Source organism: Syzygium oleosum, unplaced genomic scaffold (assembly GCF_021117445.2).
Source record: "Syzygium oleosum isolate NSW1041296 unplaced genomic scaffold, Sole_v2.1 Sole_v2.05, whole genome shotgun sequence".
NCBI classification, from domain to species: domain Eukaryota; kingdom Viridiplantae; phylum Streptophyta; class Magnoliopsida; order Myrtales; family Myrtaceae; genus Syzygium; species Syzygium oleosum.
This window is the reverse complement of record NW_026607489.1, coordinates 619,641-754,435: the sequence shown is the minus strand read 5'-3', so window position 1 is coordinate 754,435 and position 134,795 is coordinate 619,641. Positions and strand designations below refer to the sequence as shown.

General features: G+C 41.8%; 3 protein-coding genes and 1 pseudogene across 3 annotated transcripts in view; 2 read left to right on the top strand and 2 right to left on the bottom strand.

The window, feature by feature from the left end:
* Nucleotides 1-35,978: 35,978 nt before the first annotated feature.
* Nucleotides 35,979-73,257, bottom strand: LOC130134683 (oligopeptide transporter 1-like; annotated as a pseudogene).
* Nucleotides 73,258-90,263: 17,006 nt separating this feature from the next.
* On the top strand, nt 90,264-119,286 carry LOC130138153 (COP9 signalosome complex subunit 4-like). The gene is made up of 8 exons (XM_056311306.1): nt 90,264-90,593; nt 90,712-90,863; nt 91,189-91,292; nt 91,445-91,505; nt 92,826-92,918; nt 93,017-93,117; nt 93,455-93,460; nt 118,914-119,286. The coding sequence occupies exons 1-8, from the start codon at nt 90,464-90,466 to the stop codon at nt 119,284-119,286; spliced, it is 1,020 nt and encodes a 339-aa protein (XP_056167281.1). The 5' UTR covers nt 90,264-90,463.
* Nucleotides 119,287-126,533: 7,247 nt separating this feature from the next.
* Nucleotides 126,534-132,989, top strand: LOC115664802 (COP9 signalosome complex subunit 4). The gene is made up of 14 exons (XM_056311312.1): nt 126,534-126,794; nt 126,920-127,071; nt 127,475-127,578; nt 127,731-127,791; nt 129,103-129,195; nt 129,280-129,380; nt 130,985-131,093; nt 131,174-131,218; nt 131,342-131,410; nt 131,494-131,585; nt 131,681-131,723; nt 132,254-132,313; nt 132,419-132,478; nt 132,720-132,989. Exons 1-14 carry the CDS (start codon nt 126,665-126,667, stop codon nt 132,792-132,794), a joined length of 1,194 nt encoding a protein of 397 aa, XP_056167287.1. The 5' UTR covers nt 126,534-126,664; the 3' UTR covers nt 132,795-132,989.
* A 1,134-nt stretch (nt 132,990-134,123) lies between these two features.
* LOC115664803 (uncharacterized membrane protein At1g75140) overlaps nt 134,124-134,795 on the bottom strand; it is a 2,591-nt gene continuing 1,919 nt past the window's right edge. Inside the window, exon 1 of the mRNA XM_030586690.2 lies at nt 134,124-134,795. This exon is cut by the window's right edge and continues 1,919 nt beyond it. Within this exon, the coding sequence (XP_030442550.1) occupies nt 134,488-134,795 (308 nt within the window). The 3' untranslated portion in view covers nt 134,124-134,487.

The window sequence follows — 134,795 nt, the reverse complement described above, 5'->3', positions numbered from 1 at the left end:
GAGATATTTAAATTTTTTCAAGATATGATCGATTAGGAAAATTTCCTAATCCGCAACCGCACACGTGGAAATAAATCTATCTATCAGGCTTTAGATAGAGTTATTTCCATATCGGGTATTTCGAATTTTAGGATCGATCTGTCAGGCTTCAGATCGAAACTTAATTCGAAAGATTTAGCGGTTATATTTTTTTACTTGATTTTAATTTCGAATTTCGATAAAAAAAATACCAAAAAGATTATTCTAGAATAGGTTAATTTCTTTAGTTTAAAATTGCATGTTTAGATAATTGGCATTTTTAATTCCGAATTTCATTAAAGAAAAAAACAAAAGATAATATGCCCGTCATTAGAAATAGGTCACGTTGTCGCGTGACATATAGTTTGCATGTTAGGTTGCATTAATCGCATGTCAATTTTTTACACGTCATTACATATAGGTTAGCTTTCATTTAAATAAGTAAAAAAATCAAAAAAAGAAAATTTCTGCACCTTTGAACTCTAAGTCAGGATTTATCAAAATTGTCAAATTGAGTATTTTTTTTGAAACTGGTACCGAAAGGGCGTTAAGGAATTTAGCGTAACCAAGTCCCCGAATCTATAATTTCTGGTTCGCAGAAATAAAATAGTACTCCCGCTATTTTATTTAGGTTTCTAATCAACCTACCATAAATGATTAGTGGCGACTCCCGTTGAAAATATTTGCATGCTCACAATTGGATCTAAGTTGCGATTTGGTAGAGTTTGGGAGAACTCGAGCTAGGTTAGTTAATTTAATTGATCTAGTAATCCATTAGCCTAAGAACGGAAAACCCGATTGATTTTTTTTAGGTCGCGACAGCTTGGCGACTCCGCTAGGGAAATTAACTTGAATTTTTTTAAAAAAAAATTTTAAGGAGGACTTAGGCCAAAAAAATTTTTATGGAAAAATCACTCGATTTGACAAAATTTGATTGAATTCTCATTCTTAGGTGTTAAATGGTTTTGCAGGATGGGAGTTATAAGGGGAGTAGTGATTGGCTAACCCATTGTTTTGCAGGTTTGGTGGAATTGTGATTTAATTTTTGCACTATTGAAGCGTTGTTTGCTTATAATTGTCGTGCATGATTTACAGTATTTGCACTACACCACACACAACCTGTGACCGGACCTGGGTCACACCCATAGTTTTAAGATGGTATTTAAATGGTTCTTTAACCTTAGCGGTAAGACTTCGCTAAAGGTTATCCCATTTGGATCCCGAAAATTTTTCAAAAAATGGCTCAAGGGTCGCCCTCATGCATGTGAGGCTACAATGCATGGAGGTTAACCTTGTCGACCGAACCGAGTCGAAGTGATTGGACCCGACTAGTCATGACTATTGTATGCGAGGCTGCGACTAGTCATGATGATTGTGCGCGAGGCTGCGACATGTCGTTCCGTTCATCATTTCATTTTGCCAAAGCCTTCAGGATAGATTGATTAAGGTTTAAACTCACGATCCATGTGCATGTCTCTGTGATTGACATTTTCTCCCCAAAGACGGTAATTTCTCGAGCTTTATCTTTGATTTTCTTCATCTTATTTTGAGTCGGTCCATGATTTAGGTTGAATCATTTGGCACGTGATCTATATAAGAATGGGTCGCCTTGATATCCATTTCGTGCCTACTCCAAAGCTAGAGCTCAAGAAGTTATGGAGCCAGTTGAAGCCAGATGGTCAGCAGTACGTTCTCAAGCGCATTGGATTCATGCTGCCGATCCTAGACATAGACGTCCAGAGCGGAATCATGCAGGCACTCGCTCATTTTTGGTGCCCCGAGACAACCACATTTGTGTTGGGAGGTAAGTTTGAGCTCACACCGACTCTGGAAGAATACAGTTTTGCCATTGGGAAATCGATTGAGTTGGATATAGTCGAACCACCCATTAAGGTAGATCCTGTGGTAGAGCTTGCTGAATTTTTGAATTTGACCAAAAAGGAAATTGAAAAAGTGTTAAAGGGTAATTGTCAAGCATGCCCATTATCTTTTCTTATTGAATGTTTCGAAAATAACTCCGTCCTCATGAGATCTAAAATTTTTATCTTAGTTTTTTTTGGACTCATCATTTTTCAATTCCGTCAAAATGCTATTGATCCTGTCATGGCTTGGACGGCAAAACTAATATGTGGTGGAGTTAGTTTTATAAACACAATTCTGGCAGAGACTTTCATATCTCTGACACAATTCAAGAAAGGAAAAGATAGAACTTTTCAAGCCCCGATTGAGCTTTTACAAATCTGGTTTTTCTCACACCTTTCTCAATTTGGGGAAAATATGACCGTATTTGAAATGAACATGACTGATAACCCTATTTTAAGGTTCAAACAAATACAAGATCAAACTAAGAGCTTGCACTATACATAATGGGTCCATCTGTTCAAGGATCCAAGCTCTAAGATTTTCCTTTGGCAAGCTGTGTGGTTTCGGGAGGTTGAGGCTCGATTATACCATGGCGATCAGAAGCCCGTACCTTTGATGGGCATTTATGGGGCAACCTGCTATCAGCCCCTTCAAGTTACACGTCAATTCCGAGTTCTGCAGGATGTCCCACCTCCACTCAGGCCCAATGAATTTCAAGTCCAGTTCGAGAAGGACGAGTCCTACAGAGTCGAGCTTAGGCGTCATTCTAAGGCTTGGCAGAATTATTCCACTCAGAAGCTGATTTGGCCCGCGGATGAGCCCACCGGAAGGATGAAGAGTTACTTTGCCACGGCCCGGTATATTCAGCATCATACCATCCCGGCTGAGATACTCCCGAAGATCCCGGTCGTGACAGTACGGAATACTCTTCAGACCCAAATCAAAATCAGCGAAGAAAAGGCGATGAAGGCCCAGGATAAGGCAGATGCTCTGGCTGAAGAGAATGCACGATTACGGCGTGCCTTGAAGGCCCATTCGTCTATAGATCAAGTAGCCTCTAAAAAGAGGAAGATTATCTGATTTCTAGTTTGGTTTAGAGAGTTTTCCTTTCTTTTTAGGATGGAATGTTAGCTTACATTTGCACTCCATGCTATTGATGTTTTTTGGTAATAAATGTTGCTGAACGATTTTTATAAGAATTCTTTTGAGACATTTTCCATTTTGAGCAATTCAATGAAAAATGTTGAGCTATAATTTGTAAATTTTGGAATCAGTCCAGGTTTTTATTGAATAAAGCAATTTGGAATTTCGAGATTTACTGGACGAATCGGTCGTTCGAAAGAAATTTCATCTTGAGGGTCTAGAGGATGTCATGGACCGACTCGTTATTCTTACTTGTCGTATTTATTCCACCGTTGCTTTTTGCAGGTAATTTGCCATGGATCCCCCTCATCCTCATAATACTCGATCGGTGACCAAAAGAAGGATGGCCAATCAAGCCGAAATTGCAGCCATGATTGACGAAATGCTGAAAGAACACATGAATACAATCAATGAGCAGATCATAGCTGCCATGTCCAAAATGATGAGTGATCTCATGGCCAAGCAGCAGCAGATCAATGTTGCCTCCCAATCGGAGATTCCACCTCCAACCCGTCAAGGCTTCCGCCTTGACAAATCTCCTGCAGTAAATACTAATCCAACCTTTCAACTGGATGATGCCATTTTGACTGACACTAATGCATCCCCGGCGGCCCCTGTTCTTCATTCACCCCCCAATGATGAGAATGCCAAGTTGTTGGCCAAGCTCGACCAGAGGTTACGTGAAGTGGAGGGAACTCAAAGTGTTCCGCCTGTTGATTTGTCCATTTTTACCCGGGTCCAAGTGCCCGATAAATTCAAGATGCCAGCCTTTGAAAAGTACGACGGCACCTCGAACCCAATTCAGCACATCGATATGTACCAGGGGCTCATGAATAGATATGTGTCTAACGGACCCCTAATGATCCAAACCTTCCAAGCAAGCTTGAAGGATGCTGCAATGAGGTGGTATACCAACCACCAGATCAACCGGAAAGACTCGTGGGAAGAGGTGGCAAACCTTTTCGTCAAGCACTTCAAGTTCAATCTCGACGTCACTATTACAAGGGAAGACCTGGAGAGAGCTGAGCAGAAAAAGGGCGAGACTCTGAAGGAGTATGCCATTCGTTGGAGGAACATGGCAGGGCAGATCATGCCTGAACCCTCAGAACGTGAATTAATGAAGTTGTTCGTGTCCACTCTACCGCAGCCGGTTCGTTCACGAATGTTAGTAACGGCCGCCTAATCTTTTGGCCAGCTAATAGCCATGGGTGAGGAGATTGAGACCGGACTCAAGAAAGGATGGTACAGTGAGTCAGGTTCATTAAGCAAGAGATTTACTAGTAAGAAGGACAAAGAGCATGTCCCCGAAGTCAACATGACCTATGTGCAGAAGACGCCAGTTCAGGCCCTGAAGCTACAATTTAGCACCCAACAGATGACCTCTTATGGACGGCAAGGCCAGCAAGACCCACGCCAACAGCGCAAATCCTGCCAGTTTACTCCACTTCCCGGGACATTATCTCAGGTACTGGCGGTGCTAAGGAAGAAGAACTTGCTGAATTCAGAGCCACAAAGATCTAACGCTGCCGGCTATGCAAAGTATGATCCGTCAAAGAAATGCGATTACCATAGAGGTGAGGTTAGGCAATCGACAGATGATTTCCAAGTGCTCAAACATCGAGTGCAAGATCTACTCGAGACTGGAGCGTTTGCACTACAGCCAGCCGGTAAGCCCAATGTGCAGAACAATCCACTCCCTGATCATTCGAGTAGTACAAATGTTGTCCTTGGCCCGAGAGTCAAGCAGGTTCGAGGCTTCAGGGTCCCTCTCGAAGATATGTTCGATGCTTTAGTCCGAGCTGGTTATGTTTCGACCGGTGAGGTGGTGTCACTCGGTGACATAAGAAAGAAAGTGGATGAGTTGGTGAGAGAGGGGATGATTGGGACAGCAAATGAATTCGGGGTAGTGGCCGCTATATCTCAAGTCATCATTGACTGGAATGAAGAACTCGCAATGATGACCGATGAACAAGTTAAGTTGGATCCTGACATGCCCCCTCTCGAGGATGCCTCTGACGATGACCTCGGGATCATTATACCTGATGCTTCGGAAGTATTGGTCCTGGCATCACCTCAGCCCTACGCTTATGAAAGTAACAAGATGGTTCCATGGTCATACGATGTTGATCTGATAACAAGGTCAGGGCGAACTTATGCCGATAATCAACCGGCCAAGCCAGTGGCTGAGAAAGAAGCGAAGGAATTCCTAGCCGTGATTAAGGCTAGTGAATATAACGTGGTTGATCAGCTGAGGAAGTTACCTGCACAAGTCTCGTTGTTGGAACTTCTCCAAACATCAGATAAGCATCGGAGTGCTCTAATGAAAGTGTTGAGTGAGATTGATATGCCCGAGACTATTGAAGAAGATAAGCTAGAAGGGTTTGTCGGGACGATCCTCCTCAAAGATCAAGTAGCATTTTCTGATGAGGAAATCCCAGTTGAAGGACGTGGTCATAAAAAGGCGCTTCACATATCGGTGAAGTACAAGGAGACTCACATGGCTAGGGTGCTTGTTGATAACGGGTCGGCTCTGAATTTATGCCCGTTGGCTACTTTGAAAAGGCTGGGCATTCCTCCATCTACCATGCAAGCAGCCAAGACTTCTGTTCGAGCCTTTGATGAAGTAAAGAAGGATGTCATAGGCCAGATTAACTTAAAGCTGCTGATCGGACCTTCAGTGTTTGATATTCTTTTTCAAGTGCTGGATATCCCCTCTGCTTTCAATTTCTTGCTGGGACGGCCATGGATTCACAATGCAGGCGCGGTACCCTCCAGTTTGCATCAGAAGATGAAGTTTGTGGCTGAAGCAAAGTTGGTTACAATTTATGGAGAGGAAGATCACCGAATCTTCAATGCAACATCGATCCCATACATAGAACCCGATCATGTTGAGGAAGATAGCTATCATTCATTTGAGATAGTTCAAGTTGTTCAAGCTTCCTCTGATATGCCGTTGCCCGTTCCTGAAGTTTCTAAAGCAGCTCTCATGGTGGCTAAGGTCATGGTCGGTAATGGTTTTAAGCCAGGTCAGGGTCTTGGGAAGGAAGGCCAAGGCATTCATGCCCCGATCGAGACAAATGGACAATCCCATAAAGCTGGTTTGGGATATCATGGGCAGGGAAGCCGCGAACAAAGCAACGATTCTTGCAGAAGCCGAACAGGAGCAGGTCAAAAGTCCCTTACCACCTTCCATCAATGACACCTTTCACTCGGCTGGAGTTGTGGGAGGATATGAACATTTAAATCTGAGCCTGACTGAGGATGATCTTGGGCTTATCTTTCCTGAGTCGCCATAAGCCCTAACTGACTCACCTAAGAAGCACGGCAAAGCGATTCTGGTCAGTTTGTCTGACAATTCTGACGATGACCAGCCACCCTGTATTTTCAAGAAGCCGGAGTCGAGGGTGTCGGACTTTGATGATGGTATACCTTATCTCACCGGTTGGTTTGCTGAGACCTCCATTTGTGCAATCACTGAAGGACCACTTGAAGGGATGGGCGCTAGCCCTCAAGAGTAATCATTTCTAGTTTTCGTATCTCCCCTGCGTGGGAATCTTTATTGCTTTTTTCGATTGTCATTCCTATTCATGTTGCACTTAGGTTTTTCAATCCAATAAGATGTAATTCATTGGTTCAATATCAATAAAATTACAGCGTTTTTTAGCATTTTGAATCTTGTTGAAGTGTCCCAAACCAACCCGATGACGATAACCAACGATTGAAAAATTTGTCATCTATGGTAAGAACTGAGGGTTGGGCTTCTCAAGAATTCTCGTTTCGAGGTCTTCGAAAGCAAAATGAATTTTAAAAAAAAAGCAAAGAACAATTTTCAAAATTGCATGTAGTTAAGCCCCGTCTTGTCTTTTTTATCCCTTTCTTTCATGTTTCAGGACTAATCTCGAGGCATGCGAAGGGACGAGAATCGTGGACCCTCATATATGTGATTGGCATGAGAGATTACCTTTTGCACTTATGGAATATCGGACTTCTATCCGGACATCTACAGGGGCAACTCCATATTCTCTTGTGTACAGTATGGAAGCAGTTCTACCTGTTGAGGTTGAAATTCCTTCGTTGCGTATTCTTTCACAGGTACAATTGTCAGAAGCAGATTGGATCCAGCAGAGATTGGACCAGTTGAACATGATTGATGAGATACGGCTTAGAGCTCTATGTCATGGCCAGTGCTACCAACAACGAGTTGCTAAATCTTTCAACAAGAAAGTCAAGCCTCAACATTTTCAGGTAGGCGACCTTGTCCTGCGGAAATTATTACCGATAGTTCCTCTTGCAGAAGGAAAATTCTCCCCAAATTATGGCGGCTCGTACATTGTGAAGAAAGTTATTCCAGGAAGTGCTTTGATTTTGGCCGAGATGGATGGTCGTGTTTTTTCCAGTCCAGTTAATTCCGATTCTGTGAAGAAGTATTACACTTGATTTGTACTCATTCTGACTTTATTTCTATCAAGTATCAAGTTGAATTTCATGAATCAATTTATGTTATCAAGTTTTGTTTGAGGAAGGCTTTTGATTTGGCAATCTGTTTCTGTCCTAATGAAGCGATCATATTGCATGAGAGACTTCAAGATGACGAAAGGCAAGACATTTCCATACATGTTCTGAATAATAATCCCTAGTGCGAGTTGAGTGAAAATTCCGTGCTGATAAGGTAAAGGATTATCTCACGAAAAGTATGACGACCAAAATGATGAGAGGCATTCATTTCCTCTATCTAAACACTACAGGTTATCATTTGCTTAACCCCTTTGAACGAAGTTTCATTTCTTACCTCTATCAGGAACAACCCCATACTAGGGCAATTTCTTAGAAAGTTCAAAATGGTTAGAATTTTCTTACTTTCACTTGCATCAATCTTCAAGTATATTTATTGCATGCAAGTTCTGTGTTAGCTCGAGTGCCTTAGATATGACGAAGAGCATTTCTTTCTATATCCCTACACATTATACCCTTTGCATACCCAATTTGAGCGGTGAATTCATTTCAACTCGATTGGTGATCATCCTTGTGATAAACAAATGAAATCATCTCAAAGCAAGTTCAAGGCAAATGGGAGCTCGAAAGAAAATTCGTCAGAAAGGACGCAAAAGGACTCCATTAAATCGAAGTTCTCTCTCTCGGAAAAATCTCTCGAAAAAAAAAAAAAGAGAGAGAAAAAGGAGAGAAAGAAAAGCTTCAGCAAGAACTGAGTCGACATACAAGATCAGTCTTCAAGGAAAAGACCGTTTGAAGGTTCATTTAGGGAGCAATTGCTAGAGATAGATCAATGGTACCAGTAGCATAATTGGATGATCACCAATCTCCATGTTCATAATACTCCCCTTTGATGAAATAAACCATTCATTTCAAGCCTACCCGAATCTACGTTACAACCCTTACCGAAGTCTCTTCAGAATAGGGCACTTGAGTTAACGTAGAGTTTCAAATGCTTATAAATGTTGCTCGAAGAAGTGCGAGCAAGATTTTTCTATCTCATTTTTACAGCATTCCTGACTTGTAAACCCGGAGCAGCTAGTGATATCAATTCTTTCAATAGCCTCGACTCAAGGAGTCTCTTTTGCTAAGCCATTGACCAAACCCACGTTTCAGTCCTTATAAAGACCTTTCAGATTGGCTAAGTTATACTGATTTTGAGAGTATCCAAACCCTTGTCAAGCACGACGAAGAGAGTTTGAGTGATTCTTATACCCGCATCAAAGGTCGGGTCAAAAGCCTTTCATTGAGAGTAAGTGGAAAGTCCTTTTTGATTAAAGATCTCTCATTTAATGTGATCAAATTGTCGAAAGGACGAAATGGATGTTCTTATTAATAAACTCCCCAGTGAAGCTTAGTAATGCTAATGTAATCAAATTGTCAAAAGGACGAGATGGTTGTTCTTATTGATAAATCCCCCGGTGAAGCTTGGTAATGCAAGCAGATTCATGAATTATGTTTTCTCTGCCCCTGCGCATGTGTTGTTTTAGCCTTTTCTCAGGTAAAAACAGGTGTAATGCAATTGGCTTTGCCATTTTTATAACACAAGAAGAAATCAGGTACGTCTGCTAATTATTCTTCATTGTTTCTCTCTCCGGAATAGGATAAATTATCTCTCTCATATGTTTACCAAGTAGAACATGTGACATATCTCTTGGTGTTGCTAAGTGGAGTACGAAGCACACCCCACCTCATGGTGTTGCTAAGTGGAGTATGAAGCATACCCCATCTCTTGGTGTTGCCAAGTGGAGTACGCGGCACACCCCATTTCATGTTCGCCAAGTGGAGTACGCGGCAGCATAATTTTCTCATTTTATGTTGCCAAGTGGAGTACGCGGCACACCCTATTTCATGTTTGCCAAGTGGAGTACGCGGTAGCATAATTTCTCATTTGATGTTGCCAAGTGGAGTACGCGGCAGCATAATTTTTCATTTGGTGTTGCCAAGTGGAGTACGCGGCACACCCCATTTCATGTTCACCAAGTGGAGTACGCGGCGGCATAATTTCTCATTTGATGTTGCCAAGTGGAGTACGAGGCGGCACGGTTTCTCATTTGGTGTTGCTAAGCGGAGTACAAAGCACACCCCATTTCATGACCCTTTTCGTGATTACCCAGTGGTATGGGTAACACATCCCATTCTTTCTTCATATCATGCGTTATTTCGCATCTGTAGGAAACTACAGGTAATAGATAGGCAATCAAGTACCTTGAAAACCTTACTTCCAGTTGACTAGAAGTTTGGAGATCAAGGGAATTGAAAGCATTATAAAGCATTCCGTCACTCGGACGCTTTTTGTGCGATCCGTATGTAAAGCTCTCTCACCGCTCCGCATGAAGTGAGAAGCCTTAGCATACGTTCCTTATTATTTGCATATCATGCATCATTACATTTAAAAAAAAAATCATTCATCATTTTGCATAGTTTAAATTTAGGTCTCAGTCTTTGAGCGAAACCTCTGCGAGCTTCCACTCAAAGAGGGGCAGCTGTTGACACCTAAATTTCGACGTATCATTTAGTGGTTAATTGCATAGAAAATTAGGGATTAAATTTTAACCCCTGAACAAAAATATTATAAATCGCATAGCATAAAGTTTAGGTTCATATAGATTAACTGCATTTCGCATCGGATCGGCGGTGGTAAGCAAGCTTAAAATTCATCACGTAAATCGAGCTCGGGCACCGAACGAGACTCGGCTCACTCGGAAAGCATGGGTCGAAAATCACACGCAAAAGGGCTTGGTTGTCTTAATTTGAGCTTAAATTAGCCCATTATGCTTAATTAAAGAAAAGCCCAAATTAATTCAGCCCACTTAGAATTAAATTAAAGCCTAAACCTAAGCCCATTAGGACTAGAAAGCCCGGCTAATTGACCTAGGTTTACATTATAAATATATGTTTATGTCTCATAATCAAGGGGGGAGGTCTCAGAATTTTCGGAGAACACACGAGAGAAAAACACTTGAGAAAGAGAACTAAAGGCGAAGGAAGCGGCTGAGATTTCCATTGCGGTCGCTGCTCCTTGCGTCGGTCGCTGCTCCATACTATCGGTCAACGTGGGGACATGTATTTGGAATGACGTTCTGGTGTCATGGGTACAGAACACTGAGAAAAAAGAAGTCAAGATCACTGCAGCCGTGACTTGTTCTGCAGCCGTGACAATTCTTCTTCTTGTTCTGCAACGTGGGGACACACAACATTGAATACACAGCCATCAAGCTCCACGATGGCCACCGTGCCTGTGTTGCTGTTACTGCTTCCCACGTGGTGAAGAGCAGCACGTCCAGTTGGAGCCCCTTCGACGAAGTTCAATTTGATTCAAGCCTCAACAACGAGGCATTCCATTCTTGGAGACGAGCCAATTCCATTGACGCCAACGATTTTCCTCTGACGCGCTTGCTGTTTCCCGACGATCGGCATTGCTCGCTGAAGTCCAACCCAACTCAAAGTCATTCAGTGGTCAAAGAGATAGGCATCCAACCGAGAGAGGTGCAAGTGAAAATCGTGACCCACCGTAAGCTCAACGCCAAGTCTGGTCACCGCCGGAAAGCCGCCCGTCCCCGCCTGTTGGTCGCTGCCCGGAGATGTTCGCCGCGCCGCTGTTCCCGTCGTGTCACCGTCGCTAGCCGCCACTGTTCCCGACGTCGCGCCGCCGCTCCCGACGCACCGCCGATCCGCAATCCCGATCCGCTGCAGATTCAAATTAGGAAAGAAATCTGCAAATCAGGTAATTATCATATCCCGATTTGATTCGAATATTTGGTTGCCTAATTTGTGCTTATTGATATCTAATTTTGCATATTTGGATAATAAGCATTATTTCAATTAGGATTTTATTTCCTTTTTTGAAATCTTGAATATCTATTACTTTTCAAATTTGGATAGAATTTAGAATTTTCAAAATCCTTTGAATATATCCAAGATATTTGAGATATTTAAATTTTTTCAAGATGTGATCGATTAGGAAAATTTCCGAACACGTGGAAATAAATCTATCTATCAGGCTTTAGATAGAGTTATTTCCATAGCGGGTATTTCGAATTTTAGGATCGATCTGTCAGGCTTCAGATCGAAACTTAATTCGAAAGATTTAGCGGTTATATTTTTTTACTTGATTTTAATTTCGAATTTCGATAAAAAAAATACCAAAAAGATTACTCTAGAATAGGTTAATTTCTTTAGTTTAAAATTGCATGTTTAGATAATTGGCATTTTTAATTCCGAATTTCATTAAAGAAAAAAACAAAAGATAATATGCCCGTCATTAGAAATAGGTCACGTCGTCGCGTGACATATAGTTTGCATGTTAGGTTGCATTAATCGCATGTCAATTTTTTGCACGTCATTACATATAGGTTAGCTTTCATTTAAATAAGTAAAAAAATCAAAAAAAGAAAATTTCTGCACCTTTGAACTCTAAGTCAGGATTTATCAAAATTGTCAAATTGAGTATTTTTCTTGAAACTGGTACCGAAAGGGCGTTAAGGAATTTAGCGTAACCAAGTCCCCGAATCTATAATTTCTGGTTCGCAGAAATAAAATAGTACTCCCGCTATTTTATTTAGGTTTCTAATCAACCTACCATAAATAATTAGTGGCGACTCCCGTTGAAAATATTTGCATGCTCACAATTGGATCTAAGTTGCGATTTGGTAGAGTTTGGGAGAACTCGAGCTAGGTTAGTTAATTTAATTGATCTAGTAATCCATTAGCCTAAGAACGGAAAACCCGATTGATTTTTTTTAGGTCGCGACAGGCCTCAAAGGACTCAAAATTGCCATATAAATCAAATGATCATCAATATCAAACTCGATCTCACTTTGCTGGAGTTCTGGAAAACCGTGGTGAGGACTAGATTTTACTTGCTTCAAAAACGGATCGGATGAAGTTTTCGAAGCAGATGGCGATCGTGAAGCTCTTCCTAGGTACTTGGACTTCAATCTGGTGGCTTCGGCTTTGTCGGAGAACGTTTGGACACGCCGGCTGAGCTTCACTTTCAGGCGACGACTATCAACTTCGTCACAACTTCTCAGGTGAGGAGGTTCATCGTTTAGGCCGATTCGCCCGATCACTCGGTCTTAGGAGCCTCGACTCACTCTTTCTCTAGAAATCTCTCTTTCTCTCTCTGATTCTCTCTCCCTTTCTCTCTGGAATTTTGTCGAATAGTTCTCCTCCTTGGATAATGATTTTTTCCTCTCTTTTGTAGCTCGGTTTTCCACCCAAAATTGGTTATCACTGACTCCAAATTAGTTAAATCGAATCTCCGAAGCCAGTTGGAGATTCTCCGGCTGGAATTTGAGATCAACATGTGCTTATTTGGCTGGATTAAGTCGATCAAGAGGCGGGCACAGAATATTTTTCTGGGTTTAGAACGTTCTGGGCGAGTCGGGTGAGGAAGAAGGCCGACCCAGCAGACCTGGGTTGGTCTAAATTCGCAAATTCGACCCAATTTTGACCATATTTTTCAATTTTAACCCCAAAATTGGATTACTCATCACATTTTACACCCAAATATGAGATTTGCCCTAATTTTTGTCATGATTAAACCCAAAATTCTCAAATTGTAAATTCGGATCATTAGGTTTTTTGTTCAATTTAACATCTAGATGACCTGATTGGGAAAAATTGATGCCAAAATTGGATTACCCATGACTGATTAACCCTAGAAATAATGGTCTCATGCTTCGAAAATTTCAAATTGATAATGATCCCCAATTTGGGCTAAAAATCCATAATTTTCAATCGGATTTTGGGGCTTTTCCATTTCTTTGGTAAATTGTGCAGTTGGACTGACCATTATTGAATTCAAAGTTCCATAATCATTTGTTGTGAAGACACTACAACTGAAAAAATGATTAGAAATGAATTAATTGAATTTTTATTCAATTTGGGCTTGTTTTTACCCAATTTTGGAAAAAAACACATTCGCAATTGAAATTTTATAAAATTGACACTATATTAATGAAATTGGATTCAAAAGAAGACTAATGAATATTTTTATGGAATTTTTTGATTCCATTTGCTATTTTTCTTGATTTTCGCCCTTATTTTGACCAAAAGAAATTAAAGAAAAATTCAGGAAAATTTTAAAAATTTTATTTTTGGTTTAGAAATAGGTTCCTAAGCTTGGCCAAGGTTCCTAATTCTAATTTTATGATTTTTGGAAAATCTGAAAAAATGAGCTAAAAATCAAATATCAACAGCAATATGTCAAAATTTCATCTTAGCCTTTAAGAAGAAAGTATTTTCTTGGGAACCATTATCCAATTAGTCATAAAACCTATTGTACAAAAGCCGATTCAGTCATAAAATTTTCAATTTTACTAATTTAATTTTAAACCTTTGTGCATAATTCCATTGTGTTGACACCTGATTTTTAGCCTATTTTTCAAGTTTTTTCCAAAAATCACAAAAATATGATTAGGAACCTTCTCCAAGCTTAGGAACATATTCCTAAACCAAAAATAAATTTTTCTGAATTTTTCTGAATTTTTCCTTAATTTATTTTGACCAAAATAAGAGAGAAAATCAAGAAAAATAGAAAATTGAGTCAAAAAATTCCATAAAAATAGTCGTTAGTCTTATTTTAAATCTAATTTCATTAATACAGCATCAATTTTAGAAAATTTCAATTGAGAATGTGTTTTTCCCAAAATTGGTTAAAAACAAGCCCAAATTGAATAAAAAATTCAATTGAGTCATTTCTAGTCATTTCTAGGCTATAGTTTCTTCACAAAAAATGATCCTGGAACCTTGAATTACATAATTATCTGTCCAATTTCATAATTTACCAGATAAATCAAAAATCCCAAAATTCAATTAAAAATTAGGGATTTTTAGCCCAAATTGGGGATTATGATCAATTTGAAATTGTCGAATTATAAGACCATCACTTCTAGGGTTTATCATTCATGGGTAATCCAATTTTGGTATCAATTTTTCCCAATCAGGTCATCCAGATATCAAATTGAATGAAAACCCTAATGATCTTGTTCAATGGAAGGTCTCTATAGCAGGTAGGGGCTTTGAAGGGAAGTTGTTTGTGAAGCACGATAAAAGCCATGTCTTGTTCGTTGGGACCAAGATACTGCAACATACTCTAGATAAGACTTTTCCTCTGAGAACTCCTGATGGTAGTCGCCTGGCATTGTTTTGAGGACAAGCTTTGAAACAAGTCAAGGAAAGCTGATGCCAATTTTTCCACAGAGAGGGGAAGGTTGATACATGCAGTTTCGAGAAGACCCGAACACTTACATCGGATGGCATGCAGTTTTGTGGACTGATGATTTGTATGGACGAATAGATTTGGGCAGTACAATGATTTGCTTACAGATATGCCTGTAACAAATGTTAAGCGTGATACAAATGAGGACCCACCTGGTACACAAGTTCAAGCGTTTGTCTATGTGTTAGTTAATAAGAATATCATGAGCTTCCTTTCATCTCAACCCTCAATTGACGAGAAAACAAGAAACTCTTCACCATTTCTGATGTTAACCACAGTTATGCTTGATAGCGTCAAAGATACTGCTAAGAAAGATCAGGCTTCTCCAGAATTAAAATCGTTTGAGAATGTGCAGTTAGACCATGAGCAGGAAAGCATACATCAGCTTGTTGGTGGTTACATTCATCTTCATCCGATTGTGGCTGTATGGTTGAGTACACACGAAAAGGAGATATTTAATATATTCTCTCTGGCCTTGAAGAGAATAAATGAAAACCTTGTCTCTTTACAAGGCACCCACAGAACATGCAGGGGCGGGATGCACTTCATTTCTTGATCATGCACCAGTTACCTTCCCGATCTCACAAAAGATATATGGTGGTCAGATTACACCGGAAAGAGCGTGCTCACAATTCACACCGCATGGAAAAGGCCTCGTCTTTCTTGGCCATATCGTAGCACCATGCTGCAAAAATAGAAGAATTTCATGGTCATGCTCAACATGTATATTGGTATCATTTGATGAGAATGCCAATAGGATGGCTCAAGCAAACATGGATTTTGTAACTCTTGTGGCAGATTTGAAAGCTATTGATAAAGTACACTCAAATTGGTCCGTGAACTTAATTATCCGGTTGCTATTGGAGAAAGTGGAAGACTACATTCAACACGGATACAGGGTTGTACGCACGATGGCGCTATTTGGACTTTCAACTATTGGAGCAAGGCTCTCCTGGATTTTTGTTGCTCCTCAATCGCTTGCGTCGTCACCAGCAAGGAGGAGGTGTATCACTCCAGTAGAACAGAAACGACAGACAATCGTCCAACCATAAAAGGGTGTATCTCGTTCCTCGTTTTAATTCATGTCATGATTTGTACCTCATTTTAATTCGAGTCATGATAGCTGTACTACTCTCCTTTCTATATGCAGGAATGATGAAAAATGAGCGGAGTTCCGCAAGCAGACATGATAAGTCATTGCAATGCCAATTTACCTCCACAAATAAGAGAGAGAGAGAGAGAGAGAGAGAGAGAGAGAGAGAGAGAGAGCATTTAATTGGGAGATAATTTGGCCAAAACAGAGATGAGATTGGAGGGGCACAATATTTCAAGAAATTTCCAAACAAAGCACGATGGAACATAATCATTCGGTTTATCATAAAAAGGAAGTATTCGTTCCTAATATTGGCCCAATTCTTGACAAATGAATGACATGTCTTTTTCGCCCATGTATAAGGACAACGGAGATGGATTAAGGACCACATGCCAAACTTAATGGAGTTGAATATGGCGAAGTCATCTAACTCAATGTGAAGCATTTGACTAAAGGGCAAAATTTTTCCTTCCCCCCACCAAGCAAGCATGATGGGCAACATATGTAGAACAACGCCTCTTGCCAACAAATCATGACAAGACATCCAATTTAGCGTGAAAGGATGTATTGTTCCTACATTGAGTCCAATTTAGTGTGGAGATAATGCGTCCCATTTCCTTTTCTTGCAAGTGATGATTGGAGCAAATTACTCAAGGGGCAACAACGACCATTCATGAAGTATGACGAAATGGAATAAAAAATGCATTCGATCATGGTGACGGCATTTCCAACTAAAAGGCATGATGAGACAGAACCATCCATTTCGGTGCAAAGTATGTACATCGTTCCTAAATAATTTTCAATCAAGTGTGGAAATAATATGTCGAATCTTTTTCTATGCAGGTGATAAATGGAGCAAAACATCCAAGGGACAATGCCCTCAAATAGCGAAACAATGCCGAAAAGTCAAGGCGAAAGAAAGCGGATGAAGGGAAATGTTAATACCCAAAGGACAAAAGCAAAAATGGGAGTTGTCAAACATCCAAGAAGGCGAATTCAAATGAGGGTAAATTGTATAATTTCCAATTGTTCATTTTGATTCCATTTTTGACATGATTCTCTTTTCCTTTGATAGGAAACATCAAAGACCCAAAGGACAAATGCAAATGAAGGGTAATGATGTATCGTTTTCAATTTTTCAATCTATAAAGATTCATGCACTAACACATTCTTTCTTATTCTTTACAGGGTTACCAAGTTGCCGTGCTACAGGTAAGTATCCTTTTTCCAAGATTCAAATGCAAATCAAATGGAGAATTTTCATTAAAAAAAAAGAAAAGAAAAAAGAGTTTTTGATGTTTTTGTAAAAACAAGCACAAAAGTGAAAATTGAAAAAAAAAAAAAGAGCACAAAAGTAGGAATTGAAATAATTAGCCAATGGACTTTCGAGATAAGTTGAATTTCAAAAGTCTAGTGCCTTCGAAAAGATTGGATGATACGGTAATGATGCCATGATAATCACTAACTCTTAAATCCCATTTGAGAATTTCTGAGCCTTTTGAGACTTTCACCGAACCAACATTACAACCTTTTCCTGAAGTCTCTTCTGATTGGGATGATTTAAGTGAAAATAAGGACTTTACAAAGAAGCTGTCGCTTGAAGAAGTAGAGGCAAGGTTGTCTTATCTCATCTTAAGGTTTCTTGACTTGTAAACTTGGCAAAAATGATGATCAATGATTATTTCATTTTTTAGCCGTTGATGCTTATCCGTTGTTGAAACCATGACCAAGCCCACATTATAGTCCTTACAAAAGACCTCATGGATTGGTCAATGTGTACTTACTACGAATGATTTTCGAAGCCTTCGACATTGGTAATGCAAGGTACATTAGAGATCAAACTATTTCCCACATCAATGGATGGGATCAAACAACCTTCTTGAGAGTTGTGAGAAACCCTTTTCGACTATGGAGCTCTTGTTTGGCATGTTTAACAAGCTCTTTTCATGAGTTAAGATCATTTTGATAAAAGACTTTCTCCTAAGGGAATTTGATGATTAATGAGACTTCTCAAGCCTGATGGCAATCTTGTGATATTGAATGATGTTGAAAGGTTTCCAAACAATTGAACTTAGTTTCATTTGCTCATGCAATCAACACTTTCTCAGTGAAGATATTCTTTTTGTCACGCCCCGAACCCTACGGCACGCAACGTCCCTTCTTCAGTCGTATCGAACGCGACGTCCCAGGACTCGTCGCCGACCCAAAACCCCGAATCAGAGAATATCCACACGCGGAAACGATCACACACCCATACGCAAATAAACATGACCAAGATAGCAACAAAAGACATACATGGCAAACACAGAAACATACCTCATAAACACATACTTATATTAATCAAAAGAAGATTTACAACATCCACTTGTAACTTAAGTATACATAGGCCAAAAATGGGTCAGCAAGCCACTGTCATCAAAAAGGGATTCGTGGCTCGGGGCGGTTAGGTACTATATCCAAAAAGGGCTCCCTTCTAAAAGTGTCGACCCTAAACGCTAACTATGCTCTAAGTTAATCCCTAGGTGGTATCCAATCCGAGTCGGATCCAGAAGACTCGGATGAATCGTCGGACGACTCGAATTCGGAATCCATAGACTTGGGCTCGGACTCGACCTCCAACGGCTCCTCCTCGGGATCATCCTCGGGCTCCGGCACCTCTTTAGGGTCCTCCTCATGCTCTGACTCCAACTCCATCAGCTCCAGATCAGGATCGGACTCCCACTCCATCGGCTCCTCCCCCTCCTCCTCATGCTCGGAATCCATGTCGGACTCTATGATGACGGGCCGGGGGTCAGAATCCGCCTCGGACACAGAATCGGGGCTCACTACCTCCCCATCAGCTGCATGCGGGTCCCATCGACCTAACCCGTCAATCGAAAGGTCAAAAGTCCTAAGGGGTCCATAATAGCCGGACTGGTCTCGAAAGCACCAACTAAGGTAAGGATGGGCCTTGAGCTGTGGCCCGCCCTCGTCGACCCATACGATGGTGTAAGATCTAACATAAGCCTCCCCGTTCCAACCAGGGTACTCGATCACCGAACGCTCTATATGGTCCTGGATCCCAAAACGTAACAGTATGCTGGCCATCCTCAAGATCGGGGGTCTGAAATGTTGGGGATTACAACAGTGAGAACGAATCTCAGTAAGTAGGCCCCCTAAACCTAACCTAGGCTAGCATGCACCTCCAGACAAGTAACTATCCAATCATACAGTCGAGTAATCAAACGACCTAGGCCCTCGGGCCCAAATCAAGCACATAATCAACCCTGCAGGTTAGGCACATCGTAATAATACAAAAACCAATCATGGCACATACACATTATTACTTGGCCACGAACACTTGCCATTCACATGATTGCATCCATTAATGCACAATTCGCACACGTGCCAATTTCCCATTAATTTCCGACCCGTGTTAAATGCATCAGGTCCATCACTGCTCGAGACTCGCGTAACACGCCTCAAGTCCATGACACAACCCGCGTGAACGACGCCTCAGGTTGGCCATCATCCGGTAAACCGGGCATCGTCCCGCGTTAAACGTCTCAGGACGGGTTCAATACCCCGTGTTAAACGCATCAGGGCTTATATGACCACACGTACACACTTCACCAATTATTATCTGAACCCCGAGTAAACAACGCCTCATGGCATTTTAGGTGATCACATGCTCAATGACACTCATACACTCACATGATCCACATTCCATGTCATTACTCAATCTGCATAAAATTCATGGCCACATAATTAAACAATCAAGGCACTAACTATGTCTGCATTATCCATTCAAATTAATCATATCAACATGATGATTTGACCATTCAAGAGTACTCCGCCATGGCCCACGCATAATGCACACATATCCATTGAAATTAAGCACGGAATCAAGCATGTTAATGGTCCACGATGAACCTCATGTCACGGCCACACCAAGCAATCATCATAACATCACAACGTCACACAATTATTCAAGACATGCATGAACCCGCCACTTCATGGTCTAACTATAGCACACATAACATTCCGCATTTAAACCATAAACTAACAATACGTAGTCCATTCAAGCCGACACCTCTCAGCCACCAAACAGATCGTTGTACACCTCTAATTCACCCTTAAATTAGCACCTTAGCCAATCAAGAACACCTCTTCATCAGTCCTAACCATCAGCCACTAAATAACCCCTAAATCTCCCAAAATAACCCCTAAACTTGCTTAAAATGTAAAATGCACAAATGCCTAGATAGGGTTTAGGGTTTCCACTTACCCAAGTCCTAGGCTTGAAATGGTGGCTGGACAAGAGGGAATGAAGGTTGGACGGCAGCTGGCTCACGCCGGACCAGCAAGGGCTCCGGTGGCTCACGTACGGCGGTGACGGGTGCACTCGGTTAGCAACTCACGGCTGGGTAGGCGGCTAGATGGTGGGAACGAAATGAACTAGAGAGAGAGAGAGAGAGAGAGAGAGAGAGAGAGAGAGCGGTGAGGGCGGCGGCAAGGCAAGGCAGCAATGGTGGTGGCATGGATCCGACGGGGGCGGCACCACCGCGGCTGGGGGGCTGCTCCGGTTGCTGGCTTGTCCTCGTGAGGAAGAATAAGAGAAAGTGGAGAGTGTGTGGAGGAGGAGTGTCTCGGCCAGACCAGGGAGAATGAAGAGAGAGGGACCAAAAAGGAAGTTTATCACAATTATTGAGTGGGATTAGGTAGCCTACCTCATCAGCAAAGTCAAAGCTGGCCCACCCTCACACTCATCATCTAATGACCACAAATCAACTTTATAAAAAATCAAAGGCCAAGATTGCATCTTGCCTAAAATATCTAGGGACAAGGTGGGGAATAAGCAAGGGAGATGGGGGCAGCTTGGTCTTTCATTTTCAGCAGCCAAGGGGCTTTATAAAGTCCCAATTTAACCTCCCATAATTCGGAATTAAGCATAGGGCTCAAGGGCAAAACTGTAATTTTCCACTCCCGGTCCAAAATTCAATTTTTTGACCAAACTGATCCCAAATATGATTGGCCACACTAATACGACGTCGTCCTTAAAAATTAGTCGTGTACGTCCGTGAAATTCGATACTTAAGTTCGGAATCAACTCAACAATCAATTTCGCTCAAATGCGATTTTAGCGTCTCTTACTAACGGGCGGCTTTTTAGGGGTTACGCGTATCGACCTAAGGTTACTCGAGCCATGGTGGCCTTGATTACCAAGAAAATGTGAGGGTCTATCACTAGTTCCGGAGATCGCGATCGTTCGGAATAAGTTTGGACCGTTCGTCACGCACACAATCGGTCATGCGGAATCACCGGCGATCCGATCGTACGTCATTGGCAAATTGATCCGCAACCCTTCCTTGGATCGGCCCACATTGGCCCAAAATATTTCCTCGTCTTTCCTCGAAATCGAAGGTCGATTCACGGTCAAGCTCTTGGGTCCACGTACCATTTTCCTAGTTAGCCACTCTCTCTTGGTTAGTATCCCGAAAGTGATCAGTTCTGGGCGAGACTTACTAAAACGAAATGAGAAATACACATCCATTTCATTGATCACAGAAGTGGGTCGAATTCAGAACGTTACAAATCTTCCCTCTTACAAAAATTTCGTCCTCGAATTTTACAATCCAAACCCGTCTACTCAAACAACTGGGGGTGTTGACGTCGCATTGTTTCTTCGCTCTCCCAGGTGGCACCTTCCGTTCCATGATGCTCCCAAACAACTTTGACCATCGGAATCGTCTTGTTTCACAGCACCCGATCTTTTCTATCTTCGATCCTCACTAGCCTTTCCACGTACGACACCCTGTCGTCCACGTCTATTTCTTCATATCTCAGCACGTGGGTCGGATCCGGCTTATACTTCCGCAGCATCGACACGTGGAACACGTTATGCACTTGGAACAAGTTAGGCGGCAAGGCGATTCAATAGGCCAAATCTCCAATCTTCTCTAAAATTTCAAATGGACCGACATATCTCGGGCTCAACTTTCCTTTCTTACCAAATCGGGACAGTCCTTTCATTGGCGACACCTTAAGAAAAACATGATCTCCAACCTGAAATTCCAAAGGTCTCCGTCTCCGCTCGGTATAACTTTTTTGACGACTCTACGCTGTCTTTAACCTTTCTCGAATGATCTCGACTGCCTCAACTGACTGTTGAACCAATTCTGGACCCATTATACTTCGTTCCCCAACTTCATCCCAACATACCGGTGTTCTGCACGCTCTGCCATACAAAGCCTCAAACGGTGCCATCTGAATACTCTGCTGGTAGCTGTTATTGTAGGCAAACTCGACTAGGTGCAACTGCTCCTCCCATTTACCCTGGAAATCTAATACACATGCGCGCAACATGTCTTCCAAAGTCTGAATCGTTCTTTCCGACTAGCCATCCGTCTGTGGATGATAGGCCGTACTAAGTTGAAGCTTCGTCCCTAAGGCCGTTTGAAATTCCAAAGGTCTCCGTCTCCGCTCGGTATAACTTTTCTGACGACTCTGCGCTGTCTTTAACCTTTCTCGAATGATCTCGACTGCCTCAACTGACTGTTGAACCAATTCTGGACCCATTATACTTCGTTCCCCAACTTCATCCCAACATACCGGTGTTCTGCACGCTCTGCCATACAAAGCCTCAAACGGTGCCATCTGAATACTCTGCTGGTAGCTGTTATTGTAGGCAAACTCGACTAGGTGCAACTGCTCCTCCCATTTACCCTGGAAATCTAATACACATGCGCGCAACATGTCTTCCAAAGTCTGAATCGTTCTTTCCGACTAGCCATCCGTCTGTGGATGATAGGCCGTACTAAGTTGAAGCTTCGTCCCTAAGGCCGTTTGAAGACTTTTCCAAAATTTGGCGGTAAACTTGGGATCACGGTCCGAAGTGATCGTCACTGGCACTCCATGAAGTCGGACAATCTGTCGTACATACAAATCTGCATACCTTTCCAACTCAAAATCCTTTCGCACCGCCAGAAAGTGCGCTGACTTAATCAGTCTGTCCACTATTACCCAAATCGAATCGTGCCCTCTCTGGCTCCTTGGTAACCCCGTGACAAAGTCCATCGTGACATGTTCCCATTTCCATTCGGGGATTTCCAATGGTCGCAGAAGTCCTCCAGGCTTATAATGCTGCGCCTTTACTTGCTGACAGGTCAGACATTTTGCCACATGCTTGGCCACATCCGCTTTCATACCATTCCACCAGTAATGCTGCCGCAGGTTCTGATACATCTTTGTACTGCCCGGATGAATGCTATAATTACTGCGATGAGCTTCCTTCAAAATTTCCTCCTTAAGTTCCACATCGTCGGGCACGCACAATCATCCATGGAACTTCAAGATCCCATTCTCGGATACTTGGAAATTCGGTTTTCTCTTGGCGGCGTCCATTTCCACTATCTTCTGAATTTCTTGGTCCATAGATTGCAATGCTTTAATCTTGGTTTGAATTTCCGGTTCCATCCTCAACGCGGCAAGTAAATTCGACACACGGCTCACTTCAAACTTAAATTCTGAATCTCTTATCCCTTCCAATAGAGTCCATTCCTTGACCATCATGTGCGTAATACTCGACTTCCGACTTAGCGCATCCGCCACTAGATTAGCCTTCCCAGGGTGATACAAGATGTCGCAATCGTAGTCCTTGAGGAGTTCCATCCAACGACACTGCCTCATATTCAACTCCTTCTGTGAAAACAAATACTTGAGACTCTGATGATCCGTGTAAATCTGAAACTTTTCCCCACACAAATAATGCCTCCAAATCTTAAGGGCGAAGATGATCGCAGCCAATTCCAAATCATGAGTTGGGTAATTCATTTTGTGCGGCCTCAACTGACGTGACGCATACGCAACCACTCTTCCATGTTGCATCAACACACATCCAAGTCCTCTCAACGACGCATCACTGTAGATCTCAAACCCTCCTGACCCTGACGGAATAGTCAATACCGGAGCAGTCGTCAACCTATGCTTTAGCTCCTGAAAACTCCTCTCACACTTATCGTCCCATTCGAACTTCATTTCTTTCTTAAGTAGTCGTGTTAACGGCGTGGCTATTGACGAGAACCCTTCTACAAAACGCCTGTAATACCCTGCCAAACCCAAGAAACTCCTAATCTCTGTTACTGACGTCGGTCTTGGCCACTTGATCACTACCTCAATCTTAGTCGGGTCCACTAAAATTCCATCTCCAGAAATTATATGTCGAAAAAACCCTACCCAGTTGAGCCAAAACTCGCACTTACTGAACTTGGCGTAGAGCGCGTGTTCTCTTAAGGTCCGTAGCACTTTAGTTATATGCACCTTATGATCTTCCGGGCTCTTCGAGTATACCAATATATTATTGATGAAGACTATAACAAACTGATCTAAGAACTCCTTAAATACCCGATTCATCAAAATCCATAAAGGCAGCGGGGGCATTAGTCAAACCGAAAGGCATCACCGTGAATTCGTAATGCCCATATCTCGTCCGAAAGGCCGTCTTAGATATATCCTCTTTCCTAATCCTCAACTGATGATACCCCGTCCGTAGATCGATCTTAGAAAATACTGAAGCTCCTTGCAATTGATCGAACATGTCATCTATCCTCGGCAGTGGGTACTTATTCTTGACGGTCACTTGGTTCAACTGCCTGTAGTCAATACATAACCTCAATGTCCTATCCTTCTTCCTTACAAACAACACCGGTGCACCCCATGGAGACGCACTTGGACGGATAAAACCCTTGTCCAACAACTCTTGCATCTGGACCTTTAACTCCTTCAGTTCTGACAGTGACATCCGGTACGGCGCCTTCGAGATCGGCTCAGTTCCCGGGGCTAACTCGATTACAAATTCCACTTCTCTTTCTGGTGGCAAACCTGACAATTCCTGAGGAAAGACTTCGAGAAAATTACACATCACGGGTATGTCCTCTAATCTTGGCTCCACAACCGTCAGATCGACTACGTTTACCAAATACCCTTCACACCCCTCATCCAATAACTTGGTTACCTCAAGTGAAGAAATCCAAGGGATCGAGGTTCCTCCTTGGTTTCCCACAAACTCGAATCTAGGACATCCAATCTGGTTGAATTGGATCACCCTGTTGCTACAGTCCATCACGGCTTTCTGCTTAACTAACCAATCCATCCCGACAATCACGTCAAAATCGAACATAGTCAATACCGCCAAGTCTATCCTTTCCTCTCTACCCCTAATTACTATCTTATAGTCAAGACACCCTAACGAGACTAACACCTTATCATTCAGCGGAGTCGTCACACAAAGCATAACTTCAAGCAAAATCGGTTCAATTCCAGTCAATCTAACAAACTGTTATGATATAAACGAGTGCGAAGCCCCCGGGTCTAACAAGGCATATGCAGCTTGATCACAGAGAGAGACCGTACTTATGACCACGCCTAGCGCGTCCTCAGCCTCCCTTCTCGCCATTGCATATACCCTTCCTTGAGCTGGCGGTCTACTCTGAATAGCCCATGGGAAATTTTCCGTCTGATTTCCAATCCGAGGCGGCTGGGATTGCATTAGCAGTCCTGCTGGATGTTGAGGGCAATGTCTTATCTGATGGTCCATGCTCCCACACCTAAAATACGCCCCAAACCGGTTTTGAGAGTGATTCGGCTTCCCGATATTTCTCTTGATGGGAGGGACAAAACGCTTATTTCCCGCTATTGGCCTCTTTCTGAAGTGGCGGTTGTCCTTAGCCGGGGCAAACCCCGATCCAGAAGCGGCGGCCCTATCCATCTGATCCTGTTCTATCGCTTGAGCTCGCTCATACATTTCTCCATAATCCCGGATATTCAGCGAGATCATCTGACTACGAAGGTCCGGCTTCAGCCCATCCCGGAACCTTCGGATCTTATATAGTGGGTCCTCCACCATCGTTGTCGCGGACTTCGAAAGTCTTGCAAATTCCGCCTCATACTGATCTACTATCATCTGTCCCTGGTAAAGTCTCATAAACTCTGCTAATTTCCTTTCTCTGGCACTCTCAGAAAAGTATTTCCCGTAGAAATTCTCAGTGAACACAGCCCAAGTCTGGGCGGTACCTGCAGGGAACACTCTCCCCCTGGTGGCCTTCCACCAATCACTGGCATTCTCTTGCAACTGGTACACAGCCAAGGTCACCTTCTCGGCCTCGGTGCACCCCAGGACTTCAAAGGCCTTTTCTAGTTCCTCCACCCAACGCGGCGCGGCCTCGGGGTCACCCTTTCCATCGAACTTCGGCGGCTTCAATTTCAAGAATTGCTCCACCAGCTGATGCATCTGTCTATTCACAACCACTTGAGCCAGCCCCTGATTGGCTTGATTTCCATTAATAGCAGCAGCTGCAGTGGCCTCGGTAGCTTGGCCAATATTGGCAGCCCTCTCTTAAGCCTGCCTTCCCATCAAGTTTCCTATCTCCTGCAGTGCCTGTATGACCCCTTCAATCCTCGGGTCTCCCTTCTCTTCGCCCCTTGTGCTTGACTGTCCTCGTGTCCCCATTCCTCTACTCATCCTCACGGGTTTCTCACTACCCACCTACTTGCTATAATTCCATTCAAGAATTAAAGACCTAAGCCAAACTATACCAGTCTAAAGTCCTAGGCAATGAATCACAACAATCATTCACATAGCAGGCGGTCAATCTCAAACAGCATGAGGTCTCAATCAAAGAGATATGTGCATTTACCTCGGATCCTGCCGCACCTGCACTTTACGTGTCATCTCCAACAATCACTCAATCATGAAAATCAAACGGTCTGGAGGTACACGTAGCACACAAGTCTCCCTATTTAGCTACCCGAGATCATCGCTCCTTCTTACTCCAGGCTTCGACCGAGTTGGATCGAGCTGACCTCGCTCTGATACCAAATCAACTGGGATGTCACGCCCTGAACCCTACGGCACGCAACATCCCTTCTTCGGTCGTATTGAACGTGACGTCCAAGGACTTGTCGCCGACCTAAAACCCCGAATCAGAGAATATCCACACGCGGAAACGATCACACACCCATACACAAATAAACATGACCAAGATAGCAACGGAAGACATACATGGCAAACACAGCAACATACCTCATAAACACATACTTATATTAATCAAAAGAGGATTTACAACATCCACTTGTAACTTAAGTATACATAGGCCAAAAATGGGTCAGCAAGCCACCATCATCAAAAAGGGATTCGTGGCTCGGGGCGGTTAAGTACTATATCTAAAAAGGGCTCCCTTCTAAAAGTGTCGGTCCTAAACGCTAACTATACTCTAAGTTAATCCCTAAGTGGTATCCAATCCGAGTCGGATCCAGAAGACTCGGACGACTCGAATTCGGAATCCATAGACTCGGGCTCGGACTCAACCTCCAACGGCTCTTCCTCGGGATCATCCTCGGGCTCCGGCACCTCTTCGGGATCCTCCTCATGCTCTGACTCCAACTCCATCAGCTCCAGATCGGGATCGGACTCCCACTCCATCGGCTCTTCTCCCTCCTCCTCATGCTCGGAATCCATGTCGGACTCTATGATGACGGGCCGGGGGTCAGAATCTGCCTCGGACATATAATCGGGGCTCACTACCTCCCCATCAGCTGCATGCGGGTCCCATCGACCTAACCCGTCAATCGGAACGTCAAAAGTCCTAAGGGGTCCATAATAGTCGGACTGGTCCCGAAAGCACCAACTAAGGTAAGGATGGGCCTTGAGCTGTGGCCCGCCCTCGTCGACCCATACGATGGTGTAATATCTAACATAAACCTCCCTCTTCCAACCAGGGTACTAGATCATCGAACGCTCTATATGGTTCGGGATCCCAAAACGTAGCGGCACGCTGGCCATCCTCAAGATCGAGGGTCTGAAATGTTGGGGATTACAACAGTGAGAACGAATTTCAGTAAGTAGGCCCCTTAAACCTAACCTAGGCTAGCATGCACCTCCAGACAAGTAACTATCCAATCATACAGTCGAGTAATCAAACGACTTAGGCCCTCGGGCCCAAATCAAGCACATAATCAACCCTGCAGGTTAGGCACATAATAATAATACAAAAACTAATCATGGCACATACACATTATTACTTGGCCACGAACACTTGCCATTCACATGATTGCACCCATTAATGCACAATTCGCACACGTGCCAATTTCCCATTAATTTTCGACCCGCGTTAAACGCATCAGGTCCATCACTGCTCAAGACTCGCGTAACACACCTCAAGTCCATGACACAACCCGCGTGAACGACGCCTCAAGTTGGCCATCATCCGGTAAACCGGGCATCGTCCCGCGTTAAACGTCTCAGGACGGGTTCAATACCCCGCGTTAAACGCATCAGGGCTTATATGACCACACGTACACACTTCACCAATTATTATCTGAACCCCGCGTAAACGACGCCTCAGGGCATTTTAGGTGATCACATGCTCAATGACACTCATACACTCACATGATCCACATTCCATGTCATTACTCAATCTGCATAAAATTCATGGCCATATAGTTAAACAATCAAGGCACTAACTATGTCTGCATTATCCATTCAAATTAATCATATCAACATGATGATTTGACCATTCAAGAGTACTCCGCCACGGCCCACGCATAATGCACACATATCACATTGAAATTAAGCACGGAATCAAGCATGTCAATGGTCCACGATGAACCTCATGTCACGGCCACACCAAGCAATCATCATAACATCACAATGTCACACAATTATTCAAGACATGCATGAACCCGCCACTTCATGGTCTAACTATAGCACACATAACATTCCGCATTTAAACCATAGACTAACAATACGTAGTCCAATCAAGCCGACACCTCTCAGCCACCAAACAAATCGCTGTCCACCTCTAATTCACCCTTAAATTAGCACCTTAGCCAATCAAGAACACCTCTTCATCAGTCCTAACCATCAGCCACTAAATAACCCCTAAATCTCCCAAAATAACCCCTAAACTTGCTTAAAATGCACAAAAGCCTAGATAGGGTTTAAGGTTTCCACTTACCCAAGTCCCAGGCTTGAAATGGTGGCTGGACAAAAGGGAATGAAGGTTGGACGGCAGCTGTCTCACGCCGGACCAGCAAGGGCTCCGGTGGCTCACGTACGGCGGTGACGGGTGCACTCGGTTAGCAACTCACGGCTGGGTAGGCGGCTAGATGGTGGGAACGAAATGAACCAGAGAGAGAGAGAGAGAGTGCGGTGAGGGCTGCGGCAAGGCAAGGCAGCAATGGCGGTGGCGTTGCTCAGGCGGGGGCGGCACCACCGTAGCTGGGGGGCTGCTCCGGTTGCTGGCTTGTCCACGTGAGGAAGAAGAAGAGAAAGTAGAGAGTGTGTGGAGGAGGAGTTTCTTGGCCAGACCAGGGAGAATGGGGAGAGAGGGACCAAAAAGGAAGTTTATCACAATTATTGAGTGGGATTAGGTAGCCTACCCCATCAGCAAAGTCAAAGCTGCACACCCTCACACTCATCATCTAATGGCCACAAATCAACCTTATCAAAAATCAAAGACCAAGATTGCATCTAGGGACAAGGTGGGGAATAAGCAAGGGAGATGGGGGCAGCTTGGTCTTTCATTTTCAGCAGCCAAGGGGCTTTATAAAGTCCCAATTTAACCTCCCATAATTCGGAATTAAGTATAGGGCTCAAGGGCAAAACTGTAATTTTCCACTCCCGGTCCAAAATTCAATTTTTCGACCAAACCGATCCCAAATATGATTGGCCACACTAATACGACATCGTCCTTTAAAATTAGTCGTGTACGTCCGTTAAATTAGACACTTAAGTTCGGAATCAACTCAACAAACAATTTAGCTCAAATGCGATTTTAGCGTCTCTTACTAATGGGCGGCTTTTTAGGAGTTACGCGTATCGACCTAGGATTACTCGAGCCATGGCGGCCTTGATTACCAAGAAAACGTGAGGGTCCATCACTAGTTCTGAAGGTCGCGATTGTTCGGAATAAGTTTAGGACCGTTCGTCACGCACACAATCGGTCATACGGAATCACCCGCGATCCGATCGTACGTCGTTGGCAAATCGATCCGCAACCCTTCCTTGGATCGGCCCACATTGGCCCAAAATATTCCCTCGTCTTTCCTCGAAGTCGAAGGTCAATTCACGGTCGAGCTCTTGGGTCCACGTACCATTTTCCTAGTTAGCCATTCCCTCTTGGTTAGTATCCCGAGAGTGATCAGTTCCGGGCGAGACTTACTAAAACGAAATGAGAAATACACATCCATTTCATTGATCATAGAAGTGGGTCGAATTCAGAACGTCACACTTTTGATAGTGTCATTCATGACATTCGAATGAAATCGATCTCGCCTGGTATGCTTTCCCTATCAGGGCACCTGTTTAACATATTCCGTTAGATATGCAGTGGCCATTTCAAAATCTTCTTGATTGATAAATTTATAGCCTCGGAATTGCACGGTGAGCTTTTGTAGCTCGGAGCACCCCATCGACCTGGCGAGCTTTCGCAGCCCAGAGTCTTTTTCCTTGCACAGTGGGCTTTTTGCATCCTGGAGCACCCCAACGACTTGCCCAGAGTTTCTTTCTTTACATGACAGGTCTCCCCACATGAAACCCTGATTTCAAAAGGTTCCGGGTCTTTCCTTAACTCCAATTTCAAAAGGTTCTAGGTCTTTCCTGAAACCCTGATTTTAAAAGGTTCCGGGTCTTTCCTTAAACCCTGATTTCAAAAGGTTCCAGGGCTTTCCTTAAATCCCAATTTCAAAAGTTCCAGGTCTTTCCTTAAACCCCGATTTCAAAAGGTTCCGAGATTTTCCTAAAACCCTGATTTCAAAAGGTTCCGAGTCTTCCCTTAAATCCCGATGTCAAAAGGTTATGGGTCTTTCCTGAAACCCTGATTTCAAAAGGTTCCAGGTCTTTCCTTAAACCTCGATTTCAAGAGGTTCCGGGTCTTTCCCGAAATCTTGATTTCAAAAGGTTCCGGATCTTTCCTTAAACCCCGATTTCAAAAGGTTCCGAGTCTTCCCTGAAACCCTGATTTCAAAAGGTTCCGGGTCTTTCTTTAAACCTCGATTTCAAAAGGTTTCGGGTCTTTTCCTTAAATCAAGTTTTTTACAACATAAAGTCCTGAGTAAAAAACCTTAGATATTCCAAAAACCTTGAGTGCAAAACCCTAGGTATTTCAAAATCTTGAGTGCAATTTGCCGTTTATAGGGTTTTAGTACCTAGGCGGGATCTTCCACGTTCATAGGTTTTTAGTCCTTAGGCGTTCCTTCAAGATGTTATTCCTATTGCCGTTCGTAGGGTTTTAGTCCTTAGGCAGGATCCATTGCCGTTCATATGGTTTTAGTCCCTAGGCGGAGCCTTTGACGTTCATAGGGTTTTAGTCCCTAGGCGTACTTTCTGGGTTTTAGTCCCTAGGCAGAATCTTCGACATTCATAGGGCTATAGTCCTTAGGCGTTCCTTCAAGGTATTATTCCAATTGTCGTTCACAGAGTTTTAGTCCATCGGCGGGATCTACTGCCATTCATAGGGTTTTAGTCCCTAGGCGGAGCCTTTGACGTTCATAGGGTTTTAGTCCCTAGGCGTACTTTCTGGATTTTAGTTACTTTGCTGTTCATATGGTTTTAGTCCCTAGGCAGAATCTTCAACGTTCATAGGGTTTTAGTCCCTCGGCGTTCCTTCAAGGTGTTATTCCAATTGTCGTCCATAGGGTTTTAGTTCCTAGACGGGATCTATTGCCATTCATAGGGTTTTAGTCCCTAAGTGGAGCCTTTGACGTTCATAGGGTTTTAGTCCCTAGGCGGAATCTTCGACGTTCATAGGAGTTTAGTCCCTATGCATACTTTCAGGGTTTTAATCTCTTTATCATTCATAGGGTTTTAGTCCCTAGGCATAATATTCGACGTTCATAGGGTTTTAGTCCCTAGGCGTGCATTCAGGGTTTTATTCTCTTCACTTTAGTTGTTCATAGGATTTTAGTCCCTACGACAGAGTTTTCGACATTCATAGGGTTCTAGTCCCTAAGCGTCCTTTTAGTTTTATTTCGTAAAAAAAATAAAAAAAAATCAAAATAATAAAAAAATCAAATCAAAATTTGTAAATAAATAAATCACTCCTCATGCCTTAGCCATTCATTGTGCCATCTCATGCCTTCCGCCAACAAAATTTAGGTGTCTCTTATCTTTGAAGGGATCCTCTTCGAGCTCCCATTCAAAGAGGGGCAGCTGTTGACATCTAAATTTTACCTAGTCATTTAGGGTTTAAGTGCATAGAAAATTAGGGGATTATTTTTAACCCTTAAGCAAAAATATTTTCATTAAATTATATGGCACATAGATATTAGGCGCATTTGCATTAATAGAATTTAGTGAAACATATTTTCCTTTTAATTTATTTCATCTATTTTATTTTATTTAAAAAATCATTATAAAAATTTTAAAAAAAAGGGGGCGAATCGGGGCCGTGTCAGCCCAGCTTCCCTTTTTTTTTCTTTCTTCGCACCTGGGCCGAGCTCGGCCCATCTCTTTTCTTCTTTTCCCCAAGCCCAGCCTCTCTTCCTCTCTCCTCCCTGCATGCGTTCTAACCAAGACAAAGAAGCAGCGCAGTGAGGGCAGATTGATCAGTGGCAGCTTCGAGCTGGAAATAGAAAGAAAAAGAGCTGGCTCCATTGACGGACCCGGGGATCGTTTTGGAGGGACGCCAAAGAGGGAGGAACTCTCTGCTAAAAGGGAGACCGAGAGGGGTCTTTTTGGGGGACCAAAAGAGAGAGAGCGGGAGAAAGGAACAGAGAGCTTAAAGAGAGAACAGAGAGCGAGAGGAGAGACGGGAGGAGAGTGAGAGGAAAGACCGAGAGAGATCTTGAGGGGAATCGGAGAAGATGAAGCTTCGCTCATTCGTCGGGGGATCGCCCCAATAGCCGTCGAGCCCCCTCCACCATGAACTAAGAGCCCGCGAACACCCGAGTCAACCGTTCTCCCATTCTTGGCCGTTGGAGCTCCTCACAATCGAGCTAAGAAACCCACGAAGAACCCTTCGTTGCAAGAAGATTGGCGATCATCAGGAGCATTTTTACACGCCAGCAACACTAGCCCGACTGATCTGGAACTCGGTGACTGAACTAGATACTTACTTGCCCTTTTCTTTCCCCTACATCTCGGTAGTCTCACATACCAAGTTCACTAGGTGGTGTCGTGACCCAATCTTGTGATACTGAAGCTGGATCGTAGTGTATAATGACGACTTGGGTCTCTAAGTATCATGTTAGGCCAAGAATCACGTCAAAATCAGATTTGGACCTCGCGTTCTTAGTCGCATGCTAACTATTCATCGAAAAGCTTGAATGAGATATTAGAAGCTCTGAGCACCGAGTTTGGGTCTGAAAGTTTAGAACGTTTTTGTGTAAATCGAGATGAATTTGTTGTCATACACGGTCGTTTAGAGTTGTGTACATCATGTTTAAAGCTAGAAATCGCATTGAATCTCACCCTTCTCACCTAAGAACGTTTAGTTCAACTTGCATACCACATGTTCGATGAAATGTCTAAATGGAAGTTCGAATGATTTTTTGTGGAATTGGTGCCTAGAACTCGGTTTTTGTGCTTGTTTAGTACTCGTATTCGTCAAATCAATACTGACTTCATGTTTTTCTTGTGTTTATGCCATGGTTCGCACATTGTCCGAGTCGGCCGCGCGTACACGTATCCCCACCGGAGAATTCCTTCCCCATCCGAGAGGCCCGCGGTTTGAGGCCGCGACCGTTAGTTCACTATCTCCATTCCATATGCTTGTATGCCTGGTTATTTGCGTTAGCACTTATTGTCACCACGGGAAGTCTGGTGATCGGAAAGTAAAAAAACGGTCGTCAATGTTGGCGTTTTGGTGGCTGGTGGTGCTTGATTAGGGATGGTGGTTCGGTGATGGTAGCGTCGTTAATCTAGTCAGAGCAGATTTGACGTCGATGCCAGTCGAGGAGGCTGGTTTTGGTTCGGCATAGTGGTCGCTAGTGATTCTACTCAGTGAGAACTCTCGGGAGAAGACGCACGTCAAGGAAGAGAACAATGTGAAGAGGAGTCCCGGTGAAGAAGACGTCCTGGGCAGAAGAGAACAAAAGGAAGAAAAGCCAAAGAAAAAGAAAAGAGGGAAAATAGGAAATAAAAAAATCGAAAAAGAAATAGAATAAAAAGATCAAATTTTGAAAACTCGGGCAGATTGGTAATCCGGGTCAGGCAGTCGGGCGGATCGAGTCAAGGGACCCGGTCCGAAATTTTTATTAATAAAAATATTAAAATATTTAAAAATAAAAAATATTTTAAAAATAAAAAAATCCAAAAAAAATTCGAAAATGTTTAAAAATCCAAAAAATATTAAAAATTCTGAAAAATATTTTAAAAAAGAACATTAAAAAATAAATTAAAAATTAATTATAAAAATCAGAAAAATTCCAAAAATCCGGAAAATCATAAAATATTGTTTGGGCTTTGGAATTGGCTTTTCTCGCCTTTTGTGTGATTGGTGCCACGTTTGATTGTACGTTGCTTGATTTACACATTTCGAATTGCGCGTTTAAGTTAGGTTCACGTATTGATTGTTGCTTCCCTTATCTCGATTAGGGATGGAATTTCGAGACTCCCAATTGCTGCATGAATACGTTAGGTGGTGTTTGAACAAGGTTAGGTACTGAAAGGACACTAGTTGATTAATTAGTGTAATCAAGTCCCCGAACCCTTAGAATCTCTGGTTTGCAGAAGTGAAGTAAGTCTCTCATGCTTTACTTGGGTGTCTAATCGACTCACCAAAAACTAATTAGTGGTGACTCTTAAATGAAATTGATTTGCATGTTAATAACGTAAACCTAAGTCGCGAATTGGTATGGGCTTGGGAGAGCTCGAGCTAGGTTAAACTTATTAATCCATTAGCCAAACCCCTTAGGCGGCAAGGCCGGTTCGAGGAGGTCGCGGCACCTTGGTGTTACAGCTGTGAGGATGTGAAAGGTGCAGAGCAAATCCAAGTGCCGGGAGCGCAAGAGGTCGTGTTGACTAGTAGGCTTGGAGGAAAACCCAATCATGACTGCTTTTGATTGCCTGTTTGGGTGGCTTTTATTTTGCTTTTTACTTGTCGTCCTCGCTACCGGAATGCTGATGCAGAGCCGAATCTCTTTCTAGTTCTAATCGTCGTGCGCCGTAGAAGTAAATTTGGATCCCCCTCGATCGGCTTTATCGTCGATCTACCGCGGTGCTGGCAAACCGGTTGGGTCGGCCTAAGGACGACACAGTTGCCTCGACGTGCCAGTCTCGACCCAAACTCGTGGCGAGCAGAGCCGGGCCAGGTCATTTGGTAAAAGCCCGTATGTTTGCTTCTATTTTCTTTATAGCCCCTTGAGGGTTTTGTTTTTCACTATCTCTCTCTTTGGGCCTAAGGCCCTTAGAATCTACTTTCAATTGCCCAATCACTATTCATTTGGTAAAAGCCTGTACATGTGCGCGGTACTCACGGGGATTGAACCCCGAACCCGTTACTCTCCGGCCCCACCCTTCCAATCTTTTTACCTACAGGGCCACATGCCTATTAGCCCCAATCGCTACCCTGTGAGTTGCTGCTGCCAGACGTCTTTTTAGGATCCAACGACCATTGACTTGGCAGGGATTTGAAAGCTCAGCTGGGCATGACATGGTCAGGTCGTGTGCATAGGCACATCTTGCTCGGTAGATGTCCTTGCCTGGCAAGGCGTGCCACGCCTGGGTCGAGCCCGGGTTGGGTTGGCCTTTCTGCCATCAAACAATTTCCAATGCAAAGTAGTTATGTTTTCAAATTTTAATTGCAATAAGTTAAATAATTTCTCATGAAGCGTTAACTATTTGAGTAATTATAATATAGTCGATGTTATCTAGCATCAACGAATGAAAGAGAGAAATGACGTGGCCATTTTGATGATAGTTACTACAATTTGATTGTGATAGCTATTACACGAGAGGATCGTGTAATATCTATCATGGTTATTACAACCAAATACTATTGTCCCTTTTTCTTTGAGTACATAACATTTGTTGATATATAATCTAACTCATTCTCCCAACATGATGTCTTCCAGTATGGTAATCGCCGATATCACATCCTTTGAATTTTCAGGTGAATTGAGTTTAAGGACAGTTTTAGCCATATGCATAGAATGATCCAACGCAAACTTCTAACCTATAATTGGACAACCCTCAACCTTGAACCCTGGGGCTATAGGATATTGAACCAATGTGCACTGATCATCTCCCACAAGTCGCCACCACTCTGGACCGTGGACTTGTATTGATTGAAAGGCGAAATGGAGGAGCACTGCCATAACGGCGACTCCGGCATCCAGAGCGGATGATAAAACGTAATTGTACCGTGCCCACCAACCCTTAAACCTCCTGTAAACATACAAGTTGAAGAAGATCCTGACCGCACCTCAAGTCGTATAGTTCAGGACTGAGGCCGGTGGAATGAGTGATGCGCCGTCTATGATGATTGGCATGTTCATGTGCTGAATCCACTTTTTGTTGGGGAATCGCCGCGACAGGTACCAGACCGGCACAAGGGTGAGCAGTCCGATGAGGAAGAACTAGTTCATCTGGGGATAAACCCCTAACTTTCCAAATATCCCGAGCAGGCAGACGACTCTCTAGATGATTGATTGAGGCGCTGTAGAAGACATGGTCGCCTGGGCATGTCCATGGGCTTCCATGCGGCTGCTGGGACTTGTCGCATATGTGGATGGTGCTGGTGACTAGCCCCCGCGCGGTGCCGAAATAGACGCTTGAAGCGAGGATCGTCCCAACCAACTGTGGAATTGGGAAGTTCACAATATTATGAGCAAGTCCAAAGCGAGAAAAGGGAGGAATTTGAAAAGTTTCAACTCGCTGTGATGTAATTAACCTGAACGACGAACAACGACTTCGGAGGGATCTTCATGTAGTGACCTAATTTGAAGTCTCCAAGAAATGACATTGCTTAGGCCATGATGATGTAGCCGTACGTCTTGAAGGTTATGTTGGCGAGAGGCTTCCTCGGATACATAAATCCTATGACCAACTCCGTGATCACATTTAGCCCCGGCGTCTGCGACAAAATATTTTGTGTATCAGAAATGTTTCTTCTTTGGTATCTACCTATTAATTTAAATCACATTCTTGTGTTGCTAGCTAAGTGAATTACAATGTTTGTCGTGGCTGTGATGATCCCAACTGGTAATGTGAAGAATAGCGCAATCCCACACTCTAGAAGGAGTCCCCACCAAGGCAGTTGGAGCTGTTTGCCGAAACCTTCACAAACCCACTGCGGAAGTCCAAACACTATAATCAAGATAGCGTGAAACCACCACTAAGGTACTGCTTCATAGTTTTGCTTCATTAACTTTGTGTGCACGTCTCCGCGGTGATCGCCTCCCACCGTTTTCTTCCACATTTGATAAATTGTTCTGGACCAAATAATTCATGGAAAACCAAATCTTTTCACTGAGTTGAGTAATTGACAAATATAAAATTATTTATACTAAATCTACACTGTATATGTAAGTAACCATACATTGAACAAGATAAAGGAGAAAACAGATAAAAATGAACTTACTTTCCATTGTAAAGGGCGACATGCGAGAGGGTAGAGGTCAAAGCTGCAAAACTCAGCCCATAAGTGATGACAAAGGAGATGACGGAGAGGTAAGCGATTTTTGGGAAAAGGTATTCCGGCACCAGAAAATAAGCGAAGCTCGATATGAATACCATCAGGAAAAATTGGACCCTCGTAAATCCTCCCTTGGGCCTCTTTTCGTGTTCATGCAAAGCCCTGTATGCGAGATAAAAAGTTGGTAACGTGAAAGAATCAAGGTAAGGTTTGTCACGTGTGAGTTAAAAGAAAGGGAACAAGTACCTGAAAAGAGAAACCTCTGCTAGGTGTGATGGCCACCACATGTAGGGAGAGTCCACAAGGTATTGTCTGAGCAAATCAGCCCATCCATAGCCAAGTATCACAGGTCGGTCGATTCACAATGATCCCACACCATGCGGCCTTAGGATCACTCCCAAGTCATCCTTGCGCACACACACACACTCGATTCACAAGAATGGAGAGAAAGCATCGTAATAGTATTTCCTTGCAAATGAGCATGTACAAAAAAAGGGAGAGGGTCCACTATATATCTGATCAGTTGATCCCCTCATGATCTAACGGTGGTATTTGAACCGATACAATCATTACATAGCTACACAAGAAGTTCCAGAGGCCCTAGGGGTGTGGGGAAGCTCAAGAGATGCCTGCCAAGGGAAGCTGCATGGTCATTTGTCAGAGGCAACTGAAGAGTCGCGAACAGTGCTCGCGCCTAGTCACATATGGGCCACGTCCCATGCATAAATGGGCCATGTCCCATGCACGTAAGGGGACATGTCTCGTTTAAGGATGGGCTCGGAGCCTTTTCTTCCCTTGGGCCATGTCATTCTCCCCCACCTAATCGGGCGACGCCTTTGTCGCGTCTTTGGCATGAAATACATCAATGTGCTTTCGGAACTGCCAAAGAGCTTCGGAGGGTTCCCAGCTTACTTCACTCTCCGGAAGACCTTTCTAGCGAACTAAGTATTCTCGCCTTGGCGCCCGATACTTATTCCGTATGATCCGATCGACCACGATGCACTCGATATCTCGGTCATACGAGGTTTTTGCTCAAAGCGATGCCCGCTGCGACTCCCCTCGGTCCGGGTATTTCTCATCTACATGGAAAGATTTAAGCATACTTACATGGAACACCGGGTGTAGTTTGAGCTTCGGTGGTAAGTTCAACTTGTATGCAACCTTCCCAACCCGTTGAGCACTCGAAAGAGCCCCTCGTAACAACGGATCAAGCCTTTGTGCACGTCCCTGTATTGGAGGACCGCGTGTAGCTTGGCCAACACTAGGTTCTCGACCTGGAATTCCATGTGCCGTTGCTTCTTGTCGGCCAATTTCTTTATGTGTTTGGAGGCCTTGTGTAGGCACGCCCGCGCCAAATCCGCTTACTCATGCCATTCTTTGGCGAACTTGTACGCAGATGGGCTATCCCCCGATAGCCCGAGACAACTGTGCTCGAAGTGAGCAGCTGCTGCCCCGTCACGATCTCAAACGAGCTCTGGTTTGTGGACTCGCTTCGCTGTAGGTTGTACGAGAACTAAGCTACATCAATCAATCTCGCCCAATTTGCTTGCGTTGTGCTCACATTTTGCCGGAGATATATTTCTAGAAGTGCATTCACCCTCTCCGTCTGTCCATCAGTTTGGGGATGCAAACTCATGGAGAAGTTGAGGTTCGACCCCAGCAACTTGAAGAGCTCGGTCTAAAATCGCCTGGTGAACCGAGGATCGCGATCGCTCATGATCGTCCGTGGGACTTCCCAGTACTTGACGACGTGCTTGATGAATAGTTTGGCTACCTTCTCGGCCGGACAATCCTTTATTGCTGGCACGAATGTCGCGTACTTGGAGAACCGGTCCATTACGATCATGAGGGTCCGACATCCTTTGAACTTGGGTAAATTCACAATGAAGTCCATGGAGACATTCTCCCATGGACGTTCCGAGACGGGAAGTGGCTCGAGGAGTCCCGATGGCGAACGTTGCTCAATCTTATCTTGTTGGCACACGAGGCATGTTTTCACATACACCTCGACATCATCCCGCATGTGAGGCTAGTAGTATTGGTCATCAACGAGCGCCATGGTGCGGTGGATCCCCGGACGTCCCCCACCCATTTAGAATCGTCGCACTCTTGCAGCACTTCCTTCCTTAGTTTCCCGTAGAGCGGCACATATAGTCGCCGTCTCTTGGTGTAGAGGAGATTGTCCTCCCACCAGAATTGCATGGTTTTGCTTTCCTACGCGTACTCAAGGAGTTGCCGGGCCGTTGGATCGTGCTTGAGCCCCTCCTTGATACGGTCGATCCATAGGCAGCTAGGTCGACTTATGATGTTGGCCAACTCCGTGTTCCAGCTCAAGACATTGGCCACTGAATTGGCCTTTCCTGATTTATACTCTAGCACGTAATCGAACTCGGCCAGGAAGTCCTGCCACCGAACTTGTTTCGAACTTAGCTTCTTTTGGGTCTGAAAGTAGCTCGTGGCCAGATTATTCGTCTGCACGACGAACTTCGATCCCAGGAGATAGTGTCTCCACGTACGAAGGCAGTACACTACCTCGGTCATCTCTTTTTCTTGGATAGTGTAACGCCGCTCGGTCTCATTCAACTTCCGAGACTTGAACGCCACCAGGTGTCCATCCTGCATGAGAACACCACCTATCACAAAATCGAAAGCGTCAATCTCTACCTCGTATGACTTGATATGATTGGGCAGCACTAACACTGGCTCCTTGGTCATGGCTCGTTTCAGCCGATCTAACGCTTCTTGGTATCGATCTGTCCAATCCCATGGCCTTTCTTTCTTCAACATATCCATGAGTGGCACGGTGATACTTGAATATTCCCGAACAAAGCGTCGATAGTAATTTGTGAGGCTAAGAAACGACTTCAGCTCAGTCACCTTGGTCAGGGGCTCCTATTTGACAATGGTACAGATCTTGGCCACGTCCATCCGTACTTGTCCATCCCCAACGAGACACTCTAAGAACGGTACCACCCGTTGGGTAAAAGCACATTTCTCACGTTTAATAAACAGATCGTTCTCACGCAAGACCTGGAAGACTCGCCTCAAGTGCTCGACGTGCTCCTCGAGCATTCGGCTATAAACAATAATATCGTCAAGGTAAACCACAACAAACCGATCAAGGAACGGGTGAAGTACCTTGTTCATTAAGGTGCAAAATGTGGCCGGCGCATTGGTCAAGCCAAATAACATGACGGGGAACTCATACGACCCGTATCGTGTTACGCATGCGATCTTCGGCTCGTCCCCTTCGGCAATCCGTACTTTGTAGTAACCCAATCAAAGATCAAACTTGGTGAACCAACGAGCTTCACCAAGCTGATCGAATAAGTCTACAATGAGGGAGGTCGGATACTTGTTCTTTATAGTAAGCTTGTTCAATGCCCGGTAATCGATGCACATATGGAGGAACCCGTCATGCTTCTTCTGAAATAGTACCGGGGCGCCAAACAGAGCTTTGGACAGCCGAATGTATCCCGCATTGAACAGCTCCTTGAGGTGCTTCCGTAATTCCTCTATCTCGGGTGGGGCCACGCGATAGGGTGCCATGGCCGGTGGTCGAACATCGAGCACCAGCTCGATCTTATGATCCACATATCTTCGAGGCATGAACTTCTTGGGCAGCTCGAATGGCATCACATCTTGGAACGAATCGAGGACGTGGGCCACTTCGGTTGGAACTTCACTCTCCTTGCCCTTACCTTTAATATCCTCGACCTTCAAAGTTGCAGGGAAGATCAACTCGCCCTTGTTCACTCCCTTCTTAAGCTGCATAGCCAAAAGCATCTTCCGATCGCATCCCGACTCACAATGGATCGGGACCACGCATTGACATCGCGTGTACAGAATACATATACAATCCGCAAAGGGCATTACGCCCGCATTTATACGATCAAGGAATCTTAAACCCAGCACAAGATCATAATCATCGAGGGGGATTACCTCGATGTCCTCCTTGCTAGTCCATGGACCAAGATGAAGTTCCACGTCCCTAGCCACACCGCCAGTCGGGACTTCTTTGGAGTTCATCGTTTTGAGCCACCCGACTCCTCCTTTCTTGACCTGAAGATTCAGCTTCTTCGCAGCCTCTTAGGATATGAAGAGGTTGGACGCACTGGTATCCACGAGCACACGCATCGTGGTACTCCCGATCTTCACGTCCACAAACATCATCCCTTTGGACTCATTGGCCTTCTTGGCCTTAATGGAACTAAGGTTTCGCGGCGAACCCAACCGCGCCTCCTTTTACGGCTCATCTTCTTTGCATAGGACTGCCAGCTTGCCTCTCTTAGGACACTCCCGAGCCATGTGTGGCCTGTCACAAAAGAAGCACTTAAAGGTACATACCTTCCGTTGTCCCCAACCGCTCGACTCCGGTTGGGCCCTAGGTGGTGCCGGTGTTGGTTTGCCTCTATTTGGCGTTTGTATTTGTTCCGGTCTCCCCCACCATTGGCCCTATCCCTCGGACGAAAGTCGGTCTTGGTTGTAAATGAAGCTTTACGTTCCTTTAGGGACTCCGCCATGGAAGTGGCTATCGTGAGATCTTTCACATTACATCGTTTGAGCTCTTGTTTGACCCACGGCTTAATGCCACTCATGAACTGATGATACGCCTCTGTGTCATTCATTGACGGAATCTGGAGTAGCAACTCTAAGAACCGCTTCACATACTCACGGACGGTGCCCTTTTGTTCAAAGCGCTTGAGCTCGTCGCGAGCTTCCTCCTCCGCATAGGAGGGATAATAGTTCCGCCGAAATTCCTCGACGAACTTGGCCCAAGTCGTAATAGGGTCGCCACTCCTATCGTCTGACCTGCGATACTACCACAGCAAAGCATTATCAGCTAAATACATTGCTGATGTGTTTACCCGGGTCGTGTCGTCGTTCATTCCTGTGGCTTGGAAGCACCGCTCCATGTACCACAGGAAGTTGTCCACGTCTTTGGCCATCCGTGAGTTTTTGAACTCTCTCGGCTTGGGTGCGTCCATACGTGGTTGCACGATGATCACCCCATTTATGCGTGCTGCTTCTACCTCCTCAAGCTTTCCCTTGAGCTCGGCGATCTCCGCCCACATGGCTGCCATCGTGGCCTCTCAGGTCTCATCCCGTTGCTGCAACACCACGTCACGGAGCTCTCCCATGTCGCGCTGCGCTTTTTTGGGAATTTCGGGCCTTGCGCGCTAAGGAGGTATTTCCGTGTAAGGGTCTCTCTCAGACCATACCTCATGTGACAGTGGATGATATTTTCCTATTTAGTCTAAGTTTTCGATTTTAGAGTCGCCACTAGTCATTATTGGTAGATTGACTATAAACCTGATCGGGGTATGAGAGAAATACCACGATTCTATGAACCAGAGATTCTGAGTATGGGGACTTGGTTACGCTAATGATCCCGAATTGAGATCCCTAACGCCCTTTCGATACCTAAGAACGATACGATGTCTAACGTGTCATGCAAGTTTCCGAGGCTTACCCACTAATCCTATCCATTCTAATTGCGAGGAAAATTCAATCAAGAATTAAATGCGCAATCAATGTCAATCAAACCAAACAATCCCAAATTGTCTCTAAAAATAAAATCAATCAAAACATCCAAATTTTAATGAAGCCCTAAAGGCTTGTTCATTTCATGATTTGTGTCTTTTAGGGTTTTAGGATTTTTTAGGAGTTATAACCCCTGAATTTGAGATTTTCTAAAAAATGCCACTTGGGGACTTTCAAAAATTCAAATTTCACTTTCCAAGGTTGGCCACAGTGTTTTTGAACCATTTTATGAATTTTTTAAATTTTTTATTTTTTTGATTTTTTATCTTTTCGAAAATTGAATTTCTGAGAATTTCATTAACCGAGAGTTGATTTTTATGACTTTCTGAAAATTTTTATGAATTTTCGAATTTTTTTTAGATTTTAAAATTTTTTTCACATTTTTTATTTGTATTTTCAGAATTTTCTGGATTTTTATGAATTTTCTAAAATTTTTTGAATTTTCTAAATTTTCTATTTTTTTTTATGAATTTTCTATTTTTCTGAAATTTTTCGAATTTATGAAAAAAAATTTTGAATTTTTCTGATTTTTTTATTTTTTTATTGAATTTTTTAATTTTTTTAGATTTTTTATTACTTTTTTAATTTTTCCGTCGAAATGGTGAATCGGACCGGCCCGGTTCAACCCGGTTCGGTTTGGCCGAACCGGGCCTCGCCGGCGCCGGTCGCCGGTTGTCTTCACCGACAAGCACGACGCCAAAACGGCGCCATTTTTGACATTTTTCATTGGGGCATTTGGTCGAGCACTTGGTGGGCACAAACCAGGTTTGAAGGTTCTCAAGGCCGCCGGTTTGAGCTCGCCGCCGACGACCTTCCGGTGAGTTTTTTGCCATTGTTTTAGGTTCTGAGTATTGTCCTGATCATCCACTGTCAATCTAGCCTAATCATTACGTTGACGGACTACTATCGACCGGCGAAAAAACGATTCAAAATCCCTAAGTCATAATTGACCAAAACAAACTTCTCCAAGCTTCAAATCCTTATTCTAATCGCCCTAGCCGTTCTAAAACGATCCAAATCATCATCAGCACATCAATCAGAGAGAGGATCAACTAACTTGGGTGGTTTATGACCATGAGAGGCACTCCAGTGAGGTCAAGGAAGCTCCGGCGAGAAGGTTATAGACAATCGACTCGGTTTATGCAGGTTTAACCATCAAAATGCAACCAAACAACAAAAAAAATGTTGAGACACAGGTTTTAATCACCAAAGAACTCAAAGTAACAAAAGAAATCACATGATCAGTAAGATTGAACTCAAGTTCATCTTCTGGAATTTTGTAGAACTGTGATTATGAACGAATTTTACCTGCTTCGTCAGAGGATCAAATGAAGTTTTTGAGCAAATCTGCGGCTGTATAACTCTTCCTTAGCACCTGAACTCAAAGTTGGTGGCCTCAGCTTCATAGGAGAATGCCTGGATACGCCGGCCAAGCTTGACTTTCAGGCCAATGTGACCAGCTTCGTTGCAGGTCCTCCGATGAGGAAACTCACCGTCAAGATCGATTTGTCGGCGCTTTTCGATCGGAAAAGCGTCGATCGCTCGGTCTCCAGGAGTCTCTATCACCTCACGCTCAATTTCTCTCTCTTTTGCACATATTTTCTCTCTCCTCTCTCTCTCGGTCATTTCCTCGAACAGCTTCCTTCTCAATGATCGGTTTTTTTCTTGTTTTTATTGATCAATTTCCCACCCAAAATTTGTTATTTACCAACCTTGAATCGGTTGGGTTCCCATACGCCAACTGGAGATTCTCCAACTGGCTAACTTGATTTTCACGTGCTAAATTGATCGGGAGAAGCTCTTGAAGTCTCGAGCACGAACTAGAATTTTCTGGGTTTTATTGCGTTCTGGGCAAGTCGGGCGAAGAATGAGACCGACCCGGGTCGGGTCGGGTCGGGTGACCAGGTCGACCCGGCAGACCCGGGTTGGTCTAAATTCACAAATTAAGCTCGATTTTAACCCAATTTTCGAAATTAAACCCCAAAATTGAATTCCTCATCACATTTTGAACCCACATATGTGATTTTCCCCAATTTTTGACAAAATCACGCCCAAGATTTTCGAACTTTTGTATTCGGGTTATTAGGGTTTTATTCAATTTGACGTCTTAATGACCTGATTAGGTAAAATTGGTGCCAAAATTGAATTACCCACATATGATTAACCCTAGAAATGATGGTCTCATGGTTCGACAATTTCGAATTAGACACGATTCCCAATTTGGGCTTAAAATTCCGAATTTTCAATTGAATTTTGGGGATTTTTTATTTTTCTAATAAATTATGCAATTGGACTGACCATTATGTAATTCAAGGTCCCAGAATCGTTTGTTGTGAAGACACTATGACTTAAAAATGACTAGAAAAGATTTAATTGCATTTTTAGTTCAATTCGACCTTGATTTTGCCCAATTTTGGGAAAAATGCATGCTCGATTGAAATTTTCCAAAATTGATGATGCATTAATGAAATTGGATTTAAAATAAGACTAATGACTATTTTTATGGAATTTTCTGATTCCATTTTCTATTTTTCTTCATTTTCTCACTTATTTTAACTAAAAGAAATTAAAGAAAAATTCAGGAAAATGCTAAAAAATTTATTTTTGGTCTAGAAATAGGTTTCTAGGCATGGCCAAGATTCCTAGTCCTAATTCTGAGATTTTTGAAAATATATAAAAAATGAGCTAAAATCAGGTGTCAACACTTCGACGGTCTATTGTAGGTCATCGACCATCCCTTTGACATCCATGATGGTTCCCTCTAATGTCATCATTCGACGTTCTAAGTCACCCATTTGATCCCTCGAGCTGGAGGCAGCACGACTCCTCGTGGTTTGAACGTCGACTCTCTCGGTCGCGTTCCAACGATCCTCGCGGTCCTCACCTCGGACATTCGCGGCACTAGAACGTGGGTCATCCATTGCGCTATGAACAAAGGCTCAGATACCACTTGTCACGGGTCGATCAATTCGCAATGATCCCACACCCGTGCCACCTTAGAATCACTCGCAAGTCAGCCTTGCACACACACACACTCGATTCACAAGAATGGAGAGAAAGCAGCGTAGTAGTATTTCCTTGCAAATGAGCATATACAAATGAAGGAGGAGGATCCATTCTATATACAAGTATGGGTCTAATGTGATCCGTTGATCCCCTCATGATCTAACGGTGGTATTTGAACCGATACAATCATTACATAGCTACAAAAGAAGTTTGAGAGGCCCTAGGGGCGTGGGGAAGCTCAAGGAACTCCTGCCAAGGAAAGCTACAGGGTCGTTTGTCAGAGGCAACTGAAGGTTCGCAAATGGTGTCCGCGCCTAGTCACGGATAGGCCACGTCCCATGCACGAATGGGCCACGTCCCATGCACGAATAGGTCACGTCCCATGAAATTAAGAATCCATATATCGTTCACGGATGGGCTCGGAGCCCTTCGTTCCCTTGAGCCGTGTCACAAGCATATGAAATTCATTCGGTAAGAAGACAACTAAATATAGTGGAATGAGCAAGAAAAGAAATATAGTAACTATATAACATGAAGAAATTCAAGTGTATGAGTCGTCTGTAACAGCATGAAGGCTGTAAGAATATGGATGCTTCCGTGATAGAGAACCTTGGTAATTGTGAGAATTTGCACTGCATAGACTCCACGTGACCCAAGGTTGGCAAAGATGGTGATCAGGACATGTTCCTTCAAATTGAAAGGTCCTGGATTTAGTGAGAACGCCCATCTCATGAACGGGACCTTCAACCACGATTCCACCCATTCTCTCTAAGATCAGTTTGAAGCCCCTTCGTCCGAATAATCATGGCATACTTGCTCTTCTCAAGCATGTTGCCTCTGGGTAAAATCACCTACCAATACTAATATGCACAAGCGAGGAGAGTATTGGTCCGCTAGCATTTAATTTAGATAGATGAGCTTTCCACTAAGTGGCGTGGGGAAAATGCGTAATGAATCACTTTATCACTTTTAATGAATCAATTTAGTCCACAACGGAAAGTCGGTTGTTGCGATCGTCCATTTTGAGACATATTCGCTTTTACAGTACGAACGTTCGTAGAAGGCTTAAAATCCATAATGCAGGATTAAGTAGAAACAACCTCTAAGAATGGTCTTTAGGATGTGACTCGCAAATCAGCCTTACAAACACATACACACACACTCGATTCACAAGAATGGAGAGAAAGCAGCGTAGTAGTATTTCCTTGTAAATGAGCATGTACAAATGAAGGAGGAGGATCCACTCTATATACAAGTGTGGGTCTAATATGATCCGTTGATCCCCTCATGATCTAACGGTGGTATTTGAACCGATACAATCATTACATAGCTACACAAGAAGTTTCAGAGGCCCTAGGGACGTGGGGAAGCTCAAGGAACGCCTGCCAAGGGAAGCTACATGGTCGTTTGTTAGAGGCAACTGAAGGTTCGCAAATGGTGTTCGCGCCTAGTCACGGATGGGCCACGTCCCATGCACGAATGGGCCACGTCCTATGCACGAATAGGTCACGTCCCATGCACGTAAGATGCCATATATCGTTCAAGGATGGGCTCGGAGCCCTTCGTTCCCTTGAGCCGTGTCACAAGCATATGAAATTCATTCGGTAAGAAGACAAATGAATATAGGGGAATGACCAAGTAAGGAAATATAGTAACTATATAACATGAAGAAATTGAAGTGCATGAGTCGTCTGTAACAGCATGAAGGGTGGAATAATATGGATGCTTCCGTGATAGAGAACCTTGGTAATTGTGAAAATTGGCACTGCATAGGCTCCGCGCGACCCAAGATTGGCAAAGATGGTGATCATGACATGTTCTTTCATACTGAAAGGTCCTGGATTTAGTGAGAACGCCCATCTCAGGAATGGGACCTTCAACCACGATTCTCGCCATCCTCTCTAAGATCAGTTTGAAGCCCCTTCGTCCGAATAATCACGGCATACTTGCTCTTCTCAAGAATGTTGCCTCCGGGTAAAATCACCTACCAATACTAATATGCACAAGCGAGGAGAGTATTGGTCTGCTAGCATTTAATTTAGATGGATGAGCTTTCGACTAAGTGGCGTGGGGAAGATGCGTAATGAATCACTTTATAACTTTTAATGAATCAATTTAGTTCACAACAGAAAGTCGGTTGTTGTGATCGTGCATTTTGAGACATATTCGCTTTTACAGTACGAACATTCATAGAAACAACCTCTAAGAATGGTCTCTAGGATGTGACTCGCAAGTCAGCCTTACACACACACACACTCGATTCACAAGAATGGAGAGAAAGCAGCGTAGTAGTATTTCCTTGCAAATGATCATGTACAAATGAAGGAGGAGGATCCACTCTATATACAAGTGTGGGCCTAATATGATCCGTTAATCCCCTCATGATCTAACGGTGGTATTTGAACCGATATAATCATTACATAGCTACAAAAGAAGATTGAGAGGCCCTAGGGGCATGGGGAAGATCAAGGAACGCCTGCCAAGGGAAGCTACAGGGTCGTTTGTCAGAGGCAAGTAAAGGTTTGCAAATGGTGTTCGCGCCTAGTCACGGATGGGCCACGTCCCATGCACGAATGGGCCACGTCCCATGCACGAATAGGTCACGTCCCATGCATGTAAGACGCCATATATCATTCACGGATGGGGTCGGAGCCCTTCGTTCCCTTGAGCCGTGTCACAAGCATATGAAATTCATTCGGTAAGAAGACAATTGAATATAGAGGAATGACCAAGTAAGGAAATATAGTAACTGTATAACATGAAGAAATTGAAGTGCATGAGTCGTCTCTAACAGCATGAAGGCTGTAATAATATGAATGCTTCCGTGATAGAGAACCTTGGTAATTGTGAAAATTTGCACTGAATAGGCTCCGCGCGACCCAAGGTTGGCAAAGATGGTGATCATGACATGTTCTTTCAAATTGAAAGGTCCTGAATTTAGTGATAACGCCCATCTCATGAACGGGACATTCAACTACGATTCCCGCCATACTCTCTAAGATCAGTTTGAAGCCCCTTCGTCCAAAGAATCACGGCATACTTGCTATTCTCAAGAATGTTGCCTCGAGGTAAAACCACCTACCAATACTAATATGCACAAGCGAGGAGAGTATTGGTCTGCTAGTATTTAATTTAGATGGAAGAGCTTTCGACTAAGTGGCGTGGGGAAGATGCGTAATGAATCACTTTATCACTTTTAAAGAATAAATTTAGTCCACAACGGAAAGTCGGTTGTTGCAATCGTGCATTTTGAGACATATTTGCTTTTACAGTACGAACGTTCATAGAAGGCTTAAAATCCATAATGTACGATTAAGAAGAAACAACCTCTAAGAATGGTCTCTAGGATGTGACTCGCAAGTCAGCCTTACACACACACACACACTCGATTCACAAGAATGGAGAGAAAGCAGTATAGTAGTATTTCCTTGCAAATGATCATGTACAAATGAAGGAGGAGGATCCACTCTATATACAAGTGTGGGCCTAATATGATCCGTTGATCCCCTCATGATCTAACGGTGGTATTTGAACCGATACAATCATTACATAGCTACAAAAGAAGTTTGAGAGGCCCTAGGGGCATGGGGAAGCTCAAGGAACGCCTGCCAAGGGAAGCTACAGGGTCGTTTGTCAGAGGCAAGTGAAGGTTTGCAAATGGTGTTCGTGCCTAGTCACGGATGGGCCACGTCCCATGCACGAATGGGCCACGTCCCATGCACGAATAAGTCACGTCCCATGCATGTAAGACGCCATATATCGTTCACGGATGGGCTCGGAGCCCTTCGTTCCCTTGAGCCGTGTCACAAGCATATGAAATTCATTCGGTAACAAGACAACTCAATATAGTGGAATGAGCAAGAAAGGAAATATAGTAACTATATAACATGAAGAAATTCAAGTGTATGAGTCGTCTGTAACAGTATGAAGGCTGTAAGAATATGGATGCTTCCGTGATAGAGAACCTTGGTAATTGTGAGAATTTGCACTGCATAGACTCCGCGTGACCCAAGGTTGGCAAAGATGGTGATCAGGACATGTTCCTTCAAATTGAAAGGTCCTGGATTTAGTGAGAACGCCCATCTCATGAACAGGACCTTCAACCACGATTCCACCCATCCTCTCTAAGATCAGTTTGAAGCCCCTTCGTCCGAATAATCATGGCATACTTGCTCTTCTCAAGCATGTTGCCTCTAGGTAAAATCACCTACCAATACTAATATGCACAAGCGAGGAGAGTATTGGTCTGCTAGCATTTAATTTAGATGGATGAGCTTTCGACTAAGTGGCGTGGGGAAGATGCGTAATGAATCACTTTATCACTTTTAAAGAATAAATTTAGTCCACAACGGAAAGTCGGTTGTTGCGATCGTGCATTTTGAGACATATTCGCTTTTACAGTACGAACGTTCATAGAAGGCTTAAAATCCATAACGCAGGATAAAGTAGAAACAACCTCTAAGAATGGTCTCTAGGATGTGACTCGCAAGTCAGCCTTACACACACATACACTTGATTCACAAGAATGGAGAGAAAGCAGTGTAGTAGTATTTCCTTGCAAATGAGCATGTACAAATGAAGGAGGAGGATCCACTCTGTATACCGGTGTGAGTCTAATATGATCCGTTGATCCCCTCTTGATCTAACAGTGGTATTTGAACCGATACAATCATTACATAGCTACACAAGAAGTTTCAGAGGCCCTAGGGGCGTAGGGAAGCTCAAGGAACGCCTACCAAGGGAAGCTACATGGTCGTTTGTTAGAGGCAACTGAAGGTTCGCAAATAGTGTTCGCGCCTAGTCGCGGACGGGCCACGTCCCATGCACGAATGGGCCACGTCCAATCCATGAATAGGTCACGTCCCATGCACATACGACGCCTTATATCGTTCACGGATGGGCTCGGAGCCCTTCGTTCTCTTTAGCCGTGTCACACGCATGTGAAATTCATTCAGTAAGAAGACAATTGAATATAGAGGAATGAACAAGTAAGGAAATATAGTAACTGTATAACATGAAGAAATTGAAGTGCATGAGTCGTCTCTAACAGCATGAAGGCCTTAATAATAAGAACGCTTCCGTGATAGAGAACCTTGGTAATTGTGAAAATTTGAACTGCATAGGCTCCACGCGACCCAAGGTTGGCAAAGATGGTGATCATCACATGTTCTTTCAAATTTAAAGGTCCTGAATTTAGTGACAACGCCCATCTCATGAACGGGACATTCAACTACGATTCCCGCCATGCTCTCTAAGATCAGTTTGAAGCCCCTTCGTCCGAATAATCACGGCATACTTGCTCTTCTCAAGAATGTTGCCTCTAGGTAAAACCACCTACCCATACTAATATGCACAAGCGAGAATAGTATTGGTCTGCTAGCATTTAATTTAGATGGATGAGCGTTCGACTAAGTGATGTGGGGAAGATGCGTAATGAATCACTTTATTACTTTTAATGAATCAATTTAGTCCACAAGAGAAAGTCAGTTGTTGCGACCGTGCATTTTGAGACATATTCGATTTTACAGTACGAACGTTCATAGAAGGCTTAAAATCCATAATGCAGGATTAAATAGAAACAACCTCCAAGAATGGTCTCTAAGATGTGACTCGCAAGTCAGCCTTACACACACACACTCGATTCACAAGAATAGAGATAAAGGAGCGTAGTAGTACTTCCATGCAAATGAGCATGTACAAATGAAGGAGGAGGATCCATTCTATATACAAGCATGGGTCTAATATGATCCGTTGATCCCCTCATGATCTAACGGTGGTATTTGAACCCATACAATCATTACATAGCTACACAAGAAGTTTCAGAGGTCCTAGGGGCGTAGGGAAGCTCAAGAAATGCCTGCCAAGGGAAACTACAGGGTCGTTTATCAAAGGCAACTGAAGGTTCGCGAATGGTGTTCGCGCTTAGTCATGGAAGGGCCATGTCCCATGCAAGATTGGGCCACGTCCCATGCACAAATGGGCCACGTCCCATGCACGAATAGGTCACGTCCCATGCACGAATAGGTCACGTCCCATGCACGTAAGACGCCATATATCGTTCACGGATGGGCTCGGAGCCCTTCGTTCCCTTCAGCCGTGTCGCAAGCATATGAAATTCATTCGGTAAGAAGACAATTGAATATAGGGGAATGACCAAGTAAGGAAATATAGTGACTAGATAACATGAAGAAATTGAAGTGCATGAGTCGTCTGTAACAGCATGAAGGCTGTAATAATATGATGCTTCCGTGATAGAGAACCTTGGTAATTGTGAAAATTGGCACTGCATAGGCTCCGCGCGACCCAAGGTTGGTAAAAATGGTGATCAGGACATGTTCTTTCAAATTGAAAGTTCCTGGATTTAGTGAGAACGCCCATCTCATGAACGGGACCTTTAACCAAGATTCCAGCCATCCTCTCTAAGATCAGTTTGAAGCCCTTCGTACGAATAATCACGGCATACTTGCTCTTCTTAATAATGTTACCTCTGGGTAAAACCACCTACCAATAATAATATGCACAAGCGAGGAGAGTATTGGTCTGCTAGCATTTAATTTAGATGGATGAGCTTTCGACTAAGTGGCGTGGGGAAGATGCGTAATGAATCACTTTATCACTTTTAATGAATCAATTTAGTACACAACAGAAAGTCGGTTGTTGCGATCGTGCATTTTGAGACATATTCACTTTTACAGTACGAAAGTTCATAGAAGGCTTAAAATCCATAATGCAGGATTAAGTGGAAACAACTTTTAAGAATGGTCTCTAGGATGTGACTCGCAAGTCAGCCTTACACACACACACTCGATTCATAAGAATGGAGAAAAAGCAGCGTAGTAGTATTTCCTTGCAAATGAGCATGTACAAATGAAGGAGTAGGATCCACTCTGTATACCAGTGTGGGTCTAATGTGATCCGTTGATCCCCTCATGATCTAACAGTGGTATTTGAACCGATACAATCACTACATAGCTACACAAGAAGTTTCAGAGGCCCTAGGGGCGTGGGGAAGCTCAAGGAACGCCTGCGAAGGGAAGCTTCATGGTCGTTTGTTAGAGGCAACTGAAGGTTCGCAAATAATGTTCGCGCCTAGTCACGGACGGGCCACGTCCCATGCATGAATGGGCCACGTCCCATCCACGAATAGGTCACATCCCATGCACATAAGACGCCTTATATCGTTCACGGATAGGCTCGTAGCCCTTCGTTCCCTTTAGCCGTGTCACAAGCATGTGAAATTCATTCGGTAAGAAGACAATTGAATATAGAAGAATGACCAAGTAAGGAAATATAGTAACTGTATAACATGAAGAAATTGAAGTGCATGAGTCGTCTCTAACAGCATGAAGGCTGTAATAATATGAAGGCTTCCGTGATAGAGAACCTTGGTAATTGTAAAAATTTGTACTGCATAGGCTCCGCGCGACCCAAGATTGGCAAAGATGGTGATCAGGACATGTTCTTTCATACTGAAAGGTCCTGGATTTTGTGAGAACGCCCATCTCAGGAACGGGACCTTCAACCCCGATTCTCGCTATCCTCTCTAAGATTCGTTTGAAGCCCCTTCGTCCGAATAATCACAGCATAATTGCTCTTCTTAAGAATGTTGCCTCTGGGTAAAATCACCTACCAATACTAATATGCACAAGCGAGGTGAGTATTGGTCTGCTAGCATTTAATTTAGATGGATGAGCTTTCGACTAAGTGGCGTGGGAAAGATGCGTAATGAATCACTTTTCCAGTACGAGCGTTCGTAGAAGGCTTAAAATCCATAATGCAGGATTAAGTAGAAACAACTTCTAAGAATGGTCTCTAGGATGTGACTCGTAAGTCAGCCTTACACACACACACTCGATTCACAAGAATAGAGATAAAGCAGCGTAGTAGTATTTCCTTGCAAATGAGCATGTACAAATGAAGTAGGAGGATCCACTCTATATACAAGTGTGGGTCTAATATGATCCGTTGATCCCCTCATGATCTAACAGTGGTATTTCAACCGATACAACCATTACATAGCTACACAAGAAGTTTCAGAGGCCCTAGGGGCGTGGGGAAGCTCAAGGAACGCCTGCGAAGGGAAGCTTCATGGTCGTTTGTTAGAGGCAACTGAAGGTTCGCAAATAATGTTCGCGCCTAGTCACGGACGGGCCACGTCCCATGCACGAATGGGCCACGTCCCATCCACGAATAGGTCACATCCCATGCACATAAGACGCCTTATATCGTTCACGGATAGGCTCGTAGCCCTTCGTTCCCTTTAGCCGTGTCAGAAGCATGTGAAATTCATTCGGTAAGAAGACAATTGAATATAGAAGAATGACCAAGTAAGGAAATATAGTAACTGTATAACATGAAGAAATTGAAGTGCATGAGTCGTCTCTAACAGCATGAAGGCTGTAATAATATGAATGCTTCCGTGATAGAGAACCTTGGTAATTGTAAAAATTTGTACTGCATAGGCTCCGCGCGACCCAAGATTGGCAAAGATGGTGATCAGGACATGTTCTTTCATACTGAAAGGTCCTGGATTTTGTGAGAACGCCCATCTCAGGAACGGGACCTTCAACCCCGATTCTCGCCATCCTCTCTAAGATTAGTTTGAAGCCCCTTCGTCCGAATAATCACAGCATACTTGCTCTTCTTAAGAATGTTGCCTCTGGGTAAAATCACCTACCAATACTAATATGCACAAGCGAGGAGAGTATTGGTCTGCTAGTATTTAATTTAGATGGATGAGCTTTCGACTAAGGGGCGTGGGGAAGATGCGTAATGAATCACTTTATCCACAACGGAAAGTCGGTTGTTGCGATCGTGCATTTTGAGACATATTCGCTTTTATAGTACAAACGTTCATAGAAGGCTTAAAATCCATATTGCAGGATTAAGTTGAAACAACCTCTAAGAATGGTCTCTAGGATGTGACTCGCAAGTCAGCCTTACACACACACACACTCGATTCACAAGAATGGAGAGAAAGCAGTGGAGTAGTATTTCCTTGCAAATGAGCATGTACAAATGAAGGAGGAGGATCCACTCTATATACAAGTGTGGGTCTAATATGATCCGTTGATCCCCTCATGATCTAACAGTGGTAGTTCAACCGATACAATCATTACATAGCTACACAAGAAGTTTCAGAGGCCCTAAGGGCGTGGGGAAGCTCAAGGAACGCCTCCCAAGGGAAGCTACATGGTCGTTTGTTAGAGGCAACGGAAGATTCGCAAATAGTGTTCGCGCCTAGTCACGGACGGGCCACGTCCCATGCACGAATGGGCCACGTCCCATCCACGAATAGGTCACGTCCCAGGCACAAAAGACGCCTTATATCGATCACGGATGGGCTCGGAGCCCTTCGTTCCCTTTAGCCGTGTCACAAGCGTGTGAAATTCAACCGGTAAGAAGACAATTGAATATAGAGGAATGACCAAGTAAGGAAATATAGTAACTGTATAACATGAAGAAATTGAAGTGCATGAGTCGTCTCTAACAGCATGAAGGCTGTAATAATATGAATGCTTCCGTGATAGAGAACCTTTGTAATTGTGAAAATTTGCACTGCATAGGCTCCGCGCGACCCAGGGTTGGCAAAGATGCTGATCATGACATGTTCTTTCAAATTGAAAGGTCCTAAATTTACTGACAACGCCCATCTCATGAACGGGACATTCAACTACGATTCCCGCCATACTCTCTAAGATCATTTTGAAGCCCCTTCGTCCGAAGAATCACGGCATACTTGCTCTTCTCAAGAATGTTGCCTCTAGGTAAAACCACCTACCAATACTAATATGCACAAGCGAGGAGAGTATTGGTCTGCTAGCATTTAATTTAGATAGATGAGCTTTCGACTAAGTGGCGTAGGGAAGATGCGTAATGAATCACTTTATCACTTTTAATGAATCAATTTAGTCCACAAGAGAAAGTCGGTTGTTGTGATCGTGCATTTTGAGACATATTCGATTGTACAGTACGAACGTTCATAGAAGGCTTAAAATCCATAATGCAGGATTAAGTAGAAACAACCTCAAAGAATGGTCTCTAGGATGTGACTCGCAAGTCAGCCTTACACACACACACTCGATTCACAAGAATAGAGATAAAGCAGCGTAGTAGTATTTCCATGCAAATGAGCATGTACAAATGAAGGAGGAGGATCCATTCTATATACAAGCATGGGTCTAATATGATCCGTTGATCCTCTCATAATCTAATGGTGGTATTTGAACCGATACAATCATTACATAACTACACAAGAAGTTTCACAAGCTCTAGGGGCGTGGGGAAGCTCAAGGAATGCCTGCCAAGGGAAACTACAGGGTCGTTTATCAGAGGCAACTGAAGGTCCGCAATTGGTGTTTGCGCCTAGTCACGGAAGGGCCATGTCCCATGCACGAATGGGCCACGTCCCATGCACGAATAGGTCATATCCCATGCACGAATAGGTCACGTCCCATGCACGTAAGACGCCATATATCGTTCACAGATGGACTCGGAGCCCTTCGTTCCCTTCAGCCGTGTCGCAAGCATATGAAATTCATTCGGTAAGAAGACAATTGAATATAGGGGAATGACCAAGTAGGGAAATATAGTAACTATATAACATGACGAAATTGAAGTGCATGAGTCGTCTGTAACAGCATGAAGGCCGTAAAAATATGATGTTTCCGTGATAGACAACCTTGGTAATTGTGAAAATTTGCACTGAATAGGCTCCGCGCGACCCAAGGTTGGCAAAGATGGTGATAAGGATATTTTCTTTCAAATTGAAAGGTCCCGGATTTAGTGAGAACGTCCATCTCATGAACGGGACCTTCAACCACGATTCCCGCCATCTTCTCTAGGATCAGTTTGAAGCCCCTTCGTCCGAATAATCATGGCATACTTGCTCTTCTCAAGAATGTTTCCACTGGGTAAAACCACCTAACAATGCTAATATGCACAAGCGAGGAGAGTATTGGTTTGCTAGCATTTAATTTAGATGGATGAGCTTTCGACTAAGTGGCGTGGGGATGATGCGTAATGAATCACTTTATCACTTTTAATGAATCAATTTAGTCCACAATAGAAAGTCAGTTGTTGCGATCGTCCATTTTGAGACATATTCGCTTTTACAGTACGAACGTTCGTAGAAGGCTTAAAATCCATAATGCAGGATTAAGTAGAAACAACCTCTAAGAATGGTCTCAAGGATGTGACTCGCAAATCAGCCTTACAAACACATACACACACTCGATTCACAAGAATGGAGAGAAAGCAGCGTAGTAGTATTTCCTTGCAAATGAGCATGTACAAATGAAGTAGGAGGATCCACTCTATATACAAGTGTGGGTCTAATATGATCCGTTGATCCCCTCCTGATCTAACGGTGGTATTTGAACCGATACAATCATTACATAGCTACACAAGAAGTTTCAGAGGCCCTAAAGTCGTGGGGAAGATGCGTAATGAATCACTTTATCACATTTAATGAATCAATTTAGTCCACAACGGAAAGTCGGTTGTTGCGATCGTGCATTTTGAGACATATTCGCTTTTACAGTACGAACGTTCATAGAAGGCTTAAAATCCAGAATGCAGGATTAAGTAGAAACAACCGCTAAGAATGGTCTCTAAATTGTGACTCACAAGTCAACCTTACACACACACACTCGATTCACAAGAATGGAGAGAAAGGAGCGTAGTAGTATTTCCTTGTAAATGAGCATGTACAAATGAAGGAGGAGGATCCACTCTATATACAATGGTGGGTCTAATATGATCCGTTGATCCTCTCATGATCTAACGGTGGTATTTGAATCGATACAATCATTACATAACTACACAAGAAGTTTAAGAGGCCCTAGGGGCGTGGGGAAGCTTAAGGAACGCCTGTCAAGGGAAGCTACATGGTCGTTTGTCAGAGGCAACTGAAGGTTCGCAAATGGTGTTCGCGCATAGTCACGGATGGGCCACGTCCCATGCACGAATGGGCCACGTCCCATGCACGAATTGGTCACGTCCCATGCACGAATAGGTCACGTCCCATGCACGTAAGACGCCATATATCGTTCACGGATGGGCTCGGAGACCTTCGTTCCCTTCAGCCGTGTCACAAGCATATGAAATTCATTCGGTAAGAAGACAATTGAATATAGGGGAATGACCAAGTATGGAAATATAGTAACTATATAACATGAAGAAATTGAAGTGCATGAGTCCACTGTAACAGCATGAAAGCTGTAATAATATGGATGCTTCCGTGATAGAGAACCTTGGTAATTGTGAAAATTTGCACTGCATAGGCTCCGTGCGACCCAAGGTTGGCAAAGATGGTGATCAGGACATTTTCTTTCAAATTGAAAGGTCCTGGATTTAGTGGGAACGCCCATCTCATGAACGGAACCTTCAACCACGATTCTCGCCATCCTCTCTAAGATCAGTTTGAAGCCCCTTCGTCCGAATAATCACGGCATACTTGCTCTACTAAAAAATGTTGCCTCTGGTTGAAACCACCGACCAATACTAGTATGCACAAGCGTTGTGAGTATTGGTCTGCTAGCATTTAATTTAGATGGATGATCTGTCGACTAAGTGGCGTGGGGAAGATGCGTAATGAATCACTTTATCACTTTTAATGAATCAATTTAGTCCACAACAGAAAGTCAGTTGTTGCGATCGTCCATTTTGAGACATATTCGCTTTTACAGTACGAACGTTCATAGAAGGTTTAAAATCCATAATGCAGGATTACGTAGAAATAACCTCTATGAATGGTCTCTAGGATGTGACTCGCAAGTCAGCTTTACACACACACACCCTCGATTCACAAGAATGGAGATAAAGTAGCGTAGTAGTATTTCTTTGCAAATGAGCATGTACAAATGAAGGAGGAGGATCCACTCTATGTACAAGGGTAGGTCTAATATGATCCGTTGATCCTCTCATGATCTAACGGTGGTGTTTGAACCGATACAATCATTACATAGCTACACAAGAAGTTTAAGAGGCCCTAGGGGCGTGGGGAATCTCAAGGAACACCTGCCAAGGGAAGCTACATGGTCGTTTGTCAGAGGCAACTGAAGGTTCGCAAATGGTGTTCGCGCCTAGTCACGGATGGGCCACGTCCCATGCACGAATGGGCCACGTCCCATGCACGAATAGGTCACATCCCATGCACGAATATGTCACGTCCCAAGCACGTAAGACGCCATATATCGTTCACGGATGGGCTCGGAGCCCTTCGTTCCCTTGAGCCGTGTCACAAGCATATGAAATTCATTCGGTAAGAAGACAATTGAATATTGTTGACACCTAAATTTCGGCGCATCATTTAGTGATTAATTGCCTAGAAAATTAGGGATTAAATTTTAATCCCTGAACAAAAAATCGCATAGCATAAAGTTTAGGTTCATATAGGTTAACTGCATTTTCGCATCGGATCGGCGGTGGTAAGCGAGCTTAAAATTTATCATGTAAATCGAGCTCGGGCACCGAACGAGACTCGGCTCACTCGGAAAGCATGGGCCGAAAATCACACACAAAAGGGCTTGGTTGTCTTAATTTGAGCTTAAATTAGCCCATCATGCTTAATTAAAGAAAAGCCCGAATTAATTCAGCCAATTTGGAATTAAATGAAAATTAAAGCCTAAGCCCAAGCCTAAGCCCATTAGGACTAGAAAGCCCGGCTAATTAACCTAGGGTTGCGATATAAATATAGGGTTATACGTCATAATCAGGGGGGGACTCTCACAATTTCGGAAAGGAGGAAGCCACACAATTGACATTCACGGCCATAGAGAGACAGCCACCGTTGAGAGAGGAAAAGGGAGAAAAAGCTACAAGGAGGAGACCTCTCTTTCACGATCGTCCCTGACGAACGTGGCTGTGCTGCTCTGCCTCCTACCTTGCCGCTGCGCCTCTCAATTCCTAGCGAAGTGGACAAGCTTGGCCAAAATTCAGCAAGCATCCGAGTCATTATAGTTCTCTGCTCCCTGTTGCCGCTTCAGTGCTGATCGACGAAGCCACGTGACTGCTGCTCTCGGCCCAAACCACCTGATACTGTTGCTGTCTTGCCACGACGACTTCAGTCTGACGTCTTTACACGACCAGATTGTTTTATCCATTGAGCTATCTTCCTCACGGTGGGCTGCAATAACACCAGTTTTTCTTTAGACGATTCCCTCGAGGCCAACCCCGACGCCGGCTGTTCCTCCGGTTGCGTTCCGTGCGAGGCCTGCCCCACCACAATGCCAACATTCTCTGAAGTTGCTGCCATCCTCGACGTTCGTCGCCCTCCCGTGGTGAACTGCTGCTGTTCCGCGACTTCCGAAGACTGCTCGTCGCTGTTATCGTCTACCACCGCAAGCCGCCGCCGCCACTCCCGACGTCGCGCCGCCGCTCCCGACGCACCACCGGTCACCATCCCGATCTGCAATCCCGATCTGCAATCCCGATCTGCTACAGATTCAAATTAGGAAAGAAATATGCAAATCAGGTAATTATCATATCCCGATTTGATTCGACTATTTAGTTGCCTAATTTGTGCTTATTGATATCTAATTTTGCATATTTGGATAATAAGCATTATTTCAATTAGGATTTTAATTCCTTTTTTGAAATCTTGGATATCTATTACTTTTCAAATTTGGATAGAATTTAGAATTTTCAAAATCTTTTGAATATATCCAAGATATTTAAGATATCTAATTTTTTTTCAAGATGTGATCGATTAGGAAAATTTCCTAATCCGCAACCGCACACGTGGAAATAAATCTATCTATCAGGCTTTAGATAGAGTTATTTCCATAGCGGGTATTTCGAATTTTAGGATCGATCTGTCAGGCTTCAAATCGAAACTTAATTCGAAAGATTTAACGGTTATATATTTTTACTTGATTTTAATTTCGAATTTTGATAAAAAATGCCAAAAAGATTACTGTAGAATAGGTTAATTTCTTTAGTTTAAAATTGCATGTTTAGATAATTGGCATTTTTAATTCCGAATTTCATTAAAGAAAAAATACAAAAAAAAAATAATATGCCCGTCATTAAAAATAGATCACGTCGTCGCATGACATATAGTTTGCATGTTAGGTTGCATTAATCGCATGTCAATTTTTTGCACGCCATTACATATAGGTTAGCTTTCATTTAAATAAATAAAAAATCAAAAAAGAAAATTTCTGCACATTTGAACTCTAAGTCAGGATTTATCAAAATTGTCCAATTGAGTATTTCTCTTGAAATTGGTACCGAAAGAGCGTTAGGGAATCTAGCGTAACCAAGTCCCCGAATTTATAATTTCTGGTTCGCAGAAATAAAATAGTACTCCCGCTATTTTATTTAGGTTTCTAATCAACCTACCTTAAATGATTAGTGGCGACTCCCATTGAAAATATTTGCATGCTCACAATTGGACCTAAGTTGCGATTTGGTAGAGTTTGGGAGAACTCGAGCTAGGTTAGTTAATTTAATTGATCTAATAATCCATTAGCCTAAGATCGAAAACCCGATTTTTTTTTTGGGTCGCGACAAATATAGGGGAATGATCAAGTAAGGAAATATAGTAACTATATAACATAAAAAAATTGAAGTGCATGAGTCGTCAGTAACACCACGAAGGCTGTAATAATATGGATGCTTCCGTGATAGAGAACCTTGGTAATTGTGAAAATTTACACTGCACAGGCTCCGCGCGACCCAAGGTTGGCAAAGATGGTGATCAGGACACGTTCTTTCAAATTGAAAGGTCATGGATTTAGTGAGAACGCCCATCTCATGAACGGGACCTTCAACCACGATTCCCGTCACCTTCTCTAAGATCAGTTTGAAGCCCCTTCGTCCGAATAATTACGGCATACTTGCACTTCTCAAGAATGTTGCTTCTGGGTAAAACCGCCTATCAATACTAATATGCACAAGGGAGGAGAGTATTGGTCTACTAGCATTTAATATAGATAGATCAGCTTTCGACTAAGTGGCGTGGGGCAGATGCGTAATGAATCACTTTATCACTTTTAATGAATCAATTTAGTCCAACACAGAAAGTCGGTTGTTGCGATCGTGCATTTTGAGACATATTCGCTTTTACAGTACGAACGTTCCTAAAAGGCTTAAAATCCATAATGCAGGATTAAGTAGAAACAACCTCTAAAAATGGTCTCAAGGATGTGACTCCCAAGTCAGCCTTACACACACAAACTCGATTCACAAGAATGGAGAGAAAGCAGCGTAGTAGTATTTCCTTGCAAATGAGCATGTACAAATGAAAGAGGAGGATCCACTCTATATACAAGCGTGGGTCTAATATGATCCGTTGATCCCCCCATGATCTAACGGTAGTATTTGAACCGATACAATCATTACATAGCTACACAAGAAGTTTCAGAGGCCCTAGGGGCGTGGGGAAGCCCAAGGAACGCCTGCCAAGGGAAGCTACAGGGTCGTTTGTTATAGGCAACTGAAGGTTCGCAAATGGTGTTCGTGCCTAGTCACAGAAGGGACGTCCCATGCACGAATGGGCCACGTCCCATGCACGAATGGGCCACGTCCCATGCACGAATGGGCCACGTTCCACGCACGAATAGGTCACGTCCCATGCACGAATTGGTAACGTCCCATGCACGTAAGACACCATATATCGTTCACGGATGGGCTCGGAGCCCTTCATTCCCTTGAGCCGTGTCACAAGCATATGAAATTCATTCGGTAAGAAGACAATTGAATATAGAGGAATGACCAAATAAGGAAATATATCAACTATATAACATGAAGAAATTGAAGTGCATGAGTCGTCTGTAACAGCATGAAGGCTGTAATAATAAGGATGCTTCCGTGATAGAGAACCTTGGTAATTGTGAAAATTTGCACTGCATAGGCTCCGCGCGATCCAAGGTTGGCAAAGATTGTGATCAGGACATTTTCTTTCAAATTGAAAGGCCCTGGATTTAGTGGGAACGCCCATCTCATGAACGGGACCTTCAACCACGATTCCCGTCATCCTCTCTAAGGTCAGTTTGAAGCCCCGTCGTCCGAATAATCACGGCATACTTGCTCTACTCAAGAACGTTGCCTCTGGGTAAAATCACCAACCAATACTAATATGCACAAGCGAGGAGAGTATTTATCTGCTAGAATTTAATTTAGATGGATGACCTTTCGACTAAGTGGCGTGGGGAAGATGTGTAATGAATCACTTTATCACTTTTAATGAATCAATTTAGTCCACAACAGAAAGTCGGTTGTTGCGATCGTCCATTTTGAGACATATTCGCTTTTATAGTACGAACGTTCATAGAAGGCTTAAAATCCATAATACAGGATGAAGTAGAAACAACCTCTAAGAATGGTCTATAGGATATGACTCGGAAGTCAGCCTTACACACAAACACTCAATTCACAAGAATGGAGAGAAAGCAGCGTAGTAGTATTTCCTTGCAAATGAGCATGTACAAATGAAGGAGGAGGATCCACTCTATATACAATGGTGGGTCTAATATGATCCGTTGATCCCTTCATGATCTAACGGTGGTATTTGAACCGATACAATCATTACATAGCTACACAAGAAGTTTCAGAGGCCCTAGGAGCGTGGGGAAGCTCAAGGAACGCCTGTCAAGGGAAGCTACAAGGTCGTTTGTCAGGGCAACTGAAGGTTCGCAAATGGTGTTCGTGCCTAGTCACGGAAGGGCCATATCCCATGCACGAATGGGCCACGTCCCATGCACGAATGGGCCACGTCCCATGCACGAATAGGTCGCGTCCCATGTACATAAGACGCCATATATCGTTCACGGATAGGCTCGGAGCCCTTCGTTCCCTTGAGCCGTGTCACAAGCATATGAAATTCATTCGCTAAGAAGACAATAGAATATAGGGGAATGACCAAATAAGGAAATATAGTAACTATATAACATGAAGAAATTTAAGTGCATGAGTCGTCGGTAACAGCATGAAAGCTGTAATAATATGGATGCTTCCGTGATAGAGAACCTTGGTAATTCTGAAAATTTGCACTGCATAGGCTCCGCGCGACCCAAGGTTGGCACAGATGGTGATCAGGACATTTTCTTTCAAATTGAAAGGTCCTGGATTTAGTGGGAACGCCCATCTTATGAACGGGACCTTCAACCACGATTCCTACCATCCTCTCTAACATCAGTTTGAAGCCCCTTCGTCCGAATAATCACGGCATACTTGCTCTACTCTAGATTGTTGCCTCTGGGTAAAACCACCCACCAATATTAATATGCACAAGCGAGGAGAGTATTGGTCTGCTAGTATTTAAATTAGATGGAAGAGCTTTCGACTAAGTGGCGTAGGGAAGATGCGTAATGAATCAATTTATCACTTTTAATGACTCAATTTAGTCCACAACAGAAAGTCGGTTGTTGCGATCGTGCATTTTGAGACATATTCGCTTTTACAATAAGAACGTTCATAGAAGACTTAAAATCCATAATGCAGGATTAAGTAGAAACAACCTCTAAGAATGGTCTCTAGGATGTGACTCGCAAGTCAGCCTTACACACACACACACACACACACACACACTCAATTCACAAAAATGGAAAGAAAGCAGCGTAGTAGTATTTCCTTGCAAATGAGCATGTACAAATGAAGGAGGAGGATCCACTCCATATACAAGGGTAGGTCTAATATGATCCGTTGATCCTCTCATGATCTAACGGTGGTATTTTAACTGATACAATCATTACATTGCTACACAAGAAGTTTAAGAGGCCCTAGGGGCGTGGGGAAGCTCAAGGAACGCCTATCAAGGGAAGCTACATTGTCGTTTGTCAGAGGCAACTGAAGGTTCGCAAATGGTGTTCGCGCCTAGTCACGGATGGGCCACGTCCCATGCACGAATAGGTCACGTCCCATGCACGTAAGACGCCATATATCGTTCACGCATGGGCTCGGAGCCCTTCGTTCCCTTGAGCCGTGTCACAAGCATATGAAATTCATTCGGTAAGAAGACAATCGAATATAAGGGAATGAGCAAGTAAGGAAATATAGTAACTATATGACATAAGAAATTGAAGTGCATGAGTCGTCTGTAACAGCATGAAGGCTGTAATAATAGGGATACTTTCGTGATAGAGAACCTTGGTAATTGTGAAAATTTGCACTGCATAGGCTCCGCGCGACCCAAGGTTGGCAAAGATGTTGATCAGGACATGTTCTTTCAAATTGAAAGGTCCTGGATTTAGTGAGAACGCCCATCTCATGAATGGGACCTTCAACCACGATTCCCGTCATCCTCTCTAAGATCAATTTGAAGCCCCTTCGTCCGAATAATCACGGCATACTTGCTCTTCTCAAGAATGTTGCCTCTGGGTAAAACCACCTACCAATACTAATATGCAAAAGTGAGGAGAGTATTTATCTGCTAGCATTTAATTTAGATGGATGAGCTTTCGACTAAGTAGCGTGGGGAAGATGCGTAATGAACTACTTTATCACTTTTAATGAATCAATTTAGTCCACAACAGAAAGTCAGTTGTTGCGATCGTGCATTTTGAGCCATATTCGCTTTTACAGTACGAACGTTCATAGAAGCCGTAAAATCCATAATGCAGGATTAAGTAGAAACAACCTCTAAAAATGGTCTCAAGGATGTGAATCCCAAGTCAGCCTCACACACACAAACTCGATTCATAGGAATGGAGAGAAAGCAGCGTAGTAGTATTTCCTTGTAAATGAGCATGTACAAATGAAGGAGGAGGATCTACTCTGTATACAAGGGTGGGTCTAATATGATCCGTTGATCCCCTCATGATCTAACGGTGGTATTTGAACCGATACAATCATTACATAGCTACACAAAAATTTTAAGAGGCCCTAGGAGTGTGGGGAAGCTCAAGGAACGCCTGTCAAGGGAAGCTACATGGTCGTTTGTCAGAGGCAACTGAAGGTTCGCAAATGGTGTTCGCGCCTTGTCACGGATGGGCCATGTCCAATGCACGAGTGGGACACGACGCATGCACGAATAGGTCACGTCCAATGCACGAATAGGTCACGTCCCATGCACGTAATACGCCATATATCGTTCAAGGATGGGCTCGTAGCCCTTCGTTTCCTTGAGCCGTGTCACAAGCATATGAAATTCATTCGATAAGAAGACAATTGAATATAGGGGAATGAGTAAGTAAGGAAATATAGTAACTATATAACATGAAGAAATTGAAGTGCATGAGTCGTCTGTAACAGCATGAAGGCTGTAACAATATAGATGCTTCCGTGATAGAGAAGCTTGGTATTTGTGAAAATTTGCACTGCATAGGCTCCGTGCGACCCAAGGTTGGCAAAGATGTTGATCAGGACATGTTCTTTCAAATTGAAAGGTCCTGGATTTAGTGAGACCGTCCATCTCATGAACGGGACCTTGAACCATGAATCCCGCCATCCTCTCTAAGATCAATTTGAAGCCCCTTCGTCCGAATAATCATGGCATACTTGCTCTTCTCAAGAAAGTTGCCTCTGGGTAAAACCACCTACCAATACTAATATGCACAAGCGAGGAGAGTATTGGTCTGCTAGCATTTAATTTAGATGGATGAGCTTTCGACTAAGTGGCGTGGGGAAGATGCGTAATGAATCACTTTATCACTTTTAATGAATCAATTTAGTCCACAACAGAAAGTCTATTGTTGCAATCATGCATTTTGAGACATATTCGCTTTTACAGTACGAACGTTCATAGAAGGCTTAAAATCCATAATGCAGGATTAATTAGAAACAACCTCTAAGAATGGTCTCTAGGATGTGACTCGCAAGTCAACCTTTTAGATACACACACATTCGATTCACAAGAATGAAGAGAAAGCAGCATAGTAGTATTTCCATGCAAATGAGCATGTACAAATGGAGGAGAACTATCAACTCTATATACAAGGGTGGGTCTAATATGATCCGTTGATCCCCTCATGATCTAACGGTGGTATTTGAACCAACACAATCATTACATAGCTACAAAAGAAGTTTCAGAGGCCCTAGAGGCGTGGGGAAGCTCAAGGAACGCCTGCCAATGGAAGCTACAGGGTTGTTTGTCAGAGGAAACTGAAGGTTCGCAAATGGTGTTCGCGCCTAGTCATGGAAGGGCCATGTCACATGGACGAATGGGCCGCGTCCCATGCACGAATGGGCCGCTTTCCATGCACGAATGGGCCACATCCCATGCACGAATAGGTCACGTCCCATGCACGAATAGGTCACGTCCCACGCACGTAAGACGCCACATATCGTTCACGGATGCGCTCGGAGCCCTTCGTTCCCTTGAGCCGTGTCAAAAGCATATGAAATTCATTTGGTATGAAAACAATTGAATATAGGGGAATGACCAAGTAAGGAATTATAGTAACTATGTAACATGAAGAAATTGAAGTGCATGAGTCGTCTATAACAGCACGAACGCTGTAATAATATGGATGCTTCCGTGATGGAGAACCTTAGTAATTGTGAAAATTTGTACTGCATAGGCTCCGCGCGACCCAAGGATGGCAAAGATGGTGATCGGGACATTTTCTTTCAAATTGAAAGGTCCTGGATTTAGTGGGAACGCCCATCTCATGAACGGGACCTTCAACCACGAATCCCGCCATCCTCACTAAAAAATGTTGAAGCCCCTTCGTCCGAATAATCACGGCATACTTGCTCTTCTAAAAAATGTTGCCTCTCAATAAAACCACCTACCATTACTAATATGCACAAACGAGGAGAGTATTGATCTGCTAGCATTTAATTTAGATGGATGACCTTTCGATAAGTGGCGTGGGGAAGATGCGTAATGAATCACTTTATCACTTTTAATGAATCAATTTAGTCCACAACAGAAAGTCAGTCGTTGCGATCGTCCATTTTGAGACATATTCGCTTTTACAGTACGAACGTTCATAGAAGGTTTAAAATCCATAATGCAGGATTAAGTAGAAACAACCTCTATCAATGGTCTCTAGGATGTGACTCGCAAGTCAGCCTTACACACACACACGCTCGATTCACAAGAATGGAGATAAAGTAGCGTAGTAGTATTTCTTTGCAAATGAGCATGTACAAATGAAGGAGGAGGATCCACTCTATATACAAGGGTAGGTCTAATATGATCCGTTGATCCTCTCATGATCTAACGGTGGTATTTGAACCGATACAATCATTACATAGCTACACAAGAAGTGTCAGAGGCCCTAGGGGCATGGGGAAGCTCTAGGAACGACTGCAATGGGAAGCTACATGGTCGTTTGTCAGAGGCAACTGAAGGTTCGCAAATGGTGTTCGCGCCTAGTCACGGAAGGGCCACGTCCCACGCACGAATGGGCCACGTCCCATGCACGAATAGGTCACGTCCCATGCACGTAAGACGCCATATATCGTTCACCGATGGGCTCGAAGCCCTTCGTTCCCTTGAGCCGTGTCACAAGCATATCAAATTCATTCAGTAAGAAGACAATTGAATATAGGGTAATGAGCAAATCAGGAAATATAGTAACTATATAACATGAAGAAATTGAAGTGCATGAGTCGTCTGTAACAGCATGAAGGCTGTAATAATATGGATGCTTCCGTGATAGAGAACCTTGGTAATTGTGAAAATTTGCACTGAATATGCTTCGCACGACCCAAGGTTGTCAAAGATGATGATCAGGACATGTTCTTTCAAATTGAAAGGTCCTGGATTTAATGAGAACGCCCATCTCATGAACGGGACCTCCAATCACGATTCCCGCCATCCTCTCTAAGATCAGTTTAAAGCCCCTTCGTCCGAATAATCACGGCATACTTGCTCTTCTCAAGAATGTTGCCTCTGGGTAAAACCACATACCAATGCTAATATGCACAAGTGAGGAGAGTATTTATCTGCTAGCATTTAATTTAGATGGATGAGCTTTCGACTAAGTGGCGTGGGGAAGATGCGTAATAAATTACTTTATCACTTTTAATGAATCAATTTAGTCCAAAACAGAAAGTCAGTTGTTAAGATCGTGCATTTTGAGCCATATTCGCTTTTACAGTTCGAATGTTCATAGAAGCCGTAAAATCTATAATGCAGGATTAAGTAGAAACAATCTCTAAAAATGGTCTCAAGGATGTGACTCCCAAGTCAGCCTTACACACACAAACTCGATTCACAAGAATGGAGAGAAAGGAGCGTAGTAGTATTTCCTTGCAAATGAGCATGTACAAATGAAGGAGGAGGATCCACTCTGTATACAAGGGTGGGTCTACTATGATCCGTTGATCCCCTCCTGATCTAACGGTGGTATTTGAACCGATACATTCATTACACAGCTACACAAGAAGTTTCAGAGGCCCTAAAGACGTGGGGAAGATGCGTAATGAATCACCTTATCACTTTTAATGAATCAATTTAGTCCATAACAGAAAGTCGGTTGTTGCAATCGTGCATTTTGAAACATATTCATTTTTACAGTACGAACGTTCATAGAAGGCTTAAAATCCATAATGCAGGATTAAGTAGGAACAACCTCTAAGAATGGTCTCTAGGATGTGACTCGCAAGTCAACCTTACACACACAGACACACTCGATTCACAAGAATGGAGAGAAAGCAGCGTAGTAGTATTTTCTTGCAAATGAGCATGTACAAATGAAGGAGGAGGATAAACTATATATACAAGGGTGGGTCTAATTGAAGTGCATGAGTCGTCTGTAACAGCATGAAGGCTGTAATAATATGGATGCTTCCGTGATAGAGAACCTTGGTAATTGTGAAAATTTGCACTGCATAGGCTACGCACGACCCAAGGTTGGCAAAGATGGTGATTAGGATATTTTCTTTCAAATTGAAAGGTCCCGGATTTAGTGAGAACGTCCATCTCATGAACGGGACCTTCAACCACGATTCCCGCCATCTTCTCTAAGATCAGTTTGAAGCCCCTTCGTCCGAATAATCATGGCATACTTGCTCTTCTCAAGAATGTTTCCACTGGGTAAAATCACCTACCAATGCTAATATGCACAAGCGAGGAGAGTATTGGTTTGCTAGCATTTAATTTAGATGGATGAGCTTTCGACTAAGTGGCGTGGGGATGATGCGTATTGAATCACTTTATCACTTTTAACGAATCAATTTAGTCCAAAATAGAAAGTCGGTTGTTGCGATCGTCCATTTTGAGACATATTCGCTTTTACAGTACGAACGTTCGTAGAAGGCTTAAAATCCATAATGCAGGATTAAGTAGAAACAACCTCTAAGAATGGTCTCTAGGATGTGACTCGCAAATCAGCCTTACAAACACATACACACACTCGATTCACAAGAATGGAGAGAAAGCAGCGTAGTAGTATTTCCTTGCAAATGAGCATATACAAATGAAGTAGGAGGATCCACTCTATATACAAGTGTGGGTCTAATATGATCCGTTGATCCCCTCCTGATCTAACGGTGGTATTTGAACCGATACAATCATTACATAGCTACACAAGAAGTTTCAGAGGCCCTAAAGGCGTGGGGAAGATGTGTAATGAATCACTTTATCACATTTAATGAATCAATTTAGTCCACAACGGAAAGTCGGTTGTTGCGATCGTGCATTTTGAGACATATTCGCTTTTACAGTACGAACGTTCATAGAAGGCTTAAAATCCAGAATGCAGGATTAAGTAGAAACAACCACTAAGAATGGTCTCTAAATTGTGACTCGCAAGTCAACCTTACACACACGCACTCGATTCACAAGAATGGAGAGAAAGCAGCGTAGTAGTATTTCCTTGTAAATGAGCATGTACAAATGAAGGAGGAGGATCCACTCTATATACAATGGTGGGTCTAATATGATCCGTTGATCCTCTCATGATCTAACGGTGGTATTTGAATCGATACAATCATTACATAACTACACAAGAAGTTTAAGAGGCCCTAGGGGCGTGGGGAAGCTCAAGGAACGCCTGTCAAGGGAAGCTACATGGTCGTTTGTCAGAGGCAACTGAAGGTTCGCAAATGGTGTTCGCGCATAGTCACGGATGGGCCACGTCCCTTGCACGAATGGGCCACGTCCCATGCACGAATAGGTCACGTCCCATGCACGAATAGGTCACGTCCCATGCACGTAAGACGCCATATATCGTTCACAGATGGGCTCGGAGACCTTCGTTCCCTTCAGCCGTGTCACAAGCATATGAAATTCATTCGGTAAGAAGACAATTGAATATAGGGGAATGACCAAGTATGGAAATATAGTAACTATATAACATGAAGAAATTGAAGTGCATGAGTCCTCTGTAGCAGCATGAAAGCTGTAATAATATGGATGCTTCCGTGATAGACAACCTTGGTAATTGTGAAAATTTGCACTGCATAGGCTCCGTGCGACCCAAGGTTGGCAAAGATGGTGATCAGAACATTTTCTTTCAAATTGAAAGGTCCTGGATTTAGTGGGAACGCCCATCTCATGAACGGAACCTTCAACCACGATTCCCGCCATCCTCTCTAAGATCAGTTTGAAGCCCCTTCGTCCGAATAATCACGGCATACTTGCTCTACTAAAAAATGTTGCCTCTGGTTGAAACCACCTACCAATACTAGTATGCACAAGCGATGTTAGTATTGGTCTGCTAGCGTTTAATTTAGATGGATGATCTGTCGACTAAGTGGCGTGGGGAAGATGCGTAATGAATCACTTTATCACTTTTAATGAATCAATTTAGTCCACAACAGAAAGTCAGTCGTTGCGATCGTCCATTTTGAGACATATTCGCTTTTACAGTACGAACGTTCATAGAAGGTTTAAAATCCATAATGCAGGATTAAGTAGAAACAACCTCTATCAATGGTCTCTAGGATGTGACTCGCAAGTCAGCCTTACACACACACACGCTCGATTCACAAGAATGGAGATAAAGTAGCGTAGTAGTATTTCTTTGCAAATGAGCATGTACAAATGAAGGAGGAGGATCCACTCTATATACAAGGGTAGGTCTAATATGATCCGTTGATCCTCTCATGATCTAACGGTGGTATTTGAACCGATACAATCATTACATAGCTACACAAGAAGTTTAAGAGGCCCTAGGGGCGTGGGGAATCTCAAGGAACACCTGCCAAGGGAAGCTACATGGTCGTTTGTCAGAGGCAACTGAAGGTTCGCAAATGGTGTTCGCGCCTAGTCACGGATGGGCCACGTCCCATGCACGAATAGGTCACGTCCCATGCACGAATAGGTCACGTCCCAAGCACGTAAGACGCCATATATCGTTCACGGATGGGCTCGGAGCCCTTCGTTCCCTTGAGCCGTGTCACAAGCATATGAAATTCATTCGGTAAGAAGACAATTGAATATTGTTGACACCTAAATTTCGGCGCATCATTTAGTGATTAATTGCCTAGAAAATTAGGGATTAAATTTTAATCCCTGAACAAAAATATTACAAATCGCATAACATAAAGTTTAGGTTCATATAGATTAACTGCATTTTCGCATCGGATCGGCGGTGGTAAGCGAGCTTAAAATTCATCATGTAAATCGAGCTCGGGCACCGAACGAGACTCAGCTCACTCGGAAAGCATGGGCCGAAAATCACACACAAAAGGGCTTGGTTGTCTTAATTTGAGCTTAAATTAGCCCATCATGCTTAATTAAAGAAAAGCCCGAATTAATTCAGCCAATTTGGAATTAAATGAAAATTAAAGCCTAAGCCCAAGCCTAAGCCCATTAGGACTAGAAAGCCCGGCTAATTAACCTAGGGTTGCGATATAAATATAGGGTTGTGCGTCATAATCAGGGGGGGACTCTCACAATTTCGGAAAGGAGGAAGCCACACAATTGACATTCACGGCCATAGAGAGACAGCCATCGTTGAGAGAGGAAAAGGGAGAAAAAGCTACAAGGAGGAGACCTCTCTTTCACGATCGTCCCTGACGAACGTGGCTGTGCTGCTCTGCCTCTTACCTTGCCGCTGCGCCTCTCAATTCCTAGCGAAGTGGACAAGCTTGGCCAAAATTCAGCAAGCATCCGAGTCATTACAGTTCTCTGCTCCCTGTTGCCGCTTCCAGTGCTGATCGACGAAGCCACGTGACTGCTGCTCTCGGCCCAATCCACCTGACACTGTTGCTGTCTTGCCACGACGACTTCAGTCTGACGTCTTTACGCGACCAGATTGTTTTATCTATTGAGCTATCTTCCTCACGGTGGGCTGCAATAACACCAGTTTTTCTTTAGACGATTCCCTCGAGGCCAACCCCGACGCCGGCTGTTCCTCCGGTTGCGTTCCGTGCGAGGCCTGCCCCACCACAATGCCAACATTCTCTGAAGTTGCTGCCATCCTCGACGTTCGTCGCCCTCCCGTGGTGAACTGCTGCTGTTCCGCGACTTCCGAAGACTGCTCGTCGCTGTTATCGTCTACCACCGCAAGCCGAATTTATAATTTCTGGTTCGCAGAAATAAAATAGTACTCCCGCTATTTTATTTAGGTTTCTAATCAACCTACCTTAAATGATTAGTGACGACTCCCATTGAAAATATTTGCATGCTCACAATTGGACCTAAGTTGCGATTTGGTAGAGTTTGGGAGAACTCGAGCTAGGTTAGTTAATTTAGTTGATCTAGTAATCCATTAGCCTAAGATCGAAAACCCGATTTTTTTTTTGGGTCGCGACAAATATAGGGGAATGATCAAGTAAGGAAATATAGTAACTATATAACATAAAAAAATTGAAGTGCATGAGTCGTCAGTAATACCACGAAGGCTGTAATAATATGGATGCTTCCGTGATAGAGAACCTTGGTAATTGTGAAAATTTGCACTGCATAGGCTCCGCGCGACCCAAGGTTGGCAAAGATGGTGATCAGGACACGTTCTTTCAAATTGAAAGGTCATGGATTTAGTGAGAACGCCCATCTCATGAACGGGACCTTCAACCACGATTCCCGTCACCTTCTCTAAGATCAGTTTGAAGCCCCTTCGTCCGAATAATTACGGCATACTTGCACTTCTCAAGAATGTTGCTTCTGGGTAAAACCGCCTATCAATACTAATATGCACAAGCGAGGAGAGTATTGGTCTGCTAGCATTTAATTTAGATGGATGAGCTTTCGACTAAGTGGCGTGGGGCAGATGCGTAATGAATCACTTTATCACTTTTAATGAATCAATTTAGTCCAACACAGAAAGTCGGTTGTTGCGATCGTGCATTTTGAGACATATTCGCTTTTACAGTACGAACGTTCCTAAAAGGCTTAAAATCCATAAAGCAGGATTAAGTAGAAACAACCTCTAAAAATGGTCTCAAGGATGTGACTCCCAAGTCAGTCTTACACACACAAACTCGATTCACAAGAATGGAGAGAAAGCAGCGTAGTAGTATTTCCTTGCAAATGAGCATGTACAAATGAAAGAGGAGGATCCACTCTATATACAAGCGTGGGTCTAATATGATCCGTTGATCCCCCCATGATCTAACGGTAGTATTTGAACCGATACAATCATTACATAGCTACACAAGAAGTTTCAGAGGCCCTAGGGGCGTGGGGAAGCCCAAGGAACGCCTGCCAAGGGAAGCTACAGGGTCGTTTGTTATAGGCAACTGAAGGTTCGCAAATGGTGTTCGCGCCTAGTCACGGAAGGGACGTCCCATGCACGAATGGGCCACGTTCCATGCACGAATAGGTCACGTCCCATGCACGAATTGGTAACGTCCCATGCACGTAAGACACCATATATCGTTCACGGATGGGCTCGGAGCCCTTCATTCCCTTGAGCCGTGTCACAAGCATATGAAATTCATTCGGTAAGAAGACAATTGAATATAGAGGAATGACCAAATAAGGAAATATATCAACTATATAACATGAAGAAATTGAAGTGCATGAGTCGTCTGTAACAGCATGAAGGCTGTAATAATAAGGATGCTTCCGTGATAGAGAACCTTGGTAATTGTGAAAATTTGCACTGCATAGGCTCCGCGCGATCCAAGGTTGGCAAAGATTGTGATCAGGACATTTTCTTTCAAATTGAAAGGCCCTGGATTTAGTGGGAACGCCCATCTCATGAACGGGACCTTCAACCACGATTCCCGTCATCCTCTCTAAGGTCAGTTTGAAGCCCCGTCGTCCGAATAATCACGGCATACTTGCTCTACTCAAGAACGTTGCCTCTGGGTAAAACCACCAACCAATACTAATATGCACAAGCGAAGAGAGTATTTTTCTGCTAGCATTTAATTTAGATGGATGACCTTTCGACTAAGTGGCGTGGGGAAGATGCGTAATGAATCACTTTATCACTTTTAATGAATCAATTTAGTCCACAACAGAAAGTCGGTTGTTGCGATCGTACATTTTGAGACATATTCGCTTTTACAGTACGAACGTTCGTAGAAGGCTTAAAATCCATAATACAGGATGAAGTAGAAACAACCTCTAAGAATAGTCTATAGGATGTGACTCGGAAGTCAGCCTTACACATACACACTCAATTCACAAGAATGGAGAGAAAGCAGCGTAGTAGTATTTCCTTGCAAATGAGCATGTACAAATGAAGGAGGACGATCCACTCTATATACAATGGTGGGTCTAATATGATCCGTTGATCCCCTCATGATCTAACGGTGGGATTTGAACCGATACAATCATTACATAGCTACACAAGAAGTTTGAGAGGCCCTAGGGGCGTGGGGAAGCTCAAGGAACGCCTGTCAAGGGAAGCTACAAGGTCGTTTGTCAGGGCAACTGAAGGTTCGTAAATGGTGTTCGCGCCTAGTCACGGAAGGGCCATATCCCATGCACGAATGGGCAACGTCCCATGCACGAATGGGCCACGTCCCATGCACGAATAGGTCACGTCCCATGTACGTAAGACGCCATATATCGTTCACGGATAGGCTCGGAGCCCTTCGTTCCCTTGAGCCGTGTCACAAGCATATGAAATTCATTCGGTAAGAAGACAATTGAATATAGGGGAATGACCAAATAAGGAAATATAGTAACTATATAACATGAAGAAATTTAAGTGCATGAGTCGTCGGTAACAGCATGAAAGCTGTAATAATATGGATGCTTCCGTGATAGAGAACCTTGGTAATTGTGAAAATTTGCACTGCATAGGCTCCACGCGACCCAAGGTTGGCAAAGATGATGATCAGGACATGTTCTTTCAAATTGAAAGGTCCTGGATTTAGTGAGAACGCCCATCTCATGAACGGGACCTTCAACCACAATTCCCGCCATCCTCTCTAAGATCAGTTTGAAGCCCCTTTGTCCGAATAATCATGGCGTACATGCTCTTCTCAAGAATGTTGCCTCCGGGTAAAACCACCTACCAATACTAATATGCACAAGCGAGGAGAGTATTGGTCTGCTAGCATTTAATTTAGATGGATGAGCTTTCGACTAAGGGCCCGTTTGGTTCGACTTTGGGGGAATGCAAATACCTTTGGGCTAAAGGGGTTTTCCGAAATGCAAGTAGCGTTTGGTAAGTGTTTTATAAAAAATCAACTTGGGCTAAAGGACTTTTGCTATTTTTTTTTTTTTTAAAAAGCTCCGGTGGAGCTACGCTGCCGGCCAGATCTGGTAGCCGGCCAACCGCCGACGGCCAGATTTGGTCGCCGGCGACCACCGCCTGGGGTCGCGCGACCCCGGCGACCACCTCCTTGGGTCGCCGGACCTCGGGTGGCCGCCTAGGTCGCGCGACCCAGGCGAAGCGTTGCCTGGGTCGCGCGACTCAGGTGAAGTGTTGCCTGGGTCGCGCGACCCAGGCGACCGCCCGAGGTCCGGCGACCCCAGGCGGCGGTCGCCAGGGTCGTGCGACCCCCGGGCGGTGGTCGCCGGAGTCGAGCTAGCCCTCAGACGGCGGCCGCCAGTCCTCGGTTTTAGGGAAGATGAACAGTGTCGATGAATAGTGCAAGTTGCATTCCGAAAATGCAACTTCCCAAAGCACCTTCAGAGGTGCATTGGCCAAAGATCCCTTGGGGAGCATTCCAAATGCAATTGCATTTCCCCAAAGTGAGTAAAACAAATTGCCAAACGCCATTTGCATTTAGCCAAGGGACTTTAGAGGCAAATGAGCATTGGGAATGCTGAACCAAACGGGGCCTAAGTGGCGTGGGGAAGATGCGTAATGAATCACTTTATCACTTTTAATGAATCAATTTAGTCCACAATAGAAAGTCGGTTGCTGCGATCATGTATTTTGAGACATATTCGCTTTTACAGTACGAACATTCATAGAAGGCTTAAAATCCATAATGCAGGATTAAGTAGAAACAACCTCTAAGAATGGTCTCTAGGATGTGACTCGCCCTTTAAGTGGGTGAGATAGGGAAAATTACGAAAAAAGTCCTAAACCTATTGCATTTGTGCCAATTCGGTCCTGAAACTTTTTTTTTTGTCAATTCAGTCCTAAACCTTTTACAATTTTGTCAATTCAGTTCATCCCGCCACTTTTGGCCGGCCGGCGCTAACGTGGACGCCGGGCGGCTGACGTGGCAATATTTTGATATATTTTTATTTTTTTTGAATTTTTATTTTGTTTTTTCTTTTCTCTTTTTTTTTCTTTTCCTTCTTCCCCCTGGCCGGTCCGGCTAGGGGGAGGCTCACCGGCGAGGTGACCTCGCCGACCCTAGCCTCTGGCCAGTCTGACCATCGGACCGGGGGAAGAAGGAAAGGCCAAAAAAAAAACAGAGAAAGGAAAAAAATATAAAAAATTTCGAGCTCCGCCCTCGCCAGTCCCCAGTGGCCGGTGAGCCTCCCGTTTGCCGGTCCAGCCAGGGGGAAGAAGGAAAAAAATAAAGAGAAAGGAAAAAAATAAAAAAAAAATTCGAAAAAAATATTAAAATATTGTCACGTCATCCCTGCCGGCGCCGGTCAGTGTCCACGTCAGTGCTGGCTGGCCAAAAGTGGCTGGATGGATTAAATTGGCACAATTTCAAAAAATTTAGGACTGAATTGGCCAAAAAAAAAGGTTTAGGACTGAATTGACACAATTGCAATAAGTTTAGGACTTTTTTGGTGATTTTCCCGATGAGATACGGTGAAGCAAGTGCAAGTGCTGCGCCAGAGCCAGACACGGTCGACGAATTACTTCCCCAAGGAAGAATGGGAAGATACAGTGAAGTCGACCAAACGCCAAAAATGGTTTGAATGATTCGGCGATGCATCCCATCATCCTCCGAAATAGAGAGCAACCGCTCATTGACGCACCATTGATTAGATCCGATGAGCGTACAGGTGTGACCGAAATCCAAACTCGAAAATCTAATCCTAGAAGTACTTCGGTGAAGGACAGCTGGAGATGGCAATTGTTGTCCACCAGCTTAGCGAGCCGATCGACCCTTGAAACACCTCTAATGTTTAAGGGATGTCGAATGTGATCTTTTCAAGACACTAGTTTTATTATCGCGGGCGCTGCACGGGTTTTGTAAAATCAACGGATGGAGGCAAGCGCAAAGATTTCTTCGATATTATAAACCTGAAGTTTGCACCATCTCTGAAGGTTCTCTTTAAGAGCATCCTTCGTGCCACCAAAATCAGTCTTAACTTTTATAATAGCAAAAACAATGTGATAATTGTAAAACGGGAAAAGAACATGTATGTTTCATGATCTTTTTCATCTCAAAAGTGACATGTCTGTACAATATAATCAAAGATAACTTTAATCTTCCAATTAAAACCCTCCAAGGTAGGAGCAACACAAAATCATTAATTAATTATGATATCTTAAGCAATTTATGGGCGTGTGCACTTCTCTAAGCTACCATCAATTCCTGATCTTATTCTAAAAAATGAAAAATTAATTGAATTGAAGAAGGATAAGTCCATGATCCTAACATGAGAGCCAATATTATTATCTTCATTTTTTTCACTAAATTTTAAAAAAGAGAGGAGGGTGCATGTCTAGTTGTGCCATACGCTTGTTTTTTTTTTCCCATTTTTGTTCAGGGGAGAGGAAGTCATGCCATGAACATGACGGTACGAGATTGTCAGACATTGGAAAAAGCAATTGATCTAGTATTCATATGTCAACAGAGTGATCTAATATCAAAACTCTGTCTTCTTTAATTATCTAGCATGATTACAGAAATCCCTCTCAAGTCATATTGAAAAGAGCTATACTACATTAGGTAATTGATATGTCGAGAGTTAATCTTACGCATTTGTCCGTGACTCCATGGCGTTGAGCGTTAAAGAAGAACCTTACCAAGTGTAACATAAAAACAAGTTAGGCTCACCTGCACAAACTATTAGTCAAAAAGAACTTGATGGAAGATATCATTACTATATATAAGAATAATACAAGCATATTCCGTGCTGTCTATACGTGCACACTACTAAGGAAAGATTCATTGGGTCTTGGGGACGCCTTTGAAATGGTTCGGTTGCTGGGTGACTCCGGGGCACTTCTCTGCCACGTCTCCAGAACCGTTGTCGTCATCCGCAGCGACGCTCTAGCCCCTGCCGCCTTCTCTTTCCTCGTCCCGATCACGGTGGCGGCACGGGGGCCGTGGGTCGCTGCTAGTCGAGTCGCTTTCTCCCGTAGCTCCTCAATCCCCCTCCTTCGTCGTCGCCACGTCGAAAGTATCTTGCGAAACGTCCGTTTCTGTGTTGATCGCCATGAATTTCTCTATTGTTATCGGACTCTTGAGAAGTGTTTACGCCCATATAAACAGATTTTTAACGGTTCTCATTGACAGAACTTTGATAGAGGGTATATGTATCAGATAAGTACAAGTTTGGGAATTTTAGTGTCACAGAAAAAAATTTAAAATAAATTTGTCACAGTGAGTATAATTTAGGATTTTTGATGGCTTTTGCTAAGAAAAATATAATAACTATGTGAATTCCCTAGATTTGGAAAAGTAAAAAAAAAAAGCCAAAATTACAGCCTGTTTGAACCACTCCTCCATAAAAGCAAAAAATCCTAAAATTAGGTTGAGCTAGTCTTGTTAATTTTGAACATTCTGAATGGATTTAAGTTGAGATTAGTGTCAAATCCGAGTTCATCCATGTGTCTTCTCACCCTTTACCAAGCGACAACAGTCTAATATTTTCACGTACGAGCCGAGCCTCTTCAAACGGATCGAAAGTTAGTCAAAGCACGTGCATCGAAAGTCCCGCCTATAGTTTATTTATTTATTTGCAGAGAGAGAGAGATCACATGATTGATTGAAGAAAATATCTCTCTTCTTCTTTTGGATACGCCATTTTTTTTTGCGTAGTTACCTTTTCGTTATCGCTGATTCAAAGAAATTCGTCCAATAAAGCTTCTAATCGGTGAGTTACATATGGGGTTAATACCACGAAAAAATATATATGTGATAAATTTATCTTAAATTAATTTTTGATTTACCAAAAATCCCAAATAAGTACACTCGTGACATATTTACCCTTTGTTAGCTTCCGTGAAATTTTACCATGAAATTACTAAGTTAGATGATGGTAAGTCCACATGAAAATTCATATCAATTGGTGGTAAATTTGTCACGGGTGTACCGGTTTAGAATTTTTGGCATCCCAAAAATTAATTATGAGAAAATTTATCACAGATGTACCAGTTTGAAATTTTTCGTGGTATTAACCCTTATTTACACTAAGCTTAAATTAAGTTTTTCGTACATGTAATAAACATGCTTGTACTTAGACCTAGCCACTGGGCGGGGTTAGGGAAGATGGGCGAGGATTGGGCCCCACCAAGCATAGGTGGTAAAGTATAGGGGTGAGCATGGTCCGGGTGGGCGGTTCTCACCCCGGAACCATGGACCGCCCGCTAAGGACCGGTTCCAAAAAATTGGAATCGAGAACCGCCCGTCGATTCCATGGACCCACCCAGGAACCGGACAACCGGTCCGGTCCGGTTCTCGGGTGGGTCCATGGAACCAGTCTCACTGAGTTTTCCTGGACAAATCAAAAAATCGACCGGTCTAATTCTTGCCCGTTGGTGGGTTGTGTTCACAACAAGATTCGTCACAAAGTTCACAACTTCACAACAAATACATCCGTAGCCTATGTTATATATCACACGTGGGACTTTGCCACAAGTTCACAATAGTCAGCAAGCAAACAAAACAACAACTCTCCTATTTTATTTTATTTTTTTAATTTTTTTTGGTCAGATTTTTTAATTAAAAATTAAAAATATATATTATTATTATATTACCAGTTCGGTCCGGGTGGGCAGGTGGGCGGTTCCACATCGGGAACCGGGAACCGGACCGGTTCCCTTGGGAACCACCTGTTCCGGTCCGGTTCCGGGCGGTCCCGGGCGGTCCAGGCGGGTCCTGGTTCTTTTGCACACCCCTAGTAAAGTGCTTCACGCCGCCAAGACTCAAACCCCCGGCCTGATTCTGGGACGAAGTAGAGAGATTTTCTAGCCTAAACCCATCCAGATGAGATTTTGTTTGCGGTAACTCTATTATTTTAAAGGGTTAATACCACAAAAAAAAAACCCAAATTAATACACTTGTGATAAATTTACTCTTGATACACATGTGATAAATTTACCCTTCATTACTTTCCGTTAAATTTTACCGTCAAATTGCTGATGGTAGTTGATGGGTGTACCAGTCTGGGGTTTACTACAGGTTTATCTATGGTTTTTCATGATATTAATTCGATTTAACATAGGGTAAATTTGTCATAAGTGTACTGATTTAGGATTTTTACTAATCAAAAAATTAATTTGGGGTAAATTTGTCACATGTGTACCAATTTAGGATTTTTGATAGTAAAAAAATTAGTTTAGAGTAAATTTATCATAGATGTACTAATTTAGGATTTTTTGTAGTATTAATCTTATTTTAAACATGATTATCACAACTTGCTGGGCACGCTCTTTGCTTGAATCCCTTGTAAGAGCCCATAAAAAGCAACCTTTTACTGGGCCCCGTTGGTATTACCATAATTGCAATGACTCAAATAGCGAATGTCACATTTCGATAACCACAAAAGTTGTTATCTCTGAAAACAAATTATTAACTTAATTACCTCATATATCCAATATAAAGAATTATTATTATAATATTTAGCTCTCCAATTTTCTTTTTTCCAAAAAGCTCCTGAAAATACTTTCCTAAACTTTGAAATTTCAAGAAATTTGAGAAATTTGGGAGGTGGGACAAAATTAAGGACGTTGTAGTAATTTATTAAGATAAATTATTATATCTATCTATACTGCCATAAAATGAGAAATTATACAAAATTGACCATTTTGACTTCGTTGAGTTCTACTTCCTTCTTATCTTCCACATTTTGTTTTGTGCACTTATTCTTTTACACTTTTTTTTTCCTTCTTATCTTCCACATCTTGTTTTGTGCACTTATTATTTTATACTTTTAGGCTATGATGTGCGCATGTTGTATAAATTGTTATCACTGGTGAAAATATTTTTTATTAACTAATTATTTCAAGTGATACAAGCAATCATAATTAGGAATATATTTTTCACAATATTCATTTTTCACAAAACACACGGAGCCTTGAGGGAAAATAGCCCATTGTCTCACTTTTGTGTTTTTTATTATAGGCCTTTGTTTTCTTAACTGTAAATCAAAGAGGAAAAAAGGGAAAATCGACCAATAAAAAAGATAAAAATATAGAAAGAAAAAATAAATTAACCACCCACTTTCTATTAAAAAAAAAGTGCACTTGGTAACATTACTCAATTGTCCTTATTATGCAATCAACCTCATCCATTTACTCTGTGTTTCTTATATTTTTAAAAAAATGTGTAGAAAAAAATGTCTAAGTTTTTTTTATTTCCTTGTGCAATTAAGTTCTGGCATTTATTATTAGCTTATAAGCTGCACAAGGAATGAAAATTAATTGTACAGCACCTATCGCGTGCTTGAAACTAGTTAATGTAGTGAAGTAGAATATTTTTAATTAATTGTACATCATTTACTCCCAAAACCCAAAAAACCCAATGATTTGAGATATTTAAAGAAATTATCAAAATTATTTCCTTAACTTTTTATTATTATAAACAAAATATTATTTTGTTCTTAACGATTGGCAACTAACTTGACTAGTTTTCACCCGAGGTTGATCGGTGTTTTGTGATTGCCTCTTCAAATGTCAAACGACTCGTGGTGGTACAACGAGCCTGTGAGATGCATTTCCATAGAACTCCAATGATTACTATTCCGTGTATGGCCCAAAGAAATCTATGAGTGCTTCGAGTTTTGAGGCATCTTTTTAGATTCCTAACTTTCGTAATTCGTAATCGGACAAGACTTTTCCATAGAACTCCAGTGATTACTGCTTCATGTATGGCCCAAAGAAATCTATGAGTGCTTCGAGTTTTGAGGTATCTTTTTAAATTCCTAGCTTTCGTAATCGGACAAGACTTTGATCGATCAATGTTGGAAAAAATTGCTCTTTGTCCAAAAAGCCCGCGCCAGTCTGACCCGGTCCTAAAATTTAAGTTATTTTAGGATTGGGGTTTGTCTTCTTTGAGTAGGGCTTTTAGGTATGGGTATTACTATGGGCCTGTTTGGTTTGGCTTTTGGGGAAAGCATTTGCATATATGCAAATACCTTTGAGCTAAAGGGGTTTTTCAAAATGCAAGTAGTGTTTGGTAACGTGTATTTTAAAATCACATTTGAAAGCAACTTTGGTCTAAATACCGTTTGGTAAAAATTAATTTTGTGAAGAACTTTTGCTAATATTTAAAAAAAAAGCAAAGAAGGAAGAGCCATGGTCGGCTGGCCGCCGGCCAAGCTCCAGCTGCCAGATCTGGCCGTCGGCTAGCCTCGCCTGAGGTCGCGCGACCTCAGGCATCGCATGGGTTGCGTGACCTCAGGCGTCGCCTGGGTTGCGCGACCCCGGCGACCGCTGCCGGAGGGTTGCGCGACCTCAAAGCGGCGTCGCCTAGGTCGCGCGAGGCCGGCGACCGCCGCCTCGGGGTTGGCCGACCTTAGGCGGCGCCTAGGTCGCGCGACCCGGGCGACGCCGCCGAGGTCACGCGACCTCGGGCGGCGTCGCCCGGGTCGCGCGAGGCCGCGATCGCCGCTGGGGGTAGGCCGACCCGGGCGGCGATTGCCGGGGTCGGCCGACCCCCAAGCGGCGGTCACCGGACGTCGGCCAACCCCCAGACGGCGGTGGCCGGACCCCTCAGGCAGCGGTCGCTGGTCTCAGTCGGGAAGATGAACAGTGCACATTGCATTCCGAAAATGCAAGTCCCCAAAGCTCCTCCATCCCTCCATTCAACCAAAGTCCCTTAGAGGGCTTTGGAGATGCAATTGTATCTCCTCAAAGCTTGCCAAACAATTTTGCATTTGCTGAAGGGACTTTAGAGCCCCAAAGTAGCTTTCAAATGCCCAACCAAATAGGCCCTATGTTAGGATAGGGTTAGGCCTGACCCATTGACACCGCGAGACCACCCACGGGCCATAGTCCACACATCTCCCTCTCTCTCGTCTCTCCCCTTCTCTCTCCTCTCTCTCACTTTTTGCGCAGCCGCAGAGCACAAACTCCCCTGCAGCTTAGCGTCAGTCCATCACTGAGGATGAGCAAAGCAAAAATGCAATCTTTGCTCATCCTCGAACTGTCAATCTCCCCAATTGAACCTCTCTCCATGGAATCGATCCTCTTCTGTGATCTGGGTTCCGCGAATTAGGGTTTCTTTCGACCGTTTATAGTAGAAAATAGACTCGGATTCGATGGCGCTCGAGCCAAAGTTTTGATTTTTAGGGTTGTCAGGGTTGGGTTTTCTTGCTCCAAGGATCTGTAGCAGAAGGAGGAGGAGGAAGAAGGGGGGTGGATTTCGGGGTTGGGTTCGATTGGTCGTCAAGTTCCGGGGGATCATTAGATGTCTTCGGCGACGTCGTCTTACTGGTGCTACAGGTGCAGCCGTTTCATTAGGGTTTGGAGCCAAGACTCGATCACTTGCCCCAATTGTGACAGCGGGTTCGTCGAGGAGATTGAGAACGCGCCGCCGCAGCCGCCGATCGCCACCAATGCCCGGGGCAGGAAGTTCCCCACCGCCATGATGTACATGATCGGGTCGCGGTCGGGTCAGGACCAGAGCCCCGGCCCGGTCCTGCGCCGAAGCCACAGGAACGGGGCAACCGGTCCCCGTTCAATCCGGTCATCGTGCTGCGCCGGCCGTCTAACGGCAGCAATGATGGCGAAAAGTTCAAGAGAGTTCGAGCGGGGGGATGTCCGGAAAAAACTAGAAAGTTCAAGAGAGTTCAGAGAGTTCAAGAGGTTCACAGCAATTTCCAATCTATTTGCTGCAAAAAAAAAAAAAAAAACCCGAAACCAGATCGGGCCCGGCCTGACCCAGCCCTTGGGGTATATGCTGAACAGGGTCTTGGGCAAGGTCTGGGCGGGTCAAGCGCGATCCTGTTGGTTTCGGGTCAGGTAGGGTATCACGAAACCCGACCCGATCCGACCCGACTCATTAACACCCCTAAGCACAAGTATAAAGAAATTTGTGAAAGCATAGTTCAAGTCTTGGTCAAAGGTCTCCCTTTAGCTAGAAGCATATCACTTTGATCTAATAAGCTCCGGTAGATTACCACATACTATGGGACCTTCTATTTTTCTGAAGTGGTTGAACTATTTCCGCGGACTTTTCTCTAGTAATGAAATTCAGTGTTTCTAAATAAAATAGCGAATGTCACATTCCACAACCATAAAACTTGTTTTTTTATCAAATTGAAAGCAAATTATTAACTTAATTACCTCATATATCCTATTTAAAGCATTATTATTATAAGAAAAATACTTTCCTAATCATTGAAATTTCAAGAAATTTGAGAAATTTGGGAGGGGGACAAAATTAAGGATGTTGTAGGAATTTATTAAGATAAAACAGTATATCTATCTATACTGCTATAAAATGAGATATTATACAAAATTGACCATTCTGACTTCCCGAAGTTCTACTTCCGTCTTATCTTCCACATTTTGTTTTGTGCACTTATTCATTTACACTCTTTGTTTTTTCCTCTTATCTTCCACATATTGTAATATCCATCATGGTTACTACAACCAAATATTGTTGTCCCTTCTTCTTTGAGTACATAACATCTGTTAGATATATAAATCTAACTCATTCTCCAAACATGATGTACTTCCAGTATGGTAATCGCCGCTATCACGTCCTTGGAATTTTCAGGTGAATCGAATTTAAGGACAGTTTTCGTAAAAAGCGAGCTCCATTCTTCGGCATCCTATTCACTTGGTGTCATCATGGGGGTGGGGAACATGGCAGAGTCAAAGGATGAACAGGCTCAAGTCTTACGCCACCGCTGGCCGCCCGTCTTATAGCAATGGAATGTTGTCATTGGCATTGCCGACTTCTGTTTGATAGAGAAATACCCGAAACCGAGGCGTGTAGGCGAAGTAGTCCTTGTAGCTGTAAAATGCCATGGAGGCGTTTCTGTGGAACACAGATCGGGTACGTACAGCCAAAGACCTTTAATGATGAGACTACTGCGCCAAGGACTGCGGAGATGACATGATCTTCGTCGGACAGGCACAAAAGAGGATACGTTCCTCTACGAGCGCTTGTGCGCATACATGGGAGGAGAGAAGAGCGAGACGATGAACGGCGAACGGTATGAAGGGGCGACGCTAGAGCCTAGAGGAGTACGCGGAGTCTCGGGGTGAAGGACGGACAAGGAGAGAAACCTTGAAGGTTCGTCCAGGTGGAGCAATGGGAAGATAATGGAAGATGGTAACGCAGACACCCGCGTAACAAAAGACATGGAGGGAATGGACGCAAGTGAGAAGTTTACAGTTTATGTGTTAGTGTTAGCATGAATCATCTCCCTTTAGCCCATTTTTATGGCCTAATATTCTAAGAAAATCTCAATTTAGGTCGAGTCCTAATTCTACCCTAAATTTTTTTCCGTCCGATAAAAAAATCCCAACTTTAAATACGGTTCCTATTTTAATCTAAACTTTTTTTTGTCCCGTGAAAAACCCCAAACTTTAGGTAATGTCTCAATTCTACTGTCCAGTTTCAATTTTACCTAAAATTTGTTTAGTCTCGTAAAAAACTACTAATTTTTACTTGAGTTACAAATCTGCACCTGTTAACCCTCCATCCAAAATTTCTCGTTGACAATCGAGAGATGGAAAACTCCCAAACACGAACTGTTCGACCGTCTCAAGCCGAGTGTCCTGAGCGCAAGTTCTCCCACTTGGAAATGTTGTGGTAGCTATATGACCTTAACAGGTTGTAGTAGCAAAGTAACCTAAGATGGCCTCTTATTCTTGGATCTTGTTCGTGAGTTGAGAGAATCAATGTATTAATTCTATTGTATTAAACTACTCTACTATTCTATATTTTATATTTTATTACTTCATGCTTTTTATTCTTTCGCAAGAAGAAAGGATTGACCTATTTCATCCCGACTTGATCTGATTGAGATTTTTATAAGATTATCATTTTTCCTACCTATATCGATAGAACATGCTCGAAAGGCTCAATAAAGAAGCATACCTTTTTGGTAAATGAGCAGCTTGGGCATATTGGTCATGAAATCAATGTGTTGTGTTATTATCAGCTCTCAGAGATCTTTTTTTCCTTTTGGAAGATAGAGGCGCGCGACTCTTTCTAAAAGATATAAACAAGTGTCTTAAGACGCCTAACCTTTAAGTGTTTTTGTAGGTCTCACCCCAATCCAAATAATCTATGTAGGTTTAACATCTCTAGGTCAACGGATTGAGATGTATTGATCCATGGATCTATGTGTCTATACAATCCTCTACTCATGGATTAACGAGAATGTGCCATGGACACTAGGATTAGAAGCAAGGGTTACTGGTTACTTGACTGAACCACCTTGAATCCTCCTTCTCTACCATATGCTTTGACCCACATTTGGGCTATTTGGTAGGAGATGGAACACTCCCGAGCATGAGATATCGAAAACCGAGCGCAAAATCCAAGATCCCTGAGTGAGATGGATGGAAAACTTCTTAAGATTAAGAGCAATTGAAGAAAGCCAATCCTAATTGCTCTAGTTTTTACCAAATTTCAAATATAAGAAGACATTGTTTGGGCTAATATGGAAATTTATCTCCAAAAGGGAAAAATTATCCAAAAAGTCTTAAACCTATTGAACAGCGGCCAATTTAGTCATAAACTTTTCAATTTTGCCAATTCGGTTCTAAACCTTTTAATTGTACCAATTTAATCCTAAAATTTTTTATAATTTGCCAATTTAGTCATAAACCTTTTAACGAATTGTCAATTTAGTCCTTTCGGCTAATTTTGGCCAAAAATCGTTGACGAGCAGTCTAATCAGCGCCTGCCATCCTACGTGGCACTAATGTATATAATTTTTTTATTTTTTAAAAAAAATTCTGAATTTTTTATTGATTTTTCTTATTTTTTTATTCTTTTCTTTTCTTTCTCTCCTATCTTCTTCATTGAGCCAGCGGCCATTAGGCAAAGCCCGGCAACCCTCGCCTGCCCTCACTGTGGTCGGTGACGGCCTAGCAAGGGCTGCGGAGGTCGACAGCTCAATGAAGAAGAAAGGAAAAAAGAAAAGAACAGAAAAGAAAAAATCAATAAAAAATTCGGAGTTCCTTTTATAAAATAAAAATTTATCTACTTCATCGCCACGTAAGACAACCGGTGTCGACTGGACCATCACGTTAACGATTTCTGACCAAAATTAGTTGGAAGGACTAAATTGGCAATTCATTAAAAGGTTTATGACTAAATTGACAAATCACAAAAATGTTTAGAACTAAATTAGCACAATTGAAATGTTTATGATTGAATTGATAACTTTTCAAGAGGTTTAGGACTGAATAGACAAAATTGAAAGATTTAGGATTGGATTGATCGCCGTACAATAGGTACAGGACTTTTTGAACAATTTTCCCTCTCCAAAAGATGTTTTCTTAGATCTGAAATTTGGGGAAAAACTAAAGTAACAACGTGAAAATGCCACGTAAGATCATTAAGATCGATTTTGAATGGTAGGTTAATGGAAATAGAGACTCAAGTAAAAGTTGGTAATTTTTTATGAGAAACAAAAAATTTAGGATAAAATTGGATCTAGAACTAAAGGTGGGGTTTTTTATTAGACCAAAAAAGTTTAGGAAAGAATTGGAAATTGACCTATAATTGGGGTTTTTTATGAGACAAAAAAAGTTTATGGTAGAATTGTGATTGGAACTAAAGTTTGGGGTTTTTTAATGAGACAAAAAAAAGTTTATGATAGAGTTGGGACTGAAGCAAAACTCGAAAGTTTTTTTTAGGATATTAAGCCCTATTTTATTTAATACATCTAAATGTTCTATTTAATATATTAAAAGGATCTTTAATTCTATATTTTTATTTATTTATTATTCCATCATGATTGATACTCTTTTTTTTCTCATGAGATTCTTTCTCTTTCAAATAATTACGACGAGAGCTGAGTCATGAATGGATAATGTCAATTCTTTTTATATCTTAGCCGAAAGTTACTAATTTTATTTCCAATTATTTGTTAATCTATTAATCCTAGTTGTTTTAATGAAACCATTAATATGAGGTATATTTAGATTATTAAAAAACTAATCTAATCAAACCACGAGGGAACAATTTCTAATCATATCCCAGAAGATAAACATTTCATCAATTTCTAATCATTTTGTTCAATGAGCTTCACTAAATTTGAGATGAGAACTTTATGATGTATTTAGATCATATTTTAATTGACAAGTGAAATAAGTAGTCTTATAATTTTGTAATTTTTTAACACGACTTTCACGATAAAAGAATTGTACAGTGGCAAAGGTCATATAAGTACTAGTTTTATAAGATAATAGGGGTTTAACTTTCCGAAAGAATAATAAAGATTCAAATTTAAAATTCAAAAATTTTTAGGAATTTAAGTATTAGAAATTTAATTTATAGGTAAATTAAAATTTTACATCTCATCCAATATTATACATTATTAACTCAATTACTATTGTACCATGATTAGTCACTCAATATAGTATAGAGGCACACCTACTAGTATGTAAATACACGAATAATTTCTTAATCATACTAACCAAGGTAATATAATTTCGAGACAAACATAATAAACATAAAAAGCACGCTATCATGGTATGTTTGTTTGAACTAAAGTGAAAATAAGAAATAACCTTTTTGCTTTGTCGTTGAAATTTAGAATATCATTAAATTTTTTCAAGTTTTTGAACAAAATCATATGTGAATCTTTTGCATTTCGTGAAATTTCAGATATTTCGGATTTTAAAAAAAAATAAATTATTGCGGTGTGAAATTGTAATTAGGTGGAAATCAAAAGTAAAAAGACTGGTTTGATTTCGATTTCGATTTCGGGGTAAAAATCAATAGACATACACGACATGCATGTATAAAAACTCCAGAGCAAACGGCAACAGCTGTTTCATCTCCACCTTCGCCTTTCATCTTTTACCGGCATCACTCGACGGCGAATTCACTCGCCGGAAGACAAACGCAGTCAGGGTCAGCTCCGGCGGCGCACCGCCGGTACCTCTTGCCGTCGCCCCCGGAGAGCTAGGGTTTTTCCCTGTCGTTCGAAGGCCAGGTGCAATGGAGGGAGCCCTAGCGAGCGCTTCTTCAATCATGGACCAGAGGCAGAGGATCGAACAGTACAAGCACATCTTGGCCCCCGTCCTCGCCTCCAACGACATCGCCCAGGCCAAGAAGTTCATCGATCACAGTTGAGTGCTCTCTTCCGGACCCCCGACAAATTCCCCCTGGCATCTCTTGCTAGTGTCGAAAGCTAATTCGCGAATGCTGTTCTTGTTTTTGTTCTTGTTGTGGGGGGCATTCTGCAGTGCTCTCCGATGATGTGCCGCTCGTGGTGTCGCGGCAGCTGCTGCAGAACTTCGCCCAGGAATTGGGGGTTCTGGCCCCGGAGACGCAGAAGGAGATTGCGCATTACACGCTCGCCCAAATACAGCCTAGAGTCGTTTCGTTTGAAGAGCAGGTTGAGTTTTTATCATTCGCTCTCTTGTTAAGCCCCCTGGAAAGCGCAGATGTTGACCGAATTTGATTCTAGAATCTTTTGTTCTCATTGATGACACCTTAATAGATACTGCACCGAGATGAATTGTTTTAAGATAGATCAATCAATTTCGCTCGACCCCTTCGAGCATTTATATTGGAGTAGAGGGTGGGGAACTCCTTCCTTATCCTTTTTGTGATGGTGGTACTTTGATTAATGTCTGCTGGGGGGGTTTAAAGTTCTTAAGCTTATATTGTAATGTATTGAAACTGTTGATGGTTGATAGTTACTCCTATCTGAGTGGCAGCCACTAATAATTAGAGAGAAGCTTGCAGAATTATATGAATCAGAGCAACAATGGTCAAAAGCAGCTCAAATGCTTAGTGGCATTGACCTAGACTCAGCAATGAGGTATGGGTGCGAGTTTAACGTTCACCTTCATGCATTTAGCTCATGACGTATTTGTATCATCATCTCCATGCAATATTTACTGGCTTTTGCTATTTTATATCTAAATGGTTTAATATCTTGAGTCAGCATTGAATCTTGTCTTATGTCATCAGGATGATAGATGATAATTTCAGATTGTCAAAATGTGTCCAAATTGCTCGCCTATACCTTGAGGTGAGGACCTTTATACAATAACTTTTTTCTGAAGTGACGGTGGTCAACTTGTGATGCCTATGAACCAACAAATTTGAAATACTAGGGCTGGTACTGGAAAATGTTTCCAGTGAAAATGGAAATGAGAACACCTTTAGTTTTCATCTTCAATTTCTTTGGAAACATGTTTGGTATGTGATATGTGAAAAAGAGAATTCTCTATCGCAATGAAAATTATGCAAACATGTTTGGTTTTTTTAGTTCACAATTGAAATGAATTTGAGAATTACAATGTCCACATCTATCCCATCATACGGTAAATTTTATCAAAAAACTGCTCAACAACAGATAGTATGATCTGAGGTATTAAAGAAGTCGAGGTCATGATGTTTATACATATATGACGTGGAGGAAAATCCCATTATATACACCTCAGTTCAACAAGAAATATTAAGAACTCCAATCCTGAATCATTACCAAAGTCCTCCAGTATACAAACGAAACCTTCTATTAATCCATCTTGTGAAGACCATTGGAAGAACGGCAAATGAATTTTAGATTGTGATGCCGTGCTTCATGTTCTGTTGTTGATTACTTGCCAAGTTATCAGGCAAGCTGGTGATGGCTTTGATCTCGAGCACCAAATTCCAGTACATACGCCCATATCAAATCCCAGACAATGCTGCAAAGCATCACGGCTAGCACCTCCACAACCCAATTCGTTTAGCACCACTCCATACAGTGGCAGACTGGAGCGATTGTATGTATACTGATTGTTGGTAGATACACCTTAATCCAGTTCTGTCATGCACAAAACTTAAGGGAGTCTCGGCCACCCTCAATTGACTACTCCTTTGCTCGATTGAAGCTGGATTGTTTTCTTGGCGTAACCTCCAATGAAGATGAAGAAGGAATAATGCACTTCGGTGTTTTCTGCCTGCAAAAGTGAAAACACGGGAAAAAGAGAGTGACATCATTTTGTTGTTTTCAGTCTTGTAGCAAAAGAATGGAAATCACTTCCCTGTCCTTTCATTGAAAATCAGTTTTCGAAATCTTGCCAAGCCTATTTTCAGATCATTTTTCATCATGAAAATGGTAATGAAATTTTGGGAATTCTCCATGAACCAAACTGCCCCATTACTTTTTGTAGTTAGTTTATTCATTATGTCATAGCCTTCAGACACATTGCTTGTAGCTGTTATCATGTCGGTTGGGATTGAGCACATCACTTGAAATGTGCACGCTTTCCGTCTCTGGACTATCTTTGCAATCTCTAAATCACTAATCTTGAAGTCTTGGTACGTATAGCAATTGCTGTGTTCTATTTCTTGTTTGTTTCAGGATGACGATGCTGTAAATGCGGAAGCTTTCATCAACAAAGCTTCGTTCCTAGTTAGCAATAGTCAGCATGAAGTTTTGAATTTACAATACAAGGTTTGCCCTTGTTTGATGTGTAACAGCAAGGATAACTATTTTAAGCTAGCTTTTGTCAAATTGATTGTTAACTTGTTATGATTTTCTCTTCTTATCAGGTTTGTTATGCAAGGATTTTAGATTTGAAGAGAAAGTTCTTAGAAGCCGCATTGCGGTATTATGATATATCTCAGATTGAGAAGCGACAAATAGGAGATGAGTATGTACAGTGAACAGTCTACTGTCTTTTTGTGATATTTGATGTCTATTGAGACTTGATGATCAGATTGAATTCCTTCATTCTCTTTTATGGGTGGAAACTATCTGGTTTCAGTCATTTTTTTCCCATAGATAACGCATATATTATATATATGCCGTTGTCTAACAAGCATTGCAAACCTGTATGTTTTTGGATGTCATTTATTAAAAACCTGTACGTGACAGAATCTTTAACACTTCTTTATAAGTTTGCTATTATTTGAAGGGCCAAGCATGGAAAACCTAAAGCATTTCTCCTCAATTTTCTAGTTTCCCCATTTCGATCTAAAGCACATAAAAGAAATTGATTATTATTCACCATGAATTACCGATTAATTTTAATGCCTCCATTTCAATTATATGTCATTTTAAGGTAAAATGGAGGTAAAGTATATTTGCATACTTAAAAAGTAATGCAAATGTCACTTTAAATCCGTTTAGGCCTTAAAAGAGCATATAATTGAAATCAGGGATGAATTCAATGTTTGGTGTAGATGCCCATTTCGTCATATTCCATTTAGACCATAAAGTTCTAAACTATGGTTTACAATTTCGAATATATCGAAATAAATGGATAAACAATTGAATGTCGCGGACCTATACATTTTATCTAAAAATGAAAGAATGGTCATAATGGAATACGACGCCTTAATCATTCATTCTAATATGAAAATGGCATTTAAACCAATCATTTATCATTATTTAGGCATTTTTTTTTTGAAAAAAATGTGCCAACTAGTTTGCAAAATTATAAAAGAAGGAAGTGGAACGATAGTTTCTTACCAAAATGTTTCGGTTTGATTTTAGGTATACCAACCACAAAGAGAAGCGAATGCAACCAGTGAGGTTCTGACTCCTAAAAAGGGTAAGGTATTCTAAAGGCTTGAGGTCACCACCTTAATGGATAAGGGATTTTATCCCAATGGGCAATCAGCCTAAAGTGAAGGAATATTATTCATCTCGGTGATCGGTATTATATTTAAACGATCCCATGAGCAATCGGCTCACAGTTTCGGCTAAACATATACCTCCTAAAGGTAGACCTAATTGTAGCCGGGGTTGGGCTACAGGTTGTGTGTGCTAATGGTGTAGTGCTTAAGCTATTCAAATGCATGCATAGCAATTAATAATCAAACAGCACTTCTAAAATAATCATTTCACATTCATTCCCGACACCATCCTGCAAAACAAAGGTTAAACACAAACCGCACCCCTTATACCTCCCATCTGCAAAAACATTTAACACAATTGTCAGGGGACATACCTGGGATCCTTGCGAGCATAAATCACAAGTGTATCGTTCTATCTAGGCCTACGTCTACTTAGAAAAGGTAAATCCCCAGCGGAGTCGCCAAGCCTGTCGCGCCGTGCTGATTTTTTGGGTTTTCGAGGTTTGCGCGCTAAGGAGGTATTTCCGTGCAAGGGTCTCTCCTAGACCATACCTCACGTGACAGCAGATGATAATTTCCTATTTAGTCTAAGTTCTCGATTTTGGAGTCGCTACTGGTCATTGTTGGTAGGTTGACTAGAAACCTAATCGGGGTATGAGGGAAATACCACGATTCTATGAACCAGAGATTCTGAATACGGCGACTTGGTTACGTTAATGATCCTAAATTGAGATCTCTAACGCCCTTTCGGTACCTAACGATACGATGTCTAATGTGTCATGCAAGTTTCCGAGGCTTACCCACTAATCCTATACATTCTAATTGCGGGGAAAATCAATCAAGAATTAAATGCTCAATTAAGGTCAATCAAACCAAACAATCCTAAATTGTCTCTAAAAATGAAATCCAACCAAAACATCCAAACTCTAATGAAACCCTAAAGGCTTGTTCATTTCATGATTTGTGTCTTTTTAGGGTTTTAGGGTTTTTTAGGGGTTATGACCCTTGAATTTGAGATTTTCTAAAAATGTCACTTGGGCACTTCAAAGAATTCAAATTTCACTTTTTAAGGTTGGCCACAGTGTTTTTAAACCATTCTGTGAATTTTGAAATTTTTTATTTATATTTTTTTTTGAAAATTGAATTTCTGAGAATTTCATTAACCGAGAATTGATTTTTATGATTTTCTGAAAAAAAAAATTTATGGATTTTCGAATTTTCGAATTTTTTATAGATTTTCTAAATTTTTCACATTTTTTATTTATGTTTTCTGAATTTTTTGGATTTTTATAAATTTTCCAAAAAATTTTTAACTTTTATGAAATTTTTAATTTTTTGAAATTTTTATGAATTTTCTGAAAATTTCTAATTTTTTTATTTATTATTTATTATTTATTATTAATTTTCCCGAAGGAAAAATGAACCGGATCGGCCCGGTTCAACTTGGTTCGGCTTGGACGAACTGGGCCTTGCCGACGCCGGAGCCAATCATTTCCTCCGGCGAGCACAGCGCCAAAACGGCGTCATTTCTAGTGATTTTCTCTTCGGCATTTCGCCGAGCACCTAGTGTGCATATTTTCTTATTTTGAGTTCTCGAGGCCATGGTTTTGAGCCTTCCTCCGACGATCTTCTGGCGACTATTTCGCCATTTCTTTTGATCCACCATCAAGTTCATATGACCGGCTATTGTCCTTATCCCATAGATTCGCCGCCGAACCATCGCCGGCCGGCAAAAAGCCGGTAGGTAAAACCTAACTTGCAACTATTCTATATTAACTGACCAAATCTTCAAATCACAATATAGAACGCCCTAGCCATCTAACTCGATTCTAATCACTAACAAAACATCAAGCAAATATCAAGGAAGACTAACTTGAGTGGCCTAAAGCCACGGCGACACTCCGGCGAGGACTCCCGAACTCCGGCGAGGTGATTTAATGGGCAACCGAGACATTTTACGCATGTTTTCCGGTCAAAAATGCAATCAAGCAAAGTAAAACACGATTAGAACACGTTTTAAGCACCTAATATAGTAAAATCATAGAGAAACATGCACGAACAAACCAAAACACTATTCTGGAATTCTGGAAAAACGTGATCATGAGCGATGTTTACCTTCTTCGTTCGATGATCAGGAGGAATCGCCGAATTGATCCGTGCCTATGGAATCGTTCCTTGATACTTGAGCTTCAACCTGGTGGTCTTGAATTCGCAGAATGAGCTCTGGATGCTCCAAACAGTCGTGGTTTTCAGAGCTTCGCGATCAGACTTTTGTTGGTCACCCGAGGAGGAGATCTCCTTGAATGATCGATTTGCCGGCACCGTTCAATCGCCCGGCGCAGATCACTCGATCTAGGGATCTCTATTCCTCTCTCTCTTTCTAAACTTTACACTGTTTCTCACTCTTTCTAAACTTTACACTGTTTCTCACTCTCTCTCTCTTCTCTCTCTCTGGCATTTCGTCGAACACGCTCTCTCATCACGTTCAGTTTTTTCTCCCTTTTGTTGATCAATTTTTCCCGCCCAAAATCCGTTTCCACTGCCTTCCGATCGGTTGGAATGACTTTCTGGCGCCAGCCGGAGATTTTCCAGCTGGCCAACTCAATTAAAACGTGTTAATTTGATCGGAGAAGGTCAGCAAAATCGCGGATCTGAGAAGATATTTTCTGGGTTCATCACGTTTTGGGGCGAACCGAGTGAAGAAGAAGGCTGACCCGGGTCGGGTCGGGTTGACCCGGCCGACTCGGCAGTCCCGGTTTTGATTAAAAATTCAAATTGAGCCTAATTTCAACCGAATTTTCAAAATTAAATCCCAAAATTGAATTCCCCATAACATTCTAAACCCAAATATGTGATTTTCCCCAATTTTTGACAAAATCATGTCCAAGATTTTTGAACTTTTGTATTCGGATTATTGGGATTTTGTTCAATTCAATGCCTCAATGACCTGATTAGGCAAAATTGGTACCAAAATTGAATTACCCACATCTTATTATCCGTAGAAATGATGGTCTCATGGTTCGACAATTTCGAATTGGACACGATTCCCAATTTGGATTCAAAAATTCCTAATTTTCAATTGAATTTTGGGGTTTTCTGATTTCTTTAACAAATTGTGCAATTGGACCGACTATTATGTAATTCAAGGTCCCAGAATAATTTGTTATGAAGACACTATGACTTAAAAATGACTATAAAAGATCTAATTGCATTTTTGGTCTAATTCGGGTTTGATTTGGCCCAATTTTGGGAAAAGCACATTCCCGATTGATATTTTTCAAAATTGATGATGTACTAATGAAATTGGATTTTAAAGAAGACTACTGACTATTTTTATGGAATTTTCTGATTTCATTTGCTATTTTTCTTGATTTTCTCACTCATTTGACTAAAAGAAATTAAAGAAAAAATTCAGGAAAATGCTAAGAAAAATAATTTTTGGTTTAGAAATAGGTTTCTAGGCTTGGCCAAAATTCCTAATCCTAATTTTGAGATTTTTGAAAATATGAAAAAAAAAATAAGCTAAAAATCATGTGTCAATAGTCGCGAATGGTGCTCGCGCCTTGCACGAATAGGTCACGTCTCATGTACGAATGGGCCATATCCCATGCACGTAAGGGGCCATGTCTCGTTCACGGATGGGCTCGGAGCCCTTCGCTCCCTTGGGCCGTGTCACAAGCATCTGAAATTCATTCGGTAAGAAGACAATTCAATATAGGGGAATGAGCAAGTAAGGAAATATGGTAACTATATAACATGAAGAAATTGAAGTGCCTGAGTCGTCTGTAACAGCATGAAGGCTGCAATAATATTGATGCTCCCGTGATAGAGAACCTTGGAAATTGTGAAAATTTGCAATGCATAAGCTCCGCACGACCCAAGGTTGGCAAAGATGGTGATCGGGACATGTTCTTTCAAATTGAAAGGTCCTGGATTTAGTGAGAATGCCCATCTCGTGAACGGGACTTGGATCAGCCTCGAAGGGAGCGTCAAGGCCATCAATCGTCCCAGGGGAAGTGTAACAATTTGTGCTAAAATTGCCGAAATGCGGTATTGGTTAGTCCTATAGCTGAAGAATTGGTTGGTGAAGGACAAGATCACGCACGAGACCACGCCGAGAACCCATGTCCTGAATGTCAGGACCGGCAGCGATGGATCGTCCGTCGGTGGAACCGTGAGGCGCACCTCTTCGATGGGGCAATCACCTGATATTCCGTCTCTTCCTTCGTGGTAAGTTAGTAGCATTCGATCACAAAACCATAACAGCAAATGTAAATGCTTTCGGTGGTGATGGGCGAGGAGTTACTGGACAATTTTTCGGCAGACTCTGCACCTTCAACCACGATTCCCGCCATCCTCCCTAAGGTCAGTTTGAAGCCCCTCCAGCCGAATAATCACTGTATACTTGCTCTTCTCAAGAATGTTGCATATGGGTAAAACCACCTACCAATACTAATATGCACAAGCGAGGAGAGTATTGGTCTACTAGCATTTAATTTAGATGGATGAGCTTTCGACAAAGTGGCGTGGGGAAGATGCGTAATGAATCACTTTATCACTTTTAATGAATCAATTTAGTCCATAACAAAAAGTCGATTGTTGCAATCGTACATTTTGAGACATATTTGCTTTTACAGTATGAACGTTCATAGAACGATTAAAATCCATAATGCAGAATTAAGTAGAAACAACCTCTAAGAATGGTTTCTAGGATGTGACTCGCCCTTTAAGTGGTTGAGATAGGGAAAATTACCAAAAAAGTCATAAACCTATTGCAATTGTGCCAATTCAATCCTAAACTCTTTTTTTTTGCCAATTCAGTCCTAAACCTTTTGCAACTGTGCCAATTCAGTCCATCCGGCCACTTTTGGTCGGCCGGCGCTGACGTGGACGTCGGACGAAGAAGATGGGATCCCGACTCGGGTCGGGTTAACCCGGTCGATCTCGAAAGCCCAGTTTTCACTAAATTCGCAAATTAAGCTCGATTTTGATCCAATTTTCCAAATTAAACCCCAAAATTGAATTTCTCATCACATTTTGAACCCAAATATGTGATTTTCCCAAATTTTTTTCATAATCATGTCTAAGATTTTTAAATTTTTGTACTCACGTTAATAGGGTTTTGTTCAATTCAATATCTTAATGACCTGATTAGGCAAAATTGGTGCCAAAATTGAATTACACACATCTGATTAACCCTAGAAACGACGGTCTCATGGTTCGACAATTTCGAATTGGGCACGATTCCCAATTTCGGCTCAAAATTCCTAATTTTCAATTGAATTTTGGGGTTTTCTGATTTATTTAACAAATTGTGCAATTGGAGTGACCATCATGTAATTCAAGATCCCAGAATCATTTTTGTGAAGACACTATGACTTAAAAATGACTAGAAAAGATTTAATTGCATTTTTTGTTTAATTCGGGTTTGATTTTGTCCAATTTTGGGAAAAACACATACCCGATTGAAAATTTTCAAAATTGATGATGTATTAATGAAATTGGATTTAAAATAAGACTAATGACTATTTTTATGGAATTTTCTGATTCCATTTGCTATTTTTCTTGATTTTCTCACTCATTTTGACTAAAAGAAATTAAAGAAAATTACCAAAAAAGTCATAAACATATTTCAATTGTGCCAATTTTGTCCTAAACCTTTTTTTTTTGTCAATTCAGTCCTAAACCTTTTGCAATTGTGCCAATTCAGTCCATCCGGCCGCTTTTGGTCGGCCGGCGCTGACATGGACGTCGGGCGAAGAATATGGGTTCCCGGGTCGGGTCGGGTTGATCCGGTCGACCTGGGAAGCCCGATTTTGACTAAATTCGCAAATTAAGCTCGATTTTGATCCAATTTTCAAAATTAATCCAAAATTGAATTTCTCATCACATTTTGAACCCAAATATGTGATTTTCCTCAATTTTTTTCATAATCAGGTCTATGATTTTTAAATATTTGTACTCGGATTAATAGGGTTTTGTTCAATTAAATATCTTATTGACCTGATTAGGCAAAATTGGTGCCAAAATTGAATTACCCACATCTGATTAACCCTAGTAACGACGATCTCAAGGTTCGACAATTTCGAATTGGGCATGAATCCCAATTTGGGCTCAAAATTCCTAATTTTCAATTGACTTTTAGGGTTTTTTGATTTCTTTAACAAATTATGCAATTGGACCGGCCATCATGTAATTCAAGATCCCAGAATCATTTTTTTGTGAAGACACTATGACTTAAAAATGACTAGAAAAGATTTAATTGCATTTTTGGTTTAATTCGGGTTTGATTTTGCCCAATTTTGGGAAACACACATACCCGAATGAAAATTTTCAAAATTGATGATGCATTAATGAAATTGGATTTGAAATAAGAGTAATGACTATTTTTATGGAATTTTCTAAATCCATTTGCTATTTTTCTTGATTTTCTCACTCATTTTGACTAAAATAAATTAAAGAAAAACTCAGGAAAATGCTAAAAAAATTCATTTTGGTCTAGAAATAGGTTTCTAGGTTTGGCCAAGATTCCTAATCCTAATTTTGAGATTTTTGAAAATATGAAAAAAAAAATGGGCTAAAAATCGGGTGTTAATACACGTTCCATGCACGAATAGGCCACGTCCCATTCACGAATGGGTCACATCCCATGCACGTAAGACGCCCTATATCATTCATGGATGGGCTCGGAGCCCTTCGTTCCCTTGGGCCGTGTTACATGCATATGAAATTCGTTCGGTAAGAAGACAATTATATGTAGTGGAATGAGCAAGTAAGGAAGGATAGTAACTACATAACATGAAGAAATTGAAGTACATGAGTCGTCTGTAATAGCATGAAGGCTATAATAATATGGGTGCTTCCGTCATAGAGAACCTTGATAATTGTTAAAATTTGCATTGCATAGGCTTCGCGCGACCCAAGGTTGGCAAAGATGGTGATCAGGACATGTTCTTTCAAATTGAAAGGTCCTGGATTTACTGAGAACGCCCATCTCATGAACGGGACCTGGATCGGCTTCGAAGGGAGTGTTGCGGCCATCAATCGTCCTAGGGGAAGTGTAACAATTTGTGCGAAAATTGCCGAAATGCAGTATTGGTTAGTCCGATAGCTGAAGAATTGGTTGGTGAAGCACAAGATCACGGACGAGGCCATGCCGAGAACCCATGTCCTGAATGTCAAGACAGGCAGCGATGGGTCATCCGTCAGTGGAACCGTAAGGCGCACCTCTTTGATGGGGCAATCATCTGTTATTCCGTCTCCTCCTGCGTGGTAAGTTAGTAGCATTCGGTCACAAAACTAGAACAGCAAATGTAAATGCTTTCGGTGGTGATGGGCGAGGAGCTTACCGGACAATTTTTCGGCAAACTATGCACCTTCAACCACGATTCCCGCCATCCTCCCTAAGATCAGCTTGAAGCCCCTCCGTCTGAATAATCACTGTATACTTGCTCTTCTCAAAAATGTTGCCTCTGGGTAAAACCACCTACAACTTGCTCTTCTCAAAAATGTTGCCTCTGGGTAAAACCACCTACAAATACTAATATGCACAAGCGAGGAGAGTATTGGTCTGCTAGCATTTAATTTAGATGGATGAGCTTTCGACTAAGTGGTGTGGGGAAGATGCGTAATGAATCACTTTATCACTTTTAATGAATCAATTTAGTCCATAACACAAAGTCGGCTATTGCTATCGTGCATTTTGAGACATATTTGCTTTTACAATATGAATGTTCATAGAACGCTTGAAATCCATAATGCAGGATTAAGTAGAAACAACCTCTAAGAATGGTCTCTAGGATGTGACTCGCCCTTTAAGTGGGTGAGATGGGGAAAATTACTAAAAAAGTCATAAACCTATTGCAATTGTGCCAATTCAGTCATAAACCTTATTTTTTGGCCAATTCAGTCCTAAACCTTTTGCAATTGTGCCAATTCAGTCCATCCGGCCACTTTTAGTCGGCCGGCGCTGACGTGGACGTTGGGCGAAGAAGATGGGTTCCCGGGTCGGGTCGGGTTGACCCGGTCGACCTGGAAAGCCCGGTTTTGACTAAATTCGCAAATTAAGCTCGATTTTGATCCAATTTTCAAAATTAAACCCCAAAATTGAATTGCTCATCACATTTTGAACCCAAATATGTGATTTTCCCCAATTTTTTTCATAATCATGTCTATGATTTTTAAATTTTTGTACTCGGGTTAATAGGGTTTACTTCAATTCAATATATTACTGACCTGATTAGGCAAAATTGGTGCCAAAATTGAATTACACATATCTGATTAACCCTAAAAACGACGGTCTCATGGTTCGACAATTTCAAATTGGGCACGATTCCCAATTTGGGCTCAAAATTCCTAATTTTCAATTGACTTTTGGGGTTTTCTGATTTCTTTAACAAATTGTGCAATTGGAGCGACCATCATGTAATTCAAGATCCCAGAATCATTTTTTGTGAAGACACTTTGACTTAAAAATGACTAGAAAAGATTTAATTGCATTTTTGGTTTAATTCGAGTTTTGATTTTGCCCAATTTTGGGAAAAGCACATACCCGATTGAAAATTTTCAAAATTGATGATCCATTAATGAAATTGGATTTAAAATAAGAGTAATGACTATTTTTATGGAATTTTCTGAATCCATTTGCTATTTTTCTTGATTTTCTCAGTCATTTTGACTAAAAGAAATTAAAGAAAAACTCAGGAAAATGCTAAAAAAATTATTTTTGGTCTAGAAATAGGTTTCTAGGTTTGGCCAAGATTCCTAATCCTAATTTTGAGATTTTTGAAAATATGAAAAAACAAATGAGCTAAAAATCAAGTGTTAATACACGTCCCATGCACGAATGGGCGACGTCCCATGCACGAATGGGCCACGTCCCATGCACGAATGGGTCACATCCCATGCACGTAAGACGCCCTATATCGTTCATGGATGGGCTCGGAGCCCTTCGTTCCCTTGGGCCGTGTTACATGCATATGAAATTCGTTCGGTAAGAAGACAATTATATGTAGGGGAATGAGCAAGTAAGGAAGGATAGCAACTACATAACATGAAGAAATTGAAGTGCATGAGTCGTCTATAACAGCATGAAGGCTATAATAATATGGATGCTTCCGTGATAGAGAACCTTAGTAATTGTTAAAATTTGTAATGCATAGGCTCCGCGCGACCCAAGGTTGGCAAAGATGGTGATTAGGACATGGTCTTTCAAATTGAAAGGTCCTGAATTTAGTGAGAACGCCCATCTCATGAACGGGACCTGGATCGGATTCGAAGGGAGTGTTTCGGCCATCAATCGTCCCAAGGGAAGTGTAACAATTTGTGCTAAAATTGCCGAAATGCAGTATTGGTTAGTCCGATAGCTGAAGAATTGGTTGGTAAAGCACAAGATCACGTACGAGGCCACGCAAAGAACCCATGTCCTGAATGTCAGGACGGGCAGCGATGGGTCATCCGTCAGTGGAACCGTGAGTCGCACCTCTTCGATGGGGCAATCATCTGTTATTCTGTCTCCTCCTGCGTGGTAAGTTAGTAGCATTCGGTCACAAAACTAGAACAGAAATGTAAATGCTTTCGGTGGTGATGGGCGAGGAGCTTACCAGACAATTTTTCTGCAGACTATGCACCTTCAACCATGATTCCCGCCATCCTCTCTAAGATCAGCTTGAAGCCCCTCCGTCCGAATAATCACTGTATACTTGCTCTTCTCAAAAATGTTTCCTCTGGGTAAAATCACCTACCAATACTAATATGCACAAGCGAGGAGAGTATTGGTCTGCTAGCATTTAATTTAGATGAATGAGCTTTCGACTAAGTGGCGTGGGAAAGATGCGTAATGAATCACTTTATCACTTTTAATGAATCAATTTAGTCCATAACACAAAGTCGGCTGTTGCTATAGTGCATTTTGAGACATATTTGCTTTTACAATATGAACGTTCATAGAACGCTTGAAATCCATAATGTAGGATTAAGTATAAACAACCTCTAAGAATGGTCTCTAGGATGTGACTCGCCCTTTAAGTGGGTGAGATAGGGAAAATTACCAAAAAAGTCATAAACCTATTGCAATTGTGCCAATTCGGTCCTAAACCTTTATTTTTTTTGCCAATTCAGTCCTAAACCTTTTGCAATTGTGCCAATTCAGTCAATCCGGCCACTTTTGGTCGGCCGGCGCTGACATGGACGTCGGGCGAAGAAGATGGGTTTCCGGGTCCGGTCGGGTTGACCCGGTCGACCTGGAAAGCCCGATTTTGACTAAATTCGCAAATTAAGCTCAATTTTCATTTAATTTTCAGAATTAAACCCCAAAATTGAATTTCTCATCTCATTTTGAACCCAAATATGTGATTTTCCCCAATTTTTATCATAATCATGTCTAAGATTTTTAAATTTTTGTACTCGGGTTAATAGGGTTTTGTTCAATTCAATATCTTAATGACCTGATTAGGCAAAATTGGTGCCAAAATTGAATTACAAACATCTGATTAACCCTAGAAACGACGATCTCATGGTTCGACAATTTCAAAATGGGCACGATTCCCAATTTGGGCTCAAACTTCCTAATTTTCAATTGAATTTTGGGATTTTCTGATTTGTTTAACAAATTGTACAATTGAACCGACCATCATGTAATTCAAGATCCCAGAATCATTTTTTGTGAAGACACTATGACTTAAAAATGATTAGAAAAGATTTAATTGCATTTTTGGTTTAATTCGGGTTTGATTTTGCCCAATTTTGGGAAAAACACATACCTCATTGAAAATTTTCAGAATTGATGATGTATTAATGAAATTGGATTGCATTTTTAGTTTAATTCGGGTTTGATTTTGCCCAATATTGGGAAAAACACATACCCGATTGAAAATTTTCAAAATTGATGACGCATTAATGAAATTGGATTTAAAAATAAGAGTAATGACTATTTTTATGGAATTTTTTGATTCCATTTGCTATTTTTCTTGATTTTCTCTCTCATTTTGAATAAAAGAAATTAAAGAAAAACTCAAGAAATTGCTAAAAAAATTATTTTTGATCTAGAAATAGGTTTCTAGGTTTGGCCAAGATTCCTAATCCTAATTTTGAGATTTTTGAAAATATGAAAAAAAAAAGCTAAAAATCAGGTGTTAACACACGTCCTATGCACGAATGGGCCACGTCCCATGCACGAATGGGTCACATCCCATGCACGTAAGACGCCCTATATCGTTCACAGATGGGCTCGGAGCCCTTCGTTCTCTTGGGCCGTGTCACAAGCATATGAAATTCATTCGGTAAGAAGACAATTATATATAGGGGAATGAGCAAGTAAGGAAGGATAGTAACTACATAACATGATGAAATTGAAGTGCATGAGTCGTCTGTAACAGCATGAAGGCTGTAAGAATATGGATGCTTCCGTGATAGAGAACGTTGGTAATTGTGAAAATTTGCACTGCATAGGCACCGCGCGACCCGAGGTTGGGAAAGATGGTGATCAGGACATGTTCTTTCAAATTGAAAGGTCCTGGATTTAGTGAGAACACCCATCTCATGAACGGGACCTAGATCAGCCTCGAAGGGAGTGTTGCGGCCATCAATTGTCCTAGGGGAAGTGCAATAATTTGTGCTAAAATTGCCGAAATGCGGTATTGGTTAGTCCGATAGCTGAAGAATTGGTTGGTGAAGCATAAGATCACGCACGAGGCCACGCCGAGAACCCATGTCCTGAATGTCAGGACGGGCAGCGATGGGTCATCCGTCAGTGGAACCGTGAGGCGCAACTCTTCGATGGGGCAATCATCTGTTATTCCGTCTCCTCCTGCGTGGTAAGTTAGTAGCATTCGGTCATAAAACTAGAACAGCAAATGTAAAAGCTTTCGGTGGTGATGGGCGAGGAGTTTACCGGACAATTTTTTGGCAGACTCTGCACCTTCAACCACGATTCCTGCCATCCTTTCTAAGATCAGTTTGAAGCCTCTTCGTCCAAATATTCACTGTATACTTGCTCTTCTCAAGAATGTTGCCTCTGGGTAAAACCACCTACCAATACTAATATGCATAAATGAGGAGAGTATTGGTCTGCTAGCATTTAATTTAGATGGATGAGCTTTCGACTAAGTGGCGTGGGGAAGATGCGTAATGAATCACTTTATCACTTTTAATGAATCAATTTAGTCCACAACAGAAAGTCGGTTGTTGCGATCCTGCATTTTGAGACATATTCGCTTTTACAGTATGAACGTTCATAGAACGCTTAAAATTCATAATGCAGGATTAAGTAGAAACAACCTCTAAGAATGGTCTTTAGGATGTTACTCGCCCTTTAAGTGGGTGAGATAGGGAAAATTACCAAAAAAGTCCTAAATCTATTGCGATTGTGCCAATTCGGTCCTAAACCTTTTTTTTTGTTGCAAATTCAATCCTAAACCTTTTGCAATTGTGCCAATTCAGTGCATCCGGCCACTTTTGGTCGGTCGGCGCTGACATGGACGTCGGGCAAAGAAGTTGTGTTCCCGGGTCGGGTCGAGTTGACCCAGTCGACCTGGAAAGCCCGGTTTTGACTAAATTCGCAAATTAAGCTCCATTTTGATCCAATTTTCCAAATTAAACCCCAAAATTGAATTTCTCATCACATTTTGAACCCAAATATTTGATTTTTCCCAATTTTTGTCATAATCCTGTCTAAGATTTTTAAATTTTTGTACTCGGGTTAATAGGGTTCTTTTCAATTCAATATCTTAATGACCTGATTAGGCAAAATTGATGCCAAAATTGAATTACACACATCTGATTAACCCTAGAAACGATGGTATCATGGTTCGACAATTTCGAATTGGGCACGATTCCCAATTTGGGCTCAAAATTCCTAATTTTCAATTGAATTTTGGGGTTTTCTGATTTCTTTAACAAATTGTGTAATTGGACAGACCATCATGTAATTCAAGATCCCTAAATCATTTTTTGTGAAGACACTATGACTTAAAAATGACTAGAAAAGATTTAATTGCATTTTTGGTTTAATTCGGGTTTGATTTTGCCATTTTTGGGAGAAACACATACCCGATTTAAAATTTTCAAAATTGATGATGTATTAATTAAATTGGATTTAAAATAAGACTAATGACTATTTTTATGGAATTTTTTGATTCAATTTGCTATTTTTCTTGATTTTCTTACTCATTTTGACTAAAAGAAATTAGAGAAAAACTCAAGAAATTGCTAAAAAAATTATTTGTGGTCTAGAAATAGGTTTCTAGGTTTGGCTAAGATTCCTAATCCTAATTTTGAGATTTTTGAAAATATGAAAAAAAAAAAAGAACTAAAAATCAGGTGTTGACACACGTCCCATGCACGAATGGGCCACGTCCCATGCACGTAAGACGCCCTATATCATTCATGGATGGGCTCGAAGTCCTTTGTTCCCTTGGGCCATGTCACATGCATATGAAATTCATTCGGTAAGAAGATAATTATATATAGGGGAATGAGCAAGTAAGGAGGGATAGTAACTATACAACATGAAGAAATTGAAGTGCATGAGTCATCTGTAACAGCATGAAGGCTGTAATAATATAGATGCTTCCGTGATAGAGAACCTTGGTAATTGTGAAAATTTGCACTGCATAGGCTTCGCGCGACCCAAGGTTGGCAAAGATGGTGATCAGGACATGTTCTTTCAAATTGAAAGGTCCTGGATTTAGTGAGAACGCCCATCTCATGAACGGGACTTGGATCGGCCTTGAAGGGAGTGTTGCGGCCATCAATCATCCTAGGGGAAGCGTAACAATTTGTGCTAAAATTGCCGAAATGCGGTATTGGTTAGTCCGATAGCTGAAGAATTGGTTGGTGAACCACAAGATCACGCACGAGGCCACGCCGAGAACCCATTTCCTGAGTTTCAGGACGGGCAGCGATGAGTCATCCGTCAGTGGAACCGTGCGGCGCACCTCTTCGATGGGGCAATCATCTGTTATTCCGTCTCTTCCTGCGTGGTAAGTTAGTAGCATTCGGTCACAAAACCATAACAGCAAATGTAAATGCTTTCGGTGGTGATGGGCGAAGAGCTTACAGGACAATTTTTTGACAGACTCTGCACCTTCAACCACGATTCCCGCCATCCTCCCTAAGATAAGTTTGAAGCCCCTCCGTCCGAATAATCACTGTATACTTGCTCTTCTCAAGAATGTTGCCTCTGGGTAAAATCACCTACCAATACTAATATGCACAAGCGATGAGAGTATTGGTCTGCTAGCATTTAATTTAGATGGATGAGCTTTCGACTAAGTGGCGTGGGGAAGATGCGTAATGAATCATTTTATCACTTTTAATGAATCAATTTAGTCCATAACACAAAATCGGTTGTTTCTATGGTGCATTTTGAGACATATTTGCTTTTACAATATGAACGTTCATAGAACGCTTAAAATCCATAGTGGAGGATTAAGTAGAAACAACCTGTAAGAATGATCTCTAGGATGTGACTCGCCCTTTAAGTGGGTAAGATAGGGAAAATTACCAAAAAAGTCCTAAACCTATTGCAATTGTGCCAATTCGGTCCTAAACCTTTTTTTTTTTGCCAATTCAGTCCTAAACGTTTTGCAATTGTGCCAATTCAGTCCATCCGGCCACTTTTGGTCGGCCGGCGCTGACGTGGACGTCGGGCGAAGAAGATGGGTTCAAGGGTCGGGTCGGGTTGACCCGGTCGACCTGGAAAGCCCGATTTTGACTAAATTCGCAAATTAAGCTCGATTTTGATCCAATTTTCAAAATTAAACCCCAAAATTGAATTTCTCATCACATTTTGAACCCAAATGTGTGATTTTCCCCAATTTTTGTCATAATCCTGTCAAAGATTTTTAAATTTTTGTACTCGTGTTAATAGGGTTTTGTTCAATTCAATATCTTAATGACCTGATTAAGAAAAATTGGTGCCAAAATTGAATTACACACATCTGATTAACCCTAGAAACGATGGTCTCATGGTTCGACAATTTCGAATTGGGGACGATTCCCAATCTAGGCTCAAAATTCCTAATTTTCAATTGAATTTTGGGGTTTTCTGATTTCTTTAATAAATTATGCAATTGGACTGACCATCATGTAATTCAAAATCCCAGAATCGTTTTTTGTGAAGACACTATGACTTAAAAATGACTAGAAAATATTTAATTGCATTTTTGGTTTAATTCGAGTTTGATTTTGCCCAATATTGGGAAAAACACATACCCGATTGAAAATTTTCAAAATTGATGACGCATTAATGAAATTGGATTTAAAATAAGACTAATGACTATTTTTAGGGAATTTTCTGATTCCATTTGCTATTTTTCTTGATTTTCTCACTCATTTTGACTAAAAGAAATTAAACAAAAACTCACGAAAATGCTAAAAAAATTATTTTTGGTCTAGAAATAGGTTTCTAGGTTTGGCCAAGATTCCTAAACCTAATTTTGAGATTTTTGAAAATATGAAAAAAAAAATGAGCTAAAAATCAAGTGTTAACACACGTCCCATGAACAAATGGGCAACGCCCCATGCATGAATGGGTCACATCCCATGCACGTAAGACGCCCTATATCGTTCACGGATGGGCTCGGAGCCCTTCTTTCCCTTGGGCCGTGTCACATGCATATGAAATTCATTCGGTAAGAAGACAATTATATATAGGGGAATGAGCAAGTAAGGAGGGATAGTAACTATACAACATGAAGAAATTGAAGTGCATGAGTCGTCTGTAACTGCATGAAGGCCGTAATAATATGGATACTTCCGTGATAGAGAACGTTGGTAATTGTGAAAATTTGCACTGCATAGGCTCCGCGCGACCCAAGGTTGGCAAATATGGTGATCAGGACATGTTCTTTCAAATTGAAAGGTCCTGGATTTAGTGAGAATGCCCATCTCATGAACGGGACCTGGATCGGCCTCGAAGGGAGTGTTGCGGCCATCAATTGTCCCAGGGGAAGTGTAACAATTTGTGCTAAAATTGCCGAAATGCGGTATTGGTTAGTCCGATAGCTAAAGAATTGGTTGGTGAACCACAAGATCACGCACGAGGCCACGCCGAGAACCCATGTCCTGAATGTCAGGACGGGCAGCGATGGGTCATCCGTCAATGGAACCGTGAGGCGCACCTCTTCGATGGGGCAATCATCTGTTATTCCGTCTTCTCCTGCATGGTAATTTAGTAGCATTCGGTCACAAAACCATAATAGCAAATGTAAATGCTTTCGGTGGTGATGGGCGAGGAGCTTACCGGACAATTTTTCGGCAGATTCTGCACCTTCAACCACGATTCCCGCCATCCTCCCTAAGATCAGTTTGAAGCCCCTCCGTCCGAATAATCACTGTATACTTGCTCTTATCAAGAATGTTGCCTCTGGGTAAAACCACCTACCAATACTAATATGCACAAGCGAGGAGAGTATTGGTCTGCTAGCATTTAATTTAGATGGATGAGCTTTCGACTAAGTGGCGTGGCAAAGATGCGTAATGAATCACTTTATCACTTTTAATGAATCAATTTAGTCCACAATAGAAAATCGGTTGTTGCGATCGTGCATTTTGAGACATATTTGCTTTTACAGTATGAACGCTCATAGAACGCTTAAAATTCATAATGCAGGATTATGTAGAAACAACCTCTAAGAATGGTCTCTAGGATGTGACTCGCCCTTTAAGTGGGTGAGATAGGGAAAATTACCAAAAAAGTCCTAAACATATTGTAATTGTGCCAATTCGGTCCTAAACCTTTTTTTTTTATTACCAATTCAGTCCTAAACATTTTGCAATTATGTCAATTCAGTTCATCCTGCCACTTTTGGCCGGCCGGCGTTCACGTCAACGCCGGCCAGCTGACGTGACAATATTTTAATATATTTTTATTTTTTTGAATTTTTATTTTATTTTTTTCCTTTCTCTTTTTTTTTCTTTTCCTTCTTCCCCCTGGCCAGTCCGGCTAGGGGGATACTCACCGGCGAGGTTACCTCGCCGGCCCTAGCCCCTGGCCGATCCGACCATCGGACCGGGGGACGAAGGAAAGGCCAAAAAAAAAACAGAGAAAGGAAAAAAATATAAAAATTTCGAGCTCCGCCCTCGCCGGCCGTCGCACAGCCATGGCGAGGTTCGACCTTGCCAGATCTGGGCGAGGTCAAGGTCGCCCAGCCATGGCAAGCTCCGCCCTCGCCGGAGCTTGGTGAGGCTCGCCCTCACCAGTCCCCAGTGGCCGGCGAGCCTCCCGCTGGCCGGTCCGGCCAGGGGGATGAAAGAATGGAAAAAAAAAGGAAAGGAAAAAAATAAAAATAAAAATCGAAAATAAATATTAAAATATTGTCACGTCAGCCGACCGGCACCGGTCAGCGTCCACGTCAGCGCTGGCTGGCCAAAAGTGGCTGGATGGATTAAATTGGCACAATTGCAAAAGATTTAGGACTGAATTGGCAAAAAAAAAAGGTTTAGGACTGAATTAACACAATTGCAATAAGTTTAGGATTTTTTTGGTAATTTTCCCGGTGAGATACGGTGAAGCAAGTGCAAGTGCTACTCCAGAGCCAGACACAGTCGATGAATTACTTCCCCAAGGAAGAATGGGAAGATACAGTGAAGCCGACCAAACGCCAAAAATGGTTTGAATGATTCGGCGATGCATCCCATCATCCTCCGAAATAGAGAGCAACCGCTCGTTGATGCACCATTGATTAGATCCGATGAGCGTACAGGTGTGACCGAAATCCAAACTCGAAAATCTAATCCTAGAAGTACTTCGGCGAAGGACAGCTGAAGATGGCAATTGTTGTCCACCAGCTTAGCGAGCTGATCGACCCTTGAAACACCTCTAATGTTTAAGGGATGTCGAATGTGATCTTGTCAAGACACTAGTTTTATTATCGCGGGCGCTGCACGGGTTTTGTAAAATCAACGGATGGAGGCAAGCGCAAAGATTTCTTCGATATTATAAACCTGAAGTTTGCACCATCTCTGATGGTTCTCTTTAAGAGCATCCTTCGTGCCACCAAAATCAGTCTTAGCTTTTATAATAGCAAAAGCAATGTGATAATTGTAAAACGGGAAAAGAACATGTATGTTTTGTGATCTTTTTCGTCTCAAAAGTGATCCGTTTGTACAATATAATCAAAGATAACTTTAATCTTTCAATTAAAATCCTCCAAGGTAGGAGCAACACAAAATCATTAATTAATTATGATATCTTAAGCAATTTATGGGCGTGTGCACTTCTCTAAGCTACCATCAATTCCTGATGTTATTCTAAAGAATGAAAAATTGATTGAATTGAAGAAGGATAAGTCCATGATCCTAACATGAGAGCCAACATTATTATCTTCATTTTTTTTCACTAAATTTTAAAAAAGAGAGGAGGGTGCATGTCTAGTTGTGCCATACGCTTGTTTTTTTTTTTCCCATTTTTGTTCGGGGGAGAGGAAGTCGTGCCATGAACATGACGGTACGAGATTGTCAGACATTGGAAAAAGCAATTGATCTAGTATTCATATGTCAACAGAGTGATCTAATATCAAAACTCTGTCTTCTTTAATTATCTAGCATGATTACAGAAATCCCTCTCAAGTCATATTGAAAAGAGCTATACTACATTAGGTAATTGATATGTCGAGAGTTAATCTTACGCATTTGTCCGTGACTCCATGGCATTGAGCGTTAAAGAAGAACCTTACCAAGTGTAACATAAAAACAAGTTAGGCTCACCTGCACAAACTATTAGTCAAAAAGAACTTGATGGAAGATATCATTACTATATATAAGAATAATACAAGCATATTCCGTGCTGTCTATACGTGCACACTACTAAGGAAAGATTCATTGGGTCTTGGGGATGCCTTTGAAATGGTCCGGTTGCTGGGTGACTCCGGGGCACTTCTCTGCCACGTCTCCAGAACCGTTGTCGTCATCCGCAGCGACGCTCCAGCCCCTGCCGCCTTCTCTTTCCTGGTCCCGATCACGGCGGCGGCACGGGGGCCGTGGGTCGCCGCTAGTCGAGTCGCTTTCTCCCGTAGCTCCTCAATCCCCCTCCTTCGTCGTCGTCGCGTCGAAAGCATCTTGCGAACCGTCCATTTCTACATTGATCGCCATGAATTTCCTCTATTGTTATCGAACTCTTGAGAAGTGTTTGTGCTCATATAAACAGATTTTTAACGGTTCTCATTGACAGAATTTTGATGGAGGGTAAATGTATCACACAAGTACAAGTTTGAGATTTTTAGTGTCACAGAAAAAAATTTAAAATAAATTTGTCACAGTGAGTATAATTTAGGATTTTTGGTGACTTTTGCTAAGAAAAATATAACAGATGTGTAAATTCCCTAGATTTGGAAAAGTAAAAAAAAAAAAACTAAAATTACAGCCTGTTCGAACCACTCATCCATAAAAGCAAAAAATCCCAAAATTAGGTTGAGCTAGTCTTGTTAATTTATAACATTCTGAATGGATTTAAGTTGAGATTAGTGTCAAATCTGAGTTCATCCATGTGTCTTCTCACCCTTTACCAAGCGACAACAGTCTGATATTTTCACGTAGGAGCCGAGCCTCTTCAAACGGATCGAAAGTTAGTCAAAGCATGTGCATTGAAAGTCCCGCCTATAGTTTCATTTATTTATTTGCGGAGAGAGAGATCACATGATTGATTGAAGAAAATAGGGATAGGTGCATTCAAAGTCCTAAAACTTATCACGAAAATGCAATTGAGTTCTAAAACTTTCAAAAAGTGCAAATAAGTCCTAAAACTTGTCATGAAAGTGCACTTGAGTCCTAAAACTTTCAAAAAGTGCAAATAATTCCTAAAACTTGTCACGAAAGTGCAAATAAGTCCTAAAACTTGTCAAATTAGTTCAATCAAGTCCTTCCATTGATTGTACTTTTTGAAAGTTTTAGGACTTGTTTGCACTTTTGTAACAAGTTTTAGGACTTGTTTACACTTTCGTGATAAGTTTTAAGACTTATTTGCACTTTTTGAAAGTTTTAGGACTCAAGTGCACTTTTGTGACAAGTTTTAGGACTTGTTTGCACTTTTTGAAAGTTTTAGGACTCAATTGCACTTTTGTGACAAGTTTTAGGACTTCTAGTGCACATATCCCTATTTATCTCTCTTCTTCTTTTGGATACGCCATTTTTTTTTGCGTAGTTACCATTTCGTTATCGCTGATTCAAAGAAATTCGTCCAATAAAGCTTCTAATCGGTAAGTTACATATGGGATTAATACCACGAAAAAATACATATGTGATAAATTTATTTTAAATTAATTTTTGATTTACCAAAAATCCCAAATAAGTACACTCGTGACATACCCTTTATTAGCTTCCGTCAAATTTTACCGTGAAATTACTAAGTTAGATGATGGTAAGTCCACATGAAAATTCATATCAATTTATAGGAAATTTATTACTGGTGTACCGGTTTAGGATTTTTGGCATCCCAAAAATTAATTATGAGAAAATTTGCCACAGATGTACCAGTTTGGAATTTTTCGTGGTATTAACCCTTATTTACACTAAGCTTAAATTAAGTTTTTCGTACATGTAATAAACATGCTTGTACTTAGACCTAGCCACTAGGCGGGGTTAGGGAAGATGGGCGAGGCTTGGGCCCCACCGAGCATAGGTGGTAAAGTGCTTCACCCCGCCAAGACTCAAACCCCCGGCCTGATTCTAGGATGAAGTAGAGAGATTTTCTAGCCTAGACCCATCCAGATGAGATTTTGTTTGCGGTAACTCTATTATTTTAAAGGGTTAATACCACAAAAAAAAACCCAAACTGATACACTTGTAACAAATTTACTCTTGATACACCTGTGATAAATTTACCCTCCGTTACTTTCCGTTAAATTTTACCGTCAAATTGTTGATGGTAGTTGATGGGAGTACCAGTCTGGGGTTTACCACAGGTTTATCTATAGTTTTTCATGATATTAATTCAATTTAATAAATGGTAAATTTATCATAAGTGTACCAATTTAGAATTTTTAGTGATCGAAAAATTAATTTGGGGTAAATTTATCACATGTGTACCAATTTAGGATTTTTGGTAGTAAAAAAATTAGTTTGGAGTAAATTTATCATAGATGTACTAATTTGAGATTTTTTGTAGTATTAATCTTATTTTAAACGTGATTATCACAACTTGTTGGGCACGCTCTTTGCTTGAATCTCTTGTAAGAGCCCATAAAAAGCAACCTTTTACTGGGCCCGTTGGTATTACCATAATTGCAATGGCTCAAATAGCGAATGTCACATTTCGATAACCACAAAAGTTGTTATCTCTGAAAGCAAATTATTAACTTAATTACCTCATATATCCAATATAAAGAATTATTATTATAATATTTACCTCTCCAATTTTCTTTTTTCCAAAAAGCTCCTGAAACTACTTTCCTAAACTTTGAAATTTCAAGAAATTTGAGAAATTTGGGAGGTGAGACAAAATTAAGGATGTTGTAGTAATTTATTAAGATAAATTATTATATCTATCTATACTGCCATAAAATGAGAGATTATACAAAATTGACCATTTGGACTTCGTTGAGTTATACTTCCTTCTTATCTTCCACATTTTGTTTTGTGCACTTATTCTTTTACACTTTTTTTTTCCTTCTTATCTTCCACATCTTGTTTTGTGCACTTATTATTTTATACTTTTAGGCTATGATGTGCGCATGTTGTATAAATTGTTATCGCTAGTGAAAATATTTTTTATTAACTAATTATTTCAAGTGATACAAGCAATCATAATTAGGAATATATTTTCCACAATATTCATTTTTCGCAAAACACACGGAGCCTTGAGGGAAAATACCCCATTGTCTACCTTTTGTGTTTTTTATTATAGCCCTTTGTTTTCTTAACTGTAAATCAAAGAGGAAAAAAGGGAAAATCGACCAATAAAAAAGACAAAAATGTAAAAAGAAAAAATAAATTAACCACCCACTTTCTATAAAAAAAAAAGTGCACTTGGTAACATTACTTAATTGTCCTTATTATGCAATCAACCCCATCCATTCACTCTTTGTGATAAATTTTTTTCTTATATTTTTAAAAAAATGTGTAGAAAAAAATGTCTAAGTTTTTTTTATTTCCTTGTGCAATTAAGTTCTGACATTTATTATTAGCTTATAAGCTGCACAAGGAATGAAAATTAATTGTGCAGCACCTATCGCGTGCTTGAAACTAGTTTTTTTTTTTTTTGGTAAGGTAAGAATATGTATAACTTTCCAAATCACCAAGTACAACCTAAGCCCAAACCAGCTCATGACCATATTAGGACATAGTAATGTCCATACAAGGTCAAGAGGGTCCAAGCAGAACTATATAACAAGCCGAAGGACGGCTAAGAACATGGAAAAAGAAATAAGAAGACAAAGACAACCAATCCATAGCAGATTGGATGGGCGACGCCAAAACTCCGGCAATCTGCTTGAAGAGGGCCCCGGATCGCCGGGAGCAAGACTACCTAAGCAAAGACAAAAGGCGCCGGAAACCAAAACCACCACAATAAGCCGGGCCAAACCGAACCATGGAGGTGAAGCCAACAACTCCGGAATCCGCTCCAAAAGGCACTAGATCAGCCATAATCGTCATTAATCAAAGATAGAAGGAGGAAGGTCCCACTTTCTCTGGACAATGCGGTTCCTATAAGTATCCTCAACTGTCCCCATGGAAATAGCTTTGTCCTTCACGACTTTGAAGAGATGCTTACGCATACCATGGATGAAAACGCTTTTGTTCCTGAAGATAGCGTTGTCCCTTTCGGTCCAAAATAATGTGACATAGAGCACTAAAGGAAAATCTAGAAATGCGGTGGGCAAACGAAGATCCTCCGCAAACTTTCATAGCCCAGAGGATATGTTCTTGCCAGGGACGATTGCGCCAAGGTAGCCTGCAATTTGTCGCCCAAAGAGAAGCCAATCTACTGGTAGAAGTGCATTCAAAGAAGAGATGGTTGATTGAGTCTAGTGTAGATCCACAAAAGGCACAGAGAGCATCGGCAATCCTGCGATTTTGTAACAAGAATACCTGGGTAGGTAGCCGGTTAAGGGATATTAACCAAAGGAGAAAAGCATGACGAGGAGCTATGTGCCGATCCCAAATGAAGGAATGCCAGGGGGTTAGATGCCATTTCCTTCGGATATGATTCCAAGCAAGAGTAACAGAAAAGGAATTAGAAGGATGAGGTGTCCAACCGAAGCTGTCCAACGAGCTATCCACAATAGACGGAAGGGGATCCATCCAACCCATAATAGTGGCAAGGGTGTTAGAAGGTTGCCAAGAACCTTCGTAGAAAGATCGCACTGTAGCATCCCGAGGAATGCGCGATTGATAGATCTCCGCATTACTAAAAAGCAAGTATAGCGGGCCCCTGCTGTGCCACCAGTCAAACCAGAAGGATACAGAGCGCCCATTTCCAATCTTCCATCGGAACATAGCTTGAGCAGATAACCGCATATCAAGGATTTTCTTCCATGTCCAAGAACAGAAGGTAGGTTTGGGCACAAGCCAAAAATTTGCCTTCTTTAAAAAGGTGGAGTGTATCCACTTACACCACAAGGATTCTTTGTCGGTAAGGAGAAGCCAAATGTGCTTTAAAGTCATAGCATTGTTGTATACAACAAGTCTCCGGATGCCTAGGCCGCCTTCTTCTTTGGGTAAGCAAACAGCCTTCCACGCTACTTTAGCTCCACCAACTCCAAGGTCAGGACCTTTCCATAGGAATTGCCGCAGAACAACCTCAATACTATGCAATACTGATTTGGGTAAAGAAAAGATGGTGGCCCAGTATACTTGAATGGAATGCAAGACCGACTTTATAAGCTGTAGGCGACCAACAAAGGAAAGAAAGCGTTGGGACCAAGAACGGGCACGAGCCGTGATAGAATCAATCAAGGCTTTACAGTCCACCTTACGCAGTCTAGTTGAGATAATAGGCACACCAAGATAACGAAATGGAAGTTAATGTGTAGTGAAGTAGAATATTTTTAATTAATTGTACATCATTTACTCCCAAAACCCAAAAAACCCAATGATTTGAGATATTTAAAGAAATTATCAAAATTATTTCCTTAACTTTTTATTATTATAAACAAAACATTATTTTGTCCTTAACGATTGGCAACTAACTTGACTGCTTTTCACCCGAGGTTGACCGGTGTTTCGTGATTGCCTCTTCAAATGTCAAACGACTCGTGGTGGTACAACGAACCTGTGAGATGCTTTTACATAGAACTCCAATGATTACTGCTCCATGTATGGCCCAAAGAAATCTATGAGTGCTTTGAGTTTTGAGGTATCTTTTTAGATTCCTAACTTTCGTAATCGGGCGAGACTTTGATCGATCAATGTTGGAAAAAATTGCTCTTTGTCCAAAAAGCCCGTGCCGGCCCGACCCGGTCCTAAAATTTAGGTTATTTTAGGGTTGGAGCTTGTCTTCTTTGGATAGGGCTTTTAGGTGTGGGTATTACTATGTTAGGGTAGGGTTGAGCCCGACCCATTGACACCGCGAGACCACCCACGGGCCACAGTCCACACATCTCCCTCTCACATCTCCCTCTCTCTCGTCTCTCTCGTTCTCTCTCCTCTCTCTCACTTTTTGCGCAGCCACAGAGCACGAACTACCATGCAGCTTAGCGTCAGTCCATCACTGAGGATGAGCAAAGCAAAAATTCGATATTTGCTCATCCTGGAGCTGTCAATCTCCCCAATTGAACCTCTCTCCATGGAATCGATCCTCTTCTGTGATCTGGGTTCCGCGAATTAAGGTTTTTTTTGGCCGTTTGCAGTAGAAAATCGACTTGGATTCGATGGTGCTCGAGCCAAAGTTTTGATTTTTAGGGTTGTCAGGGTTTGGTTTTCTTGCTCCCAGGATCTGCAGCAAAAGGAGGAGGAGGAGGAAGGGGGGGCGGTGGATTCCAGGGTTGGGTTCAATCGGTCGTCAGGTTCCGAGGGATCATCACATGTCTTCGGCGACGTCGTCTTATTGGTGCTATAGGTGTAGCCGTTTCATCAGGGTTTGGAGCCAAGACTCGATCACTTGCCCCAATTACAACAGCAGGTTTGTCGAGGAGATTGAGAACGCGTCGCCGCCGTCGCTGATCGCCACAGATGCCCGCCGCAGGAGGTTCACCACCGCCGCGATGTACACGATCAGGTCGCAGTCGGGTCAAGACCAAAGCCCCGACCCGGTCCCCCTTCAATTCGGTCATCGTGCTGCGCCAGCCGTCCGACGGCAGCAATGATGGCGGAAAGTTTAAGAGAGTTCGAGCGAGGGGATGACCGGAAAAAACTGGAAAGTTCAAGAGAGTTCAAGAGGTTCACAGCAATTTCCAATCTATCTGCTGAAAAAAAAAAAAAAAAAAAAAAAACCAGACTCGGCCCGGCCTGACCTAGCCCTTGGGGTATATGCTGAACGGGGTCTTGGGCAAGGCCTGGGCGGGTCAAGCGCGACCCTGTTGGTTTTGAGTCAAGTAGGGTATCACGAAAGCCCGACCCGACCCATTGACACCCATAAGCACAGGTATAAAAGAAATTTGTGAAAGCATAGTTTGAGTCTTGGTCAAAAGTCTTCCTTTAGTTAGAAGTAGGGGTGTGCAAAAGAATCGGGAACCGCCCGGAATCAGACCGGACGGGCTCAGAACCGGTGGTTCCTAAGGGAACCGTTCCAGTTCCGAGTTCCAAATTATTGGAACAAGTGGGTACCGGTCCGGTTCTCGGTTCTAGGTGTGGAACCGCCCGCCTGCCCACCCGGACCAGACCGGTAATATAATATTATATATTATATATTATATTTAATTTTTAATTTAAAAAAAAAAGAAAGAAAAATCCTAAATCCCTAAATGTGAAACTCGCTCAATACTCTCACTCTTATCAGTCATGCCCAGACCTAGTAAGCAAAAGCCCATGCTTTCTTGATAGTAATTGGCGAAGGTGGGATAATAACATATAGGAAAGTTTTGACAGGATGATAAGGGAGTTGTCCATCTCTCTCTTTTCTCGTTTAACTTTATTTACCCACAGGTCTTTCAAATCTTCATGTTCACTTTAATATCTGCATAAACAAGGCCACATGTGAATACTGTTCAATACCACAGAAATGATGCCGCACCGCATCAATCACCCCAAATGGATAAAAATCATAGTAGTATGAATATATTGACGATGTGTAATTTTAATTATTCTAGAATCATTTCTTCCTGTTGCGTAATTCTTTGTTGCATATTACAATGCCAACATGTGAAGCTTGGTAGGACCGGTTCCATGGACCCACCCGAGAATCGGATTGGACCGGCGGTTCGGGAATCGGACCGGACCGGTGGTCCAGTTCTCGAGTAGATCCATGGAACCAACGGGCAGTTTCCGGTTCTAATTTTTAGGAACCAGTCCTTAGTGAGCGGTTCCCGGTTCTAGGGTGGGAACCGCCCACCCAAATCATGCACACCCCTAGCTAGAAGCAGATCACTTTGATCTGATAAGCTCCGGTAGATTACCACACCTTGTGGGACCTTCGGTTTTTCTGAAGTGGTTGAACTATTTCCGCGGACTTTTCTCTAGTAATAAAATTCGGTGTTTCTAAATAAAATAGCGAATGTCACATTCCACAACCATAAAACTTGTTTTTTTATCAAATTGAAAGCAAATTATTAACTTAATTACCTCATATATCCTATTTAAAGCATTATTATTATAAGAAAAATACTTTCCTAATCATTGAAATTTCAAGAAATTTGAGAAATTTGGGAGGGGGACAAAATTAAGGATGTTGTAGGAATTTATTAAGGTAAAACAGTATATCTATCTATACTGATATAAAATGAGAGATTATACAAAATTGACCATTTTGACTTCCCTAAGTTCTACTTCTGTCTTATCTTCCACATTTTGTTTTGTGCACATATTCATTTACACTTTTTTTTTCCTCTTATCTTCCACATCTTGTAATATCTATCATGCTTACTACAACTAAATACTATCGTCCCTTCTTCTTTGAGTACATAACATCTGTTAGATATATAATCTAACTCATTCTCCCAACATGATGTACTTCCAGTGTGGTAATCGCCGATATCACGTCCTTGGAATTTTCAGGTGAATCAAATTTAAGGACAGTTTTCGTAAAAAGCGAGCTCCATCCTTTGGCATCCTATTCGCTTGGTGTCATCACGGGGGTGGGGAACATCGAGTCTTGCGCCACCGTTGGTCGTCCGTCTTATAGCAATGGAATGTTGTCATTGGCATCGCCGACTTCTATTTGATAGAGAAATACTCGAAATCGAGACGAGTAGGCGAAGTAGTCCTTGTGGCTGTAAAATGCCATGGAGGCGTTTCTGTGGAACGCAGATCGAGTACGTACAACAAAAAACCTTTAATGATGAGACTACTGCGCCAAGGACTGCAGAGACGACATGATCTTCATCGAACAGGCACAAAAGAGGATACGTTCCTCCACGAGCGCTTGTGCGCATACGTGGGAGGAGAGAGGAGCGAGACGCCGAACGGCGAACGGCGAACGGTGTGAAGGGGCGACGCTAGTGCCTAGAGGAGTATGCGGAGTCTCGGGGTGAAGGACGGACAAGGAGAGAAACCTTGAAGGTTCGTCCAGGTGGAGCAATGGGAAGATGGTAGAAGATGGTAACGCAGACACCCGCGTAACAAAAGACGTGGAGGCAATGGACGCAAGTGAGAAGTTTACAGTTTATGTGTTAGTGTTAGCATGAATCATCTCCCTTTAGCCCCTTTTTATGGCCTAATATTCTAAGAAAATCTCAATTTAGGTCGAGTCCTAATTCTACTCTAAATTTTTTTCGTCCGATAAAAAGACCCCAACTTTAAATACGGTCCCTATTTTAACCTAAACTTTTTTGTCCCGTGAAAAACCTCAAACTTTAGGTTATGTCTCAATTCTACTATCCAGTTTCAATTTTACCTAAAATTTGTTTAGTCTCGTAAAAAACTACTAATTTTTACTTGAGTTACAAATCTGTACCCGTTAACCCTCCATCTAAAATTTCTCGTTGACAATCGAGAGATGGAAAACTCCCAAACACGAACTGTTCGACCGTCTCGAGCCAAGTGTCCAGAGCGCAAATTCTCCAACATGGAAATGTCGTAGTAGCTATATAATCTAATAGGTTGTAGTAGCAAAGTAACCTAAGATGGCCTCTTATTCTTGGATTTTGTTCGTGAGTTCAGAGAATCAATGTATTCATTTCTATTGTATTAAACTACTCTACTATTCTATATTTTATATTTTATTACTTCGTGCTTTTTATTCTTTCGCAAGAAGAAAGGATTGACCTATTTCATCATGACTTGATTTGATTGAGATTTTTATAAGATTATCGTTTTTCCTACCTATATCGAATAGAACATGCTCGAAAGGCTCAATAAAGAAGCATACCTTTTTGGTAAATGAGCAACTTGGGCTTATCGGTTGCGAAATCAATGTGTTGTGTTATTATCAGCTCTCAGAGATCTTTTTTCCTTTTGGAAGATAGAGGAGCGCGACTCTTTCTAAAAGATATAAACAAGTGTCTTAAGACGCCTAACCCTTAAGTGTTTTTGTAGGTTTTACCCCAATCCAAATAATCTATGAAGGTTTAACATCTCTAGGTCAATGGATTGAGATGTATTGATCCATGGATCTATGTGTCTATACAAATCCTCTACTCATGGATTAACGAGAATGTGCCATAGACACTAGGATTAGAAGCAAGGGTTCATGGTTACTTGACTGAACCACCTTGAATCCTCCTTCTTTGCCATATGCTTCGACCCACATTTGGGCTATTTGGTAGGAGATGGAACACTCCCAAGCATGAGATATCGAAAACCGAGCACAAATGCCAAGATCCTCGAGCGAGATGGATGGAAAACTTCTTAAGAGTAAGAGCAATTGAAGAAAGCCAACCCTAATTGCTCTAGTTTTTACCAAATTTCAAAGGCCCAATTCCCTAAAAAACCCCCAACTTTAGTCTTTGTCTCAATTATATCCCAAACTTTTTTTTGTCTCATAAAAAACCCCAAACTTTTACTTTTGTCCCAAATCTACCCCGTTTACTATTCGTCTAATTTTTTAATATTATTTTTTTATTTTTTCGAATTTTTTTCTTTTCTTTTCTTTTTCCTTTCCTTTTCTGTTTTTTTTTTATCACCTTCAACCTTCGGCCGTCGCCGGTCCGGCGACGCCAGAGGCGGGGCCGACGAGGTCGGCCCCGCTGGCCGCCGGGCGAGGCTCGGCCCCGCTCGGCACCGGCGAGGTCGGCCTCGCCGTTCTTCGGGCGAGGCCGAGCCTCGCTGGCCGGCCGGCGAGGTCGGCCCCGCCACCGCAACGGCGAGCCGACCTCGCCACCGCCGGCGGGGCCTAGCCTCGCCGGGACGGCGAGGCCGAGCCTCGCCCGACAACGGCGAGGTTCGGCCTCGGCCGACCTCGCCAGTTCTGGGCGAGGCCGACCTCGCCAATGCCGGCGGGGGCCAAGCCTCGCCATGCCGCGAGGTCGGCCGAGGCCGAACCTCCGCAACGACGAGGCCGACCTCGCCACCGCCGGCGGGCCTGGCCTCGCCGGATCCGGGCGAGGCTAGGCCCCCGCCAGCTGGGCGAGGTCGGCCTCGCCATGCGGCAGGCGGGGGCCGACCTCGCCGGCCGGGCGAGGCTCGGCCTCGCCCGGAACGGCGAGGCCAACCTCGCCGGCCTCAAGCGGGCTCGGCCTCGCCCAGAAGCGACGAGGCCGACCTCGCTAGCCGCCGCAGAGGCCGAGCCAGGCGCACGGCGGGGCCGACCTCGCGGCCCGCCTGGCCGGTCGCCCACCGGCGACCAGCCGAGGTTGAAGGTGATAAAAAAAAGGAAAGGAAAAAGAAAAGAAAAGAAAAGAAAAGAAAAAATTCGAAAAAATAATATTAAAAATTGGATGAAAAGTAAACGGGGTAGATTTGGGACAAAAGTAAAAGTTTGGGGTTTTTTATGAGACAAAAAAAAGTTTGGGATATAATTGGGACAAAGGCTAAAGTTTGGGGTTTTTTAAGGAATTGGGCCAAATTTCAAATCTAAGAAGACATTATTTGGGCTAATATGGAAATTTATCTCCAAAAGGGAAAATTTGTCCAAAAAGTCATAAACCTATTGTACAGCGGCCAATTTAGTCCTAAACCTTTCAATTTTGCCAATTCAGTTCTAAACCTTTTAATTGTACCAATTTAATCCTAAATTTTTTTACAATTTATCAATTTAATTATAAACCTTTTAACGAATTATCAATTTAGTCATTTCAGCTAATTTTGGCCAAAAATCATTGACAAGCAGTCTAGTCAGCGCCTGCCATCTTATGTGGCACTGATGTATATAATTTTTTTATTTTTTACAAAAAATTCTAAAATTTTTGTTGATTTTTCTTATTTTTTATTCTTTACTTTTCTTTCTCTCCTATCTTCTTCATTGAGCCGGCGAGCCGTTGGCCACTGGGCAAGGCCCGGCGACCCTTGCCGGCCCCTGGGTGAGGGCGTCGCGACCCTCGCCCGCCCTCGCTGGGGTTGGTGACGGCCTGGCAAGGGCTGCGGAGGGTCAGCGGCTCAATGAAGAAGAAAGGAAATAAGAAAGGAAAAGAAAAGAAAAGAAAAAATTCGGAATTCTTTTTATAAAATAAAAATTTATCTACGTCAATGCCGTGTAAGACGACCGGTGTCGACTTGACCACCACTTTAGTGATTTCCGGCCAAAATTAGTTGGAAGGACTAAATTAGCAATTCGTTAAAAGGTTTATGACTAAATTAACAAATCACAAAAATATTTAGGACTAAATTGGCATAATTGAAAGGTTTAGGATTGAATTGATAACTTTTCAAAAGGTTTAGGACTGAATAGACAAAATTGAAATATTTAGGACTGGCTTGATCGCCGTACAATAGGTGCAGGACTTTTTGAACAATTTTCCCTCTCCAAAAGACATTTTCTTAGATCTGAAATTTGGGGAAAAACTAAAGTAACGACGTGAAAATGCCACGTAAGATCATTAAGATCGATTTTGAATGGTAGGTTAATGGAAACAGATTTGAGACTCAAGTAAAAGTTGATAATTTTTTATGAGAAACAAAAAATTTAGGATAAAATTGGATCTAGAACTAAAGGTGGGGTTTTTTATTAGACAAAAAAAATTTAGGATAGAATTAGAAATTGACCTATAATTGGGGTTTTTTATGAGACAAAAAAAGTTTAGGGTAGAATTGCGATTGGACCTAAAGTTTGGGATTTTTTAATGAGACCAAAAAAAGTTTAGGATAGAGTTGGAACCGAAGCAAAAATCGAAGGTTTTTTTTTACGATATTAAGCCCTATTTTATTTAATGCATCTAAATGTTCTATTTAATATATTAAAAGTTTCTTTAATTCTATATTTTTTTTATTTATTATTCCATCTTGTTTGATACTCTTTTTTTCTCGTGAGATTCTTTCTCTTTCAAATAATTACAACGAGAGCTAAGTCATGAATGGATAATGTCAATTCTTTTTATATCTTAGCCGAAAGTTACTAATTTTATGTCCAATTATTTGTTAATCTATTAATCCTAGTTGTTTTAATGAAACCATTAATATGAGGTATATTTAGATTATTAAAAAACTAATCTAATCAAACCACGAGGGAACAATTTCTAATCATATCCCATAAGATAAACATTTCATCAATTTCTAATCATTCTGTTCAATGAGCTTCACTAAATTTCTCATGAGAACTTTATGATGTATTTAGATCATATTTTAATTGACAAGTGAAATAAGTAGTCTTATAATTTTGTAATTTTTTAACACGACTTTCACGATAAAAGAATTGTACAGTGGCAAAGGTCATATAAGTACTAGTTTTATATGATAATAGGGGTTTAACTTTCTGAAAGAATAATAAAGATTCAAATTTAAAATTCGAAAAGTTTTAGGAATTTAAGTATTAGAAATTTAATTTATAGGTAAATTAAAATTTTACATCTCATCCAATATTATACATTATTAACTCAATTAATATTGTACCATGATTAGTCACTCAATATAGTATATAGGCACACCAACTAGTATGTAAATACACGAATAATTTCTTACTTATACTAACCAAGGTAATATGATTTCAAGACAAACATAATAAACATAAAAAGCACACTATCAGGGTATGTTTGTTTGAGCTAAAGTGAAAATAAGAAATAACCTTTTTGCTTTGTTGTCGAAATTTAGAATATCATTAAATTTTTTCAAGTTTTTGAATAAAATTATATGTGAATCTTTTGCATTTCGTGAAATTTCAGATATTTCGGATTTAAAAAACAAATTAATTATTGCGGTGTGAAATTGTAATTAAGTGGAAATCAAAAGTAAAAAGACTGGTTTGATTTCGATTTCGATTTCGTGGTAAAAATCAATAAACATACACGACATGCATGTATAAAAACTTCAGAGCAAACAGCAACAGCTACTTCATCTCCACCTTCGCCTTTCATCTTTTACCGGCATCACTCGACGGCGAATTCACTCGCCGGAAGACAAACGCAGTCAGGGTCGGCTCCGACGGCGCAGCGCCCGGTACCTCTTCCCGTCGCCCCCGGAGAGCTAGGGTTTTTCCCTGTCGTTCGAAGGCCAGGTGCAATGGAGGGAGCCCTAGCGAGCGCTTCTTCAATCGTGGACCAGAGGCAGAGGATCGAACAGTACAAGCACATCTTGGCCTCCGTCCTCGCCTCCAACGACATCGCCCAGGCCAAGAAGTTCATTGATCACAGTTGAGTACTCTCTTTTGGACCCCCCGACAAATTCCCCCTGGCATCTCTTGCTAGCGTTGAAAGCTAATTCGCGAATGCTGTTCTTGTTCTTGTTCTTGTTCTTGTGTTGGGGGGTATTTTGCAGTGCTCTCCGATGATGTGCCGCTCGTGGTGTCGCGGCAGCTGCTGCAGAACTTCGCCCAGGAATTGGGGGTTCTGGCCCCGGAGACGCAGAAGGAGATTGCGCATTACACGCTCGCCCAAATACAGCCTAGAGTCGTTTCGTTTGAAGAGCAGGTTGAGTTTTTATCATTCGCTCTCTTGTTAAGCCCCCCTGGAAAGCGCAGATGTCGGGCGAATTTGATTCTAGAATCTTTTGTTCTCATTGATGACACCTTAATAGATACTGCACCGAGATGAATTGGTTTAAGATAGATCAATCAATTTCGCTCGATTCCTTCGAGCATTTATATTGGAGTAGAGGGTGGGGAACTCCTTCCATATCCTTTTTGTGATGGTGATACTTTGATTGATGTCTTCTGGGATTTGGATGTATCTAATCCAAGAGCTAGCTAGTTTTGTGGTTTTGGTAGGGGGGGGGGGGGTTTGGGAAGGGGGGGAGGGGTTTAAAGTTCTTAAGCTTAAATTGTAATGTATTGAAACTGTTGATGGTTGATAGTTACTCCTATCTGAGTGGCAGGTACTAATAATTAGGGAGAAGCTTGCAGAATTATATGAATCAGAGCAACAATGGTCAAAAGCAGCTCAAATGCTTAGTGGCATTGACCTAGACTCAGCAATGAGGTATGGGTGCGAATTTAATCTTCACCTTCGTGCATTTAGTTCATGAGGTATTTGTATCATCATCTCCATGCAATATTGACTGGCTTTTGCGATTTTATATGTAAATGGTTTAATATCTGGAGTCGACATTGAATCTTGTCTTATGTCACCAGGATGATTGATGATACTTTCAGATTGTCAAAATGTGTCCAAATTGCTCGCCTATACCTTGAGGTAAGGACCTTTACACAAAAACTTTTTTCTGAAGTGAGGGTGGTCAACTTGTGATGCCTATGAACCAACAAATTCGAAATACTAGGGCTGGTACTGGAAAATGTTTCCAGTGAAAATGGAAATGAGAACACCTTTAGTTTTCATCTTCAATTTCTTTGGAAACATTTTTGGTATGTGATATGTGAAAAAGAGAATTCTCTATCGAAATGAAAATTATGCAAACATTTTTGGTTTTTTTAGTTCACAATTGAAATGAATTTGAGAAATTACAATGTCCACGTCTATCCCATCATACGGTATATTTTATCAAAAAACTGCTCACCTACAGATAGTATGATCTGAGGTATTAAAGAAGTCGAGGTCACGATGTTTATACATATATGACGTGGAGGAAAATCCCATCATTTACACCTCAGTTCAACAAGAAATATTAAGAAGTCCAATCCTATATAATTACCAATATCCTCCAGTATACAAACGAAACCTTCTATTAATCCATCTTGTGAAGACCATTAGAAGAACGGCAAATGAATTTTAGATTGTGATACCGTGCTTCATGTTCTGTTTTTGATGACTTGCCAAGTTATCAGGCAAGCTGGTGATGGTTTTGATCTCGAATACCAAATTCCAGTACATAAGCCCATATCAAATCCCAGACAATGCTGCAAAGCATCACGGCTAGCACCTCCACAACCCAATTCGTTTAGCACCTCTCCATACAGTGGCAGACTCAAGTGATTGTGTGTATACTGATTGTTGGTAGATACTCCATAATCCAATTCTGTGAAGCACAAAACTTAAGGGAGTTTCGGTCACCCTCAATTGACTACTCCTTTGCTCTATTGAAGTGGATTGTTTTCTTGGTGTAACCTCCACCGAAGATGAAGAAGGAATAATGCACTTCGGTGTTTTCTGCCTGCAAAAATGAAAACACGGGAAAAAGAGAGTGACATCATTTTGTTGTTTTCAGTCTTGTAGCAAAAGAAAGGAAATCACTTCCCTGTCCTTTCGTTGAAAATCAGTTTCCAAAATCTTGCCAAACATCTTTTCAGACAATGTTTCATCATGGAAATGTTAATGAAATTTTGGGAAATCTCCATGTCCCAAACAGCCCCGTTACTTTTTGTAGTTAGTTTATTTATTATGTCATACTTAGCCTTCAGACACATTGCTTGTAGCTGTTATCATGTCGGTTGGGATTGAGCACATCATTTGATATAACTCTAGACTATCTTTGCAATCTCTAAATCATTAATCTTGAAGTCTTGGTACGTATAGCAATTGCTATGTTCTATTTCATGTTTGTTTCAGGACGACGATGCCGTAAATGCAGAAGCTTTCATCAACAAAGCTTCGTTCCTAGTTAGCAATAGTCAGCATGAAGTTTTGAATTTACAATACAAGGTTTGCCCTTGTTTGATGTGTAACAGCAAAGCTAGCTTTTGTCAATTTGATTTTTAACTTGTTATGATTTTCTCTTCTTATCAGGTTTGTTATGCAAGGATTTTAGATTTGAAGAGAAAGTTCTTAGAAGCCGCATTGCGGTATTATGATATATCTCAGATTGAGAAGCGACAAATAGGAGATGAGTATGTACAGTGAACAGTCTACTCTTGTCTTTTTGTGATATATTTGAGGCCTATTGAGATTTGATGATCAGATTGAATTTCATCATTCTCTTTTATGGGTGGAAACTATATGCTTTCAGTCATTTTTTTTCCCATAGATAACGCATATACTATAAATATGCTGTAGTCTGACAAGCATTGCAAACCCATATGTTTTTGGATGTCATTTATTAAAAACCTGTATGTGACAGAATCTTTAACACTTCTTTTATTAGTGTGCTATTATTTGAAGGCCCAACCATGGAAAACCTAAAGCATTTCTCCTCGAGCTTTTAAGTTGGTCATTGTTTTTGAAGACCCTTATCAGGCACTTCATGTAACTCATACTCACTGTTCAACCATGCAAGTGCAAGATACTAGTTTTGGTAACATTATGTTTTGATATTTGGTGCCATTAGATTATGTAGTGGACTTTGGGAGGGGAGAAATGTATACTGCACCTAATAACTGATAGAAAATGGAAGTGCAGAAAATTAGAATGATGTACAAGCATTAAATTCACAGTAAATAGTTGGGATCTCACAAGCTAAAAGGAACATGATGGACTAGAACGTATGTTAGAATTTAAAATTAAGACAAGCGAAATGATAAGTTCTCATCAATCACAGGTAACTTCTGATTGTTGTCATTGCAAAAAACTTGAATGTGGTGAAGTTTAGGCCCTTATTTGAGGACAATTAAGCAAGAGAAGTATGTAATATACACTAAGGCAAGGTAAGTATATAGAAATCAAGACCTAATATTGGACATTACTTTGAGCTGAAAAACTGCCCTTTGTAATTCGTCTGGTCTTTTTCCTCCTCCGCCTGGTTCTCTGTCTCGCTATCTAGGTTTCTTGTTTTTTTTTTTTTTTGGGTGGGGGAGAGGGGGGGGGGGAAGCGATGTTTGATATGTCATCGCTTTTATTTTAAATTCATTCTAGTACCCACATTTGTAGGCGAGAAACCTAAATGCAGCCATGATTCTTCTGGATAGAGTACCCTTTCGGTTGACATTGCTAGAAGTTTTTGACATGAGAAGATAGGTGTCTTCCTGAGTGCATATGCACGTATGTGGATATTATTCTTGTGACTTAACAGGCGTGGTATTTTCCTCAATGACTGGGATTCAGCAGTAACAGTGTTAGATTAGAAGTTGGGTGATAATACCATGAATTAGTTCTGAAACCTGGTTAACTATATATCTCTCCCTCTATTAGGGTGTGTTAAGAAAAGTAATAATTTTACATTGAAGATAGCAAATGGCATTTGTCCCTGATGTTCAGTGTGGCATAAAAAGGGATTTGGCATATGATATACACTTGTTTCAAGATGCCCTCACAAAGGAAAGCATGCAAGTCATCTTGGCGAATTTTACTGGCTTTACAATCAATTTGTAAATATTTTGCATGATGATGCTGATGATCAACTTTCTTCAATTATTTTGTTATATTGCTTTACTATTTGTACACTTGTTACTTGCAAAACAATTTGTTGTCTTTATTTCCTCCTGCCGAAGCTTTTTACAAATAATAGATAGACACTTTCAATAGTCGTTCTTAATGCTGTTTGATATTTTCATTGCAGAGAAATTGACGAGGAGGCATTGGAGCAAGCCTTAGCGGCTGCTGTGACCTGTACGATTTTGGCTGCTGCCGGTCCACAACGGTCTCGTGTTCTTGCCACTCTGTACAAAGTAATCTGTTCCTTCAAGAATTGGGAATGTTAATTTTTACTTTAATCTATAATTAACCTTTTTATCTGGTTGTTTGTCAGGATGAAAGATGCTCAAAGTTGAAAATATATCCAATATTGCAAAAGGTGCCCCGGGCTTCAAATTTTACCAAACTTCAGTGAACTCCCATCCATATCTGAGTTGATTGCAGCTTCATTTGGTTCAGAAGTCCGTATGATTCATGAACATATAAAATGTAAATTGAACAGGTCTATTTGGAGAGGATCCTAAGAAAACCGGAGATAGATGCATTTGCTGAAGAACTAAAAGCACATCAGGTTACTGGCTCATGCTTCCATTTGATAATTTGGTGCCATATGATGCTTTTTGTTTCTTTATTTATCCAAATTTGAATTTACAGAAAGCACTTCTGCCAGACAATTTCACCGTGCTGGATCGGGCCATGATTGAGCATAACCTTTTGAGTGCGAGTAAACTGTATAAAAATATAAGGTTTGAAAAGGCCTCCACTTTGCTTGCCTAATTCTTTTAGTTTCTTTTGCGACATGACCAAAACTAATATTCCATTTTCACAATTACTGGCATAGCTTTGATGAGCTCGGAACTTTGTTGGGCATTCCTCCTCATAAGGTAGGTCTGATACTAACTCAGAATGTAGTAAATTTCATTTTGTATATATTCTTTTGGTACACTGGATACTATGGAATGAGCTTCTCCCAACAATAGTAACTCCACTATTTTAGCAATGCGAGTCTTGTGCAGATGCTGAAAACTGAAATTGAAAATGGGATCACGGGCCTCTCCCTCACCACCCCCACCCCCTGGCCCCACCCAATCCCCCACAAAAGAAAAAGAAAGAAAGAAAAGCATCTGCACGCACAAATATTGTTGGCATTTTGCTATAACCTTTTTTTCTGTTTATTCTTGTGAGATAGATGGGCATGTAGAACACCGGCATTCATCGGTATATACTGCAGCATACGCAAACTGTAATACCTAAATTGTCCTTGCCACCAACCCTTTGTTATCTTTATTTGTTTTTGAGAAAAAGAAAAGTCCTCCGTTAACCGGCTCACAGGCACGCGCGCACATGTAACTGGGTTGTGTGATCTACACCTTGATTGGGTTTTCTACTAATGAGAGTCGGCATTTGCATGTAGGCTGAAAAGATAGCCTCAAGAATGATTTACGAGGATAGGATGAAAGGATCGATTGATCAGGTACGATATTCTCTTTGGCAAAATATCATGCTCCTTGACTATAGATTGTGTGTAAGCTCCTCTTCAGCATTGGTTTCTGGGGAACTAATTTGGGAAGTTCTTTAGGTGGAAGCTGTCATCCATTTTGAGGATGACACTGAGGAGCTTGAACAATGGGATCAACAGGTGATTTTGTCACCCTTTCTTCTGTAATCATTAAGTTCTAATCAGCAATAATGATTCTGCTGTCCTAGTTCGCATCATTGTTCAATATGCTGCATACAAGGTTCAGAAAGGAAAACAAGCTTTGGGTTATCAGCTTCTTTGATGTGCTTATGTGTTATTCTGTTATTATTTATGTTAAAATCTAAGAATGGTGTTCTCAGTTTCATACTGACCAGTATATTTCATGTTCTTGCGGTTGCAGATAGTTGGAGTTTGTCAAGCTCTTAATGATATTCTTGATGTCATGGCAAAGAAAGGCCTGCCAGTGCCTGTATGATGAAGGTGGTCAGATATTCCAAGGAGACGTGCTTTTGGTCGCGGGCATCATGCAAGTGACCTGGGAAGACTTTATTTTGTTTTGTTTTACTTGTAATCATCGTCAAACTAGTCAAAGGAAAAATCATCCTTAAAGAGCAATTGATCCTTTTGAAGTTCAGTATAGAATATTGACCATGATTTGGTTTTTCTCTCCTGTTTTATAAGTACTGCTTCCTTTCAGTTTTATGTTACTTTCTCACTCATCTTCATCTCTAGATTCTAGAGGACAGATATTACATATTGAAAATCAGCTGCCTGAGCTCTTTCTAAGAGCTCGTGTATACCTGTGTGGTCTTTCTGTCAGTGTTGGGGTTTGCATTGAAACTCAACAACCTCGAATGAAGCGTTAACTCATTCTCAGATGGAAATACATCGTCCATAAATCACCTGTTCTTGCTTTTTAGCTACATAGTCTACACCTTTTAACTACAGTCATCTTGCAAATGAAACAGAAACAAGATTCTTGTAATAGGTTACATTGGGGCGTCTCAACAGCGGGTAAAGGTAGATAATAACAGCGGGTCATATTATTCCTAGGGTTAAAGGCTGTCACAGCCTAGCCACTGAACTCGCAGAGCATTGTAAGGGTCTGATCACCTCCCCCGTGCTTAGGTGAGGGTCGTCGGGCCTCGCGTTCGCTTACTCTCATGCGCACAGCTGCCCCTTAACCCTCACCCTACGTTGGTGACCGACCCCTTTCTCTTTGCCCTTTCAGTTTTTCCAGCTTGCTATTTGCCGATGCAGGGCCAATGCAACCAAATCGGCAACGCAAGTCCCACTCTGTGCCAAGTCCATAATTTAATAGCGTCAATACGAACCAATTCGCCCAAACATGAAACTCGGCTACGATTGTACCTAACCCTTAGAATTTGCTGGTTACTGGTGCGATAAAAATTTGCAATATGATCAAAAGTAATATATGTATTCTCGCATTTCGTTAGAGGAGCAAGCCTTAGCAGCTGCTGTGACCTAAAAGATTTTGGCTGCTGCCGGTCTACTTCGGTCTGGTGTTCTTGGCACTCTGCACAAATTAATCCGTTCCTTTGAGAATTGTGAAAAACGAGATGATTTCAGTGGATAACTATTCCCCTTCAGTAATCTGTAGCTAATTTTTAGTGGTTGGCAAAGCGAACAAGGATCCCTGTATCATTTTTTGCCACAAACAGGAGTACAGAAACCATTTTTCATAATGCCCTTTTTAGTGAGATCTGAATCCCACCAAAAACAGGAGAATATGAATGATAGTTACTTTCCTTCCATTGCCTTCTCTCCAAAGACGATACATTCGTTAGTGTATTCGTTTCCTTCTTTCCAAATCATCCCAATGAATCACACTGTTCAAGTATGCCATTTCATACACACCCAAGATGGAGTCTGTGATGAAATCTTTTACTCTTCCACCAGACAGAGAAAGAAACATTCAAGAAAGATGGCTTTAGGCTCAAAGAAACTCACTACCACTGTGTTCATAGATGAAGACATAGTACAAAAGATTCTTCAAATGCTCCGTTATTTTGCTTTTTGGTGTGTCAGAGTAACAAAGTCTCAGCAACTGATGGTCCAGGCAGCTTCTCTTAGCTCAAATGTTTGATTTTGATAGGATATGAGAGAACCACGACTCTCCAAGAAAGTATACGACCTGTGTTTATGTATCAGTTATTATCATCCCCAGCTTGGCTGTTTACAAATAGGTTCTCCCTTCTTTTGGCAAAACCGGAAGGCTCCATAGGGGACCCTCTAAATTTTAGCTCTGAAGTCCTGTAGTTTGGATCAACAGGAGGTCTAGAGTTGTGATCGGCCGAACTCGGTCTAAATGAACTGGTCGCTCCAGAAGGATAGCGGGAAGGAGAGCCATATCTTTGCGACGGTCTCAGGCCACTACCTCGCATATCCATTAGATCACTTCTAGAGGAAGACTCAACGAAAGACCGATCTCCAGAAGTAGCTCCTAATGGAGCGC

Excerpts from the sequence above, each read along its gene's own strand:
- LOC130138153 (XM_056311306.1), top strand. The coding sequence starts at position 90,464 with ATGGAGGGAGCCCTAGCGAGCGCTTCTTCAATCATGGACCAGAGGCAG. Across the intron at positions 91,293-91,444 it reads GACCTAGACTCAGCAATGAG|GATGATAGATGATAATTTCA; the intron begins GTATGGGTGCGA and ends TTATGTCATCAG. Across the intron at positions 91,506-92,825 it reads TTGCTCGCCTATACCTTGAG|GATGACGATGCTGTAAATGC; the intron begins GTGAGGACCTTT and ends TGTTTGTTTCAG.
- LOC115664802 (XM_056311312.1), top strand. The coding sequence starts at position 126,665 with ATGGAGGGAGCCCTAGCGAGCGCTTCTTCAATCGTGGACCAGAGGCAG. Across the intron at positions 131,411-131,493 it reads AAGAACTAAAAGCACATCAG|AAAGCACTTCTGCCAGACAA; the intron begins GTTACTGGCTCA and ends TTGAATTTACAG. Across the intron at positions 131,724-132,253 it reads TGGGCATTCCTCCTCATAAG|GCTGAAAAGATAGCCTCAAG; the intron begins GTAGGTCTGATA and ends ATTTGCATGTAG.